The 141290-nt window shown below is 47.5% G+C and overlaps 9 protein-coding genes across 12 annotated transcripts in view; 2 read left to right on the forward strand and 7 right to left on the reverse strand.

Annotated features, from left to right (window-relative positions):
* Window positions 1-3568: 3568 nt before the first annotated feature.
* On the reverse strand, window positions 3569-27189 carry rai14 (retinoic acid induced 14). Of its 2 annotated transcripts, none has more exons than XM_023808478.2 (18): window positions 27029-27189; window positions 26351-26422; window positions 13097-13227; window positions 12921-13009; window positions 12679-12743; window positions 12374-12431; window positions 12222-12292; window positions 10702-10808; window positions 9753-9931; window positions 9272-9297; window positions 8492-8581; window positions 8295-8384; window positions 8085-8204; window positions 7902-7994; window positions 6502-7764; window positions 6242-6391; window positions 5432-5497; window positions 3569-5309 (listed from the first exon to the last, which is right to left on the reverse strand). In XM_023808478.2, exons 2-18 carry the CDS (start codon window positions 26384-26386, stop codon window positions 5232-5234), a joined length of 2712 nt encoding a protein of 903 aa, XP_023664246.2. In that variant the 5' UTR covers window positions 26387-26422; window positions 27029-27189; the 3' UTR covers window positions 3569-5231. The 2 variants fall into 2 exon arrangements, with proteins under 2 accessions (XP_023664246.2, XP_023664245.2); XM_023808477.2 differs by having other exon boundaries at window positions 6502-7782.
* Window positions 27190-37888: 10699 nt separating this feature from the next.
* LOC111842209 (granzyme K-like) lies at window positions 37889-41743 on the reverse strand. Its single transcript, XM_023808598.2, has 6 exons — window positions 41727-41743; window positions 40439-40652; window positions 40206-40353; window positions 39865-40024; window positions 39325-39600; window positions 37889-38561 (listed from the first exon to the last, which is right to left on the reverse strand). Exons 2-6 carry the CDS (start codon window positions 40500-40502, stop codon window positions 38367-38369), a joined length of 843 nt encoding a protein of 280 aa, XP_023664366.2. The 5' UTR covers window positions 40503-40652; window positions 41727-41743; the 3' UTR covers window positions 37889-38366.
* Window positions 41744-53710: 11967 nt separating this feature from the next.
* Window positions 53711-55711, forward strand: rxfp3 (relaxin family peptide receptor 3). Its single transcript, XM_023808553.2, has one exon. The coding sequence runs from the start codon at window positions 54181-54183 to the stop codon at window positions 55423-55425; it is 1245 nt and encodes a 414-aa protein (XP_023664321.1). The 5' UTR covers window positions 53711-54180; the 3' UTR covers window positions 55426-55711.
* A 3708-nt stretch (window positions 55712-59419) lies between these two features.
* slc45a2 (solute carrier family 45 member 2) lies at window positions 59420-75436 on the reverse strand. The gene is made up of 7 exons (XM_023808567.2): window positions 74675-75436; window positions 73268-73444; window positions 69848-70200; window positions 64108-64251; window positions 63249-63372; window positions 61110-61321; window positions 59420-59676 (listed from the first exon to the last, which is right to left on the reverse strand). The coding sequence occupies exons 1-7, from the start codon at window positions 75063-75065 to the stop codon at window positions 59464-59466; spliced, it is 1614 nt and encodes a 537-aa protein (XP_023664335.2). The 5' UTR covers window positions 75066-75436; the 3' UTR covers window positions 59420-59463.
* Window positions 75437-77471: 2035 nt separating this feature from the next.
* amacr (alpha-methylacyl-CoA racemase) lies at window positions 77472-82241 on the reverse strand. Its single transcript, XM_023808280.2, has 6 exons — window positions 82152-82241; window positions 81421-81669; window positions 79750-79893; window positions 79446-79606; window positions 78839-79025; window positions 77472-78333 (listed from the first exon to the last, which is right to left on the reverse strand). Exons 2-6 carry the CDS (start codon window positions 81665-81667, stop codon window positions 77924-77926), a joined length of 1149 nt encoding a protein of 382 aa, XP_023664048.2. The 5' UTR covers window positions 81668-81669; window positions 82152-82241; the 3' UTR covers window positions 77472-77923.
* A 20789-nt stretch (window positions 82242-103030) lies between these two features.
* On the reverse strand, window positions 103031-110460 carry btc (betacellulin, epidermal growth factor family member). Of its 3 annotated transcripts, XM_023808219.2 has the most exons (6): window positions 110323-110460; window positions 109536-109792; window positions 108166-108276; window positions 105595-105712; window positions 104923-105069; window positions 103031-104604 (listed from the first exon to the last, which is right to left on the reverse strand). In XM_023808219.2, the coding sequence occupies exons 2-6, from the start codon at window positions 109579-109581 to the stop codon at window positions 104463-104465; spliced, it is 564 nt and encodes a 187-aa protein (XP_023663987.1). In that variant the 5' UTR covers window positions 109582-109792; window positions 110323-110460; the 3' UTR covers window positions 103031-104462. The 3 variants fall into 3 exon arrangements, with proteins under 3 accessions (XP_023663987.1, XP_023663988.1, XP_023663989.1); XM_023808220.2 differs by lacking the exon at window positions 110323-110460 and having other exon boundaries at window positions 109536-109806; XM_023808221.2 differs by lacking the exons at window positions 109536-109792; window positions 110323-110460 and adding an exon at window positions 108588-108889.
* A 6653-nt stretch (window positions 110461-117113) lies between these two features.
* LOC111842232 (myosin light chain 5) lies at window positions 117114-119662 on the forward strand. The gene is made up of 7 exons (XM_023808647.2): window positions 117114-117162; window positions 117339-117446; window positions 117581-117656; window positions 117749-117853; window positions 118898-118976; window positions 119338-119386; window positions 119468-119662. The coding sequence occupies exons 1-7, from the start codon at window positions 117160-117162 to the stop codon at window positions 119564-119566; spliced, it is 519 nt and encodes a 172-aa protein (XP_023664415.1). The 5' UTR covers window positions 117114-117159; the 3' UTR covers window positions 119567-119662.
* A 192-nt stretch (window positions 119663-119854) lies between these two features.
* On the reverse strand, window positions 119855-131770 carry hpse (heparanase). The gene is made up of 12 exons (XM_023808646.2): window positions 131358-131770; window positions 130958-131103; window positions 126033-126164; window positions 124180-124353; window positions 123883-124054; window positions 123688-123735; window positions 121967-122060; window positions 121673-121779; window positions 121409-121523; window positions 121099-121220; window positions 120837-120989; window positions 119855-120720 (listed from the first exon to the last, which is right to left on the reverse strand). Exons 1-12 carry the CDS (start codon window positions 131567-131569, stop codon window positions 120561-120563), a joined length of 1635 nt encoding a protein of 544 aa, XP_023664414.2. The 5' UTR covers window positions 131570-131770; the 3' UTR covers window positions 119855-120560.
* A 3553-nt stretch (window positions 131771-135323) lies between these two features.
* helq (helicase, POLQ like) overlaps window positions 135324-141290 on the reverse strand; it is a 10863-nt gene continuing 4896 nt past the window's right edge. Inside the window, exons 9-18 of the mRNA XM_072714279.1 lie at window positions 141010-141249; window positions 140730-140871; window positions 140549-140653; window positions 140065-140275; window positions 138363-138520; window positions 138097-138195; window positions 137828-138001; window positions 137371-137484; window positions 136834-136968; window positions 135324-135468 (exon numbers count right to left, since the gene is read on the reverse strand). Coding sequence (XP_072570380.1) covers window positions 135385-135468; window positions 136834-136968; window positions 137371-137484; window positions 137828-138001; window positions 138097-138195; window positions 138363-138520; window positions 140065-140275; window positions 140549-140653; window positions 140730-140871; window positions 141010-141249 — 1462 coding nt within the window. The 3' untranslated portion in view covers window positions 135324-135384. The remainder of the gene's footprint in view (window positions 135469-136833; window positions 136969-137370; window positions 137485-137827; window positions 138002-138096; window positions 138196-138362; window positions 138521-140064; window positions 140276-140548; window positions 140654-140729; window positions 140872-141009; window positions 141250-141290) is intronic.

A 141290-nucleotide genomic window follows, 5' to 3' on the forward strand; every position in this document is an offset into this window, starting at 1 on the left:
GCTGAAAGGTAGTGGCACAGGGAAGGTGCTGATATCCTCAGGAGAGGAGAACATTTCTACACTGGCCACCTTCAGCATGGTTTTTTTCTAGGGAAGGACAAAAGGTCAACGGGTCAGAGGTGAAATCAGGAGGCAACCAACTGCTCAGACTTGGTGGACGAATGTGACGCCATGTCGGTTCTGATCCGTCTCCATAGCCCAAGGAGGCTGGCAAAGGACCTGAGGAGGACCCTGCGTGTGCCCTTCACACAGCCACCACTCAACTGGTTCTTTGTTGTGGCAACCCATGACGGATGGCAGCCCGGTCAACCTGTCCGAAAAACATGATGACATCAATGGGCAATCAGCAACTCAGCAAAAACGGACCGGGCAGAGTTGACCGACCCTAACCTCTGACCTTTACCCTCCCCATGTCAACGCTAGACCACAACTAACCAAGAGTTCACAGGAAGTCAAGAGGCTTCAACAGAAGCCATTAATGTGTAAATTGAAAACAAAAAAAAGAGTTGCTATGTGATCCCGTGAAGAAGCGGAACATTTTCCAGAAAGTTCTTAAGCAAGAGAAGAGCAAACAGTGCGAGTTGCAGGAGATGAACAGATCCCACTATTCTGACAGGGCTCTGAGAGTCTAGGAAAACGACCATCAGGAACGAGCGACCGTGACCTCGGCCAGGCCAGCTGGAGTCCTTACAAAGCGTAAAAAAAATGTATGCAATAAGCCGAAGGCTTTGGCTGCATTGCGGCTCTCTGTCACCCGCAATGTGTTCTGGAGTCAAAACGTTTTTCGCATGGTGTGTAACTCACTGTCTGTGCAGGTACCTCATGCCCCAGCGCACTGATCTCTCTGGGAGGTCAGCGTTTCTTACACAGTCTTCTCACATTTCACAGAAACACTGAAAGCTATTACTCTAGGACTTTCATTCACCCAGACGCAAAATCGATGAAGTAAATTATTTAGACTGTGTTTTGTTTCACCTCACACCGTAATGATGTCAGAACTAAAACAAAAATGGCTTTTGGCTGTTCAGGGTCATGCAAGAGACACACGCGCCCATGAAGACTGGCTTTGCTGTCCCCAATAGCTTGGGAACGTGGTATCTTTGGGTGATGATTGGCTGATTGGGATCAAAACTCAATGATTGGCTTATAAAACAGTCCGTGTTTAGTATAACTGCATGCACAGCAATGTAACACTGGCGCAACATGATATCGCTGAAAATGGAAGGAAGTTGCCCCACAGAGGTTGCTGAGGATACGGTCCACACTTAGAGAGCAAAAGTCCAGGTTAAGCTCAATTCAGGGCAGGTCCAGCACCTTGTTGTTGATCACAGGAGGGGAGACAGACGTCCTGCCCACCCCCATGGGCTCAAACGAGACGGCCAGACCCGCCACACGGTCCTTCCCCGCTGGCTTCCGCTGACACGCGCTGCTAAGAGTTTTCCGCTAACACGCTCATTCTTTTGAAGTCCCTTTTAACAGCACAATTACACACCCCCCCCAGACAGTAGACTCACTTCTCACCTTTTTAATAAGCCACTCAGAGAGCAGCACTTGCTTCCCTGCCCCCTAAAGGGCCACAGCTCTCCCATAAATCCTGTCTCTGTGCCGTAGGGACAGGAGACCCAGCCCGTCCTCACTGCCACTGCCCACGCGCCAGCTCTGGCCTTTCATGCTCAGTGATTCAGGTGTGACTAGATGCTTATGTGGCCGCTCGGGGCGAGACGTCGTCTCTCTTGGTGGGGAGTGAATACAGACCGTCATATACAGAAGGGGGCTTCAATCACCCCAGCCCAGCTTCCTGGAGCCCCTCCCCTACTGCCTCTCCCTTTATCCTACCCTTCTTAAAGAACCATGTCATTAATATTATGGTTCCATCTGCTCAAAAATCCACTTGAGGCATCTGTTTTAGTTTAGGCTCTTGGGGGCCTGGCGTGGGCCTCGTTGGGAGGCCTGATCTCCAGAGCGATACCCGTTGTCTCAGGAGCGCAACCATGGTGCGTGTGCGGCGGGAGGGAGCGGATGTCCTGGGTCTCAGCCCCCCCCCCCCCCGGCGTGAGACACAGACGAGAAGAAGAGCAAATGTGGCTTTGCCCGCCGATGTGGTGATTAAGAATCTGCATTCGGGAGCAGACCCCAGGCAGGAGCTGCTGGGGAATGAATTTTTAATTAGTAATTACATGCCACTACGAACACAACTATACAGAAAATTAAAGGGGAAAAAAATGACAGCTATACGGTCATGTCTGGAGCCGGGTAATTTACTGAGTAAACCATGTGTAGGAAATTTGCTTACGTGGGGAGTAGCAAGCGTCTGTGTCCTGGGGCTGCCTGGGTACCAAACAAAAACACCCACACGTCTTGGATCGGGCTGTTTATACCTGATCATTTAGGGCCTGGGTGGCGGTACGCCTGCAAATTGGCCACGCGTGATCTGGGGAAGCAATGCCCCACGCAGAGGGCCAGTCTGAGACCAGCTCTGAAGTCCCAGCACGGGAGAGCAGAGCATCTACTTGGAATGAGGAGGGTCCCCTCTCAGCACACGCTCGGCCCCGGACTTTGCCAGACTTGGCCGTTCGAGTTCGAGGACAGAGACAGGGCTTTGACAGAAGCACAGCCTGAACTCCTATTCAAGCAGATTCTGCTTGAGTCCGCACTGCCACCTAGTGGCAGATAGGTGTACTTTGCCATGTCACACAAAATACAGGATTCTAACGGAGTTTAAATAATGCAAATGACTTGATAATTTTAGGTGTTTCGGGTTCATTCTGATGTGCATTTGCTGATGGTGTGGGTCCATCAGACTGAGAAAATATACACGGATAAAACAATTATTTGCTGTGGGCAAACTGTCCACCACACAGACGCAAAAGCAGGGCTAAGGTAGCAGGAGCCGTCACAGGGTCACAAGTCTTCCATGACCTTGGAAAAAGACTTTAATGAGTGACAGGAAGTGGGCTTTAAATATACAGTGGGTGAGGAGAACATGCAGAAAGGAGGGTCAGGGTGCAGGTACACCCCACCCTGGGGGGCCGCAGAATCTCCAAAACCAAAAGGGACGACATCAAAACAGAACCGAGACCCCAATATCTTTGCTATGGGAGACATTTACAGGAAATCAGTGGGACGTCGCTGAGCTGACAGGTATAGGCCAGGAACAGGAGAAGCGGAGGAGTTCCCCACATCGCACTGCCTCTAGAGGAGCAGCAGAGGGCGGCCTGGAGCCCAGAGTTATAAATATCCTCCTGTTTTTAAGGATTTTAATGATTTCCACCTGCCACACAAGTAAGGGGAAAAACATGGAATGGAGCCTGTTCTGAATGCACACGTGATTTCCAGTCACCTGGTACTGCTAATAGGCTAACAAGGCACTGAGGGGTCAGCAGCAGCACTGTGACAAACCAGGGGGCCCAGTAGCCCAAAGAAAGTCAGCAGGACATGTGCTGGACTTCAACCGAGCAAAGCGCAAGGCCAAGGCGGGGGGGGGGGGGCGCAAATCAGAACATGCAGCACTCCAGGGCGACATACAGAGAGTCGCTCCGGGACTCGACAGGAACACGCCACACGCCAATTGGGTTGGAGACTTTTATTGTTGAAAAGGGCGATTAGAAAAGCAGAGTAACAAATTCCTCCTCTATTACAAAGTCATTATAAAAAAGAACAAAGCAGAAATCATGCAGCACACAGCTTCCCTGCCCTGAGGAAACACACAGGACTCGTCCAGCACCATGGGGCCCTAAGCTCTGGCACCGCAGCGACACGGGGCTCGGCTACCAAACGGGGATGCCGATACCAGAGAGGGATGATTATTCATCTTAATACAGGAGGGGAAACCTCAGTCATTCCCATATACTCAGACACATCTCATTCACTTCCATATGTTGAGGGAACTGCTTTGATTTAACGCCCTGAGTGACACGTGCTTTCGTTTGGGGTAACAAGTGCGAAACACCTCCTGCAGATGGTGGAGGGAGCTGTGAGGGTGAGCCGCGTTCCTCGGGAAGAGAGAAGCCCCCCATCCCCGGGGAGGGGCCCGTTGTGTGTGGCCCCGAGGCTCAGGTGTCTGCACGGCGAAGGCAGCCCTTGTCATGCCTCTTAAATTCCAGCTTGGGATACAGAGAAAATGTCGAGGAGTTGGCCACCCAGTAGCCTTGCATGGGAAAAAGTGCCATCGGCCCCGGAGGACCGGGATTGACGAGGTTTAAGAATCTGGCCCACACCCAAGGAAACACGAGGTTTAAGAATCTGGCCCACACCCAAGGAAATAACCATCAAGTGAGGGTTCAGGATTAGGTTTGGATAAGCCTAATCTTAACCCTAACCCAGGGAGATGATAACCTAGTGAGGGCTAGGATTTGGATTCAGGTAGGAAGATAGCGGGAGTTTGATCTAGACAGAGCTGCTCCTTCTGACATCATTTCCTGTTCCCTGTCCCCGATATTTAAGAAATACAAATACACAAAATCCCAGATGCTGAGAGGGAGATGGAGGTATCACCAGGCCACATCATGGGGACAACCATCAAAACGTCATCATTCAGGAACTACTGATCAGAGAACGTAAATAAAGATGGAAACTGGCACCCCCTGCTGGTAGCAGGCAGGCACACTGTCACTTCACCTACAAATACAAATGCTGCAAAGTCTAAAAGGATTTAAAAAAAATACAGCTATGCCGTTTGCTTTTTATAAAGGTTTGTGCAGCTTTAACACATGCATACTGGAAAAATATACCATAAATGTAAACTCTAATAGAACAGTAAGTGAAATAAGAAAACATGCAGTTATATCACCAACATTAGCTGCACTGTTAAACCATCAAAAAATAAATTATTTGTGAAAATTCAAGGATTCCAAAATGATGTCACAAGTACCCAATTAACACTGATAACTGCAATACAGCAACACTTCCCAACCCTGCTCAGTCACTGGAAATGTGCGAGCTGATGACTGGTTTACTGACACACTGATCATAAGCATGAAGTGTCCTGCCTGGATTCGGTGTAGACCCATTCCCACCTGTATATAGGGACTCCGGGCTGGGCCAATCACATGTCTGCACTGGATTCTGCCCTAAGGTCTGTTTAGACCTCGGGTTCTGTAGCCTGTATGTGGCTGAGCTGTGGTTCTGGTGGGATACTCTTTGAGCGCAGAAATCGGGGGACAGGTGGTACAGTCCTTCTGCTGGACCCTCAGTCTGAAGGATCCACTGTGCCAGCTCCGCCCTCCAGGGATTCATTTGGTCTCTGTGGGGATCTTGCACATCATCAGGATTTGCTTCAGGGCCTTCTGGACATCTTCATCCATCTGGCCCTGCAGGGGATTAGAAGAACCAGGTCATGGTTTGTCTTGCCCTCATGGAGCAAAGTGGCCTGGGGGAGTCACACTGTAACATGGGCCCCGATAAACCACACGATATTGAGATGAGGCCCCACCTGTACGGCGTACAAAAGATGCATCCTGTAGACAGAGATGACCTCATGGTGCTGCTTCTTACACTCCTGCAGAGAAATGGACAGGCTCACTGGGCACGCTCAGACGGACAGACCCACTGGGCACGCTCAGACGGACAGGCTCACTGGGCACGCTCAGACGGACAGACCCCACTGGGCACGCTCAGACGGACAGACCCACTGGGCACGCTCAGACGGACAGACCCCACTGGGCACGCTCAGACGGACAGACCCACTGGGCACGCTCAGACGGACAGGCTCACTGGGCACGCTCAGACGGACAGACCCACTGGGCACGCTCAGACGGACAGACCCCACTGGGCACGCTCAGACGGACAGACCCACTGGGCACGCTCAGACGGACAGGCTCACTGGGCACGCTCAGACGGACAGACCCACTGGGCACGCTCAGACGGACAGACCCCACTGGGCACGCTCAGACGGACAGACCCACTGGGCACGCTCAGACGGACAGACGGACAGACCCACTGGGCACGCTCAGACGGACAGACCCACTGGGCACGCTCAGACGGACAGGCTCACTGGGCACGCTCAGACGGACAGGCTCACTGGGCACGCTCAGACGGACAGGCTCACTGGGCACGCTCAGACGCTCAGACGGACAGACCCACTGGGCACGCTCAGACGGACAGACGGACAGACCCACTGGGCACGCTCAGACGGACAGGCTCACTGGGCATGCTCAGACGGACAGGCTCACTGGGCACGCTCAGACGGACAGGCTCACTGGGCACGCTCAGATGGACAATAGCCGATGGGCCCCTGACTCACCGCAAGCTGCAGCTGTAGCTGCCGGATCTGCTGCTGCAGCGAATCCACCTGCTGATTCTGCCTCTTGGGGGCACCGCTGGCGTAGGACAGCTGCGACAGGCTGTTGAGCGCCTCCTTCAGCTTGCTCACCTCCCGGGTCAGCTCCTCAATCTGGGTGGGAGGGACACCAGCCCCCATTAACGTTAAGAGCTGCCACACCTCCCCCCATCCCCAACCCCAACCCCAGACCTAGATGAAGTGTCTGTGGGCAGTCAGGGCACCTTTCTGTTCTTCTCGCGCTCAGAGCTCAGTAATGCCTCCACGCGCTTCTTCTGCTCAGCGAGGGCTTCCTGGACCTCCGCATACTGGCTGCAGAGCTCAACCTTCTGCTGCTCCTCGCTGTTAGCCAGGCTCTGCCTCGCCTGCTGCTCCTCCTTGAGGTGCTGCCAGGCCTCCGCCACCTCCAGTGCCATCTCGTCCTGCTTGCGCAGGGCCTCATGCAGCAGCTGCGTCAGCCGTGCCACCTCCGCCTCCAGCGCCTGCCTCCCGGCCGAGTCTCCTGCTGTCGCCTGCTTCTCTGCAGCCAGCTGCTCTTGCAGGACTCCAACCTGCTCAGTCTTCCGAGTAAGCTGCTCCCGCAGGCCCGCCACCTGCTCCTCCAGCCCCTTGATGGCGCTCCCCAGGGAGGACACCACCTGCGTGTGGTCAGCCATGGGCACTGAGCTGCGTGCCAGGACCTCCGCCTCACGTTTCAGCAGGCCCAGCTGCTCCAGCGCCTTCTGGTAACGGACTTCCACCTGGGCTCCGGAGGCCCTCACCTCCTCCAGCTGGCTCTCTAGCTGCTGTAGCTGCGACTCCTCGGCCCGCTGGGCCTCCAGCTTCCCGTGGGCCTCACTGTAGGAGTGCGAGAGCTCCACCAGGCGGTGCTGCAGCCCGTCAATCACCTGGCTCAGCTCTGCCTTCATCTCCTCAAAGTCTCTGGCGGCTGCCTCCACAGAGACAGTGCCCTTCAGCGCCTCCTGCAGGATGTTGATCTCCTCCTGGGCCTCCCTGTTACGCTCCATTAGTAAGGCCTTCTCCTGGCTGTTGGCCTCCATCAGCTGGTTGCAGGAACGCTTCAGCTTCTCCTGCTCCAGGGCTCCATCCCTTTCCTGCTCTGTCCGCACGCGTGCCAGCTCCACCTGCAGCTCATGCACCTCCTGCTCCAGCAACTTCCTGGACTCCAATGGGTCCCCCTGCGACCCCGCCCCCACTCCAGTGTCCTCCGAGGAAGGAGGGAGGCAGGATTTCAGCACACAGTTCTCTTGCACGGACTCCCTCAGCTCAGCCTGGAGTCTCTGCACCTCCTCCTTCAGACATTGCACCTCCTCCTCAGTTGTGTCCTTAACGGCCCTGTCTCTCTTGGGGCTGGCCTCCAGCAGGGAGCCCTCTCTCACATCCTCGGCCTCTACGGCTGCTGTCTGCTCGAGGTCCGCACGGGTAGAGTGGTAGGAGGCGTTGGAGTCTATGCTGTTGGGGCGAGAGTCCTCCAGAGTCTTTTCAGCCTGGGGAGATGAATGTTTCTGAAGATAAGGGACAGACAACATGAACAGAGGATAGGCCCTTCAGATGGTCACTTAATCAGGGTCTAAATGGGACTAAAGGTCAGTGTGCAGCATCTGAGCTGGGGGTTGATGCTAACCTTTAGCGTGTGTGCCAGCTGCTGGTTCTCCAGAGATAGGGCTGCCACCTTAGCCTGAAGAGCCGACAGCTGGGCCTGCTCCTCTGACCCGGCCTGGCCAAACAACACAAAAGTACCATGGGTCACCATCAGCACCGGAAATGCTGCGGCTGAGTCAAACCGGGGCGTCTAAGTGGCGCTCACCCTGACATGGCTCTTCACCGTCATCTGCCTCAGGTCTTCGATCGTCTCCAGCAACACAAGCTTCTCCTCCCTGAGTCTCTCCACCTCCTCCTTCAGATCAGCGTTAATAAGCTCGGCTGCCTGGTGGGGGTCAGACAGACATGATGAGAAGGTCATGCCCAGACACGGACCGCCTTGGGCCACTCCTGCCCCACAGGCCATGCTGCCCACCTTGTAGCTGAATCTTTGGGAGGTGTCGCTCTTGCCAGATGGTGGCGTTTGGGAGGGGGTCAAGTAGGGTGGAGAAGCTACATCAGTGGACTGAAAAATCGCAGTAGAAAAGCATGTCAGATGGCAGGCCTCTGCTGCCGGCAGGCCTGCATTCGGCAGAGGAGCCCGGGATCATCGACACGCATCACCAGGGTTACCTGAACAGGGCTCAAAAGCGGAGGAGGCGGTGCCTTCCGTTTCTTGGGGGTGGAGCTTCTGTCCTCACCTATCCGAGTCACCTGATCATGCTGGACGGAGGATGGAAACGACAATGAAACGAAGGACAGAACCGTGTCTTTAGTCAGGTCCAATAAAACCAAGAACAGCAAACAATACTAAAGGCCAGTAATAATAACCACAGATGTCTGGGGGTAGCTAGACTGCCTTGTGGCCGCAGACAGCATGGAGCTGTGTCTCTGGGCAGGAGGCATGCAGTCCACTTATTCATATCTTTGTGGGGATTCTCCATTTCCTAAGGATAAGCCTTATCTCAAAAGCAAGGACCCAAAATGAAAAAAACCCTACCCAGCCTCAACCTTAACTATAAGTAGCCAAACAAAATACAAGCCTTTTGGCATTTTTAGTTTTTTGATTTTTTTTTAATTGAGGTTACTCATGTGGGGACCGAAAACTGTCCTTACAAGGTAAAAAGTTGCAGTTTTTCAGCATATTGTGGAGAAATCTGGAAATCTGTGTTCATTTAAAAAACTCACTCTCTCTCTCTCACACACACACACACAATTCCAGTTTAGCTGTGACTCAGGCCACACTAATCACAGACACTGTAATGAGCAGCGCAGACTGAGGCCAGTCCCCCGAAACAGGCTGTCATTTCAGTGACACACCCGCCTGGAGATGAGTCACCACAGGCTGTCTCTCGGGGACAGTAAACACTGGCTCTCTCAGCAGAAAGGCAGTCAGGTGAACGGCCATCTTACCTGGACAGCTCTGCCAGGCTGGGAATCTGTTTCAGAAGAACAGAAAGACGGTCAGACCAGACACTCACAGACCCCACAATAAAGACAGACATTAAAACAGACATTAATAACGGCAGCTGAGCCAACATCCTGGAATGCTAGTGTGAATAAACAGCCATTATCTCTTTATTATTATCCTAGATGCCAAATTATGTACAATAAAAAATTCTGTCACATACTTGCTGAAAGAATCAGCTGTAGGGGGCAGTATTTGACAAGGTAACCATTCTATCCACAAGGGGGCACTCATCACACAGAAACATTAATAAGTTGATGCTAAGTTCATCGATAAGTCAAAACTTTTGCTCTGAGTAGAACTAAGACTTAGGAGCAGCCAGTCAGCTGACAGGAAGCTGACAAAATGCGAACAGGTTATGCAACTGGGCACCATAAGACACCAGTGAAGGTGGGGCTGTCTGAAGACCTCCGAAGACTTTCGCACCCGTGTCCGACTTGTCCGCTTGGAGGGCACTGGTGAGGAGGGTCTGGAGCTCTAGACTGCTGGCGTAATGAAGGACATTGTGACCTAGGGCGTCCGCCACCATCAGGTCTGCACCATGCTGTACCAGGACCTCCACAGTGGCCAAGCTGCTGCTCTCACTGGCCAACATGACTGCCGTGCTGCAAAGCAGTCGTCATCGTCATCATCATCATCATCAGTCCACCATCCCTCCTCGCTTTCACAATATAGATAAACTAAGAGAACTTTCACCAATCACCTCTCACCTACAGCACGGCTGCCGGAAGAGGTGTTTACACAGTGTATGTGTGTGTTAGCTTAGTCTGCGGGGGTGTCTCAGTCAGATACTGCATACGGCAAGGACTGTGCGTGTGTGTGTGTGTGTGTGTGTGTGTGTGTGTGCGCGCATTTTACATTGTGGAGACATTTGCAAAACTTTTGACGCTGTGGAGAGCATTTTTTTCGGTCCCCAAAAGGGCAAACTCAATTTTATAAAACTTTGCAACTGCGATCAAGAAACTAAAAATGCCGAGAGTTTTATATTTTGCATGGTTATTTATGGTTAAGGTTATGGCTGGTCGCCATGTTGGGATTAGGGTTTTGCCCATAGACATGACTGGAGAGTCCCCACAAAGATATGAATATGTGTACTGTGCGTAATGCGTGTAGGTGTGCGTGCTTGTGGCAGCACAGTGCATGTTCTGTAAATAACTGCCCGTGGGTGTCGGCGTGTGGGATCGCAGGGAAACATGCATGTGTTTGTGTCTGGACTCAGCTTTGGGCAAGTTCTTCAGAGAGGATTCTGGGAACATGTTACATCAAACATCAAAGGGTAGCAGCTTTCACAGCGTCACCCCTATGTCACCTGTCACATGTTCTCACATGTCGGGGGGGGGCATACGGCCCCCAGACTGGCGTGTGCCTCCCTTACCAGCCGCTCCTGTCGCGCAAGTTGACGTCAGCCCCCGCCTCTAGGAGACTGCAACAGGCCTCAGTGTGGGCATGGCAGGCAGACAGGTGCAGCGCCGTGCGACCCTCCTGGCAGAGGAGGGCAGGGCAGAGTCACACTCTCTATTCTCGCACGCTTACTCACACTGGCTGCCAGATTCCCCGTCGTGCAAGACAGCGGGAAAAATGTACAAAACGCTGATTTTTTTTTTTTAAATTAGCAAGTGATGTTTGGATAAAGGGGGTGAGTCAGATCAAAAGCAGGGTGGCGCTTTTCTACCAGCAGAGGAGGTGTGGCCATGGGGCTCGGGACCAGACCCCCCCCATCCCCCATTGGTCCCAGTCCAAGCTCCAGGTCACACTGGTCCCAGTCCAGCGCGGCTAATGATGATAATGAACATCAGCAAAAAGGCCAAACACTTCCTTGTGGATTTTGGCAACCATCGTCCCCCCGCACCCCCCGCCAGCGTGACCGGGACTGACGGACGCCTTGGAAGGGCCGCGGTCCGACTCGGCCAAGACCCTGAGGAGCAATTTAACCCTCAGTCTGTCAGAAAATAAACATTCAAAGTCACTCTGGGCTTTAAAAGCACTAGCAGGCACACAGAGTCTGTGTGTGTGTGTGTGTCTCAGTGAGTGACACAGAGCGTTCTCTGAGGCTGGGTTAGGGCAACTAAAAGTCAGGGAACTGCAATGTTTCCAGGGTAACGGAAAGACCCAGGAAGGGGTCAGGGCCAGACAGTGAACAGGGCACCAGGCTGCGTCAGCTGGAGAGCGCCATCATCACAGCTATGCCCCACACAGCCCACAGGGGGCGCTGCACAGCTCTCACACATGTGCCCCCTGGATACCGACCAGCCCATAACTGGGAGATCGGCAGAAACCCGAGCCGTGGAGGCCCAGACGGGCCAGACCGTGTACTGACCAGGCTCGGCTGATCTCGCTGCCTTAAACAGGCAGAAAAAGCAGCAGGACAAAAATAGAAAAGCAACTCCCTGCCTGTCGGGGGTGGGGGGGGGCAACACATTCATGAGATATCTATGCTATTTCAGGTTAAGTGACAGAGGTGAAGAGCCCCCAGGCATTCCTGACAACCCACAGGGTGCCCCCCCTTATCCAAACAGTGTCAGAGCGCGACCTCCTCTTACAACCCCACCCCCCCGCCCCTCGAGCTGCACTTGGCACAGAGCAGATCGAGCGCTGGCCGGTTCGGCCCCCTCATTCAAACACACAAAAATCGGCTCCACATGTAGCCTTGGGGCTGCTTCACCCCCCCCCCCCGACCTGCACACAGGAGGTTGTTATGCCTACCTGTTTCCATGGTAACTGGGATTATCTGTCCCATCTTAACCAAACCTTTTCCATTTACCGTAATCTTCTGACCACACAGCCAGCCCCCCCCCCCCAACACACACACTTTAAAGCACCAAAGCCCATTAGGGTGATAACCATGCAGCCCCGTAGACATCGGCACATTACGTCACCGGGGACGTGTCGGCTTACCGCGTCCGGGAGATTGACGGGACACCGGCACTCGCACAGCAGCTGAATGATGGGGGCGCTCCCACTGATGGCTGTGAACAGGGCAGGGACGTCGTGAGCACAGGGCTTCTGACCTACATGGCAGCACCCCCCACCCCAGGAACCCACCCTACCTGCGTGATGGAGGGCCGTCCTTCCGGAGCCATCCACCACATCCACTGCGCACTTACTCTGTAAGTAGGAGAGAGACGGGATTGGACACTGCGCTCATCATTTCCACAGCCGTACACACACTGAGGATCTCTGGTCACGTGTCCCAACAATACACACTAATCGGCAGGCCACTGTAATCAGCTTGGATGTAGAGCCCGTCTCACAGTCTTACGAAACTCCCAGCATGCTCTGCTTCAGCGGTGCTGCGTTTTCTCTGGGAAAGCACAGCGAGGGGGCGAAATGAGGCCCGGACCAGAACTCTCACCTGGAGCAGCTTTTTGATGCACTCCGGATGGCTGTGTTTGGCAGCAAGCTGTAAAGCACTAAAACCTGAAATCAACAAATAGAAGAGGAACTAGCCAATGAAGGGCGGGCAGAGAATTCCCAGAAAGGGGGGCAGGGCCAGACAGACAATACTGGCATATCCATATAAGGCCAAGACAACATCTGATTTCACAATGAATGTATGAATGAATGAATGAATGAATGAATGGGGTCAGAGCCTACCTGAAGCATCAGTCACTGAGGTGTCAACGCCATGGGCCAAGATGGCTGCCAGGCACTCAGCCTGCCCCCTGGCGGCAGCCACATGCAGACTGGTGAGAGAGCGGGGAACCATGAGCAGAAAGGCATTGGGGGATGGTCCGAAGTGCCACCTTGCGGCTGCCCCGTGCCATACTCACGCCGACTTGCCATCTCCACCCAGCTTGATGGCGCTGGCCCCCTTCTTGGCCAGCAGCGAGGTCACCTTCTCGGCCTCCCCCTGCTCCACAGCCACTAGGAGCCGGTCGTCATTTTTGCTCCATTCGTGAGTCTGCAGAGAGGACCCCGGAGAGGGGATGTTACTGCGCCTCACAGACAGCCAGACGGCACAACTGCAATAAGCTTATTGAGAAGCCGCCCAGTGCGTGGTGGAAAACTGTCTGTCTCTGAGCTTCAGAACCCTCGTCTCCCCTGGAGTCTGCAAAAAAGCACCAACCCCTTATAGCTTCTCAAACCACCACGGGAGGGCCATCCAAAAGCAGAACAGTGTGAGCATAACAGCCCCACCTGCTGGGTCCCCCCAGGGGGTACCTTTAAGGAAACGCCCCCCCCCAGGGATGCTAACTAACAGCTCCCGGAAAGCACAGTGGCCCTCGGCCATTGGGTTTCACTTAGAAACAGGGTTGCCGTATGTCTCATGAGTGGAGCAGAGTTGGACCACGTACTCCTCGGGCCAAAATGGTCAACGCATCAGAAGGTGGTGAAAATTAGTCCTGAGCACATGCAGCACAGTGGCCCTCGTCCAGCTGTGAGAGATCCAGGTAAACCCGAGAAAGCGATTTGGCATCACAGACAAAACAAAGTAAAAACAAACAGCGTCAGAGGAAAACAAACTGAAACAGATGAGATGGGCTATAATTACACTTAATTAGGCCTGACAGCAACCCAGTTATGAAATTATGACAACAGGAGGGTGATAAAGGTAATTACGCCTTTGTTATACAATACTGCCTTGCATAAGCAAAACTGGCTGCCTTGAGGTTTCCTCACATTTAACAAGGTTTGTGAAGACAAAGAAATGCACACAGTGCATTTACATGGGGGTCATCTGTGCCCCGTGCGAGATTACATTACATGCCAGGAGAGCCAACTTCTCCAGTTGAGTCCCCATGGAGTCCCAGTCACTCATATTATCAACACATATGACTATGAGAAGCAGGGAAAATGAAGGCAGCCTACTCCAATCTGAACCCAATCCCACCCTCCTTTTAGGGAGAGTCTGACCCCAACATCTTGTTCCCTTCAAGTAGAGTCCAATCCCAACTCCTTGTTCCCTTTAGGGGGAGTCCGATCCCAACCCCTTGTTCCCTTTAGGGGGAGTCTGACCCCAACCCCTTGTTCCCTTCAGGTAGAGTCCGACCCCAACACCTTGTTCCCTTCAGGTAGAGTCCGACCCCAACACCTTGTTCCCTTTAGGGGGAGTCTGACCCCAACCCCTTGTTCCCTTTAGGGGGAGTCTGACCCCAACCCCTTATTCCCTTTAGGGGGAGTCTGACCCCAACCCCTTGTTCCCTTCAGGTAGAGTCTGACCCCAACCCCTTATTCCCTTTAGGGAGAGTCTGACCCCAACACCTTGTTCCCTTCAGGTAGAGTCCGACCCCAACACCTTGTTCCCTTCAAGTAGAGTCTGACCACAACACCTTGTTCCCTTTAGGGAGAGTCTGACCACAACACCTTGTTCCCTTTAGGGAGAGTCTGACCACAACACCTTGTTCCCTTTAGGGAGAGTCTGACCACAACACCTTGTTCCCTTTAGGGAGAGTCTGACCACAACACCTTGTTCCCTTTAGGGAGAGTCTGACCACAACACCTTGTTCCCTTTAGGGAGAGTCTGACCCCAACACCTTGTTCCCTTTAGGGAGAGTTCGACGCCGACCCCTTGTTCCCTTTAGGGCGAGTCCAACCCTTTTCTCACAGTCGCAGCTTTGCTGAGCCAACAGAAACCGTAGCACCTGAGCTGGTCCTGGAAGCATTTCAGTGGCGGAAAAACCCCATGTTTGTGGTTCGGTGTCCCACTTGTCCTGCAAAACCCGACTCAAGGTATTTCAGGGTCCGTGGCTCCATCATCAGCTGATGAGGAACCCAGGACATCAGGCTCCTTCCACAGGGCCCCAGTGCCGGCTGGCCCGTACGTCCTCCTCAAAACCAGTCATCTTCGGGCTACAGTCAGTCAAAGATGGAGGGAGGATGCCATAAACCCAAAGAAACAGCACAATGGCACAGATTAAATCCCAAAGACTCCAGATCTATGGAACACATTACAACGAAAAATACCATCAGCAAGTAGGCCTGTTACCTTGGGTAGCAGCTGGTGACCAGTCCCTGTTATCACTCTGCTCTCTGATACCGAGAATCTGCATCCTGCCTACTGTACAGCTCCACAGCTCCCCCCCCCCCCCCCCCAAGGTCAGTCAGGGTTATAGAAAAACACCACCCCTAAATACATGTGGAACGCATGGCTGAAATAACCACCCCAACCCCACCCCCCGCCACATTCCTCTCAGCTAACGACGATCACAGATGTGCATATAAAAATCTGGGTTATACTTCGGGCACATCATTAAAATGAACTGTTTCCACCTTTCCGGCACAAAAATACAACAATACATTTTGCGGGCTCCTCCTCCTACCCCACAGGGCTAGCCCAAGGCTCTCTGCGGGGCCAGTGTTACCTCACCAGCAACACCAGTGACTCTGCCCTCCCCCATAAATCCCCTTTCCTTATGTGCCGGCATCACCCGGACAGCACCAAGACCGATGCCTGGACCGGGACGGAGCTACAGTTGAGGTTCGAGGCCTTGCTCAAGGGCCCAGATATGACGATTATTCTGCTGACACAGGCAGAGATACCAAACCAGGTGGTGCCAGAACATTCCAGAAAATAGTAGACAGACCCACAGCAGGCCAACCCCCCCTCCCAAGCCATTTCAGGCATAAGGGGCCAATGGACATGGATTCACGACACATTTCCCAGATTCGCTGGGGCGCAACTGTGAGGAGAAGTTATCTGAGGAGAAGCAGGCCAGTAGGGTCACAGCCTGAGAAACTTCACACCGATTCACTGGAGCTCCTCTTCTTACAAGGCCACACACACATAGACAGCATGCACTGTGAGTCTGAGTCTGCCTCATCGCTTTTATTTACATAAGCAAAACACGTGGCAGAGACCGGTGGATGTGCACCTCACTGCCACAGCAGGGATGGGCTTAGAATGTATGACTTGAAAGGTGTGGTTCCGTCTTGCAGGTTAACCATGTTGACCTTCTGGCCTGGGACTAGGCCAACTGCGCTGCCTGCCCTCTAAGGGAGTCTACGTTCCATTTCCTGTCTGAACACGGAAAACAGGGGCAGCTGACCTTCCTCTCCCCTTCCTGTCGGCCATCTGACGCCACACCAACGCACACCTCCTGCGTCACCAACGTGCACACACTTCTGCTGGAGCGCAAGGGTCCCGCTGAGTCACATCTAGCCTTGGCACGGGGCCTCGAGGGTCACTTGACCATGACTCGGCGCCCTCTGTGGGTGAAGGCCTCGCCCAGCAATGAGAAGTTGTGTTATCTCTGGCAATAAGCAGGACAGGGGTGGTGGGGGGGGGGAGGGGTCACCGGAAAGGCCCATTTCAGTCAGTCAGACAGACAGACAGACAGACAGAGACAGAGACAGACATTGCTTTACCATTAACGTTGCAAAGGCTGTAACTGGTGGGTGAGAGAGGTCGTTCCAGCTGTAGCTGATGACAAAGATGATGATGTTGTTGATGGTAAAACGACATCGCAGCCACCGCACGCAGGGCTCCATCTGGGGCTGAAGCAGCTTTCTGGGCATTTTCATTACTTCTCTGTCCGGCACGTGGCGAGTAGTGGGTGTTAACACCACCAACGCCAACACGAGCACAGGCCAGCGTGTTAGTCAGAGGGGCCACCGCCAGTGACGGACTGCGGCTCGCCCGCTAGCACCGAGCAGGTGGGTCGCAGGGGGGGGTATCGACTCAGATGGGCTCCCTGGGGGGCGGGGGGGGAGTGATTCTTCTGCCCTTTTCCCCAAGAAAGAGTTTGCTCCTCCCTAATCTCATTAAAAGATTCTGAGCAGCTTGGAGAGACAGAAAGCAGCTTGGGGGGGGTGGAGGTGGGCTTCAGGGACCGTACTCCTGAAACTCTGAGCCTTCGTGTTGAAAAACACCCTTCAGAGCCCCCCAGGCAGTAGCTTTGACTCACCCCAGGGTGTGACGCCCTCCCCGGGGCCCGACGTGTCCCGTCAGCCTGGGTGCTGTATCATAAACACAAGGACCCAGGACCTCCAGCATTGAAACGGCCTTCAAACGGCGACACCGGCCCCCCCTCAACGTTCCTGTCCGCCCATTAGGGTGAGAGCCAGACCCCTTTCACCCGGGAATCCACAGAGCGCAGAGCGACATCACGGTTACCACCCAAGGCAATGTTTACGGTGCACCATACCCCCCGTTACGAGAGTGCCGCACGGGTGAGACGACATCGGGCTGACAGGAAATTAGAGGGTGTGCCCACAATCACAAACACTGGCATCACCACGTAACCACACATAAGGGAGATGAGCCCCCCCAAATACCATCGCACGCAGCCCCCACTGCGGGACACAAACATTCTTCACCACTTTCCGCTGCTCTGCGCCTGGACTGATCCAATGAGGCCCACATGCTTCTGTGTCCGGGAGTAAAAATAGCTCATACAGCAAACTTCCTGCAACGGGAATAACTCTCCGCGTCTATAAATAAGGGCCACTCGACTTTTAACACGCTCAGGGTTTCCAAAACACTGCATACCCCTCCCCTGGTGTGCGGAGTGGGGATAAAATAGCCGATCAGCACCATGCGCCAAAGCTGACACCACGCCAGTATCCGCTGAGCCCAGCCCGTCTGCTTCTGGTTCCGAACCCGGCTCCGTCGGGACGACACGGCCACTGCTCCAGAAGTCCGCACAGAGGAGACTGCTGGTACCAAACAACAACTACTGCATGCTGGGATATGGACCACGCCGTACATGCAGAGCGTGCCAAGTCCATCTGGTTATGGATCCTACCTGCTGGGACAGGAGCTGTACTGGGAGGTCTGGGAGCAGTACAGATAGGAGCTGAGGGCTTTTCAACATCAGCCCCCCCCCCACAGAGCACAGCTGGGCCCCCTCAGCCATCGGACAAGCAGCAGCACCGCTGACGTCTCTCCGGAAACACAGATGAAACCCAAAACCCAAAAGTGCAGCCGCCAAATGAGGCCCACATGGCTGCTAGAGACAAAGAGATACCGGGGGCCCCGTCCCACATGCTCACTACTGAGGGGGTAAGTAAGGGGGGAGCTCTGGGCTCGCAACTGCCCCGGGTCACCCCCCCACTGCCATCTTGATTTAGTACAGCCTTTATGGAGTCACGCACGGTCCTACTGTATAACCACAGTCATGAGAGACCTCTACTTCAGCAAAAAGTTTCTTGCTCCTGCCCCCAGGACAGTTGGAGCCCCCTGGGGGTGAAGGTCACTGGGGGAAGGAGCCATGACACAGAAGTGTGAAGAGGGGAGGCCAGCGGCTTAGCGGTTAAGATGCTGCGACCAGGCGGTCGTCGGCTCTAATCCTGAGGGTGTTCTGTGTTGCGGCTCTGCGCTCAGCAATTAACCCGGATTTCGGAGAGAAGCGTGTGGCCGGCCTGGTCCAGCACGTGACAGCCAGGCACTCCGGGCTCCTCCAGGAAAGCTCTGCCTAATCCCACGGGCCGACTCCCGCCCCAAGCCCCTGCTTCGCTGCCGTTCATCCGCTTTGTGTGTCCAGCTGTATGCACCCCCCCACACACACACCATCTCCTCTGTGATTGGCTCTCCTGATTATGCATGCTTGCCTGCCAGCCTCTGATTGGATACTGCAGAAAGCTGGGCCCAGTTGGAGCCTTGGGATTGGTCTGGGCGTTCGCCATTCAGAAGTTCTCGCCCAATAGGTTTGTTTGACCTGAAAGGCTTTGGGTGATCCTGCTTGCCAGTGGATGCCAAGTCGCCTTTTATATGGGAGATTCATGTTTAAAAACAGAGTGGAGGCGATTCTGATGCACACAAACACTCTCTCTCTCACACAGATGCTAATTCCGGGGAGTGAAGTCCCTCAGCCGTGCCGATAAAGGCTCTTTGTTAGGCCTGACAGTCCGGCCCATTGTGCTCCAGGAGAACCCACATCGGGCTTAAAAATGATGTCCTTGGGGGCAGTAAATCTCCGGCCGGATCAATAGCAGAGCCTCACTTCGGGACGCAGTTGGGGGAACGTCTCGCTTCCAGGGACCTGTGGCCCCCACTGAAGAACAGCTCTGTCTGGGGGGCGACCCCCACTAATGCAACGTTTCCGTGGAAACGCCATCCCCCTGCCCCTAAAGCCCGACTGCTTGGGCTCTTGTGTAAGCGAACACCCGCCCCACCACAAGCACCACCACCACCGCCTCCAGCTCTGCTGGGAAACCAAGGAACAAACCAAGGAACTGCTGTGGGGTTAGAACACAAGACTAGAGATAGACACAAATCAAGACTAGTCTTTCACCCACAGTGCCAAGGGATGGCCTGTGCATTGACACAGTTGGCCCTGCAGGGATACGGATGGCCCCCGAGGATGGCCCCTGCAGTGATACGGATGGCCCCTGCAGTGATACAGATGGCCCCTGCAGTGATACGGATGGCCCGTGCAGTGACACAGTTGGCCCTGCGGGGACACGGATGGCCCCTGCAGGAGCGACTGTCCAAGGAACACGTGAGGAAAATGTCAGGACAGGAGAGCGGATGGAGGCAATTACAGCAGGGACAGACAGAGCAGGAGACGCACCTGGTCTAGGGTGGGGGAGGGGGGGTGGGGCTGGATAAGCTTTGCTAGAGCCAGCACAGCCACCTCAGCCAGAATGTAAAACTGGTTAGACAAACTCAGACCATGGGGTTCATCCGTCAGTTCCTGGGCCTGGGCTGGAAGTGTCATCCTTACACCCAAAGCTGACGCTCAGAGATTCAGTCAGTCCCCTGACCGATAATCGAATGGAAATTGAAGATTAGCATTTTTACACACAAATAATTTATCCGGTTGTTAAAGCTGACCTTAACCTAACAGTACTTTCTAGTCCTCTAGTAAATCAAAGGCCCCATACGGATACAACCAAAAGATTCATCCAGAATGTTCTACCAGTAGCATCTGGAATAAACGTTTGGAAAAAGATTCATCTGCTCATGGGGACTCCCCTCTCCATCTGAAACACACACACACACACAAACACACACACACACACACACTGACAGACACACATGCACAAAAAGCATGGCCATTGCAGTAACAAACATCTTAATCCATTTTAAGATCCAGTTTTCCCGGCAGAGACTGAATGCCAGAATGTGACTCTCACACCAATGCTGATGTTTATTTTCCACTAGCCAAGTCATTAAGAGAAGCACGCGAGACACGTTTATGAGGAGATGCCATGACGGGGTAAAGTACACCAGTGAGTCCTGGTACGAGGGGCGAACCACAGCCGCTCCACCGTACACAACCTGCTTTACCTAGGAAGGTTAGCCACCCGCAGCACCCCCCACTGTGCCTGCTACCCCCACGCTCCAGCTAGTTTAATCAGTGTCAGAAGTTTCCTGGCCACAAAAACCACAATTGTAAGGCAAAGACAATGGCAGAGCAGAAGAGGCACCACGGAGCTGCCGGGATGTCAGTGTCGCAATCACAGGCCCGACTATGCTAGAACCTCAGGCCGGGCAGACCCCACGCACGAGGGCCAGCGCCGGGCAGACCCCACGCACGAGGGCCAGCGCCGGGCAGACCCCACGCACGAGGGCCAGCGCCGGGCAGACCCCACGCACGAGGGCCAGCGCCGGGCAGACCCCACGCACGAGGGGGGACCGTCAGCCATTCGCATCTCTCTCTGCCGTCGGCGTGTGAGGACACTAAATAAATCTGCTTTTAAACACGTTTATTTACAGGAACAACTGTGAGCTTCCCAAGATAGCAGGTGTGTAATTTTCAAATCATATGCTATTCACAGGTGACATGAATATAATTACTGCATTATAATTATAATGACGGTTTACAATATTCTTTACAATCTTCCACTTCATGCCAAGTAGAACTAGCTGGTTACTGAGCTGGTGACATAAACTACCAATCATTTCAGTTGAGTGCTACCATTATGGTAAAAGTCTGTCAGAGCAGACAGTGAAGTGCATTTGACTAAAATGTTAATTAAATATCTTTTACAATAATCTGGACCTGAACAGTAAGGTGCCACGGGCATTTTTATGGATATGATACGTGCTCATCTTTACACTGCTTTTCCACGATAACTCTTTGCACTGACCATGTATTTAAAATACCATAAAGTAATTATTCATGGACCCAGAAAGTCTGAACATATTAACTCCCAAAACAGCACTCGACTTGCAGCTCAGTTAGGGGAGACTGAGCACGATCAAAAAAATAAGTTTAAAATAACGAAGCGAGGTCAATTTCAGCACTCCAGAGCCAAAACGTCACCAGCCACTCAGTGCTAATTCACACCTAATAAACCGCCCCCAAAACAGACATGCATGCCACAGAGGGCAGGCTGCATTCTTGGACGAGTCCGGAGTGCGGCAAACAAGAGGGCAGATCATGTTCTGTTGGATCAAAACAGATTCTGAAAACAATTACAAGCGCCGACCCAGATGGAAAATAGACTCCGACTGGGCCTTGTTTTGAAAATGAAGAGAAAGACCAGGTTGTTGAAGTGGGATTTGAAAGCCCCGTCCCCGCTGGGCAATGTGCTCAAAATCAGGGACCCAGGCTGTTCTGGACCACCAGGACCTGGAGGAACTCCCAGCTCCGACTGGCCCAGCTCCAAACCCCTGCATCATTCAGACGGGCTATCCTGCAGCCAACGGTCTGAAGAACACAATGAATACCCCTCCGTTCACCACGCAAATGCCACTTTGCAACACGGCTAATTACCCCCACACCGCTGCCAAGTGGGCAAAACAGTCCTTCAATCGAGCGGCGGCTTTGGATCCGTGGCACCAGCAAACTACCGAGTGATTCCTGGCAGCAGACAGACTCCAGAGTCGGAGACGTGGAGGAATAGCCGTGAGAGGGCATTGGAGTCATGATGCCGACTGCGTTACAGAGCACCGGGCATCGGCAGAACACACGGCAGAGAGAGGCACGGCTTGCAATAAGTAAACAGAGCAGATAATACTGTATTTACACAAACACTGGAAACCTAAAGTGCCTTGTGTGTCAAAGCTGCCTGCATGCTACAACAGAGAGACAGAGACAGAGAGACAGAGACAGAGTGACAGAGACAGAGAGCTACATGGGGGGAGAAACAGGGCTGCGACCCAGCAGGGGCAAGGAGACGTCCCAAGGACCAGGGTACCAAATCACAGATACTGTGATGTAACTTAAGAGGGAGAAACAGCCCAACACAAAGGCAGACAGATGGACTCCGTTTTCCCCAAACCAGGAGGTGTGAATCCTACATCTCCACTGGGGAGATACAGATCCCTGATTTCACGCAACAGGAACCAGCGCCGAGCAGCACTGATCCCACTGCTGGGAATGCAGCAGACAGACCTCAATTCCCCCGAAAGTTTCCAAACCCATCTGTCTATGTCTACCAAACCTCATCCGGCGTTTCCGGATTCAGATTTAAAATGCCACGTCACTGTAAAATGGCCCCTTTGATTACTGCGCCTGGATGTAGACCACGCCAGGATGCAGACCGGGCCGGGATGGACCACAGAACCGCTGTGGTTTGAAAGGAACGCACAGTGAGTGCATCCAGGCAACGTGCATCTGAGGGTGATACCCCATCACTACGACGCCATTGGTGGCTTTATGCCTGGTTTGGTTATTACTCGTTTGTTTGGGATCCTCAGGGTTGTTTGGGTCCACGGTTACCTGACCAATTCCCATCAAATTTCAAGTAGATGGCAGTACAGCACATAAACAATCTCAACCAGAAGCTACTCAAGACAAAGCAGCAGAGTCCCCCAGCACGGCTGCTGTGTCCATCACATGCCTAGAAACCGAGGAAAAGGGAAGAGAGATTCGAGCAAATCTGAGGAGGGGACAGAAGCCAACAGACAGCTGGCCTGTGTAAATCTGATTACACTTCCCCATGCAATAGGAACAAAGGACGAAGACGCAGTCAAGAAAAGCCACTTTCTCAAAAGACCTAACATTTAAACTCAGGCTGTCTCACTGCCATGGCATTTAATGAGCATTTATAAAACTCCTTTGGGAAGGGGGAGTGTGTGGAGGAGGGTCAGGCTGAAGGTCACTTCCTGTCTGTGTCAGAGTACTGCTGGCGTCTGGAAACACACCCCCCCCCCCTCCCCAAACACAGACACAGAATGCTAATCCATCATTTTACACCCAAAAGTACAACTGCAGAAAGTAGTTTAAAATATGTAACTTGCATTTGCTTAAAATCATTGCAAAAATGCAAAGATACAGTTTACTGTACTGGTGAAAATCTGAAGCCAACTCGATCCAGCTTGTGCAGTGTGTGGGGGGACTGAATGGCGGGGAGCCAGAACCAGGACTAAGCGTCAGAGAAAAAAAACAGGAACGTGAGCCCAGCACAGCCAGAACCGGGACCAAGACAAAGAACAGGAACATGAGCCCAGCACAACCAGAACCAGGACCGAGCATCAGAAAAGAACAGGAACGTGAGCCCAGCACAATCAGAAAAGGGACCGAGCGTTGGAAAAAGAACAGGAACATGAACTTGTAACAGGCAGAACCAGGACCTGAATGTGAATGTTAGCCTGGCGCAAGCAGAACTGGGACTGAAAAGAACAGGAATGTAATCCTAGAGCAGCCAGAACCGGGACCAAGCATTGGAAAAAGAACAGGAACATGAGTTTGGCACAGGCAGAACCAGGAATTAGCCTTGGAAAAGAATGGTGAACGTAAGCCCAGCACAGCCAGAACCGGGACTGCAGCAGCTGACGGGTGCAAAGAGCAAGAACGACAAGCAGGAAAAGACAGATAAAATTCAGACATGATGAGGAGCTGAAGTATTATTCAGCAAGGGGCTGCTGCACAAATGTCAAGCGACAAACAGGAATAACTAATAATAATGTGTTTGGAGCCCCCACACCCACACGCCCCCCCGCCAGCATGGATTTGTTATGCAGAGCCAGTGTGCTTGCAGAGGCGGTCTTGGTCTATAACATCTTTACATAATTCATCTGCACGGCCAGGATTTCCTAAAATTACCCGCAGTACAGCATGTGTGCACGGTTTGCCAGCCGTGACGGGCCGCCATCCCACCAGAACGCACTGCAGCGCCGCCCCCGGCGCCCACGTAGCGCTGCGGTTTGGGTCGGGCCGTGCACCGCTTCCTGATGGAGCAGCAGGCTATGGTGGGGGCGGCCCGGGGAATTGGGGATGACTGACCCCCCTTCTGTGCCCCTATTACAGCAGACGATGGCCTGCCTCAAGTTTATTCCCCAAAAAGGTCTGCAAGAGGCTCTCTTCCAGAGGGAGAAGCTTAAAGGAAGGAGATTTCGGGAAACAGGGAACACAAAGCACTGCGGCACGATTCCTGCACACTTAGTCACTGTGCTACACCTACACATCTGTGCTCCAGCCAGATGCATCATCAGTCCAACCCGTGAGGCTCACCCGAGGCAGGGTGACAAAGGCGGACCATGGATGGAGCAGATGGAGCGAGTGGGGGCAGCTCTAAAGGCAGAGAGAGATGCGAATGGCTGACGGTCCCCCCATGCAGATGACAGCGGACAGCTGCCCGATGATGACAGCATACAGCCGGCAGAGCGCAGTGAACATGACGAGCAACAGGACCTGAATCAGAGCCCATGCATTTTACGTACTGCCCCCCTCCCCCCCTCAGTCCAATATCACTCAGTCCCCTTGCCATAGTCTCAATAGCCTGACAGTAACAAAATAAGCCCCCAACCCCCATCGGTGTGGGCTGTTCCAATGGTGGGCGGATAACCCCACCCAGCCTCCTCCCAGTGTCAATATAAACATCTGACATTCGAGTGGCACCGTCACGCTTTACTGGTTCGGAGCCGCTCGACACGGACCCGGGGCGGCCCAGCCCCTCCGCTCAGGCCCGGCGGACGGCTGCCGATGGCCCCGCAGACAGTGAGATGAGTCACTTCCCCTGAAGTTTCCTGGCAAGTCCCAGCTTGGGAGCGACCAGTGTGTTATTCCTCCTGGGAGGTTCTGACCACCGGGGGGGTGGGGGGGCACAGGGCCAAACTGGGGGAAACATACAGAACCAAGTCGCACACTGTGACAGGGAAGAAGGTGCCCCAGCATCTCAGCCTGAGGGAAGCTTCACCAGGAGGGCGACTGTGATCACCCTCCCCCCCCCCCCACCCCCCCCCACCCCCCCACCCATGTCCTCCACACGAACGGTCGTCACCATAACGCCGCGCAAACCAAACCACCTCTGCCGTGTTCCCGCCGGTCATGTGACCCCGACGGTCCGGCTGATAATTACAGTGCACTTCCTGATTAGGTTTACACGATCCAGATTCCGAGCGCTGCTCCAAAGACGGGGGCCGCGAGGCTTTCTTTAAGTGTCTGCTCTGTTTTTCGTACTTCGCTCTGTGAAGTGTGATCGGCAGAGAGGCGCCAGGCTTAGCAGACCCCGATCTCACATGGCATTCTTAGCGCGTCAACCCCGCTGGACCGGCGCCCTCCCTCTACCGGGGTGGGCTGGCGATTAAGGGCCATGATTACGGAGCTGCTGGCAAGGGATGGCGTGCCTGCCCCCCCGCTCCTCCAGTATGAAGAGCTGATCCATGCTCTGTTCGACTCCCCAACCAAGTCACACTGGGCTAAACCGCTAGCCCTGTCACCCATCGGATACTGGTGCGAGAGTGCTTGTGGTATGTTTGTGGCTAGCTTTACAGCACAGAATTAGTTGCGGATCGAGGTGCTCATTACCTGGCAAGTTATATGATTTTGGGAAAGCTAAACACACAGGACAGGGAGAAACAGGGACTCTGACTTCAAAACCTCAACCTGTCAAACAGGCTATGTGACATGTAACCTGTGAGACACCTGGTCACTATGGATGGTAATGACGTCCCGGAAAGGGACAGTGGCAGCAGACTCTCCGCAGCCATAATCACAATGGCAAGGTCCTCAGGCAGGCATTCTTAGCCATTCCCTCCACAAATCCCCTGTCTTTTGAGTGAGGAATCTGAGAACCCTCTTACCCCTGAAGAGCTTCACTTCGGAGTAGCTGGAATACTTGCACGGATCACTTGAAGTAAAGGCAATAACACAGGGGCATCCAATTAATCCCCCAACTCCGACCCAAGCGCACACCACCCACCCACCCACCCACCTACCCTCCCCCCCGATCATGGACAATACAGTACTCACGTCGCTCTTCCTGAACTTTGCTTTAAGGCTCTTCATGTCGGTCCATACAGCTCACACAGCGTCTGGAACAATCTGCGTGCCATAAAAAAAAAAAAAAAAAAAGTTTTTTTTCCTTGCGAGGGGCCATGACGTGTCCAGGCGGGACAAGCACCAGCTCTGTGCGTGATTAATGTAACCCCATTCGGACTGGAGATATGCGCTTCTGGAAACAGCACCGGGCAGGAAGCGCCCTGTCCGGGCACCGTGCGATCGTCTCTGTCCGTGTGCATGCAACCACGCTACTTTTAATGACTTAAAACAACTTTTACCCACTTTATCCATCTCCAAGAGACACGCCTATCCCCCAGCCAACATAGAGATACGGACACCTCACCCAGATCAGCCCAGTGTGCATGACTCCGGACACCCTAAAAACCCTAAAATAAGTCGGCTGAGTCGGAACCGACGGCCAGGCGGTGAGGTGGACCGTGCCGAGCCGTGACAGCGCGCACATATACCGTCTACAGCAGCTAACTCGTGTACCGGGCGATCACACGGTGCACGGCGCGCCATTACCGCACAGGAGCGGTAACTCGGACTAAAACACCCAGAAGACCTTTGTCTAATGGTGCCCGGAGCTGAGCTGGGACAAAAAAGCCCTACTGATCCCCCGATTCGTGACACGGGCTGCACACTTACCGGCTTCACGGAAAGTTACGCGGCCGGAGGATCGGCGCGGCGGGACCTGTTGAGTGTCTTCTCCTCTCCGCTCCTGTACTTCTCTCCGTGGACACTGAGTGCCCAGGAGCGCTGAGCCGGCCTGCCGTGCCGCGATGGCTTCGCCGCCCGCGAGGGTGACGTCAGTCGCATATCGCCCCGCCCCCAGCACCGCCCCCGCACCGCCCCCAATGAGGTGAACCTGAGTCAGTACATGCATCGCACCATCGGCGGACCAGCAAGCACAGGTACTGTTACTTGCTTCGCTCTCTCCAACTTTATCCACTGAAAAACGACTCAACGATTTCTCAATTTCCACACTGCAAAAATATTCCACTGTCGTGTCAAAAGAAACATACGTAGCATTTGTAAATCCAGTAAAATAATTACCTAATAATTAACACAGAGTTTATTATTATTTATAGGAAAATATCATTATTAGGATGATGATAATAATAATAATAATAATAATAATAATAATAAAAGTTACATTAGTTTGGTATATAAAAGACAGTGAAGCTCTCAGTAAATTACAAGCACATCTGTATTCTGTATAAACACAATTAACAGAAAATAAAAAGCAGTCTCCTCTTGATTGGACCAACAACTAGTTAAATTATTTTTCTTAAAAAACACACCTTAATTAAGAATTTCCCTGCACCTAGAACGGAAAGCAGTTCTAGATCTTCTGAGAAGTCAGGACAATTAAGGATTCTGTGTTCTGTAAAGGAATCTTCCTCAGGAGGGGGTACTCTACTCTAAAGGCAAGAGGAACCACGGAGCACACCTGATATGGGAATGTTGTTGTCTCTGGCATCTGGACACGCTGCATTTTGACAGTTTCAAACACACCCCCTGGTGAGTTATGTCGGAGGAATCCTATTCAGTCTGGAGTTCCTGGAGTGTAGGTGGGGGTAAACCATTTTGGCTTGGGGGTACCCCCAGGTACGATCTGAACCATAAGACGGTTCTGTCTGGGAACAGCTTCAGGGTTCAGGGGGGTGAAAGGTTACCCACATACCTCATGCACACGTGGCAGTATAAGCCCCACCCCTTTTCACAGGGGGGCAGGGGGGGGTGTCAGTGAAGTGAAGTTTCACTCAGTCTGGTCTTTAACTTCAGGTGTGCAAGGGCAGACCTGGCATCATAAAGCTCTGCCAATGAGCTTCCTCAGCCCCCCCTCTGACAGAGGCGTTACAACATGTCTGTGCCGTGCTCTGTAATTATTTTGTTAAAATAACCACCATCACAGGCACACACCCAGTGACAGGCCTGCATGGTTTTGGGCTGGTGATGCTGCTGGGGATGATACATTAGGCCGACGGCAGGAGGTGCTGTGCACGGTGCTGTTTTGAGGCTACATGGTTGCTTTGTTTTTGTTTTTGTCAAATAACTGCATCACTGTCTCGGCCCTGTTTACAGCCTCCCACTATTAGTCACTCTGCATAAGATTATCTGTAACACAAGTCTTATTGATGTAATATCCCACCCAGACGCCTACCATCTGGGATGCATGGAAAAGGTGCTTCTGACAAGAAGCTAAGACATCTAATGATCTACTGAGCCGACAGGCATTTTTAGGCAGTTTGAATGGAGAGTTTCAGAGCATGTTAATTAGGAGTGATGAGTCTCTGAGCATGCTCATGTTGAGTGATGAGTCTCTGAGCATGCTCATGTTGAGTGATGAGTCTCTGAGCATGCTCATGTTGAGTGATGAGTCTCTGAGCATGCTCATGTTGAGTGATGAGTCTCTGAGCATGCTCATGTTGAGTGATGAGTCTCTGAGCATGCTCATGTTGAGTGATCAGTCTCTGAGCATGCTCATGTTGAGTGATCAGTCTCTGAGCATGCTCATGTTGAGTGATGAGTCTCTGAGCATGCTCATGTTGAGTGATGAGTCTCTGAGCATGCTCATGTTTAGTGATCAGTCTCTGAGCATGCTCATGTTGAGTGATCAGTCTCTGAGCATGCTCATGTTGAGTGATCAGTCTCTGAGCATGCTCATTTTGAGTGATCAGTCTCTGAGCATGCTCATGTTGAGTGATCAGTCTCTGAGCATGCTCATGTTGAGTGATCAGTCTCTGAACATGTTTTATTTGAGTGCTGATTCTTTTACTATCATTAGTGTATTTTTTGTCTCTGGGTGAAGAAAGCTTAATATTGAATCTGTGCAGAATTCGATGTGGAAAGTAAACGTGACTCTTGGGACACAATAACATGAGCAGCTTTTCTTGGAGCAGGTCCCCCTTCGAGAGCATACGTGGGGAGTGGGTTTAGCACAACGAACAAAAACACGAGAAAGTGCCCCCCCCCACACACACAAAGGATTCAGTACTAGGTCCCTCGGCACTGTGAGAACAAAGTAGCATACGCTCATACAAACAGACAGCCACGATAAGGGGCAGGAAGCGCAAATGAAGGAGAACCAGGAAGGTCACCTGACTCACCCCGCAGTGACAAACAGTGCCCGCCCTTTTTAGAGCACACCCAGTACAAACTCCTCTGAGATTCTTCAGAAATCAAATAAACAAAGGAATGATGTTTATGTTTCTCTGGCCCTCACTTCCTTACAGAGCCAACATGGCGCTGCTGACTGCTGCTGAATGGTTCCGATGCATTTTTGAGGTCTGTGATATTTCTCACCTGGCTACTTAGGTCTCAGTAGGAAAAAGCTCATCTCCTCTGCAGTGCACTTCAGGCTAACCCCCAGGCAAAGAGCAGGCCATGGGGGTAGCTTGCTCCCCCCTCCAAGTTGATTTGGTCTAAAGAAATCACAACAGGAAGGAACACTTTTTGTGGTTAAGATGGGAATTTTATTTTTTTTTACGTAAAATATTTTCTAGTAGATCTGCGGCCTGTATCTCAAAGCAAGATTTGCTGGTTACCTAGATAACTTGTTGTATTTAAGGTGCCCCAGTCTAAATGGACTTTATCGTAATTTATTTACATTTAGCTAGACTACCTTAAATCAGATAAGTTATCTTGCTAACTTGAAAATCCAGCTTCATGATACAGGCCCCTGGGCAGTCACCCTAAGTAGACAACATTTTTACATTGCTTACATGAAAATATTTTTATTAGCGTTTAAACGGCTAGATTTCTGTGATGGTTTTACTGCAGTGTGACCGTTTTCTCGAACCGACAATAACTGGAATATAAAAAAGCGAATGATAAAAAGCGACACTCTACAGGGACCATGAGCAGAACATGGTTTTATAAAGAAAAGGTTACAGTACAGAAAAGCTCAAAATAAATGTGAGCTAAAGTTCCCAATAAACACATTAAATTAAAATGAATCTCTTAGTCATCACACACTGAACAGGATCCAAAGAGCATTTACACTCGCTATTGAGTTCACTAAATGTTTCAAAGTATGACCCCTGGTGGTGAAGAGTACAAATTAATCCTGGATGTTTTATTTTTAGATTTAGGATCGTACAGAAAAGCGGGTGGCCTTTTTCTGACTTAGCTGCTCTAACCATTTAATGCTTCTCTTTTATACCAAATTAATTAAGTCAAGTTAGGGACTGAAAGCCCTGCTCTTCCATATTACAGCCATTGCTCCTTGATTACCAACAAAATATGACAAGTCACGTACAGGGAGGGGTGCTCCGACAGGGCATTTTATAATATAAAAATTAAATACAGACGCTCCTCTACTTATGAATGAGATACGTTCCGAACGGCCGTTCGTAACTTGAAATGTTCGTAAGTCGTTATTCAAAATCATTTTAAGGATATACGCAAGTACTAAGAACTAGGATGCTGGGAGTACGCCCGCTACGCTGCTGCGCGGTGGGAGTAGCAGCCCCAAGTCGTACTAGGCGGAATTGGCGCGCAGAAAGAAAAATTGGTGTTGCGGACAGGAAACGGGAGCCCAATGAATACAATTTGGACTTACAGTCCTCTTCGTTCGTATGTTTGAAAGTTCGTAAAGTTGAAAGTTTGTAAGTAGAGTAGCGTCTGTATAACAATTGTAAACTGCATTATTAATATGTTATTTTACCCGGTAAACTAGATGTGGCACCTCCTTTTGGTATGGTGATATTCAGACGCAGCGATCGCACTCAGCCCAGGGCATTCTCTGAGCCCTGTACAATATCATTGCTGGGGCATGTTTCCCAAAAGCATAGTCGCTAACATCATTAGCAACTTACATAATTGGAACCATGCGACTCAACAGTTCCGACAACGTAAGTAATTACAGGAGCTTTTGAAAGACGTACCCCTGAATAGAATAATGCAGAGTGACAGTAAAACCAACCAATCAATATACGTTATGAGGTGGGCGGGAACATTACAGGGTATTCCAGATATTTCGTGCCCCCTGCATGACAGCCCTTCAGCCATCTGAGCAAATGTTCTATCCCGTATGATCTGATCCTGCTCAGGAATGCCGTCATGCACAGGTTCTGCTGAGCGATGTGCTTTGAAGCTCAGTGTGTGTACATTGGGGACTGAGGAGGACGGGCCGAGGGGGGGCGATACGAGCTCAGCACTCCCTTGCTCCACTTAGCACTATCAGATTCGTTGAATAAGAGGTGAGTGACTCACAGGGGACGGGAAAAGCCAGCTGGGGCGGATGGGGAGTGAACGGTGAGTGGAGTGGGGGGGGAGGGGTGATGCAACCAGCCAGAAACACAGGCAGGTGAGAGTGGCAGCACGGCGGGCCAATGGGATGCCTGAATTCCAGGCAGGGGTGGGAGATAAGGCTGCACAGCGCTAGACGGTCCAGCAGAGTCAGCACCTGAGGTCACTCGAGGTCATGCAACAGGTTCATGAAAAACTACAGGGTTCTGTCATGGTGACAGTCAATGGGGTTTGTTTTTCTTGATGAGAACCGAAATAAATATGTACCTTGGCACCCTGCATCCAGGATAGTGCTACACACCAGCTAACACATCTGCTTATACACACACAAGACTTAAATTATTTCATATTTAACACCTCTAATATTATCTGGCTAAATTCAATAGGTTAGTACTGACAGGAGACATGTTTTGGAGTTCATCCCCAGCCTTTCATCTGAGCCGGTGGCTTATTTGGGTCAACATTTCATTTTGTTTTCTTTCTATTTTTTCCCCTCCATAAATCGTGACTCGTTCCAGTTTATTTCCCCGTTACTCATCTCTGCGGAAATACCAGGGCAAAGACTCACAGAGTCAGATCTGCCTCACCCCACTTAATACTGTGATATTTACCAGCAAGGCATCATGGGAAATATCGCTACCTTGTTTCCAAACCTTAGGACTGTAACAAGCCCAGACTTGCTCAGTCAGTCTAATCACCGCTCCTGAACCAACGACTGTGGGTCAAAAGCCTATCACCTAACACTCACCACAATCCTTGCAAGTCCTTTACAAAGCCTTCGAACCCTGTGCAGACCACATTATGGAGTGGGCATCAATGCCTTTTGGAACAGCACCAACATGCTCATAACGAATATTACAGAAAACCGCATCTGATGTATTCATCAACCGTGAAGGACTTTCTCCCTGAATGTGACTTTTTTGATCCTTTATCGGAAACCCATTGTACTTTTGAAAGTAATTATGGACCCTCTCCAGTCCGACAGAGCCAAAGGCCGCGAGAGGGCCGACACGGTTAATAGTCAAGGCGGCCCATTAATCAGCAAGGCGCTGCCCATCCTGGCCTGAGGCAGCCTCCCGGAACATGATGGAAGGCCGCTCCTTTGATTTCACAAGTGGGTTTCAGCACTCTGCGATCCTGAAGCTCCCTTTCCTGTTCTCCAAGCATGAGGTCATCCTTGCATGTAGAGATCAGGCTATTTCATGCCACCTCAGAATTTGTGCAGCCGTACTAATACAGGAATGGCTTCCATGGCCTTGTATGACAGCTTGGGGCTACAGCCTCAGATCCCTGCATCCTGAAGCTTGTATACTCTGCCAATGAGGAGTCTCATGGCTGCTGTGTTTATTAAGTGTACGTTTTAGACTTGGATCTTTACCTTGGGTATCTACCTGGATTATGGGCTCATTTCGACACCTGCTTTATGTCCCGAGCTCCAGGCCAATATATCCCACAATGAGCACTTTGTGTCTGTGTGCTTTCTAAGTTGGAGTCAGCACTGTGACTCGGTGTGTCAGTGTTACAGTGCGAGAAGCCTTTTTTGGGGGGCTTTTGGGAAAATGAGGAAGGCGATCTGCGTAAAACCTCACTAAGTCATCCGTCAGTTCTGATCCGTCAGCAGTCTTTCCTGACGCTCACAGTATATCCTGAACAGGGGTGTGATGTAAAGTTTTTTCCCCAGTGTTTCAAACTGGCAGAAGATCCTTAGCTGTTCTGCTGCCTGGTTCTGCGGGAGGCAGTGAGGGGTAACAAGGTGCACAGTTTGCACTAGAACCCGCTATCACACCCTCATCAGTATATCTGTATCATCACAACACATTTTATCAACGGGCATGAAAGATTATCATCTATTAAACATATTTCATATAGCATATAGTCATATTACTGTTTATTTCTGATGGAGGGACGTGTCAGACATAAATATCTCCAAAGTGACTTTTTCCTTCTCCTCCAGGAATTAAAAGTGTTAATAGTAACCATTTGGATGGTAGATTGCAGTACAGTTTGTACTTCGACAGTACGGCTACCCTCTGATCTGTCATCATATGGCCTTTTCTCTGTGCATCCGACTGTCTATTCGCTGTTCAGCCTGATCCTGTAAGATAAGAACAAACGCATTAATTTATGGTTATTTCACAACTACACTACTCAACAATTTTTTCACTTTCTTTTTGCCACACAAATAAAATACATAATATACAAATATCAAACGTGCTTTTTGGTTAATTGTGTCTTTCAAGCTACTAGAAGTCCTACGCAAATGCTGGCATCACAAGAATAACTGAATAAATTATTCAAAGCGAAGCATTTTAGGAACTACGTGCGGGTTACGTATGTGAAGAAAGCGTGTTTGGTGATTTACTCCTAAACAGCGTCCTTCAGTGGAGGGGGCGCTGCCTGATTGGCTAAGAAAAGTCAGAATTTCCACTTACTAGAATCCTGAGATAAAATGTGTGTTTTTTTCTACTCCTGATGGCATAAACGGGCTTCCATAAATATAGTCTAAAACTATGAGTGGCAGCGAAATTCTGAGTACATTTCTGAAATCAGCATAAAAGGTACATAAACGAACCCCCTTAATTGTTCTATGGCGAAATCTTTCTTGACCAGTGTTTTTAAATCACTAGTTTATCGCGTAAATATGAATCACTGTAAGTTTGTATATGTAGCAAATTAAATATTAACTTAAGAGTTTCATCTATTAATTATTTTTGTCCAAGGACCTCCCAACTACAACCTGCCGGTACCATGCAATGTGATTCAGTCAATATGTGAGATAACCGTAACAATTTCATAATTCCTATTAAGTTACTTATGTTCGCAAATGTACAAAAGCCTCCATCTATATGCTCCTGAGAGAGCCTGTCCGTTTACAGCAAAGCACTTCCGAGACGAGCTGCTCCACGCTGGTGTCACGCTTGTCCAGTAGGTGGCAGTAATTCCCCGCTGTTGAGCACACTCCCTCTCTGCCTTGGTTCTTGAGGGATGTATCTGCGGGTGCGGAGCTCTAGTCCAGTGTAATGGTTTGTGGCTGAGGACCGCGCACTGATTCTTAACCTTCAGAGACTCACGACCGCATCCTCCATCAGGCTTCAGACGGTCACCTGGAGCGTCGGGCCACTTTGCCGAGAGAAACTGTTCCGAGCACAATAAACTGGGGCAGTACTTTGAATTTCTTCTCTCATCTTGTTCTAAGCTAATTATTGGGGCAGGTCTTTGATGGGGAGGGGGCATGGTGTTTCTTCCTCTGTAACACTGAAACTCATTTTTTTCAGCAGGGGGTGCCGGGCTTAGTCACACAGGGGACAGATAAACAGCACTGGCTCAGGGACAGGTGTGCAACGGATTGGGGGGTGGGCTGAGTTTGGGGGCTCTAGGCGAAAACTGGAATGGGGCCCTACTCTAGTCCATATAGTTACTCATTGCATCATAGTGTAAAGTATCAAAGTTGGAGTAGTTGGTTACAGCCTGGGAAACTGTGTCTGTACTAATCTCAGAGCCCGGCTGACCTGCGAAGCTCGAAGGGGCGGGGACCGCAGCGTATGGCTCACCAACACAATGAACACGACCAGCTCCTTACCCAGCACTGTCTAAACCACCTGGTGCAAGAAAAAGCCTTCCAGTATCATGAAGGACTCTACACCCACCCCCCCACCCCCTGCACACACACACACACCCCCCCACCCCCTGCACACACACACACACACACACAAACACCCTGAATATGGTCTATTTGCTCCTCTTCCCTTTGGAGAACGATTGCACAGCATCTGGGCTGGGACTACAAGGCTTATGAACAGTTTTTATCCTTCTGCTGTCAGGCAGTTGGACTCTTCCTGAGTAACACTGTGCCATGTGACATATGACCTCACTGTTACTAAGTACTTGTGTACATTATATTACAATTTTACACACACAACAATAACTGCCTACTGAACTATTTGTCTACTTGCAGCTCCCATATTCTTGGCTGGCAATTTTGTGCACCTCTTACTGTTCATTTTGTATGTTTTATTGCTTCCTTTTATTTATTGTTTTATTACTTATTGTCCCATATCCATGTATCTATAACAGGCTTCCAGAGAAACTGCAATACCATTCTACTTACCTTCTGTTTTGCAGATTGAAAATACAGACGCTCCTCTACTTATGAATGAGATACGTTCCGAACGGCTGTCCATAACTTGAAATGTTCGTAAGTCATTATTCAACATCATTTTAAGGGTATACGTAAGTACTAAGAACTATGATGCTGGGAGTTCGCACGCTACGCTGCTGCGCGGCGGGAGTAGCGGCCAGAAGTTGTACTAGGCGGAATTAGCGTGCAGAAAAAAAAATTGATGCTGCGGACAGGAAACGGGAGCCCAACAAACACAATTTGGACTTACACTCCTCCTCGTTCGTATTTCTGAAAGTTCGTAAGTTGAAAGTTCGTAAGTAGAGGAGCATCTGTAAATCTTATCTGTATATCTATGCTGCAGAGCTGGCTCCCCCTAGTGGCCAGGCAGAGTCAGTGAGTGCTGTTATTAACTGATTAAATGAGCAGAGAAACCAACTGAGTGCTCCACCCTGATCACTTATAACTCAAGCAGACATGTAGGCCTTAACTCTCAGGTCTCAGGCCTCACTGGGGGCTGGAGGAGGACCGTACACCCCCTTGCAGAGAATACTGCATGTTGTAAGACTCAGAGCACACATATACTGGCTTCAAATGGGCCTGGGCCACAAATGCCCTCCTGGGACACCTCGCTGGGCTCCTGCGAAGCGGGCCGCAATTACACGCCAGTCACTGGCACGGCACCCTGATGGCAGCGGCCGTGCTCTGCGGCATGAAGAGGCCGGCGTGAGTCAGCCTGCTGTCGATAGCTCACAAGCCGCGCATGTCTGACGTGCGTTTGCACTGATGCAGGCTCGCCGTCGCAGAGGCGATAAATAAAACACTTTTTAAACACCTGTCTGGGTCTGCACACCCACAATGGCTGCGGCCGCTTACTGCCTGCCCCAGGGAGGTGAAACGGCCCACGGGTCTGTCAGCAGGTTTGGTGCCTCCCAGAAGACGTCCATGAATCAGGCCCGCAGATCCTCCCCATTAACAGAGGGAATGTGGAAGAGCAGGCATCTCAAATGCAGGTGAGGAGATTCTGTGACGTTCTGTTCAAATGGGCTTCTTAAGAGAGTAGGTACAACATACTCAAGGAAAATGGTTCATCTAAATTCTAAAAACTCCCAGAAGCTCATTCAGATGCTACACTGAGAGAAGAAAGGATGGTAAATTGAAAAGGTAAGGAAAGGGAAATATTCAGCCGGTAATCCTTACATCCTCCCATCTTTTCACAGGAGTCATGAAGATACCTACTGTATATGTGTGACTTTATTTCCAGTTTAAAGTGTATCAGAATTACTGGACAATTTTTTAATTGAATTTCCACAATGGTTAATTACTGAGAAATTCCCAAACAACTAATCTGTTGTTATTGACTCATATCACACAACAGACAATTGATTTTGAAATACAGACAAGGGCACAATAGGGGCAGGGATACCCTGGCAGATTCAGGGGCCCCAGCACTTTACAGGGGCCACAGTAGGGGCATGGATACCCTGGCAGATTCAGGGGCCCCAGCACTTTACAGGGGCCACAGTAGGGGCAGGGATACCCTGGCAGATTCAGGGGCCCCAGCACTCTACAGGGGCCACAGTAGGGGCATGAATACCCTGGCAGATTCAGGGGCCCCAGCACTTTACAGGGGCCCTTGGATACATACAATTATATATAAAATTGCCCGTAAATTTTGTCGGGGGGCCCAGAATAGCTTTGCTCCAGCTTACAGATAATAAAAACTAAAAGGAGCATTTGGTTTTTCAGTGCACTCAGCATTGAGATTCAGAACGTTGCTGCTACCTACCTAACACTTCTAAGGCAGGGTTTCCTGAATCCGAATCCAACCCAGTTTGCAGATTTCCCTGCTCAGACACACCTAATGAACCTGGCAATTAGCCAATTAAGATGTGTTTATGCAAGGAAATCTGCAAACTGGGTTGGATTCTAGTCCCCTATGACCTGAACTGGGGAATGCTGTTTTAAGGGTTCTGATCTGCAATGTAAGGCATATCCGTGGCCACACACACATACCACACACACACTACACACACATACACAGCCCCTGCATTCTACCTCCTCCACTGCGATTCTGCCTCATGTCAGTATTATTTAGGTCTTTCAGCACAAAGCACAAAAACATATAAGAGGACTGTAAGAAATCCGGTGTTTTATTGAAGCAAAGCCAAGCGAAACCCCAGCAGACTCTGGGTGAAATGAGGGGGATTTGGGCAGCTGCTCCACTTCTGTCTGTCTCTGATTGAGCTTCTTTAATGTTAGAGCAGAGGCAGTAGATCTGAACCCACCTTATGACACGGCGGGGGGGGGGCAGTGCCCTGCTCATAGATTGCGCGGTTTGTTCAGTTTTCCAGTAGGAAATGGCCCCATTTGAATAGGGCTCATGATGAATGAACACAAAGACAGGAATGAGAAGCGGGTTTTTCCTTACAGACGGTGTGTCGGCCCAGCCTCTCGATCCTTGCGCACGACCCTTTCATTAGCAGCCAGAGTCTTCTCTGAACGGCTCTTTTATCGCGTTCACAGGGCGACAGTTCGCTTTAGAGAGATTCGACAGTGTACCGTCAGTTCCGGAAAGGTGAATCCGACACACAGGAGTGCGCAGAGAGTGACCTAAACACAGGAGTGTGCAGAGAGTGACCTAAACACCTCCTTAGGAAGACTGATGATGGAGCTGATCCAGGACAGGTAGGTCTTTGAAAGTCGGGTATACACGCCGGGCTTCTTGGGGTTTCCGCAGGGGGGCCCTCCACCTGCAACCACACCCACGAGGTCTCCCCTGCACAGGAGGGGCCCCCCGGAATCTCCCTGCAACACATCACCACTCGTAAATGAAATGTACAGGCACATTGGAATGCTTCTTTTCATATGTCTCAACTTGCACTCATTTGAGACTTACAGTCACACACAGACACAGACCTGTACTCATATCTTTGTGGGGACCATTCATTTCTATGGGCATAACCCTAATCCCAACAATGATAACATTAACCCCTACCCAGCCCTAACCTTAATTATAAGTAACCAAACAAAATACAAGACTTGTTGCATTTTTAGTTTTTCGATTGCATTCGCAGATTTTTATAAAACTGAGTTTCCCCTTGTGGGGACCGAAAAAATGGTCCCCACAATGTCAAAATAACAGGTTTTTATCACATTGTGGGGACAAAATGTTCCCACAATGTCATATAAACATGCCCACACAGACAGTCGAGCGTGAAGCTTGGGGTCCGAGTTCAGAGTCAATCATTTGTCCAGCGTCCCTGGAGCATTTCAAGGGGGTTAAAGGCCTTGCTCAAGGGGTTGATGGATATGTGACTATTCTGCTGAGTATGGGATTCAAACAAGTGACCTTCTGATCACTAGCATAGAGGCACATCCACATGCTGAGGCACATGCTGCCAGTGTACGTTGTATTCATAAGCCCTGCTTACCTCCTCACACACTGTAAGACTACCCAGTCACCCAAACCCTACTCACTGCTAAGTTACTCCTAGGTACTCTGCAGCTGCCCACTCGCCTCACACTTGGACGGAAGCGTGACGTGGCACAGCGGGCGACCAGGACTAACCGTGCAAGAGTCTGCCCCGGTGGAGCTGTTCCTGGCACACAGCATGTCCTCAGTGATGACGACGTCTTTGGACCCGCTGTAGCGATCGGCGCACAGCAGTCTTGGCATGATACTGACCTCCGCTTCCTGCAGAGTGTCAGACCGGGTCTTGCCATTCGGAGTGGTCACCCCCCAGCCCGTCACTGAGCAGCGCGTCCTGGGGGCGACGTCCTCACCCGATGCAGGGAGGGCCTTGGCCTTGACCGTCTTGCTTTTGGGGTTCACCTCCCGTTGAAGCTACGGACAGTCATGCAATCAGGGCCCCGCGAGAGAATTTCACAAGAGGCACATCAAAGGACTTCAAGATATGGAGGAAAAACTTGTTTTCACAAAAACAGATTCACTTTGCTCTTTTCTTGAGTTTCTTGTCAGCCTTGCCGAACAAACATGCATGTTTGTATATGTGAGCGTCTGTGTGTCTATGGTTTTTCATCACTGCTCTGCCCAGATGCGTTACTCAAGTCTAAGGCAAGTTGTCTTCCACAGAGGCTGTGGACCTACCTTCATAAGCATGATGTCACCAGCTTTGGTCTTCAGGTCGTAGGAGGGGAAGATGACGCATTTGTCGATTCTCACACGCAGGATGTCCTTGTCCTTATCCTTGGTTAGGGAGTGAGCTCCAAGCAGGGCTGTTACCAACTTCAGGGACTGTTTGAAGTTTCTACCCAGAAATTTGGTTTAGAGATGGACAAAGAGCTCCTGTCTGAAGTCAAGTGTAGATTCATGACTCACAGCCATCTTAGGTCACTAGGCGCTATGAACCATCCATGCCCCCCTCCCGCCTCAGCTCGAGTTAGCGAGTCTCACAGCCCCCCCCCCCCCCAAAGAGGAACCCAACCGACCTCCTGCAGTGAGCTGCTGTCAGCACCCAGCTGTCCTTGATGAGAACACCCCCACAGGTATGGTGACCGTTCACCTGGATCGACACCATCCAGGGCCTGGAATGAGGTTTCACCTCCTTCCCGTTTATGATGGTTTCACTGAAGCATGCTGGGAAATCACAAAAACAAATTCTAGTCTCTGTGACCTGAGAGAGAGAGAGAGAGAGAGAAGAGAAGAGAGAAGCTGAACTTACCTGCCAATGCCCACATGGACAGAAGGCAGACAGCAGCCAGTGTAGCAGAGCCCTGAAGCCGCATCTTGCTACAGCCCGATTACTTCAGCAATTGCAGGCTGAGTGGCGTGAATTTATAGGGTCTCAGCAGGAGGTGTGGCCCCTCATCGCCTCAGGGCGGAAGCGTGTCGCGCGTGTATGAAGCTGAGACCTGCAGAGTGCAGCCAGCCACTGCCTGATAGGAGAGAGACAAAGGTCACCACCAAAAACCCCATTCCAGGCAAAACAGAGACAGCAGAAAGTAATTTTGCACGCTGCAATTAAGCAGGTCATTGAACAGAAATCCTAACTGCGATATCCGGCACTGTTATAGAAACCAATCAGAACATATTCCATGTTCATAAAGGACAACATGAGCATTATCACATTCCACTGGCGGTGAATGGATTTGCGTTTGCACCCTGCTGTTCTGGCTGTGAACCTCTACACCCTAAATGGCTCACAGGTCAGTGGAGTCTGCAATTTCTGCAAACATGAGTGTTTAAGTGCCACAGGTGGTTGGTAGTAGAATGCCATGATTATATTACATATTTTAGAATTAAAACCCCATGAACAGTGAGATGCATCAGCACACCACTCAGCTAGATGCTTGACAGACACCTTCAGCCCGCAATTTCAGCTGTTTACTGTTGTGAGAAGGTGGCAAACCTCAGGTGCATCAAGCCTACGCAGACCAGCATGCTCCCGTAGGGCAGCGGTTCTCAACCCAAGTTTCAAAAAGGTCGAAAGGCAGAGTTAGAGATGTAGGCATTTTAAAACCAGCCATGCTTAATTTAAAATTCACTGGCACATCCGATCAGATGTGTGCAATAGGCATTGATTGGCATAAATTGCAGAGTGTGCTGCATGCTTGATCATAGTGTAAATTCAGACCTATACTTGATATAGGGTCGCGACTGCAAAAATAGGGTCGCGGTGCAAAAAGGTCGAGAACCACTGATGTAGAGGACAGGTCATATGCTGCCTTGGGCTTCAGCCGTCCGTCCACAATGCTGTGGCAGCTGAATAAAATGCATTTAAAGACGATTGTTTCAGTCGTGAGTTTTCATCAGGCAAAAGTTTTTAAAACAAACCTGGTGCAAAAAGTGTCACCCCCCCCCCCCCAAAATTGCAAGTCCGTTTGACAGATAGGTAGAAACAAGGCTGAAAGGAAGTCCCTGGTCATCACACCCCCAGGCTCCTTCTGACATCTACCGTGGAGGGATCTAGCAGGGGTCCTTTAGTGCTTCAGGCCAAGGCGATCCTCCACCTGGTGATCATGCCGTAGCCTCCTGGAAGTCTGGCAAGATGCCAGGGGGCTGGTCGGTGCCCACAGTGCCATCTGCTGGTCAGAGTGTGATCGCGGTACCCGCTGAGCGCCCAAGGGGGTCCCGCATCCTGCCAGCTTGCACTGGAGCTCAGCCCGGTAATTAGGCTCCGTCCTCTGGAACAAATAAAATTGGATTAATTACTGACACGCTGATCATTCTGGGCACCCAACCATCCATTTTCTAATGCTGATCTAATGGTGAGTCCCTCCCAACACCCATTTTTAATGACAGGATGCCCCCCCATGGCCATTAGACCCGTGTCATCATCACGACATCAACGCTGATTAAGCTCATCAGTGCGTCTAGGCAGCATGATGCTCTGAGCTGATGTGCAAAGGCGCTTAGGCATCCAGGCCGTGCTGCCCGTCAGCGGGAGCTGATGAGAAAGCAGACGAGCCTCAGGCCAGGTGGGTCAGCACCAGCACGGTGCCCCTGAGCAGCGGTCTGATTAACTGGGACGACTTTCAGCCACGCTTTCCTGCAGTGACACACTACCCATCACTCTAACAATGCGATAAGCGAGTGACACGTACAGGATAAAACAGAGATAAACCTCCAGGGCTCCAGGGTGCAGCTTAATGCAGCATCTGAAATCGTTCCGATCTGTTCGCCCTGCACAGATCCTTGTGATGAATTTCAATGCACAGCAGCGTTTCCGGCATGAAAAGCTGCTCCCGATCTGGGAAGCTCCAGAAGGGGTGGGCTCTAGTTGGGGTGGGTACCAGAGGGGGCGGGTTCCAGAGAGGGTGGGCTCCAGTGGGGGTGAGTACCAGAGGGGGAAGGTTCCAGAGGGGGCGGGTACCAGAGGGAGTGAGTTCAAAAGGGGGCGGGTACCGGAGGGGGCGGGCTCCAGAGAGAGTGGGTTCCAGAGGGGGCCGGTACCAGGAGACGGTCATGTGACCGGGGTGTTTCCCTGCACCGGTGCCGCACCTGCTTTTTCCCGAACTACATGCTTCTACAACCAGCACCCTTCTCCACTTCAGTACAACCTAAATCCCCACAGAAGTCAGTGCTCTTGTATTGTGTAATTCCTCTTTATCTGCCTTTCACTCTGCGCTTTTGTTTTAAAATAATCCTCATGCTGATTTCCGTGCTGATGTCTACAGCAGAATATATGTGTCTATTTTCAAGGCCATCAGCCCATTTATTTCACAATAATAAAGATAATTAATGTGGAACTAATTAAAAACAGATTGAAATCGCCAGCTGCAGTCTTCGCTGTGACACAAACACGGGAAGCGTGGTCTCTGCACATCACATGGTAGCAGGTTATTGTTGTTCTTCGTGACGAGATTAATGCTTGTCAGCGTGCATCTCGTGTTATTCACTGAATAACTGGGGGCCAAATTTGGCAGTTTCCTCACTTGTTGTTTAATGTTACTGGATGTAATGAACCATCACACACTTTTTGTGAAGAAGCCCCCCCCCCTCTGTTTTCTATCGGGGTGACAGGGGAGTCGTGGCTCACGGGTCACAGCCAGGAGAATAATCTATGTTTGATGAGTGCTGTAGAGGACCGTGAGTGTTGGCCAACGTGAAACGCTGTGCCAATCTGTCAGAACCACACGCGGCCCGGTTCACATCCACCCCATTCCATCAGAGCCGTCTGATCTGCACCTGGCCGTCCGGACAGAGACCACCAGGCACCAAAATCACGGCCACACACGGCTTTACGCATCATTCCCATCCTGTCACGGATGATTTCTGCGACACTCCTCTCCTCCATGCTATGTGGGGAGAAGAAAAGATGGGCGTCAAACACACGTCTGTTAAAACTACACCGGCATCTGGGAATATCTGCACTACTAAGGGTGACTTTTTGCTGAGGGAGTAGCGAAGACGGGACTGACACTGAGGGTCCCACAGGAACAGCGCTGAGAGGAAGGCCGCTTCAGCACAAACAGTGAAGTCGTTCCCGAAACACAAGGCAGCAAACACACTCTACAAAGTCAGTCTGTTTTTTTTTTCTGTTATTGCACCTCTTTCTGCAGATGCTGCTACATCCGTATTAGTTTTCGTGTTTTCTTGTGCAGTGAAGTTCCAATCCATTAAACTTCAGAAGCCTAGGGGACCACATTTCAACAAGCACAAATGCAAAGTGCAACAACTTGTAATCACATTTTGCATTTTTATTCAATGTATTGCATTTAGCCTGCTCCAATTGTTTCGTTAGAATATATTAATATATTATAACCTTGAACACAAGTTACATGATTTGTATAATATTTTAGATTATGCAGAAAACGTTTATAAAAAATGTGAAGTCAATTGTATCGGTTGCTTGGTAGCTGAAAAGAATGTTAAGATGTTCAGAACGTATTTATGAAACTTGTACAAAACATTTATAAAACTGTGCTAATGCTAGGTGCCAGTCAATTAGCATAATATGAGATGCAAATAGGCCAAACACCCATATCTATGTTTTCATAACAGTCATGCATATTGATGTACATTGTTTGTATTTTCAGTTTTACAAGGATATTGATTTTTCAGTAAAAATCAAGAAAAGTCACACTGCTTTTTTATTGGAGATTGATTAGATACTCACTAGCTGTCTAGGTTGCATCAATCGGGGCGCCTTGTGAGATCACGGTGACGCACAAAATGAAAGACACATGACCGATTCTGACGCAACTTAACAACGATTATTAGTCTATAGACCAGGGATCCCCGATTAATTGTCCTCAGGGGCCAGATTCAACCAACCATATAAGGGCAGGGGTCGAAAAAATTAATTGACATTCTCACAGTGCTGGCTTAGGTGAGGAAAGTACAGCCTTTTCCCTTTTAAGTCAATTTTAAATGGAAAGCTTCAACGGATACATACATCTCTGTCACAGTGTGCTTCCTGCCTAGCAGTTGTAAATTAAGCTGATTTAGAAGAGACAAAATGTTCAAAAAAAATTTCTCATAAGCCATTTCCTTGCTGTCATTCAGAAAATTCAAAAAAGTGTGGGCGCTTTGGCTCTGCATGTCATTTAAAAATTAACAAAGTTCATCTTGTTCTTCACACAGTTCCTCCAGCACTCTACTCTTACTTAGCATATCGTTATTTATTAGTATGCCATAATATTCTGCTGACATTTCCTCCAGCAGGGCTCTGAAGAGGTGATCCTGTAGACTAGAACTCTCACAAATGATGTTTACAAATTTCATTACTGTATCCATGACGTCTTTCATTTTCCAGTGAACACTGACTTATGGATGATGCAAAGGAAGGCCATTAGGGCGGCATTAAAAGCAGATAGCCTGCTAACTGTACCCTCGCGTCGTCCACATCGATGGCGCTCAGTCAGTGACGACAGAAGTGATGCTCATCATGTCAAAGCCACTTTTTTAAAAAAGAACTGGGTCAGTTCATTTCAAATTACTTCACCAGTTGCGTGTCGCTGTATTGTTAATAAATAAAGCACCTCTTCATGAAAAGCCTTCCCACCGGAATATCTTACGAACATAGACGGCTGCTCTACGTCAGTCGGTCACAAGACGAGTCAAAGGCAAGTGATAGGAAATTTGCTTCCTGTAAATCGCTCACAGTGACAGGCAGTCCTGTGGCAAATCTTCCACTCTTCTCACTGCAATGTTCAACAACCCACACTTAGCCCGGTTGCTTTTACCGTGTCCGAGCACAACTGCCCCCCCCCCCCACTCCCCCGCTGGTCTGCGCTCACATTGCGCTGAAAGTTCCACATTACGCTTTCATCATCACCATGCAACTTTTTGGGTTGAAGAAAACACTGGAAGAAAGCGTTATCGCCCAGCATGATGGAGTTCATGATACATGTCCTCATTTAGTGGTTTATTTGGAGTCATTTTGGGCGCAATGACACACAACTCTCTTATAGATTATATCGAGTGTGGAATGCAGCAATTTTTATTTAATCGTGCTGCACATATGAAGTTACTCACATATTTCACCAAATATCTCGGAGTGTTTATGTCTTACATCCCGTTGTTCCTGGATACTCTTGTCAGGCCAGATTTCCAGAAAACGCAGCACCTTGGCCATAAACCAAAGTGATCGCTTTGCCACAATGTTTGTTAAATGTTTGTTGCCATGTGATCTGTACAGCCTACCTTCTGGTTCTGGGTCATGTATAGTGTACATATGTATTTTCCATTTGCATCACTGACAGTTAATCACACTAAATGTGTGCTGGGCCTGAATCAATCCTTCAGCGATCACACCAGTCAAACGAACTAGACTCTGTGGGTCAAACTTTCTCAGTCGTGGTACAGATCGTCTAGTGCAGCGATTCTCAACCCATCGGTCTCGATCCCAAATTTGGGTCGCGGCAAGTTCTGAAAAGGCAGAGTTGGAAATGTAAGTATTTAAAACCCAGCAAGTTCATGTGCTGATCCACGATCAGATTTCCCAGCGCCAATCCTAGAATTAACCTATATAAACGGGTCTTGGGCCTGCAAATGCTTAGCACAAAACTAGTGAATACTCGACCAATCCAAGAAGCCAATCCACAGATGGTTAATTTAAAATTCACTGGCCTCCAATCAGATTTCTGCGACAGGCATTGATTGGTGTAAATTGCAGAGCACACTGTGTGCATGATCATATCGTTAATTTAAACCTATACTTGATATAGTATCACGTCTGAGCTGTCATGGTAAAAATCGGGTCACGGTGCAAAGAACCACTGGCCTAGTGTGAGTATACCGTTAGTCTTAGACTTCTTTTCCTTGGTCACCTTTCACCAATGAATGGCACGCTGCCTGCGGAAGATATCAGTGCACATTCTTAAGTAAGACGTTTTTCCATTAACGGTATTACATTCTGAAAGGCACCGTTCAGAAGGTGCTCTTGACAATGTTCTTTACAAAAAAAGCATAATCTGTAAACACACACTTGACTATATGTGGTCTGAGGGCCAGAAGTTCAGCTCTGCCTATTGGAGACACCTACCATAGACTGAGGATAATATACTCAGAAGATAATATACTCAGAGGATAATATACTCAGAGGATAATATACTCAGAACCAGGCATGTCACGGGCTACAAAATAAAGCCTGTTGAGTAGCTAGGATTTAAGACGTCAGGCTTCACAAAAGGCCTTCTCATGGTGACCCACAAGCCCTCTCTCACTCCATTCATCAGGGTGCAGTGTCTCCAGCTCAGTGGATGTCCAGAATTCCTACAGACAAAACTCATGTGTCTTTGAGTCAGATTGCAAGGAGATTTTCCACTCCTAAGTTGTTTTGTGTGCTGAATTTGTACTAACACCCGACACAAAAACTGACATGGCTTGTGTGTTTTAACAGCCCAGTTTGAGTCAGACTAATATTCACCTTCCTTTCCTAGAAAAATAGTATTCGACGTAATTAAACCCCTCCCTCTCACTCTGTATGACACATTTATTAATGTTTCTTTTATGCTGCAACCCAGACTAGGATAAACAGCTAGAAGATGGATGGGGGGTCTGCTGGTATGGGTACACTGGGGGGGGGGGGGGTGTTTATTAGTACAGGTAAACTTGGGAGGTGTCTGCTGGTGGGGGTACACTGGGTGGGTTTCCGATGGTGCGGGTACACTGGGTGGGTGTCTGCTGGTGGGGGTACACTGGGTGGGTTTCCGATGGTGCGGGTACACTGGGTGGGTTTCCGATGGTGCGGGTACACTGGGTGGGTGTCTGCTGGTGCGGGTACACTGGGTGGGTTTCCGATGGTGCGGGTACACTGGGTGGGTGTGGGAATGGTGAGCGATGACCAGCATGGTCATGTAAAGTCACCTCACCTCACTTGCTGCGCTTTCCAGGATGGACAGATTTCCCAAAACTGGAAACAGGTACAGATATTCATCTGGTGAAGGATCCAGAAATGCTGCAGAGAATCCAGACCCAGAGGTGCAGGTCAAATAAACTGAACAAACTGCCCTCAGAGCTCTCAGTCGGCCAGAGAGATAGCCACCTAAATCTATTACAAGACGACTTTTCAGCAGTATCTTCACTGGCTGACTGGCAAAGAGCTCCTTCCGCAGCCTGGCCCAGCTCTCCCAGTGTACCAACGACGCTGCATCCCAAAGCTAAGCCACTGTTCAAAGAGAAGAAATGAGCCTGACTGTTTGGCAGAAACGTCCCCTTGGATCCAGATCAAATAAGTGCTGGATTGATTCTTTATTGCCTGGCTGATTATGCTGTACACTGCATGATGTAGGGAGCCCCGGAGGGTGTAGAAATGCTCAGACAGTCACGCTAATCTTGTGCGGCTAACAGTCTCATTCACAGGTCCCAGCACAGCGAGAAAAAGCAAAACGCAATCAATCAGCAAGGCGTCCTGCTTCGGGGGCGAGCTGGCAAGGTTATGCAGCCCCCCACAGAGGTCACAGACATTGTGGGGGTGGGGAATTTCGAGACACCTCCGGTTGATCATTAAGTAGCCTTCAGGGTCAGTCTAGATCAGGGTTGCCCAATTCTAGTCCTGGGGGGCCAACACCTGACTTTGCAGATTTTCCTGCTCAAATACAGCTAAATCGGTTTAGTATGTATGTTTGAGCAGGAAAGTCTGCAAATTGTGTTGGATTCTAGGTCTACATCCCTAAGTTCATAGATGAATAAAACCAAAAATGAGATATGACACCCCTTCCAAAATGTTTGAGACAAAGTCAAAAGTTTTATTTGCTTCTGTACTCCAGTTTCAGACGTGTAATCAAACAACTCACATGAGGTTAAAATGCTCTATTCTTAAATTTTATTAAAGGGTAACTTTTTTAATATCGGTTTCCCTCTAGAGAATTTGCATCATTTTTTATAGATACACCCCCCTTCATTTAAGGGAACAATATTGTTTGAGACACAGCCATGGTATGTAAATTTAATTAGTCATGTTTAACACTTTGTTGCATATCCCTCGCATGCAATGACTGCTTGAAGTCTGTGATTTATAGACATCAGCAGGTGCTGAGGATCTTCTCTGGAGATGCTCTGCCAAGCCTCCAATGTAGCTCCTACTTGTCAGGCACTTGCGGATTTAGGTATGGCCAACGGAGGGTGGGACACACAATTCTTGTTGGGGGGGGGGAGGGAGGGTTTGCCCAGGGCACCACACAAGTTAGAACCACCACTGTTAGAACCATACAACCTAGAACCACCACTGTTAGAACCATACAAGTTAGAACCACCACTGTTGGAACTATACAACATAGAACCACCATGGATGTTGGGTCTTTGACTTTTTTCCTTTGACTTTTTTCTTCAGCATCTGAACGGTGTGCTTGTTTGGATTGAGACAGAGTAACTGACATGACCAGTGAAGTATTTTCCAGTGTTTAGCTTTGAAAACCTCCTTTGTTACTGTAGCATTGTGCTTGGGATCATTATCTTGATTTAGGACGAAGCTCTGCCCAGCTAGTCTGGAGGCCTTTGCTTGAACTTGAGCAGGTAAGATACTTCCTATCGCTGATTTACACCAAGGGACAGACACAGTTTAAACATGTACAGCCTAGTGTTACATTCATGTGCAGACTGCAAGGATCCCGCACACGGCCTGCCCATCCAGCTGTGCCCCCCCACCGGCGAAACCTCGGTACACCTCCATACTCTTATCTTTGTGACTGGCAGATTTTTAAGAAGATCTTCATTAATCTGCCTGCCAGCAGACCCACCTGCCAGCAGACCCACCTGCCAGCAGACCCACCTGCCAGCAGACCCGCCTGCCAGGCCCCAGGGAGCCAGTTGTTTGCCTCCTGAGGTTCGCCTGATTAAAGCAGCGGCCGCCAGAGGCAGCAGATCAGCAGAGATTCACCCAGCGGCCTGCATTTGGAGGTGGGCAGGCCGGCATTTACTGCACAGGCTGCAGGAGAAGCCCGCAGGGCCGGCTGCTCATTCGCTAGACATCAAAGCTGATCAAATATATTGGTTTTGACTCCAGCCTCCTTCCACGTTATTCAATCTTAAGCCAGCCAATTTGCGGAACTGTACCTAGCTACAATACTGTAGAAAAAGTAGATTAACGGCATCTTAAACCACAAGTTTCAGAGAGTTTTCAGCGAAGTGGGGGTGGGGGGCAGCCCTTCACGGCCTGACATCTCCACTGTGCCCCCCATCTGTGACAAACGCACCTTAAGGTGTCAGCCAACAGGAAGCTTCCGGTGTCAAACTGACAGGAAGGAAGTGATGCATGAAGCTGCTGAAGGCATCCGGGTTCACAAAAACACATCTCTGCCTTTTTAATGAAAAGTTCAATAAATGTGCATTAAAATCACTTTCACTCTTTATTCCTTCAAGAAAATTGGCCATAAATGTGACCAAACATGATCTGTAATATCCCACAATGCAATGCTAATTAAAAACACGCCACATTCATTAGGGTGTCAGATAATGCCCCATAATGCCGTGCATGGCCGTGTATTTAATTAACTTCCCCCGGAACACTGTCAGAATGACGCACTGAGTAGAATTCGACTTCCTCTCCGTTCCTCCCGCATCCACCTTTTCAGTCCAGCACCACCTCTAATTAACTCCTCAATAAGTTTAATTTAGGACAAAACGCCGAGCCGCTACGCGGGAATCCCCAGCCGTGGGGCGACACAAAGGACTGGCGTTTGTCACGTTAAGGCCGCCGACACTTGCTGGTCAAGGCCCAAGCCGGGAGCCGCACCAATACATGCACCAATTAAGTCTTCATTTAGAAGACAGCAAGTCCATTACTGACGTTTAATAAGGAGCAGATTCTTGCATTCAGACGCGGCTACATGAGGCCGGTCGGCCTTTATATTTATCGACTCTCAGGTCACACTTTTTTATTATCAAAAAGGGGGTTTGCTGCTGAATGACAGCTGGACCACCTCTATGCTACCCAGGTAGGGGCAGACTGACCCCCACCCCCGGCTGGGCCTGGCGACGGGTAGCATGAGTGGATTAATAACCTGTGTCCACCGCAGTGCAAGCAGCCCCCCCTTGACCTCGGCCAGTCAGTTTCATTTCATCCATCTAGCCGCTGATCCTGGTCATGAAAGCCTGGAGCCTCTTTCAAGCAGATAGGGCTGCGATGGTATATCAAACTGCACATTAATAAAAGATTCTATAGCCTTTGCAAAAGGAGAGGTCTGAACATTTGGCCTTTTTTAAACTCCAGAACAGACCCGCGATTACGAGGATAAACAGAGACTGCTGGTTACACTGGGGGGGGGGGGGGGGGGGATCTGTCAGCACCATCGAGTGTCGAGAACTTCGTATTAAAATCATCCCTGTTCCTCTCCTCCGCAGTTTAATTTCACACACTGAGCAGCTTTTAACAGGAAATGATTGAGTCTGCTCCATGAATTTACGGAAGTGAATCCGTGTCATGCTGCTGATGCCGCCTTAGGTCTCTTTCTGCGTTTTCAGCCAGAGACTCGCAGCCTAAGTGTCGTAATTGAAAAGTAAAATGCAGAACAGAGTGTAACAGCTTTAATGAGAGTGTCAGGCACGGCTGGCTTGGCAGCACCTATTAGACGTAGGGGTGTAACGATGCATCGTGATGAATCGGTTATTAAGGTGGCGATTCAACTGCATTGATCTGTTACGACACAATCTGTTATAATCGATACTTGGTGGCAAAATCCTCCTCCCAGTTTGCTCTCTCGCACACGTGCTGCAGGTAGACAAACACTTAATTTCCGAAACGTAGGAAAGAATAGGAAAGGTGATTAATATTCATGAAGGTAGCGCTACCTAACGCTATTTGCGTTACGACACTTTTGGGGACTCACTCCTGTTTTGTAGCGCAGAACACTAACTCTGATGGTTAAGATAATTTTTTTGCTATGATGCATTTGGGAAATTACCCCTCTTTCATAGTGCAAAAAAGGTAATTGTTAAGTTAGCAATGGTTAAGACTCTAAGGTAGCTAACTAGATAGCTAAGTAAAAATGAATGTTAGCCTTAGAGATGAACAGTATATCCAGTTACCATATCAATATGGGCAGATATTTGTTAAAAATCATGATATTAGCATCAGTCCCATGCATCAGCATTGACCAATATTTAGACTACATCAAAATTCATAGTAGCAGCAGACCTAAAGACACAACTACTAAAATAACGGGCGTGACTGCAGAAAGACATGGACTGTCTGGGGCTCCTTGAGGACAGAAAACACCGATGTAATGAGTGTTCAGTAACACAACTTGCATGATCAGCAGTGATTACTCTCATTAACATGTCATCCATCCATCCATCACCAGTAATGCAAAATATTAATGTTAGGACTTGTTTCAGATGAAAGCATTAGCTTATTAAATAGAACTTTTTCTCTCCATGGTAACTTCAGAGTCAGGACCGTAATGCATTTACATTCTGCTCTGGATTCAGGTCAAATCTGAAAATCAAACTTTGGATTTAACACTTCTAATGAATTCCCTCCAGAACTTAATTTACATTCTGCAGTAAAATAAAAGGAATCTACTGTTTGTATTAGCATTTTCTGAAGTTCTAATAAGTTATTTGCATTTTTGGCCATGTTTACATCACGGTGGAGCTCCTTTCATAGGATTCCAGGAGCTTAGCCCTCTGTCATCACCCGCAGTGATGATGTTTGAACATCTGCTAGATGACCGCGGAAGGTGGCACAGATTGGGCTGGGGGCCGGGTCTGGTCGAGGCTTTTCCGGGAACTGTGATCCCTCCCTCTTGCTTGTTTTTGGAAGTCCGATACAGGCATTGAGATGTTGTTCCAGAAACTTTCGTTTTAACACAGTCCAAGAAGTCCCAAGCGATACACAGACACAGCTGACATATCCTCTATTTGCATATTAATTTATTTGGCAAATTGGGAACTGCTCGTGTCCAAAATGGAACAAATCAAACCTCAGTGCTGGAAAATAATCTTTCTGCTCACCTTCAGCTAGACATCTTCTTTATCCTGAAGGGGGACACAACGGCGCCCCCTTCAGTCCATCTGGAGGTCAATTAGAACAGTGTACCCTCCTGGCCACTGGGACGATGCGATTTGAAGACTGGCGGTGAGGCGGGTGGGAACAGTAAAGCTGAGAGACACCAAAGGTTGCCATAAAGTTATGTTTTAGTAATTAATCTGGGGACCTGTGCTTCTTATTCACTGCAACAGCCGGCAGTGTTTGTTTGAGCAAAGGCAGGTCATCATAATACGCACTTTCTCAGAGTTAAAGCTGTATTATAAAATACTTTGGGTAAGAGCACATACAAACCAAATACATCTTTTTACTTGCTACTATGTTTACTTGTTCTTTGGTTTGTTGTTTTTTTCATATTTTCATGGTTTTAATATCCACTTAGGACATTTCAAACGGATGGCATTTGAATGGCAGCTCCAAGTCAACAAGTATTGCCACCTACTGGTACCATCGTGTAGGTGCAGTCTTAATACTTTGTGTAATCGCGGTCCTTAAGAAACTGGTGTTTTACCCGGGCTGAAAATTTTGTACGCTTACATTATATCCCTCCATATTCCACAAATAGACTTCTAATAGGGAAAAGCCCTATATAAAACAGCAAACAGTCATCTTGTTCAATATTTACTGCTCAACAACAAGATCCAACATTACCTTGATAATAATCTATTCATTATGAACATTAACTAATCTATAAACATGTCCCCAGTGGAGGTAACGACGTGCACGTGGACAACGGAACAGCAAATTAACTTAAATAGATAGCTAATTTAATAAGTGAAACGTGTTCACCCTTATTGCTCAGGCTTTCCGTCCTAATGAGCACCAACTCAGACAAGAAAACAAATTATAGTGTCTACTGTAGAATACAATCTTACATGGCCATACTTATGCCTGGCCTTGGAAACCCGTAGGGAGCAAAATAATGAAGTTTGGGGCTGCCTGTTTTGTTTGTTTCCGCCGTATCCTTGGTACTAAGTGCGCCATAATGACCTTCTACAGCAGAAATGTATTCACGCGCAAATACGAACCGCGTTGTATTTATACGCAATACTGTACCTTAGATGGGAGAGAATGAAAGACACTGCGTGGGGGCGCAGAATCACAAAATAAAGTGTTAGCCCAACTCGAAAAGATGCACAGCCCCCCCCCAGCCATCGCTTTCTCCGCAGCCAATTCCGTGACGATGCCCAGATGGCGATGAACGCCCCCCCGCAGGGCGGCCAGCGTCCAATCCCGCTCAGCTCCGTCGGATAAAAAGGCGCACCGGCGCTTCACTCCAAACTGAGGAGTGAAGCCACGAAGAATCGTGCAAAATTCAGACTGGGAGGAAGAAAACTTTAAATTGACATTAACACTAAAAAACATGTAAATGCATAGAAATGGCAAGAAGAAGTTTGTCAGTAATTTTTCCATGCGCAAATGTGACTGAAATCGAAATCAGTGGGATCTGAGGCTTAATTTACCAGGATTATACCGAAGACATCTCTGGCTGTAATAATTCCTGCGTCGAAGCCATTCTGACCGACCATGGGATGGATGTCTTGAACGGCAGCGATGCAGCGGCGAGGCTAGACGGGGACGCGGTTGATCTATTCCCCTTCGCTGCGTACAACTCCACCTTTATGTTCAACAAGACCAATAAGTCTTGGTCGGACCTGTTCAGTTTGCTGGATTTGGACAGAGCCGATTTCATTGCGGACGGTTCTGCGGTTGTAAGAATAATCATTTCCATCATATACTCAGTGGTGTGTGCCTTAGGACTGATCGGGAATATTCTGGTCTTGTACCTGATGAAGTCTAAACAGGTATGGAACAAGTCCTCCATCAACCTGTTCGTGACGAGCCTGGCGGTGACTGACTTCCAGTTCGTGTTGACCCTGCCCTTCTGGGCGGTGGAGAATGCCCTGGACTTCACTTGGCTGTTCGGTAAAGCCATGTGCAAGATCGTTTCCTATGTGACGGCCATGAATATGTACGCTAGCGTCTTCTTCCTCACTGCCATGAGTGTGGCCCGATACTGGTCTGTCGCCTCGGCCCTGAAGAGCAAGAGACGCCGGTCGTGCTACTCTGCGAAGTGGATGAGTCTGCTGGTGTGGATCTCCGCCGTGGTGGCCGCCCTGCCCAACGCCGTGTTCTCTACCACGGCCGTGGTGTCTAGCGAGGAGCTCTGTCTGGTGAAGTTTCCGGACAACAGTGGCGACGCGCAGTTCTGGCTAGGGATCTACCATGCGCAAAAAGTTCTGTTGGGTTTCCTCATCCCGCTGGGGGTTATCTCCGTGTGTTACTTGCTTCTCCTGCGCTTCATAACCAACAAGCACGTAAACACCTCCAGCGCAAAAAGGCGCTCCAAAGTGACCCGATCTGTCACCATAGTCGTCCTCTCGTTTTTCCTCTGCTGGCTGCCGAACCAAGCGCTCACGGCTTGGGGAATCCTGATCAAGCTCAACGTGGTGCATTTCAGCTACGAGTACTACACCACCCAGGCGTACATCTTCCCTGTGACCGTGTGCTTAGCGCACTCCAATAGCTGCCTGAACCCCGTGCTCTACTGCTTGATGCGAAGGGAGTTCAGGAAAGCTCTAAAGAAGCTTTTTTGGAAGATCACCTCACCCTCAGTTACCAATATGCGACCTTTTACGGCCACAACGAAGCCAGAACAGGATGATCACGGAAACGCTGTGGTCCCACTAAACCCACCGGAGTCTGATGTGATATTTTACCCGCCTGGTGTAGTGATGTACAACGGGAGGAACGATCTTTTGCCAAACAGCACATGACAGACCGCTGACACGCGTTTAACCAAGGTTCCGTTTCATGTTGGATCTGCTCAGTTTTTTACCTTCTTACTTTTGGTTTTGTGTTCGCGGATTATGATTCTGCTCGTCCTGAAGAAGAAGAACGTTCCGTATCCACGAATTCAGCGAAAAACTCAAATCGTTATGACATGTACATATGTAGATTTCATTTCAGCCCATGTGATGTATGTATATAAAATCGGTCACCCACTGGTGTCACTGCTGTGATATAATGTGCTGAATTCTGTTAAATTAAAGATGAATTAAACTCTTCTTCTCACAATTAAATTTGTACGAAGCATGTTTAAGTTTTAACCGTGGGTGTGTGTATAACACCAATCCGTAGTATACCCTTGCATTTACTTGCATGCATGACGCTGCCTGGGCTTTGATCGGGTCAGTGTCACATCACGAAACTGTCCACAGTTATAAGACACTAAGGAATCAGACAACGTTTGTATAGGAAGTCCTTCATATAGGCTAAATAAACTTTAGGCTGTATTATTTTATATAAGCCTAGGGGTCATTGACATTTTTATTATGATAGACTCACAGCCTCAGTTAACACATTTTGCCATGTAGGCTACGTTCAGGTTGACGGGTTGAAATGTGCTTGAATTACAAAAATACGCCAATTGTTTACATACAATAATATACAGATCATTTAACAATTAATAATATACCTATCATAAACTATATACACCTAATTATGAATTCACCCAACATAAATGAGTATTTCATTATTTTTGTTAGTTGGGACGCTGACTTACGTAGCCTACGTAGCTTTGTATTTGTAAATACGTTTCCGGTTGATATTGGACTAACAACAATTCCATGTCCAGTAATTGTTTGTAATTAAGATCATTGACTATTTTCCGCTGCACATCGGTGTTGAGCAAGGACAGCAGCAGCACATGAAAACACTTTTATTACTGATGATTTAATAGTTACCAATAATTGTTTAGCGTGTTAATGAAACTGGAACTGTAATTTGTTGACTAGTTTGGATCGTTAGACGATAAGAAAATCCAGCAACCGGGAGCATCCTAATAACGCGTTCGCCCTATCTTCAGATAGAATAGCTCTTTAAGAGAATTGGGATACGGAAAAGACGGTAATGTTACATGTCTGTTACATATGTACATTACGCATTTAATGTGTCGCAGAGTTTAAACAGGTAAATTCAACGATTTCAGAAACAGATTTTTATTGGCCATGTATCTTTTGTCACTGATTCATTAGTACCATCTGTGTATCCTCTTGTAAAGTCAGGGCACACGTATTGTCAGCTAATATTTTTATCCGAAGTGCGTGATACCTTTCATACAATAAGACGTTTAATGAAATAAACTCAGGATGACGTTCCTGCTCCGTGGGACTGCATGGGTACAGGGTCCCATCTTTTTGTTTAACCAGTATACTCTCCGCTGCCCCATTTAATGTAAAAAGAAATCTGTATGTAGGCCTACGTTTTAAGGTCGAGCATGTTCATTCATAAAATACTGCTGACGGATAAAATCAGCAAGTAGAAAAACAGGGAACAGTGAACAATGTGAGACAGGGTAATTGCGAGCTAACTTCCCCCTATCAGCACAAGCCTGTTGAGACTCCAGGACCTTGGAGAGCTGATTCTGCGGAGGACGGGCGTGGAGAAGGAACTGTCTGCTTGCCCTCCAAACGTCGCTGAGCCCTCCATGGTCAGACTCACACAGGCCTCAAATGCCATCAGACTTATTACTTCTGTGGTTTTTAGAGAATTGCCTTTGTGCAAATCTGTCACCTTGTTGGCCTTAAAATCAATGCAGCCTCCGTTCACTGCATAGCTGCAGAGCTCAACACAAAACTGTAGAAGGGGTCAGTTCACGGTGCCGGGGGGTTCACGGTTACCGACTAAGTGGCCGCACTCGTTTAAATGAGGCACCCCCGGCTTGGGGAATTCTGATTAAGCTCATCGTCCATTTCAGCTTCCCCCCCCCCCCCCCCACCCCAGATGGAGTTGAGAATAATGTCTACATCAAATCAAAGGTCTCACTGCCAGTACTAATCCATTAGGGGGGCTGACATTGGCAGAACCGCTCAGCCCTGTTTGACGGACACAGACGTGATTGATGAGCAAGGCTAGGTTGGGCCCTGATGTTTTCTCTGGTCTGAGGTAAACGCACAAGTAAGAGCAGCACAGGGCAGCAGGTGGCGCTGTGGTTAAAGACTTTATGCTTGTACCTTGGAATGCTCAACGTGAATGCTCCAGATACGGTGCAGGTGTGTAAGAGTAATCACGTGTCTGAATGACAGAAACAGATAAGCAATTTCATGTGAAAAACTTTCCTAGTAGTTAACCCATGGCTAGCAAAGTATTCACAGCACAGCCATGGGGACGCTGGCTCAGCCTGCTCTCCGAATCCTAGCTTTCCGTAATCGTACGTCACTTTGGACAACAGTATCTGCTGAGTAAATGAGGCCTCTTATCTTGCACAGCATCTTTTTTCCTGACTGCCTGAGATAAAAATTCATCGAATAGATTATTGTAGCTTTATTTGACATTCTGGAAGTTAAGCGCCATGGTTTTGAATAATGTTTATTGTCACAGTAAATTGCTAATTCATTTCACATGCTCTTAAAGCTCCTGTTAGTGGCTGAATAAGCAGCTCTTTGAAAGAAACTCTCATCCAGATGGACTATGCGTCCTTGGCTTTGTGTTTGTTAAAGTAACCCTCCGTTTGAGGTCTTCTGAAGTGACTACAGAGGTGTGAGATTCCTCAAGGGTTGTGGCAAACATGAAAGCTGCGCCGTGCTCCTGAGCCGGCCAGTGGCTAAGTGTCGCACCTCTGACATCAGCCCTAACTCGGGGACAGAGATACAGGATGGGGTGCAACAGTGACGGCACAGCAGTCAAGACTTACTGAACAAAGGAAGCGAGGGGTCTGGCCTTATGCTTGTAGTGGATAATGCATGACTGATTGCAAATGTTCTGAGGATCCCCTTAAAATTGTGGCACAAAAACACATCTGTTATGGCAGATCACAGAAACAGGAACACAGGGAAATACATGCATGCACTCGAGCTGTTTAAACCGCTCCGGTCTCTCTCCAAAGGCTGCAAGATGTTCTTGTCTCAGACTCCGCTCAGTTTTTGTATAACAGCATGACCTTTTGCAGAGGGAAAAAAAGTGCACAAAAACAGTGTAGAAAAAAGGGAGCATTGTTTTTTTTTTTAGCGGCGGCTGAGGAGGCACCGTGGTTCAGTGACATTCACATCGGGTTGCGAACCCTGAAAAGGAACCTGTGAGCTTCAGAAACGCCCGGCTTACCTGCAAAGGGCAGGACGCTCGCACCAGGGCTGCAGCCGGAAGCTCATAGGAGTTCTACATACACGAAAAAATGTTCTGAGGGCAGAAAGAAAAATGATTGGTTCAAATAGATATCCAATCAGATTGTAGAAGAGGTGGATCCAAGACATCTGATTGGTTGACCCCGCCTATTCTAATTGCTTGGACCCACCAACTCTATAATCCTACTGGTTATCTCTCTGAAACAATAATTTTTCTTTCTTTCCTCAGAACATTGTTATGTAAATAAAACGCCAATGAACGCACTGGAACAAATCTTATCAAAGAAGCCCAGATGTGTCCAAGACAACTGTCAGGGGGGTTCAGCTTGGATTCTGGGGGATGCTAGTCCTTCCTCCTACACTGGCGCATGGATCGCCGCCACTGTATCTCTGTATCTCTGTGCCCACGGCCAGGAAAGTATGCAGGTATCACAGCATACATTATAAGAAACATGCAGAGATGACAGACTCATTACCCATCACGTCTTCCAGACAGACAAGGCAGAAACTGTATTTCTTAACAGAAATTTATAAACACAATATGAATCTGGATGTTGTTCAAAGCTGCCTGGTACTTCTCCAGTAAAATGCTGAAAGACAGCCTCCCAGTAACCTACTCAAGACTGAGGATAGGGAACCAAAATCGTCTTTTCTTTTTATTGGAAAAACAGGGAGTGTTTGAATGGCAGGGGGTCAGCCCACATGGCGTATGAAGACGGCGATGAAGAGGCAGCCAATCAGTGAGACCGTGGATGCGGAGAGTACCACAACGACGACGCTGCCCACGGCATTGACGAGCGCGCCCAGCCCTGCCCCCACTAGGATCTGGCCCAGCTGCACCATGCAGGTGAGGGCAGCGCAGTCTGCACCCATGCCACGAGCTGCCTGGCTCGAGCTTCCATCATTCTGGGGGGGATAGAGAAGGGAGACATGTCAGTCAGTATTTTTCATCAAGGCGACAGGTATGGGGTAGTATAGGGTGGTGCGGGGGGGGGGGTGTAGTGTTTAGCATAGGGTGGAGTGTAGGGCGGGGTGCGTGTGTGGCAGGTAGCCTGGAGACATAGATCCTGCCTGTGGGCACCCACCCATCTGAGGGGCACATCTGGGGGGCAGCCATTGAACGTTGGCGTGAGGGTTTCTCACTGGAGAATGTCTCCTCTCCACCTGCCCCATGACTCCAGACCTCCAGACCGAAACTGGGATCTCACGATGGCTTCTCAAGTTCCACAAATGAGCAGGATTAATGTGATAAACATAGGAAGACCTTAACCCCTCCCTATTTCTGAGTCAGCAGGGGGGGCCTTGATTCTGTCCAGCTCTCCACCTGACACAGCCACTCTGCCTCACATTGGACCAGAAAATCACAGTTCGATAATTAAACCACAACCAATACCCAAGCTGTCTCCAAAGAGAGACACAACCAGACTGCTTCTCCCCAATGGGCAGTGAAGGTGAGAAGCTGTTCTCCTCCAAGCAGGTCAGGGTTACACGCCACCAGTTTACCTGCAGAATCTCATTCTGAGGCTCTGAGCAACATTTGCAAAGAGCTCGATTTGTGCACTCAGGAGGAATGTCCTGTCTTCTCCTGGGAGAATCCTGTTTGTTCCTCATATTCAAAGTGTCCCTTAAATGTAGCTCCCCCTACTGTCTTAACGCCGTCGCCCACTTAACATTTCCTGCAGCGGACTGGGGGCCACCCCTGCACACTCTGAGAAACCCCAAATCACCCTGGCTTCCAAGCAAAGAGGCCATGTGCCTCATTCAAACCTGGGTCCCAGCTCTTGACCTGCCCTCCCCGGGGCGGTTCAGTCGGACCCGGGACTCTCAGTGGTCCTCTGTGAGCATGCAGGTAGCTGCCTGAAGGGCATTTCAGAAGATCACTGAACGTTACTGAACAGGGAGGTACAGAAATGAAGATCAGCAAAGCCAACATTACCGGCATACAGATACATTACCGGCATACACAGCTGAGGTCCTAATTAAGGCCGTCAGATGCAGATTACAGAGAAAACACACATTTAAAGCACCAAGACACCTCCTTGTCTGTTAATTGCACTTGTGGAGAAAATACAAACTCTAAGGAAACAGCAGAAAACACATGCTGGCATCCAAATGAACACAAACAGACAAACAGGTCTGTATAATCACATCTGTCATTACTCTACTCCGTCTGCTTTTCCAAAAGCATCAAAGGATTCTCAAGCATTCGCAGATCTGCAGATTGGAATTATATAAAATTGCGGAAGGTCATTCGTTCATGAAATGCACACGCTTCACGGTTTTCATGAGAAACACGCAGATGGGGAGGTGCAGGGGGAAGCCAGCCGGGGCCATCTGACCTTTTCCTTCTCCTCGCGGTGGTACTCGGAGATCAGGTGGAATGGCACCGTGTACAGCGTGCTGGACATGATCCCGAAGACGGTGCAGAGAGCCAGTGTGGCACCCAGGCTGGGGAACAGGCCAATGAGCCCCGTGCCCAGACCGAACATGAAGTAGCCCATGAAGTAGAGCCCCTTCAGGCCGATATAGGGCAAGAGGAGGCGCTGCACATCTGGGGAGAAAATAGTGTGAGTCAAAGTGGCGCGGGGCCGCATGCCACGCCCACTTCTGGCCCCTTGGCCACCCCCCCCCCAAAAAAGTTGGCACAAGCTGGTACAAAGAAGAAGCTTTCAGCATAGCAGAGGACGTATGTCAGGTATAGAGCTGTCCAATTCACCGCTCAACTAAAGGGAGCTTTTCCACCGCACCAGGTACCGTACTTTAGGTACTTCAAGAAGGTACCAAAAGTACGGTACTTAAAGGTGTTGGCACCGAATGACATCACAACATGAGGCGGGGTATTTTGTACTGAATTCAAAAAATTGCTGTAGTATATTATAGGGCTGGATGATTTGCAATATTAATACCAACATCACATGTTGTGCACATCCAATTCTGACATCACTAGTCAGTTAGATTAAGATCAGGGTTTTTCTTACCTTGAATTTGGTACAATTATTACAGTGCAGTCTCACTAAAACATTTTTACTCTGTCATAGGAAAAAAAAACCTAGCAAATTTTGCAATATTAATGATTATTTATTTTCAAGATTATCTAGTATATGTTTTAAAAACAGTTTAAAGTTTACCTCCACTGCATGCGTTCTCCGAGACAATCATAATCATTTTCATTCTTGCTGCTTAAATCACTTCTTGACGGGTTTGTGAGAAATTTATGTTGAATTCTTTTGTTTCTAAAATACCCCAATATTTATTCAAACGAAATCACATTGCAATATTTGAAAAATTTCCAATACTGTGCTGTCACAGTATGTTATACAAAATACTTTATTTCTTGTTATGCTATCCTGATCTTGTTGTATCTGTTCATCTGTCCAGATCGCAATTAAAGCTCGAGTCACTTCATTTGTCCACACATCCATTATTGTTAATTTTATTATTTTTTATAGGTCATCCGGAATACTAACAAGCTGAAAGGAGCCAAATCGCCACCTATTGTAGTATAAATCGATTCTCCTCCCATGCATGTACAAGGACAGTAGTCCGATTAAATGGTGTAGTCGAGCTATAATTGTAGCCCGATTTAGGTCTGCATGTAAACGTACTGACTGATGGTGTGGGGGTGCATTAGTGCCCATGGCTTGGGTAGCTTGCACATCTGGGGAGGCACCATTAATGCTGAAGGATATATACAGGTTTTGGAGCAACATATGCTGCCATCCAGACGACGTCTTTCCATAGGAGGCCTTGCACGTTTCAGTAAGACAATGCCAACCTGCATTCTGTGCATATAACAGCAGTATGGCTCCGTAGTAGAAGAGTCTGGGTGTTAGACTGGCCTGCCTGCTGTCCAGACCTGTCACCCACTAAAAACACGGTGCATCGTGCAACAAAAAATATGACAAAGGAGACCCTGAACTGTTGAGTCGCTGAAATCCTATATCAGGCAAGAATGGGACAAAAATTCACTTTCAAAACACCAGCAAGTGGTCTCCTCAGTTCCCAAACGTTTACACGGTGTTGTTAAAAGAACAGATGATGCAACACAGTGGTAAACATGCCCCAGGTTTTTTTTAATTATGATGCTGGCATCAAATCACTGAGAAAATAAAATAATGTGTAGATCACCAAGGGGACAAACAAGTAGATCACTGAAGACACAGACAGGAGTAGATCACCATGGACACTGACACAAGTTATGTCACCAAGAACACAGACATAAGTAGATCACAGCGGATGCAGACAGGAGTTGGTCACAGAGGACACAGACAGGAGTCGATCACCAAGGATGCAGACGGGGGTAGGTCACAGAGGACACAGACAGGAGTCGATCACCAAGGATGCAGACGGGGGTAGGTCACAGAGGACACAGACAGGAGTCGATCACCAAGGATGCAGACGGGGGTAGGTCACAGAGGACACAGACAGGAGTCGATCACAGCGGATGCAGACAGGGGTAGGTCACAGAGGACACCTACATGAGTAGAGCGCAGAGGAGGCGGCGTTGATGCAGAGACCCCAGCAGCCCACCTCCACACCACGCTCGTAGGTCAGGTAGGCCGTGGAGTTGTGCTCAGCGTAGGGGTTCCCCCTGTAAACGATCTGTGCGAAAGTGGGGGTTCCGCACCGTCAGAGAGTCTTCACATTGGGTTCAGGCGATGGGGTTTTGTCTCTGTCCCCACAAAGCTCCGACCGGCTGCAGACGGACAGATTTGGCAGTTCTGCGGTGTGCTAAGCGCAGGCCCACATGGTTACAGTTTAGATGTCTGCCCCCGATTCACCACAACCTGCTTTGGCTTTCAGGTACAGTACCTCTCAGCCTGACCTCATTTTCAGCACTTAATCATGGCGACACATTTCCCACTCCGTCAGTGTGAAAGAAATCTGAGGTCTTAATTAAAGATCAGACCGGGAAAATGACACTGACAGCCCAGTCTGTCACTCATCTCAAGCGTCACAGTCATCATGCCCCCTAAGCCATTCGCCACATCAGCCTGGGTCTGCAAGTCAAGGCGCGGACAGGATCTCAAACAAAATTACATTTAAATGCTAAAGCCATTCAATGATGTGAGCAGTTGGTGAATCTCTTGTTTTTTTTCAGCAGAAGGTTGGATGACTTTAATGAGATGACAACCCTCCCTTATCTCACTGTCATTCACAGTGTTTCCCAGTTTGACCTCTGTGTTCTCCAGATCCCTTCCAAAGCACAGAGAGAAAACCTTCAGCTGAACCAGTGATGGTTCAGCACGCGTCTAACCCTACCGTGCCTGTCCCAGCCGTGTCGTGCGTCAGCCCCATGCCACCCCGTCCCACATGCACACGCACGCACGCAGTCACCTGTCCCATGAAGTCCGTGAAGAAGAGCATGTTGCAGAGGAACGCGGTCCAGCCCAGCAGGTGACAGACACACAGGCAGCGGTAATGACTGGGCATGGTGACCATCGCCAGCAGCACCGACTTCAAGGACATTCGCTTCTGGGCCTGCAATGGACAGACACATGCAGACACAGAAAGGACACAGAGACACAGCTCAGACAGGCAGCGCAGCTGGAGCAGACCCCTAAGCCGTGTCTGCTTTAAGCAGCATGCTCACGACTAGCAAACCTCAGCTGCACCAATCAGGATGATTTAAAGGGGTCAGCTGTCAGTCTAACTTAACAATAGTAACAATAGAATAGTCCACCATATCCCTGTTCTGCCAGCAAGGGTGTAGACTTGAGTATGGACAAGTCCCTACCAGTATTGTGGGAGTACTGTGTGTTTGGGGTGGGGGTGGGGGGGGGGGGGGGTTAGGGGTTGATTTGGTCCATATTAATGTTAAAACCAGACCTACTTGATATACTGACAGTCTGGTTCTAAATGCCATCATCTATATCATAACCCATGGTTACTAACTCCGCCAGGCTGGGGCTATCTGTGGTGCCACCCAAATAGGGACCTCAGTCCCCAGCAGCCACCAAGGAGATAATTAGTAAGTGGAAGAAAAACTGAAAACAGAATGTTAGCTAACGTAGCTAGATTCAGAGACTCTATATGATATAATTCTATTGTTATAAGCTAAGGGTATCTGAGCCATAAACATTATTTTTTTACTTGCACACACCCTAAGGAGAGCTGAAATGTCTTAAGCTGCAAAGACGTAATCCTAATGACGCACAGAAATCAAACCCACCTTTGTTTTACTAAAAGTCTTGACCTTGACCTGATAAGAATAACTAATTAGCTGCAAAGCTAAACACAGTCGCAAAAGCTTAAGATCGAATGTCCTACTTAGCTTAGATAAAATGTATCTGAAGGTTGTGCTGTCTGGTACCTCTCAAAAGCCCTATCAGCGCTCACTGCCGTAACACTTGTTGATGTGTGTCTGTGCCCTGTACGGGGAGACTGCATGCAGAGCTGAATTTCTGTAGTTTCTTATTCTAAAGATATCAGAAGCAAGTATCGGCTGAAATTTCTGCAACAATTGTGATCACAGTAACTGCTAGGGTCCGACTGTTAGAAAGATAACTCTTCAGTAAAAGAGTCAGTGGTCTGCAGAAACAACCGGAAGACAAAACAAGGATTCTAATTTATTGCAATCCTTTGCAATTTTATTGCGAAATGTATTTTTAAAGGTGAAAATGATGTCTCATTTAGGCAGCTCTCTATCACATTCCCGGGACCTCCATACCGTTCCACACGGTACACAGACAGTATCACTCATATCGAAGTGTCTCATTCCCTCCCTTTGTTTGGATCTGGTCTGTTCAAATAAGCATCACCCCCCCCCTCCTTCGCCGGCTAGTAACTGCCCTGCACTCCCACTATCTCTATAATTTGTCACGACGCAGCGCAGACATACAGTACAGAGCAGAAATCAGATAATAGCCTGGCTATCTGTACAACATCAGCCTGAATCAGAGCAGAACAAGTAAAATTCACACACAGCTCCACCTGGGCTGCAAATCCACTAGCTTAATAAACCCAGGAAAATGTCAAATGATCCCAGTGCACATCACCTGGATGCTAGCCTGGACTGGAAAGTTACCTGTGAATGTTAGAAACACAGGCAGAAGAGAATTCAGAAATATGAAAAGTGACACCTGGGTCCTGGTCCTGAGAAGGTGGCCCGCGTGACCCATGCCAGCCTGCTGTGCTCGACGCCGCTTCTGGGCTCATCCCAATTTTCCTGGCTGATTTTTTCAGAAACAGACGTGCCGTACAGTACAGACATTTCAAAATAAAACAGCCCTCTGGAGATTATAAACAGCTTCTCGTCAAAGTGCTGCTGTCCCAAACCCTGACTGGAGCATGACCCATAAGGGCGTCCCACTGTCAGCGCCGCCCCAAACGCCAAGAGAGCCCGGCGGGGGGCAGACACGGTCCGACAGTGATGAAGGGGGGGGGCAAAAGCAGAGAAAGCTGCCCGTCCTGTGACAGAAAATGGCCATTAAATGGTCAGCAAATGAAGGACAGAAGTCAGAAGGATGAGAAAGTCGTCGTCTGATGGGTGTGTGTGCAGTCAACTCAAATACTGCAGTAACCTCTCTGACTATAACGGAACCATTTCCCCTCCTCTGCATGTACAGAACTGTAGCAGCCAAAGAAAAAGGTGTTTAAATGATCTTCATGTAGGTGTAAAACTATGATATTATGCCTGTCAAAGTGTGTCAGCTTAGCCATTTCAAACCTCTGCTAAAGTCACCACAAGATATGCAGGAATCATCCAACACACCCATGTGTTTTTTGACTTGACAACTAGCCCACCTTGTATGGCTAATCAATACCTCATTGAGTTATTTGACTAATCAAGTTGATTAATTAAGAGAGGTTGTGGTGAATTTAAAGAGTACATGGAACGGCTAGAGTGCACCTGAGGCGGTGGTGGATTGAGTATTGTATTTGAAAACCATGCTTGAGTAAAAGTAGAGATACCTTACTAGGAAAATTATTTGGATAATAGTTAAGTCACCCATTAAAATAACACTTGAGTAAAGTCCTAAAGTATCTGATGTTAACAGTACTTAAGTATTAAATGTAAGCTTAAGTAAAGTTGTGGTTTCCTTCTGCCTCAGTTTCCAAATTAAAAACTAGATGCTATCGGAATACTTTTGTTATCTTGCAGTACATAATTATTAATTGCACTGTGTCCATTACAAGTACACAAGATAAAATAAAAGGACTAATAACTAATATGTACAAAAATACATAATTTGAATGTTACACGGTGTGCATTGTCCCCCCCTAGTAAAATGCTTAAATCACACTTTACTGGACGTGTCTGTGTCATTTAGTTTTAAAGTCATAACACTTTACAATAGGTATCTCAGTTACTACTCAAGTACAACATGAGCAAATAGAGTAGCTACTTAAAAGAAGTGTCCAAATTCATTAGTGATCATCAAACATGAGACCTGTATTTCACTTTTTGTTATTCGTTATTTTTTCCTTCAATAGTTCACAAAGGCTTAGGGAATTAACAGGTATAGTAACAATTATAGTAATTTCTTGAAATAAATGATACGTTACAAATAATGATGAATGTACATGAGATCAATGTATCAGTTAATTAAGTTTCCGTGTCTCTTTTACGTGAACAAACTTACTTACTGGTTCATTAGAATCGTAATTACCGATTCCTAATATGCAGACACTGATTATGTACATTATAAAGTGATTTGTTTGTGGTTAATACATTAAGTAACTGTTGGTTCATGATTAATAGGTGTCACCTATAAAGTTATTAGTTTATTGATAGTGACCTTTGTACTGTGAGCAGACACAGTGCAGTTCTTAATAGTATTGGAGAAGGACTTGATTTTTTCCCTTCCATTAATTTCTTCCTCCCCCCTTGTCCCATAGGGCCCCCGTCAGAGGCGGACGGACAGGATAGGCAAGGCAGGCAGTTGCCTGTGGCCGTCCAGCTGGGCCAATTACATTGTGTATTGCAACCTGCTTTATTTATATATTCTGTTTTTCACAGTAAAGTTCAAACAAAGGAATTGGGTTTACTAAATTTCCTTTGTTGATATTATTAATTTAGACTTCAAGCTTTAACAATTGTCATAAATTTTACCATGTAGGCGGAGGGTTGGTTGGGGGTCCCCATGGAGTTTCTTGCCAAGGGCCCCCAGTGTTTCTAGAATCGCCTCTGGGCTCCGTATATAAGTGTCTGCAGCAGATCGGTCTCAAAACCCCATGTATTCCCCATCGGGGCAATGCAGTCACCTGCGTTTTTATTATGGCACTGCAGACAAAATTAGGTTGGCAATGCAAAATGTAACGACCATTGTCAATAGAAATATATTACAGCAAAAAGTACAGAAAGTCTTTAGAACTGTAGCTAAGTAGTAAGTGAAAGCTGCTAATATCGATAATACTCAGTCCAAGTACAAAGTTGCCAAAATAACACTTAAGTACAGTAATGAAGTACAGTTACTCAAGTACACCACTGCCCTGAGGACAGACTTGGGTACTGAAGCAGTGTTCTTCTAGCCATCCAACAAGACAGCAGTAACCTTTTGGAGAACAGAAGTAATTCTTGATAGGTTTTATTGTATTACACTTAAAATTATGTATGTTCTAATGTTTAACAGTGTTTTCTTTCTGAGCAAATACACACTTATTGCCAAGATAAACAGCATTAATCATTCTTGGACCACCTATTAATTTATAAGAGTATGTAAATAAATAAGAATCGGTGAGCAAAAGGCTGCCATTAGTGTGTGAAAATAAACTGAGCTCTGCAAAGGGTTTTGGAAAAGCACAGGCGTAACCTGGACACCGGCGGCGTGACTCTCGTCAGAAGCAACAAAACGGAGGAAGACGACAGACTGATATTTCAGATAAACAGATATCATCCGGAAGCTGTTACTGAGCAGAGACAAGGCACAGTTACACGCCATCTTCACTATTCTAACCATTCACTTGCCAGCCGGTGCCCAAGACAATAGGAAGTATCCACAATTAAAGCCAGGAGATTAATGAGAATCTCAGGAAATATGGACGGTAAGCAGCCCTGCTGTTGTTGAGCTGAAAGGTGTCGCTCCCCTGGACGTTGTGGAGTGACAGATAAACAGCCAAAGTCTGGCTGCTGCCTTTCCATCTTCTTGAAAACAAAGCAACTGAGAGCCCACACTCATTTGAATGTCTCAATAGAGCAGTTTATATATTTATGGTATATTTACATAATAGGGAATTAATGCTGCCCCGTGGCACTCTGGGTAATCTCTAGTAATGCAGCTGAATGGAAGAGCACGATTCCATCACCTTTTATAGGATACACTGCCCGGCCAAATAAAAGTCGTCATTCGGATTTTTCATTGGACCGCCTTTAGCTTTGATTATGCCGCACATTTGTCATGGCATTGTTTCCACAGGCTTATGCAACATCTCACCCTTTATTTTGCCTGGATCTCAGCTGATGAGAGAAACTCCTTTTTAGACGACGACCAGAAGCAACTGCTAATTGATTAATAGTAAATAATAAAGAAATTTCGCGTGTTGTCTGGGTTTTGACAGACCTGTTATCTCTACGGGGTTACGGCTTTTGCCATTTAACAATAAATCTTCAAAGAAAGATAAGCACATGGACCCAAAACGCATAATCTCTCTCTCTCTCTCTCTCCCCCTCCCTCTCTCTCTCTCTCCCTCCCTCTCTCTCTCTCTCTCTCTCTCACACACACACACACACACACACACACACACAGTTCTTAAATGGGCCCTTCTGCAGTTTCTGTCGAAGGGACTTCAGTTAATGCTTTTATAAATATCATCATTGTTAATCTGGTGCCTTGCAGCCTAGTCTGTCAGACAGATGAACAATAATTCCAGCAGCATGTTATGGATTATTTAACAGGTCTTGTTATGAGCCCACAGATGAAATATTCATTTTTCAAGCATATGAGATAAGAATCACTGCGCCTTGAAGCCCAAGCTGCTGGACATGACTCTTAATGGGCTCTTACTGCATTGACAGACCCTGACCTGAGCACACCCACCTGGCGTGAGGGATACATGTGTGGCAGCAGCCACATTTGTCTGCGCCCCTTATCTCCCACTGACCTTGAATGCTGGGGAAGTGGCCGGCATCACTAACCTCCTTGCTGGGCTGCTTCACGGTGGGGGTGATGCCGTTGGACTCTCTCAAGGCCGTGTAGGACCGTGACCGGACCTCGTGGGACCGGGAAGTCTCCGTCGGCATGGTTCCATAGCCTGGTGCGTCAGTATGGCAATCGGGCAGGAGTGTGCCGGCTTCGGCATCAGGGTCCAAGCCTCCGTCACGGCCCAGCGGTGTCTCCGGGATGCTGAAGAGGTGCACGGCCAGAAGGATGCTCATGGACAGCACCGCAAAGAAGTAGATGACCTGGTACTCGGAGCCCAGCAGCACGCCCAGCGCCGAGTGCCCCCAGTCCATGGCACCGATCAGGTAGCCGCTGGCTCCGCCCAGACCTGAGGAAGCACCGAGGAAGACAAACCTGGGTCAGAAAGTGCAGGCCAGGCTGAGTCAGTGTGAGCCGGCAGGATCTAGTCTGAGCCGGCATGATCCAGCACAAACCGGTGTGAGCCAGTATGAATCGGTGTGGGCTTGGAAGGCCAAGGCCTCGCCTGCCGAGACCGTGTCCCCTCCATTAGACACTCTGTGCAACAGTTTTCTAGGTGTCTCAACTGACGAAAGAGCGTAATTAGAAACAGCAGGACTTGCTTTGCATTTCAGACAGACACATTAAAGACGGATATTACAGCAGTAATCTCACGCAAACAAGATCAGCACATCTTTGTCAGCGTGGCCACAACCACAGGCACCTGGGCACTCTGCAAATATTTCATGTGGAATTAAAGTATAGTTTAAAGAATTTACAGAGTCACTGTGATGGGAATGTTCCGGATTGGCCTGCTGATAACGGTTTATTAATCGCATGTGGACTCCTGGGCCATCGTACCAGCCTTCACAGTGAGCAAAGGGAGTGGGGGGGGCTATCCGTCTCAGTGTAGAGACGCTCTGGTCTGACCTGACCAGCTGCATCTTCCAGGGACAGGATCTATCAGATCTATTATCGTCCAGGCTGTTCCTGATGTATCCTTCAGTTTCTTGTAATGTAATTTATAAACACACTCACACACACACTATATTGCCAAAAGTATTGGGACACCTGCTTTACACACACATGGACTTTAACAACATCCCATTCTTTATGCATAGGGTATAATATGGAGTTGATCCACCCTTTGCAGCTATAACAGCTTCAACTCTTCTGGGAAGGCTGTCCACAAGGTTTAGGAGTGTGTTTATGGGAATTTTTGACTATTCTTCTAGAAGAACATTTGTGAGGTCAGGCACTGATGTTGGACGAGAAGGCCTGTCTCTAATTCATCCCAAAGTTGTTCTATTGGGTTAAGGTCAGGGCTCTGTGCAGGCCAGTCAAGTTCCTCCACACCAGACTCACTCATGCAAGTCCTTATGGACCTTGCTTTGTGCACTGGTGCACAGTCATGTTGGAAGAGGAAGGGACCATCCGCAAACTGTTCCCACAAAGTTGGGAGCATGAAATTGGCCAAAATGGCTATCAATGCTGCAGCATTAAGAGTTCCTTTCACTGGAACTAAGGGGCCAAGCCCAACCCCTGAAAAACAACCCCACACCGTAATCCCCCCTCCACCAAACTTTACAGTTAGCACAATGCAGTCAGGGAAGTACCGTTCTCCTGGCAACTGCCAAACCCAGACTCGTCCATTGGATTGCCAGACAGGGAAGCATGATTTGTCACTGCAGAGAACACATCTCCACTGCTCTAGACTCCAGTGGCAGCGTGCTTAACACCACTGCATCTGAAGCTTTGCATTGCACTTGGTGATGTAAGGCTTGGATGCAGCTGCTCGGCCATGGAAACCAATTCCATGCACTGTTCTTGAGCTAATCTGAAGGCCACATGAAGTTTGGAGGTCTGTAGCTATTGACTCTGCAGACAGTTGGCGACTTCTGCACTGTGCACCTCAGCATGCCTTGTCCCCGCTCTGTGATTTTACGTGGCCTACCACTTTGCTGTTGCTGTTGTTCCAAATTGCTTCCACTTTGTTATAATAGCTCAAATTTTATTTTATTATTATTATTTTTTTTATTTACCATCTATCCAGCTTTTTATGCAGTACAAGGCTGTGGGGATGGGGGGGTTAGAGCCCAACCCAGGCGGCGTTGGGCACATGCCTGGGGTCGCCCTGGATGGGATTCCCCAAGGGTGCTTCTCAACATGTGTGTTTGACCGTACTTGTGTTCTCGTGCACCTGTTTCATGTCTTCTTCCATCGTCCATCGCCAAAGATCAGTTCCAAAGCTAAGAGCAGAAGTGCAGAGGAGGATAAAAATCCCCGGATGTCGTTCTTGCCCCAAATATCAAGGATAAATTGGATGCATCCTCGCTGAAAGAGACTAATCCCCTGATTTATTGCGCCCCAAGTTCATTCTTGGAAGACAAGTTAATAAGACTGGACTTGCCAAGACCACAAGTATGATCTTTGCATTCTTGGTATTGAGGATCACCCCAGGATTGAGAGGCAAGTTGGGTCCTCGCAGTGGGCTGCCCTATGTACTGCCTGAGGCCTGTTATAAAATCTCACAGCTTTATGTGAAACTGTTTGGTCCTGGATTACATTCTGTCAGAAACATCAGCTTTGCTTTGTAGCAGTTACTAATGTTAGTTGGAGTAAAAGAAAAACAATTGAGTGTCCTTCAGCGAAGAGACAGAATGTAAGCATAAGAGCCAGAATCCAGCAACTGCCAGTGAGCTTATCAATCAGACAGTTTGAGAATCGATTCATTCCCCGACCAACTTTGACACTGCTATTTACACTGCTAGGAAGCCGTCTCGGACAGAGGACTGCTCTTTGGTCTCACTTAACAGAAAAAGCAGTTTTATTAAAAGGATGATGAGTTAACCTCCAGCAGAGAGTAAGATATCAGAGAGGAGTTGAGCTCCAGTCACATTCTACTGGCTCACGGGAGTTTTACTTACACAAAAAATGTTCTTAGGGAAGAACAAAAATGGTTGGAGAGATAACCAATCAGATTGTAGAGGAGGTGGGTCCAAGCAACTAGAGGAGCCGGGACCAACCAATCAGAGATCTTGGTCCTGCCTCCTCTAGTTGCTTGGACCTAAATCCTCTACAATCTGATTGGTTATCTCTCTGAACCAATCATTTTTCCTTCTGCCCTCATAACATTTTTGTGTAAGTAAAACTCTCACTGCCTCCACAGGGCAGGGGAGCCAGGGAAGACAGTTCTTTTCGCTGAGAAACCCGACAGGCCTTCTGATTTATCTGCTATATGGAGAAGGTGCTAGTTTGGCCCATGTTTGAGAAGCACCTCCCTGTGCCCTCAAAGGTTCTCAGCAGCTCCCTGTTCCCTGTGCACTCAGCTATAGATAATAAGCACCAGCAATCAAACCAACCACGACCTGTGTGAGCCTCTCCAGCAGAGATGGGGGCAGTGAAAGCGTAGCTCTGGGGGATGTTGAAGGTGTTACCTGTCAGGAGGGCATGGTAGTGAAGGCCCCTCTCCTTGTCCTGGTAGGAGCACACGTCAAACAGGTATGCCTTCACAGGCCCGTCGATGAAGTCCGCCGAGAAGTCGAAGACCACCACGCCCACCATCACCACCAAGATGGCCCAGGTTCTCTTCAGGTTCCTGTCCGTTACCATGGCTGCAGGAAGGACACAAAGACCATGAGGTTTATCAAAACCATGATCGCACAGGCTGAAAGATGCTACCCACTGCTCTGCTTGATCACAAAGAACTCAACAATAACAACAGTGATGACATTCACTTCACAGTGAGGTCACGCAAATCCACGGAACGGGGAAAGGGGGGTAACTGGGTTCGAACTTGGGGATTGTGAAACTGGGCTTTGGGGGTGGTTGAATGGAGCCCATCATGAAAATCAATGTATTTCACAGGCAGTACAATTTCCTTTAATCTTGCATTATTATCTTTCTCCAAACACACATCCCCCAAAAGTAACCTTGTCTGTGTCCGCAGAGTGTCTACACTGAACCGCGAATCCCAACCCCCCCAGGGGGTAAACCCTGTATAATAATTACTCCTGACTCCTCCGATAGAGCCAACGGGGGCAAGACGAGCCCAGAACATGCGCCGCATTTTGTTTTCACTCTCAAGTAGCTAATGCAGCTGCCCAGTGTGGCAAACTGCTAAAAACGGCGGGAAACCAGCTGTGTCTCTGGCCTGCCTCCCCTCCCCCTGTTCTCAGAACATGACCCACAGCCCCTTAGGAGAGGCTTGCCTGTGAAGGTCTCTGCTGCTGGAAGCAGCTCATTCAGGAGCCAGCAGGAAGCCTGCGATCACAAGTGCGGCCCACATGCCGCCCAGTGTGATTCACCGCCGCCTGGCGGCACGGAGGCATGTGGCACCTTCTCAGCGGGGTGACTGGGAAATTAATGTGTGGGTCATCAAGCAACATACTGCATAGGATGCAGGAACACAGCATGTAGGACACGCAACACACCGCTAATCCAGGGACACTGCATGTAGGACACGCAACACACCGCTAATCCAGGGACACTGCATGTAGGACATGCAACACGTAAGTAATCCAGGAAGACAGCATGTAGAACACATGACACACCACTAATCCAGAGACATGGCATGTAGGATTCACTGCTAATCCAATGCCCCACAAACACAGCACGCCGCCGCTAATCTGGGGACACGGCATGCAGGACACACAAAATGCTGAACCACCCCATACACCAACATAAATGACACCTGACCTCTTTCCATGAACATAATAGAAATCCTGACCCCCCCCCCTCCACACACACACACACACACACACACACACACACACACACACACACACACACACATTTTAATGCATCACATGACTACTGACAAAACCCAGCGCCCCTGTGCTTACCGGACACGATGGCGTCCCCGTTGAGGAAGAGCGTGAGCCCCACAAGCATCATAATGCCCAGGCCCAGGATGTAGGGCCGCCGGCGGCCCCACGGTGAGCGGCAGCGGTCGCTGAAGGAGCCGGCCAGCGGCTGCAGCACGAAGCCCAGCACAGGGCTGATGAGCCACACCAGACTGTAGAGGCCCCGTGGGAGCCCCACGCTCAGCAGCACCGGCGTGACGAAGGCCGCCTCTACCGCGTAGCACAGCTCGCGGCCAAACATCACCGCCGCGTGCATCAGCAGGCGCCAGCGGGGGCGCCGGACCGGCTCAGCCTCGGCGAACGGGGGTGGCTCCGGTCCATCCGCCGGCTCTGGGGGGGGGTCCAGCTGGCTCTGTGGCAGCAGGGTCATGGCAGGAGGCGTGGAACAGGCAGACGCTCGGTGGGACCGTGGACGGCAGACTGGGGGACGGAGTGCAGCGTCCCGTCCTGGGGGCGGGGCTGTAGGCCGGCCAAAGCCGTGCTCTTATCCTGGCTCGCTCCAGGGGTAATGAAACCACACCCAGCCGAACCCTAAAGCCCAAAACAAAGACCTCCTTCTGTCCCTCTGCTAAACCCCGAAGACCAAAGAACACTCCGGTGCAGGAGGAGCCTTCTCAAGCCATAAGAACTCTGAGGAAGGGCGTTACGAACAGGCGGATCAGGCAGCCCGCATAGCCACCCCTCTCTGCTACTGCCTCAGGTCATGTGAGCAGCCTCCTTAGAAGCAGAATGGAGCACCAGGTCACCTAGGTGGGTAAACTAGGGTGCCCAGACAATCCATGTCAGGGAGGAAACTTTGAGCTACTTTGGGTTTTACAAACTACTTTCAAATTGAAAGGCTCCTGTGCTTGGCTAAATAGTTCAGCTCTTCTTGTGCTTTGACTGGTTTGTTTCCTTGACTGAAAGACTCATCCAGCTGTTTCATATTAGCATTAGTGACACATGCATGATTATAGGAGACTGACCAATCAGCACACAGCAAGAACTCAGTGCTCAAGTGAAATCCAGGTCCTTTTAATTGAAATGGTAATTTACAATTCCTGTCCTAGCTCAGAGTGTCCTCCCTGACATGGATTATCTGGTCACCCTAGGGTAAACACATGATTCCACACTGGACTGGGCTGTAATCTGGAGGTGTGTGTGTGTGTGTGCGTGTGTGTGGGCACCACACTGCTCCAAAAATTAGCATCCAAGCATTCACGTTTATCACCAAAACAAGAGTTAAAAAATAAGCTATAAAGACGCATCTTCCAGTTTGCATTCACTGTTGCCTTCCGGGACCATGTGACGTCATGTGATGCCTCCATGCGCGGTCATGTGACACCTCATACGGGCGAGTCTGCAAGTGAAGGGGCCCACCGGATTAAAAGGGCACATTCCTATTGTCTGGAAGCCAGCCAGGGGTCTGTACAGCGTGACACCACAGCACGGGGATAACGGCAGTAAGCTAAAGGGGGCGCTCATGGGAAAATATGCTTAGAATAATTTTCTACAATGAACCTGACGTTCTGCAGGCCCGGAGTCTGCTGTCTTCTCCTGTGGCTCTTAGACTGCTTCTGCATGATAACATAACACACAGAGAGCGTCGCGTTGGGCTCTGAACCAAGCGCCAAGATGCAATGATAACATCTTTTTTGTTGTTTATTGAATTAATTACTATTAAAAATCGATTGTTCGCTTAACATTTTTTCTGTGCAATAGCAAGAACATTAGTAGTGGTAGATTTGGCCTCTCTCTGGTGCTAAACATCAGTGTAACTAACCTTATGCTGACCTCGCAGTGCAGTCATTAAAGCCTTTTGCAGATTGGGTCTCCCTGCCTGACTGCTGACATTTTGCCAAAAAGACGCTTTTTTTAGCCCACGACCCCCAAAGTCGCTGACCCCCACTAGGTAGCATTAGCATGCTAATGCCAGCACAAGTTATTTTTATTATTTTAATCTTTTTTTAACACTTACAGTAAAAAATATTTTACGTTCTAATATTTTATTCGCACGTTCTAGATATCATCCCACCATGCCCACTTTGGGAATTCCTGTCCTAGACCGTGATCAGGAAGCTCCCCAGGGGCTGTGAGCTGGGTTTTTTTGCTGGGTTATTGTGTTGCTTTGGCTGCTCAGAGGAGTTTTACTTACACAAAAAAGTTCTGAGGGCAGAAGGAAGAATGATTGATTCAGAGAGATAACCAATCAGGTTGTAGAGGATGAGGGTACAAACAGCTAGAGGAAGCATGACGAAGACATCGGATTGGTTGGTCCCACCTCCTCTTCAAACTGATTGGTTAAATCTCTGAACCAATCATTTTCCCTTCGACCTTTAGAACATTTTTGTGTAAATAAAACTCCCATGAGCGCTTTGGCTCAAGTCACACACAGCAGACGGGTCAAGGATGAGTTTGGTTGAACTTTGAGTGCAGCGTCAGAACGGAAAATCTGAGTGGAACGTGTTGCTCACGGCGGCGTGACGCGAGGCTGCGAGTCGCCACTCAGCTCCCCAGAGACAGTAACGATGCCCACTGCTCACCCCTAACCGCCTGAAAGCTGCCGTAGTGTGTAAGAGTCCCTCCCTACAAATGAGACCCTCCTTGTTTCCCCCTCCCTTTCAGAAGCCACATGACACAGGGAGTCACATACAGAGATAATAGAGATAATGTCACCAGGGTTACCAAGGGAGGGGGTCAGCTGACAAAGGACAGAATTTATGGAATCTGCCCTCCCACCGTCCACGGGGCGTGTAAATCGCTCAGTAAAGAGACTGAAAGAAAGTGAACCAAAGTGTTTCAGTCTAAAGTGACTTTATTCTGTTAAAAAGACACATCTCTGTGCCCCCGTGCTGAGACTCCGCTCTCCTCCACATCACCCCTGAGGTCACACGTGTCACACATCATAGGATCAAGTGGGTGTGTCCCCTCCCTGCCGCACCGTGCAGTCTGTCTGTGAGCTGATCACTCGCTCAGTCTTTCTGGGAGCGACGGAAACAGGCAGCCTGGGGCCGCAGGACAGAGGGATGGGCTGGTCCATGGAAAAGAGGAACATAATGGCATGGAATAGTCCTCAGTTCGGGACGAGCATCCTCGACTCCCCCTAGAACCCTCAACAGGGTCACCCACACTTATGCATGGGGGTCCTGTTTGGTTGAAAGTTTAAGTGAAACATCTGAGAATGCCCAACGCCACAGGCTCCGCCCACCGCCACAGGCTCCGCCCAACGCCACAGGCCCCACCCCCAGTCTACAGTCGAGCCCTGGCTTTGCCACACTCCACCACCCCCGCGGCCAGTAGCCCCTCCACCTCCTCTGGCCCATAGCCAAACTCCTGCAGGACGTCGCGGGTGTGTTCGCCGACGAAGGGGTCGCGGCCCGGGGAGGGTGTGGCAGGCGTGCGGCTCAGGACCGGGGCAGGCCGCGGGCTTTCCACACCCTGGCTGTCCTGCAGGAAGGAGCCTCTCTCCCGGTTGTGGGGGTGCCGGTCCACCTCGTCCAGCGAGAGCACGGGGGTCACGCAGGCGTCCGTCCCCTCAAACACTCGCACCCACTCCTCCCGTGTCTTGGTAGCGAACCTCTCCGTGAAGACCTGCCTCAACTCCGGCCAATCAGAGACACTCATCTGGGGTGGTAGCGTGCTGGGGTCCAATCCCAGCCCTGGAGGGGGAGAAAGAGGGAGGGGGTCAGGGGGTGATCTGTTGACATCACACAAAACAACATCCTGCGTAATAAGCATGAGGAAAGCAAAACTCAAGAACAGCAGTGTGTCTACGACAATGACAGGACAGCGTAGACCCGAGGGCAGTGTGTGTGTGTGTGTGTGTGTGTGTGTGTGTGTGTGAGAGAGAGAGACTCAATACGAGCCGACTGGCGTCTGAGTGGGGGGGGGGTGCGGGCAGGATGTGATGTGATGGTGATCTCCAGAAAATCAAGTGGTGCCTTTGTGTGCATGCATGCGAGACCGAAGAGTGGAGAGAGGGAGAAAGGGGGGAGGGGATAGGAAGAGATGGAGGAAGGGAATAAGGGAGATGAAGAATAACAGACCGACAGACAGGCAGATACATTCAAGTGGCAAGCTGGGCCTGAGCAAGCCCGTCTGGGCCCGGTTCAGCCAGCAGCTGATCCCGACCCGCCGCCCAGTACGCGGGTCGCGCTCCAGCACCTTGCAGCAGCTGGCTGTAGAACTGAGGCTCCAGCGCCCCCACCGCCACATGCTCGCCGTCGGCCGTGCGGTACGTGTCGTAGAACGGCGCCCCGCTGTCCAGCAGGTTCTGCCCACGAGGCCGGTTCCACAGGCCCAGGCTCCGCGACTTCCACATGAAGGAGCCCAGGTAGGCGGCGCCCTCCACCTGTGTGGACAACAGCCTACGGTCACATGATCAGCCCCTTGTGGGCGGGGCAGGACGAGCAGATCCTCCTGTCAGCTTTTCCAGATATGCTGCGATAACGCTATAACACGATCAAATATCACAACAGCGCTGTTCAGGCTATACGCCGACTCAAGGGTACAACAGGCGGGCCCGCCGGCGATTCAGCCAGAGGCATGCTGACAGGGGGGCCCATGTAACACGATGACGATGAGCCATAAACGCAGGGTGGGCCCTGAGAAGACATATCAACCCCTCCTCACCACCCAGAGAGCCAGAGTGATGCATCTCCAGGCAGAGTGCTGAGGTGCCAAGCAGTGGGGCTATATCTGGGCCAAAGCCACTTTGCAGGCAGGGGGCGCCGTGAGCGCGGAGGCGGGGCCAAAGAAAGCCGAAGCTCACCATGCTGGCGTCGACGACCTGACCCTTCCCCGAGCGGCTCCGTTCCAGCAGCGCCATCACGATGCCCAGGGCGCACATCAGGCCGCCCCCAGCGAAGTCCGCCACCAGGTTCAGCGGCGCGTAGGGCTTGTCAGAGCTGCGGCCCAGCATGGAGAGCAGGCCTGGCGGGGGGGGGGGGGGGCACAGCATTAAATCATCAGCCGCCCCCCACCCTGCACTGTCTGGCAGGTTACTCTACCTATCACACCCATTAGGTGTGACACCACTGGGCTGGATCAGGAGACTAAGGCCGGCTGAGAGTTACCCGACATGGCCAGGAAGTTGATGTCATGGCCAGCGGATGCGGCACAGGGCCCGCTCTGCCCGAAGCCCGTCAGGCGGGCGTAGATCAGGTGGGGATTCTCCAGCAGCAGCTCCCGAGGACCCAGACCCAGCTTCTCCATCACCCCTGGGGGAGACACATACCGAACATGCCTCAGATTCACTCACCGCACCTCACCCCCTCCCAAGCAGCCTCTGAACGGAGGCCCGTCTGAATAGATAATCAAAGGGTGTCGCTCTTAATTGGCTTAACAGCTTTCCAGTCAAAATAAACACCCTGAAAGGTGGGACTAATTCATGGAGAAGCCCTTCACCCACCCAAGGATAAGCAAAAAAATCTGCCGTCAGGGGTCTTGAGGGGGTTCGTAATCTGAATATTATCCTCACTCCTGCACCACTGGGCACCAGTCACACATCCCAGTCTGATCCAGGGTATATGGAACGAACAGCTCCACTAAAAACCCAAAAAAGGGCCATCAAGCTGGACTAAGGTGAAGAGGCGTGAGAAAGCCAAAGACAGCCCCCACCTGATCTCCACCTGATGGAAGGGAGGTGTGATCTGAAGTGGCAAGAGCTTCTTATTAGAGCTCTTAATCCTCAGAACACACACTGGGCATTTCTGAAAGGAGACAATCTTTCTGATTTTTAGAAAGTGTGTGTCTATCAGTCGTGTTGTGGGTTTTAAAATAGCACCATGAAGACTCAAAGGAAGCATGTGACTGCCTCATTACATCTAGTCTAACACTGGCCCTTTCAATCTCATAAGGCATCACTGAAGTCTTTTGGAGCGTAAATCATCAGTATTCTTTAAGCGTGATGTCTTCATATGTCTGGGGAAAGGTGCCATTTATTCTGGAAAAAATATAGCACCTCTTGGACGCAGTCAAGCCCCCCGCCAGGCCATTTTCGAGACACTGATGGCCGACCACACAAACATACAGAGAGCAGGCTCTCTCTTCCTCCTGTCCGACACAGATTCCCACTTCACCGTTCTAGTAAACTGTGAGCTACCAGGCTCAAGGGTCATTCCATGTCAAATCATCACAAGTTCGGACCTCATCGTCACGGATTTTAATGAAACTTGGTATGCTGATTTGGTCACATGAGTAACTCGTGAAACTGAGATTGGGCATGTCTTGGGTCAAAATTGAGTAAGATTTAAGCGAAGAAAGTTTAAATATTTTTTTTTAGTTCAAAGTTACGTATTGGTTTAACTTTATAACTTGATGTGGTATCCACCCTGTTGTTGTCTATCAGCGTGAAATCTGTCTAATTAAATCTACAGATCTGAATATTGTTATCAAATTAAAATGTATCTCTCTGTGAGCCAGCAGACATGCCACAAAAAGCTGAGATCAGCTGAGGTGGATGGCTGAGATCGTAAAGGAAAAATCCAGACCAAGATTTTGTTTCAACCAACCATTTGAATAATCTGTGACTGTGACTCTTAATATTCAACTGGTTGGTTGAAACTAAATCTTGGTCTGGATTTCTACTTCCTGGACTGGAAATGTCCAACTCTGCTGCTCAATTTAATACAATTGACTGGCTGACTCATTAATAAGCCCACAGACAGACACAGACACATGAAAGCAAAGCCAGTGTACGCCGGGGGAGATGGAGGGTAAGTCCGCACTCAGAGCAGCATACTCACCTTGCCGAAATGGCTCGATGACCACGTCAGACTGGATACAGAGACGCCTGAGCACGGCCACCCCCTGCGGCTTTTTCAAATTGATCGCCACCGACTGCTTGCCACGGGCCTGTGAGTCCATCGCCATGGCGACCTTGGTCCGGTCCACACGGATCACCCTGGCCCCAAAGTCGGACAGCACCATGCCACAGAAGGGTGCTGGGGCCAACCCAGCCAGCTCAATGACACGAATCCCCACCAGCGCCATGCCTGAAAGTAAAGTTAGCGTGGGGTTAGGAACAGGTGAACAGCATACAACCAAGGGATTGTCAAGAATTTTAAATAGAGACCTCTATATATTGAGAGACACCCCTCTGCTGAACAGACTATCTGACTCGTGTAGTTACAAGACGGTGTCACGGTGCCACGGACGGCCTCTTACTATTGTCGTGCTAGATGGTGGTCATTATTTAGTAAGAGATTAGCATAACGCTATGGAAATCAGGGCTGCTGTATAACGTGTCACTGACACTGACGAAGACAATGACATTGAAGGACATCGAAAAGTCCCGGCGATTAGACCTCTACAGGTGAGACCACCACGAAGTTTCAGGTCTGGTCAAAGTTCAAACTTTGCAGAACTGCCTCAAATTAACTACTGCCTGAAGCATCGCGACTCTGGTATTTATCTATAATTATGCACGCTTCGCCTACGCAACACTTCAGTGAATGTAAAACACGTAAACCCATACCTTTCTACTGTTTATGTCCAGCGTTTGTCCCCGCTGTCACGTTACATTGACTCACGCCGCCGGAGCGTTTCTTTCTACGCATGCTGATGACATTACCGACATAGTGCATTGTGGGTATTGTGGTTTCACGGGGCTGAAGTAGTTCATATAGTAATACACTGTGGAATTGTTAGCCGACTGTACAGTATTGACTCTTCTAAACGTATTACAGAGAAAAAAAAATTGCAGTTATAATCTAACAGTGGTGGTGGGACACATTTCCTTCACGATCGTGGAGATTAAAAAGTGTAACAGTTTTGTATGAAACTTGTGCATATAAAAGAAGCAGAATTATTAATTTGCAATAGTGGTACTTATGTATTATAACAGACTGTTAATATTCTGTTGATGAGGTAATAACTTAGCAGAGATGGCGGTCTGTTTGACATCTGAAAGGTGCTCAGGAAGAGCTCATTGCTGTGCTGGGAGCAGTTTAGGCTCCAGAGGGTGACGTCACCATGTACTCCAGAGGGTGACGTCACCATGTACTCCAGAGGGTGACGTCACCAACCATTGGCCAGAACGAATTCACACAGTCAAGAATTATACCCAAGAAAGCGGAGCTACAGTGAAGCACTGTGAGGGTGTTTGAGTTTAGGAAGATTAAAGCAGAAAGACTGGAAGTTAATCATGCCCTTTGTGATCTAGTCAGTCTGTCTATTCAAAAATGAGAAAACACACAATCAACAAAGGAGAACTGGGAGTGGCCTTTCTGGCTATAAGAAAAGATTGTGATTTCCATCTCGTCCATTTTTGACAATTTCTATATGTGCCAGTCAGACGGAAATTGAGAAATTTTTCTGCTAGCTGGCTTCTCTGGAAAGCTATTCCACATTGCGTTGTATTCGTCAAACCCACACAGAGAAGTGACCACAGCAAAACCCTAAATGTTAGGAGAGAAGGTGACAGCTTTGTGGAGCACAGTCCACGTAGCCATCTGACACTCAACAGCTGAGTGTTTGCAGATACAGGCGTCTTAAAAACACATTCTCTATGCGTAGGACTTCTCATGTAAAACATCTTGACTTCAATGATTTAAAGGCTTACAGCTATTAGGTATACTCGGGCCTACTGTGCATTGTGGGGGTGTCAGAAACTGCAGTCTGCACTGTGCCTAATGAAGAGATCGGCATATGGTGACGTAGCAAATGCTCACCTATGCAACAGCTGCGCAGACAGACAGTGTGAAATGGATTGCAGCCCAGTGGGCATTGCTGCGTGCTGCGACTGTAGCATTTAGCATCATGATATAAGGCACTGCATCGCTGTGGTGCTCATTAGCAGGACTGCTTCCCTGTCCTCCATACGAATTCACACAGTGGGTAACATATTTCTTGCATCAGATTAATTTTGTGCTATAGTTTGCTAATATATGATGAAGCTGAAAGACTCTGAGGAAAGGAAGCTGCTTTAGTTCTGTGTCTATCAAAAATAAACCATTTTTGTGAAGTTAGCAGCTTAGCTATAACACGCACAAGGTCTATCATTACCTCCCGTTCATTCATTCATTCATTCATTCATTCAGTTCCAATACCCTCTTGTCCTATGCTGGGTTGCGGGGGGGGGGGGGGGTCCCAGAGCCGATCCCAGAAGCTATGGGCAGGGGTGTAAGCACTGGGGTGGACGTCTTCCCCCCAAAACTTAATTTGGCTTCATTGATCCCTCCAATTAACAGACCTTTGTATTTTAATTAGTAACTTGTACCCCCCCCCCCCCAATATCAAACCTCTCTATTGGCTGTGCCCAGAGGAAAGGAAAATTCAGAATAAGATCTCTTCTTTGTCCAGCCTATTTTTCCTGAAAATAGAGCTCAGTTTAACATCAATATGAGATTTTGACCAATTTTTCATACTTCTTAATATCAGCCGCTGAGATATAGCCTTCCTCTCGTTTCAGCCTGATCCCAATTTAAGGTCTTAAAATGCTTTTTTTCTCTCACTGCACTGATCTTTATTTGTCTGAAATAATCAGCTCTTGAAATAACAGTAATAAAAGAAAACTTCACTGGCTTATGAATTACACAATATCAGAAATTCGTCTCAGTGATAAAATTCAAGTCACAGCTCTGTCTATTTTGTCTTTTCTCAGAGCGGTCTCACGCCTAAGACCTACATATAAACTTCAGTTTCTCTTTAAGCACAGCAAAAGAACTCCTGCTTTTCTGGTGTCTCTCCTGTTATTCTCAAACAAGATAAGATAATTTGTCCTTGGTTGATTTACTCTTTTGTTCTTTACTTCTCATAAGGGGGGAGGGTTAGGAGAAAGAGGTGAAAAGTCAGTAATCTCCAAATAACAAGATGATATATCTCTGATGAGACTGTTCTGAATGACATAATTTTCCTTTGGGTGAGCGCAAGGCATAGAATAACCCAAGACATGGGCACCCACCCATCAGAAGGCGCACGTGCGCGCGCGCACACACACACATACTGTACACACACACACACCTATGGGCAATTTGGCAGCTGCAGTTCGCCTTAACATGTTTTTGGGCTGTGTAGGGGGGTCTGGAGACCTTGGTGGAAACCAAACGACGACACGGGGCAGTACCTCTCAGTTTTAAGGTTTTAATGGACGTGATCAGAATGAAGAACATCTTCTTAGCGCTGCTCTGTATTACTTGGATCAGTGACTAAGTGTCTTAAATCTACCTCTCAAAATGTGTAATATTACAGTGAGAGTGCTAAACACAGTATGTGGTAAGAATTAATCCCTGCCGCAGACAGAGGTGGAAAGTTTAGGTTTTAAGGTCAAACAACTCAAAACTACATAAAATGTTTTTAAGTCCTTCGACTTTATTGCATGTAACACATAAGAAACCAGGGTTACAGGAAAAAAGGGGGGGATCATTAAGATGATTTCAAGGGCCCCTGAGTGACAGGGGCCCTAAAAATATTCTGTCATGGGGCCCAAAATCTCTAGCAGCACCCCTGCAAGAAAGAGTCAACCTGTACAATAAGATATTTGTGTGCTACTCAATTTTTTGTCAGTTGTGTAATTTTTTCCTCATCTCCATAAATCTTACCCTGGATTTTATTAACTACTTTTAATCTAAAAGTAAATGGTAATATAATAAAACTGATTAGCTACCCGAGAGGCAAAACTGACAGTTTAGACAATGAAGTTGTATAATTTGAGTCTTTATTCAAAGTAATAAAAAAAAAAATAATGTGTTGATTGTTACGGTAATGAGTTTGTGAGAGTGAGCCAGGTGTGGGACCAGGCTTTACCATTGTGTTAGACCTGGCGTTCCATACCCTCCTCTGGCCAGTGCCGACCACTTCGGCCACCTGAAGCCAGAATTACAGTCCTGGATGGATTTCCATGCCGACCCACTTTCTCCCACATTCCCATAGGGTTTTTCCCACTGCAGACGGAGGATCAGGGTAATGCATAATTTTTTGTGTTATTGTATACCTGCCACGCAAACTGAGAGGCTTCATTCGGGTTCTGGGGGTGCGGTCCTGTTCACTGTGGGGGTCGAAGGCATTCGAAGCTTCCACACTTTCTTTTAAATTGTAATTTAAGGCAGGTGACAATATAAGTTTCTGAGTCACTGAAATTTAAAGTGGCTTGAAAGGTAATTTCAGTGGTGCGACTCTCTGAAACACCGGAAAACACCTGTCTCCTGGGAACCTGGCACAGCTTCAAGACCGTTAAAACATGCAGACAGATGAAGAGTTTCAATTTAAACCAGATTTAATCGAGTCTAATCGAATTTGCAGTGTTAATGTATAAAATATCATGCGGACCCACAGTCTCAATAACTGGGATGCCCCTGGATGCTGAGCCCAGCTAACGAAAAGAGCTTTCCGGCTTGACAGTTTCGCCGTCTGTGTCACTGGGAATGTTTTACTTGGATCCATCAGCACTTCAGGATAAACCCGGAGCAGCTAGTTAGGTCGTCTCTCACAGCTCAGACTTCAGTCACTCACATCTGAGACGTGGACTGAAAGTATCCTCTGAAATGGCAGGCGTGTGACACAGTGTAACCGTGTAAACGGTGTGGCAGTGATCAGAGAAGCTGTCCCCAGGGAGGAGTGAGTTACCCCTTCATGCAGGCGTTTGCCGAACAGGTCGCAATCTTCACTGCATGTGTAATATCAGCAGCGTATGCTGAAATATTCTCCAAAACTCTCCTTTAAAGTGACAGGGGCGGACAAAACTTTCTGGACTTCTGGAAGTCTTACAGAGCTCTAAGCTGTCCTTTCCCTCAGTCTCTTCTATCAGATATGGCCAGAATGTTCCATTATTTCTTGCTTTTTCAGAGGGAGATCGAAGGACGTTTCACACATGGTTTGTTAGCCCCCAGCGTTTATCCATTTCTTCCTTTCGGAATCCTCTTCCATTCAGGCCTCTTTGTGACACACATCACCGATCGTTTGAAGACCCATTTCGCTTTTCACGGAAGGACATCCTCTAGATGACAGGTCACAATGGTCACTGAGACCTTGCTCGGGGTCTCCAGATGGCTTGGTAATTTGTGGGAAAAGTACAGCAAACTGGAAACAGACTTTCGTACGCAGAGTGCGCAGATTCTTTATGATCTCACTTCAGGCTTTAATGAAGGTATTTGAAACATTGATTTTCAGCCTCGTCTGTAGATACCTCAGTGCCAAGTGGGTCAGCCAGGCCTCAGACTGCCGCTTCATGAGAAATCTAAATACCGGTAGGTGGCCCAAGGGTTCCAGCACCTTCATCTGGCCCGAAGGAGCTCCGTAAGTCCATAAGATGAATTATAAATAATACGGAATAGCTGATGTTACTTCCACCAGAGAACCACAGGAAAACCACAATTTGAATAAGGAGATGGAAGCTGATGGGGTTTCATTAACAGGACCAGGCTAAGGATAGCTTCATGTTCAAAGTTACGTATTGGTTTAACTTTATAACTTGATGTGGTATTCACCCTGTTGTTGTCTATCAGTGTGAAACCTGTCTAATTAAATCTACAGATCTGAATATTGTTATCACATTAAAATGTATCTCTCTGTGAGTCAGCAGACATGCCACAAAAAGCTGAGATCAGCTGAGGTGGATGGCTGAGATCGTAAAGGAAAAATCCAGACCAAGATTTTGTTTCAACCAACCAGCTGAGTCCTCTGCGACTGTGACTCTTTATACACAACTGGCTGGTTGAAACAAAATCTTGGTCTGTATCTTTACTTTCTGGACCTGAACTCTCTACCTCTGCAGATGTTAAGCCGTCATACTCAGCCCCATTATTGATACCAGAGGGGTGGCTGACCGGGCTGATTTTGTCACAGCTGGGCCCTCACTGACCATCTCTGCCTTATCTTCTCTGGAAGTCACCGTGGTCTATACTGCCTTGTTGCTGTCGTTGTGATTGGTCTCAATTTGCCATTTTTTTCCTGAGGTCTCTCAAGTTTTAATAATATTTTTCACGGCCCTGTTGCTTTCATACTTGTGTTCTTTGAGGTTTGCTAGTTTTTCTCGTAGCCTGTCATGATTTTTCATGGCCTGTTGTGCTCCCAGTACAATAATGCAGGGTGACACCACACTTCAACATTGGTTTTAAGCCCCATGCTGAAGATAGAGCTCCAGATTCACATCATTTCAAAACACCAGGCTACAGAGTATCTCACTAAGAGGAGCACATTGAGAATCTTGAGTACAGCACAGCCCCCAGCTTACAGGCTACTGAATGCCCCTCTTCCAAAAGCACTGGGTACCTGATCTATGTTAATTATGAAGAAGGAGACAAACGCCACAGTCGGGACGTTCAGGTTCCTAATGGTGTGTGACGGTAAGTGGGTGGGATCTGGGTCATGGACCGTTGGTAGCACTGGGGCAGCTACACACAACCAGCATGAAATTCACTTCTCTTCCAGTGGCTGCCACATGCTTGGTCCTGGGGGATTTCTCTACTCCCATCTCAGATCCGTCAGAATATTCAAAGCCCCATCAAGGCAGTGTCAGCCCGCCCGCTCAGGGGAGCTGCAGACTCCCATCACTTAATGATGGGGGCCCAAATTATTCTGACACAAGTACAAAATCCTGGGATAAGTCTGTATTCTTTTAAAAGTTTCATCAGGAAACATGGTAGAGCAGGACCTTAGCCCTAAGGTAGCACAGTGAACCATCTACCCATCTCATGAGGACCATCTTCTACACAGGACTCACACGATCTGTTACCACTTTTAACAAACCCAGCTTGGAGGGCGGAGTGTGGCTCAGAGGGCAACCTTCTCCAGCATCTCCATCTGAGCATTCACTGGTGCTTGGCTGGTCCTCAGACATCTCCTCTTGCTGGCAAGGAATGTTTATGCAGTGGTTCTGGACCTAAAGAATCCCACAGCAGCAAAATGATGGTCCTTATAAAAGGTCCGGATAGAACCAGAACCAGGAGGATGACCCCAAATTGGACCGTGGCACTCTGCTGGCCGTTTGGCAGACCTGCCAGGCTCTGAAACCCAGAGGATCTGGGCCTTTAGAAGCCAGGCACCAATTCTCATGGAGGAGACACTCTATGTTCTTAATGGCAGCTACAACCAATATCACAGAGCACCAGCCATTTGTCAAACACATACAGGTCACATGACACGCCCGTCCAATAGCAACGGCCCATTTCTAAGAACTTCTCTAGCACACAGGATGGGGAATCATGAGGGACATATCACAATAAAACTCTGTGTCCTCTTGGATGAATCTAAAGGCCAGATGGGGGTACCTGCGCTCACAGTGACATTTAAATGATTACAGTTCTGTTTACATGATGTTCACAGTAAGGTGACATTTGTCATGTTATAATGACCTCAAGGACGAAGGATGTGGGAATAGACGAGGTTATAAAGCAAAAAGGGTTTTATTAAACTCAAAAGTACAACAGCTGGTAACAAGGGCAGGAATGAGAGGTAAGACAAAGAAGGAACAGTGGCTCATTACGGCCGCACTAGGGAGGGTCAGATGGGCAGGGCATGACACAGACTGTTAAGACTGTGCTGACCAGGACAATCATTTCTGCTCACAGCAAACATCAGGGCCAATACTCTGATTGAACCTGAAGGTTCTCCTCTGCCTATATATACTCCAGATCGACAGCTGGCCCAAAAAAATCACATTAGGGGACCGTAGGATGTTACAAGAACACAATTAAGAGGCAGGCTATTGATTTTCTGCAGTATGAGACACACTGTCTCTTCTGCTCTGACTACATTTAATTGCTGTTTTCCTGAATCTTTTTTTTGGTTCACCGAACCGAGACTGGACACTAATCAAATTCTTACGGCATAAGCCTGATTTGTTAAGGATTCAATCCACAACGTGTTACACACAGGAAGGCCTTAGTGTTCAGCCCCGGGGAGAAGGATATCACTGCAGCCAGGAGCTGAGTGTCAAGTGGGAGGGACAATGTAGGAGGGGTTTATAACTGTTATCATCTGATACCCTAACAACAACCCCAACCATAAACCCCTCCTACATCTCACGATAAACCCATCCTACTCAACATTGCCCCTCCCACTTGACACTTAGCTAAGTAAACAAAAACAAATAAATGAGTAAGTCAGTAAACAAACAGGCCAGATTTATTTAGATTTTTTTGGTGGAATGCCATCCTGCACTGACATCTTGACAAGTTAGCTTGTCATTCAGAGTTCTGCCAGCCTGCCGGCCTGCACAGAGAGAAGCTGCACACACCCCTTGTCGGTTGCCAGGATGCGGGGACAGATGGGTTGAAATTGTATGTAGTGTGTGCATCCCTGAGGCATCAACCACAGCCTCCTGACGGTCAGTGTGTCCTAATCCAGCTGTGTCCAATTTAAGATGCATAATTATGTAAATCATCCCTTTCAGATTTCTAATAGCAGCCGCATCTCCGACAGACGGGCGCCCTTTAATTACACCCCGTTAAACCTGAGTTTTCCTCCTGCCCTGAAGCCGACAATCAGCAAAAATATCATTTTAAAAGAGCTTTTCCCTCTCAGTCAATGATAAATTCTTTATCCTTTGAACAAGTATGCGTACATGGGAATTCCTCTCTTTTACTGTCCCATCTTGCTCTCCGTGGCTTGGGGGTTACAGAGCAGGGTCAGCAAACATGCAGAGCCCCTGAAGCTGGGGGTCAAGGGCCTTTCTCAGACACTCTGCTAAGCCGCCCGATGGCCACACTGCCAGTTCAGGGGGCCAATGTCACGGCTGTGCGTGAGTTTCCACTGTGTACAGAGTGAGCGAGCTCTGCTCTGGAGGTGTCCTGGGACTTATGTTTTTGAAATGGATGAAAGATATTCCGTTAGGATTAACCAGCACCGTGTGATCACATTACCCCAAAACAGTTCAATTATTCTACAGGCATGGCTGCTAGCTGAGCAGCTCTACTCCACCTTACCTGCTATAACCAAGACTGCATCACGGGCTCCCTGCCTGTTTACAAGCATATACCAAAAGCCAGGGGGAGCAGAGATGACAGCCCTAACACGATTTCCCGCTGCCATGTAGTGTCTGAGTGAGTAGGTCTGACACAAAAGTTCACTTCTCTGCCTTTTATTTCCTAAACCCCACATCTTGTGGCATCAGTGCTCAACCATCCCGCCCCCACCAGCTGGACCCAGAAAGGTCTTTCATTCACAAACTCACCAATTATGAGCTCATTACTGGCTCCGGGCTCCTCTGAAAATGACACAACATATTTAATCGCACATTCATATATGCAAATCAAAATCAAACTGTGAAAAACAGAGATATTACATTAACAAATGCAGAATAAAGGAGAGAGGCGAGTGTCTGTCCCTGCTGTGTGGACCCTGGTCTGCCCCAGCCACTTCCAGCTTCCTGTTGCTTGAAGGGTCTCCTCACTGGACAACTGGACTTTCTGATTATCAGGCTGGTTGATGACCATTAGCCAGTGCCAGCTAAGTGGTGAACATGTGATAATCTGCTGCATTCTCCTGGCATCTCTTCCTTGGTGCCATTTAACCGCGAGAATGATTTTATTACACGTCAGACTTGGACAGTGGAATGACGGCGAGGACTCGTCCGGCCGCATGCCAGCCTTCAGGAAAAGGTCTCTCTGAGATGTGGCATTTGGAGTGAAGTGCATTTGCGCAGCACAGCACACAGCACAGCACAGCACAGCACAGCACACAGCAGAGCACACAGCACACAGCAGAGCACACAGCACACAGCAAAGCACATTCAGCTGCCATTTCAAGGTCTCTACATCATGGTCTGGACCACCTTGTTCCTGGAGGTCTGTTTCCTGCACCTCAGTGGAGCTGGTCGGAAGAAAGATACTGATTCAGGAGTGGAAGAGACATTGTGACCCCCCTAGAACAGCACATGTGTCCCCAAAAGACAGATTTTAGATGCGGACACTTGCTGCATACCAATAACCATGTTTCCTTAGAAATGTCCAGCTTGCAGCTACATGTGTTCAGGCTTCATGCAGAATCAATGAGAGATAAGAGATCCTCAGATCCCCCACCCTGAACAAAGGGATGTGGTCTCCTTCCCACCTGGGCTGTGGAACAGACACATCAAACCAGCGCCTTTAGGGTCATAATCACTCAGCCTGCTGGACGTCTCCCCACATCAATGGCACCATTAGAACCCAAACATGACAATTAGGAACCCAGGCTGTCAAGCAGGTAGGGCGCCTGAGTCCCACCAGCCCACCTGTGGGAATTTACCGGGGTGGATCCTCCGACCCTGACAGGGAAACATCACAGCACACAGCTCTGAGCAAGAGCTTCTAATCCACAGGTCAGTCGTAGGGTTCACTGACCTCCCTGTCCGTTTCCATAGGTCGAATTCAAGACCACCTTTGCTGAAGATGCGTTACAGGTGGGAGTGGTCTCCGGCAGCGTTGGGGTGGAGGGATACCGGGCTACACCCCGGTCACATGGTACGGCACAGTGGCGGCAGGTCGTTCGCGCGGGGCGAAAAGCCTCCGTGTTCCGCATTGGCTTATGTTGGTGGCGGTCGAACAAGGGTTTATGTGGGTACTTCGTCAGGACCTCACAGGCGGAAGATTGGCTGGCCTTTAACAGGCAAGCAGCGTCCCCATTTGAGAGGGGTACCGGAATAGAAGCTACCATGGGTTAAGAGCCGTTGTCTGGGACGGGGGAAGTTCTCGTTAAGGTTACAAGCCGCCACGCTGGGTCTGTTTGGCTGGGTAATGAGGCTGAGCAGGCTTACATAACCACTGTTTTTCCCTATTCGTATTTCATTGCATTTTGGTCACTCAGACCGGGAGGCCTGTTAAGCCTGTGAGCGGTTTGGGACCTTCTCAGTGAATTGCCTAGTGAAATTGTTCGCCTTGCATGTAATATGGATAGGTGAGGGATATCAAGCTGTAAAATCACCTCCTTGAATATTGTCTGCTGTGACTTAGTGTGGTGTTTTATTTATATTTTCTTTAGTTTGTTTCTTTTTTCTTTGGGTGGGGATTCCTACGTCAGGGTTAACCCCAGAGGGGAGTGTACTGGGCCTGTTCTGCTTAAGTGTGCTGTGGTGTGGGGGTGCAGTGTTCAAGCCCTTGGATTGTTTGTAATGCAGTGGATTTTTGTGTGGATGGATGAATGCTGAAGGTACTGTCGTGAATTACTGTCCACGTTCACTACTCTACAGGAATAAGGGGGGCACTGGTGGGCACCAAGGGTGTAAGCCGTGTCTCATCAGGGTCCTGATATTGTAACTCAATTTATTATTGTATAACACAAAACTTATTTTATAACTTAAGTAATACGAAGGAACTGATTTTACACGGTTTGGGTGAGCTTCTGGGAAGCTAAAACGCCGAATATGTCATCACGAGCAAAAACTGATTCATCCCAAACAAATGTTGCAGAAGAAACTGGCAACACTAACAGTGCATTCAGGGCTGAATTATTGCAGTTCATGATGGATTTGCTTAGAAATTACGTCATTGGTAAGACAGACCCTCTACCTTGTGATCTTTGCTCTAACATCACCGAAAGAAAAAATGAAAAACTCAACTGAAAATTTGCTGCACAAAATTAAATCACAGGGTGAAATGCTATTGGAACTGGAGCGATGTGCTGCGGACCAGGGCAGCCGAATTGGTGACACATTAAAATTACAAGTAAAGCTTGAGAGCAGATTGTAGGCAACAGGGTTCGTACGGGTGCTGGAAATCCTGGAAAATGCTTGATTTTTAATATAGTGTTTTCAAGGTTAGAAAAGTGCTTGGATTTTGGACAATGTGCTTGAACCTGCTTGAATTTGAAATTGCATTGCTTTCATAATAATTCGTTATCTTACGGAGTAGTTTTCCTTTTAGCTAAAAATGCATTTTGCACGTAACGAAAATAACTCCGCTCGAGTCCGTGCTTGTGGCTGTAGTGGTGTAATCGTGCATTCCATTTGCCTCGGGATCCGATTTTCGGATTCCGATATTACGTCACATCCGCTAAAAACTCGGGAAAACCGAGTCGGATATAGTAGCAATACCATGGATCCATATGGAAAAAGCAAGATTTTTTGCTTAGCCGGACAACTTGTCGGATTTAAGGTACCTCAGTTTAAATGGCCTAAATGGCCTTTATCTTCGTTCACTTACAATTAGCCCGAACTACCTTAAATCCGACAAATAATCCGACTAATCATGAAATCCAATTCTAGAACGGTTAACTGGTAGCCATTGTTACCAATATCACTTGATAACACATTACGCGCGGTGCTTCACGTATAAAACTCCGTAGCAACACGTCCACAGATAAATTGGACGATATAGTGTGTGCGACCGATTTAATGAGCCACAAATGAGAAGTAGTGCTTAAACAGGATAAAGCTACAACTTTCCCTTCTGTTGATAAAGGGCGCAGCCATCTTCGATTCTGAACTCGGGATCCTCTGCGTTATCCGAGATATTTCTCGGATCTCCGAGAAATGGGAGCGCGCATGTCATCACTTCCGGCTTCGAAACTCGGAATCCGACTCGGAATCCGAGTTCCTAGGGCAAATGGAATGCACGATAACAGTCTAAAGGGCACTTCCTTGCCAATTTGTTATTGATCGTGTAATTCACGCGAAAGTATTCAACAATTTAAGTTGAAATGTCATATTGTGTTTTTTTTTAATAGCACAATGGATTTAAATGTGAAAAAGTACATACAGCATATATAAACGTAATTTACCGCGGTTGTTAGGTGCTGGAAAAGCATAAAAATGCACCTTGAAAGTGCTTGAAAAGTGCTGGAATTTGAAGTTGGAAAAGGTGTAAGAACCCTGAGGCAAACAATGCCTGACTGGTGGCCGAGCAGGAGGCGACTGAGGGTCCACTCCCGACTGAGTTTGCGGCCCAGCTGATCCAGGATGTGAAGAAGCCCGTTGCCAGGTAAATCCATCCTTCATAAACCATTGTGGTGACATGCTTTGTTTTATTATACAACCATAGGAATTGACTCTGTATACAAGGATGTGACCTCCCAGCGAGACGGCATTTCACAGCCAGAGCCTTCACAGGATGGCGCTGATAGGAGACGCCAATCGCAGCCTAGGTTACTACCAGCTGGATTATCAGCTCTGTTTCATATGGAGCATTAATGGCCACATATCCTGCAGAAATGCATTGTTTACACTTCTGATTGTCAGAACACAGAGCTTCACATAGGAGGGCCTATTTCACGATTGCTAAAGGGTTTTTAAAGTGCATAGAGGTTCATCCTTAATAAACTCAAATAAACAGGTTAAGTTCTCACAGCTCCATTTTGCTGGCCCTATTATCCAATACATTTGATATTAGCTCTCCTCTGATAAAACATCCGCATTATAACTTATTGCACCCCCCCCATCTTGATAAAGTCCCAGAAGGAAGTGACGTGCCCCTAGTGGAGGAGCTGATTAATCCAGAACCATTAATGAGTACCTCAGCACGTGACCAAGGATCCATCACACATGCGATCCCGATTCAGCATGTGACCAAGGATCCATCACACATGCAATCCCGATTCAGCATGTGACCAAGGATGCATCACACATGCGATCCCGATTCAGCACGTGACCAAGGATCCATGACACATGCGATCCCGATTCAGCATGTGACCAAGAATGCATCGCACATGCGATCCCGATTCAGCACGTGACCAAGGATCCATGACACATGCGATCCCGAGTCAGCATGTGACCAAGAATGCATCGCACATGCGATCCCGATTCAGCACGTGACCAAGGATCCATGACACATGCGATCCCGATTCAGCATGTGACCAAGAATGCATCGCACATGCGATCCCGATTCAGCATGTGACCAAGGATCCATCACACATGCGATCCCGATTCAGCATGTGACCAAGAATGCATCGCACATGCGATCCCAGCTCAGCACGTGACCAAGGATGCATCGCACATGCGATCCCGATTCAGCATGTGACCAAGGATGCATCACACATGTGATCCCAGCTCAGGAAGTTTGTTCACTTCTACTGTTCACTCCTTATTTTGTAAATGCTTTGTTGAAGGACAGAACGATTCACATCATGAACTGCAGTTACTTCATAACGTTTCCAAGCTCCTCCTGAAATCGTCATGGTAACCAGTCATTGCTCAGGTGTGAGCTGACCTACAAAAATCCGAGGGGGGGAGGTGCTCTCTGCACCCATTTCAATGGTTCCCACCTACAGCCCCACCTCCCAGGGACTCGCAGAATCTCCTGCCTCCCACCCGCCTGACGATCGTCTGCAGGTCTGTGCATCAGACAGAGGATGCGACATGAAAGTAAGACTCATCATCCATTTGCCCAGCTGGACATCTTCTCAAGAACTTCTGCCAGCCTTTATTCACTCTGCGCCAACTGCCTAGCCATGTGAAGATCTCATCGGCTGCTTCTCCCCAACTGGGGGTGACGTCACAACCTTCTGGATGTGTCTGATTCCCCACACTGATTTCGGTTTTTCCTCAGACGGGGCCCCTTGAATAGACCCCCTGACCCCATCAGCTGAATCATTTGTATGTAAGCAGTAGATTCATCATAACAAAAGTCATTCAGATGAGCTGAAGGAATCTTCCCTGTTCCCTTGGCAACCCCACGCGGCTAGTCGGCAACATACAGATCCCCAGGTATGTTTCCTAAACAGATGTTTGCTTACATAAAACTTGACGAGTGTCAAAGCTTGGTTTAAACTAGCTTTCAAAAGCTTCCAGTTAAATTGTTAAGTAATGAATTGGGCTTTTGATACGGGACTGTGACTTTGTCAAACGAAAGCCCGCATCTGACAAAGCTACTTATATGTGGGATGGATTTTACATCTGATATTTAAGGTTAATGCCCATCACTTAGCTCCTGACAGGAACTCTGGGAGTGATGCTCACCCAGGGCAGCACATCGTCTAGGACCGGCCCTGCAGGCTGCACTTATCAATCTTTCATCTATCTTTCTAGTCTGTGGGGGGGGGGGGGGGGGAGGGGGTCCTGTTGGCCTGAATCACATGTTCTGCTATTCTCCTGAAGAGTCCTGTGAGCTTTCTGATCTTTCATCAAGGACGAAAGGACCCAGCAGCTGCAATTATCGTTCCTGAGCTGAAAGCCTGTCCCTCCCTGACCTGCTGGTGTCTGACCAGGCAGCTCTGCAGAATTAATTAGGGGAGCCGTGACCATGCGGGACGGTGAGCAGGACGGTGAGCGGGACGGGCCGCGGCCACCTCAGCCTTCAGGGAGGCTGACAGGTAGGAAGTCGGAGCTTCTGGGAGTGAGTCACAGAATGAAACTATCAGCAGAGGTCTCTCTGTGGTTGGCAGGTGGATGGATTTTGGGTACGTGGGCAAAGGTAAACAGCGCCCACTGTCTGCAGCCTGGAGAGCTGCATGACCTCACCGCTGGGTAATTAACACTGTGTGCAAAACAGACGTCAGTGGGAAAGGGTCTGCAGCCCTGAGAGGCATGCAGGATTCCTGAATTAGGGCTTGGGTTCAGTCCTCAAACATGCGTTTAGAAGGGAGTGAAGCGAACAGGCGGGCAGTCACATGAATGATTAGCCTGTTAGCGCCGCTTGTCTCGAACAGGTGACACACCTGAAAACCTTTAACGGGGCTTTCAGAGGAAACCCTCTATCTTCACGCGGCTAGCCAAATGCTAGGCTTCAGCAGGAATTAGATTATTCACTGTGTGGGTCAGGTTATTATCCCTAGGCCGGAGAAACTGGGTCAGGGTTAGGGTTAGATAACCAGCCAATCTAACAGCACCTGCAAAGAGATATGGTTAGCAGGAGGGGGGGGGGGGTAATTAACAGAACAGCTAAGATTCAGTTTCACAGAAGTCTTGAAGCTTTGGGGTAGATCAGCAATGTGTTATAGGTTTCTGGGTAGGGAAAGTCCTGAAAATTGATACCGGGAGAGCAGTGCATTCTGGGACAGCAACAATTAAGGGATCTTAATGAAATGTCAAGCTGCGGTGATGCAGTGCCTTAAATGGGTCGACCACTAACTTCATTCATTATCATGTGCGCTAACTCACTGTAGCCACACTGCTAGCATATTATCCCAATAAATAATGAGAATATTGTCACATTGCTTTTTATCCATTTAAATAATAAACCTGTGATCATTTTTACAAGAAATCTGTCTATAGAGCTCCACTGATATGCAGAAAAACACATTCCCCTGTGGAATGCCGGAGACTCTGAGGTAACAGAGCAAGGTGTCTGTCGTTTAGTTCATCAGACCTCCCGGGATTTACCCAAAAGCACATTTCATCCATGTGATGCCTGATGTGGGGGAAGCATCCCCTCCCCCACTTGCCATTCTTCAGGTTGTTACATGAGATTTAATCAACACCTGGGCCATGCTGAAAGCAGCCGGTTTGAACCGCTAAGGGGACTGCGGACTTTGGGAAGTGATTGTGGATCCAACTACCACCGAGCAGAAACTCATTCTAGGTACACAGACAGAACTGAAAGTGCTACAAGAACCACCAGTCAGACAGAGCCTCGCAGATAGGGCCAAACGTCCATGTGACCAGAAGGTATCGGGGTTTGATTCAAAAGGCCGGAGTCATCATGGGCTCAGATCCCAGTCAGAGTCAATCATTATATGTAGCTCCTCGGGTTGAGCACGACTCAAATCCAAAATGCTCATCTAAATTACAAATAAAATGGACCTCCGTGTGCATCCCATTACCTGGCTGAGCTTAGGCATCCCATAAATCTTTATAATGTGACTTATTCAGTGGGAGTACGGAGAAACAAAGACATGGCAATATGACAAGGCAGTCACTAGGGTGGTCAGCCAAATGGCCCCCACTCGTTTGTAAATTTCTTATGTTCTTATGTTCACCTGGATTCCGTCCAGCCCTCTGTCCAGACTGCTGTTGGGTGTCCTCCTTTTAGCCCCCTTATCCTCCTTTTAGCCTGTCCTCACCCTCCTTTTTCCCTCCCCCCTACCCACCTCCCTGTCAACAACTAGCGCCACTCTCTTCCACCCCCAGTCACACAAAACACGTGAAACACCCGCATACACTTACTACAAAAGCCAAGAATGGCTATGCTTTCAAGTATTTTTTTCATGCTGTTCTGTTGAGATAACAAGATAATTATCTCTATAGATATACTGTCCATGACTTTCACAGTATGTGTATGATATAAACCCCCCACAATCAGCAGCTTTTCATGAGTCAAAAGCTTCCAAAAGCTTTTTCAACCTTACTCCTCCATTTTAGACAGAGGGGTCCTCCTGTTTCAGACTTAGCCCTCCGTCTTGGACACCCAGGCAGTAATGCATCCAAGGATGGCAGGGCTGGTGAATACAGGGACCTGCATTCACCTCAGTCAGGTTAAATTAGCACAAAACAGGTGAGGAGATCAGAGCATCACAAGCTGTGTTTCTACTTTCAATAATATCAAAGCCTTCTCTTTGCCTGACCCCCCGAGATGAGCAGGTTTGAAGGGGGGGGGGGGTCCAACTCACGCGATGTGCCTCTCAGAATCAGCTCGATGTCACGCTACCTAGGGGCAGATTTCTTCACAGTGCCACTACTGGGGGCTTATGAGAGTCACAAGAGAACAGCAAGGGGCCTTATTAAATTACACCAAGCAAAATGCTCAATTTATCCCTGCTTTTCAGATTCCAATGTATTCCAGCAGCAAAAGTGGCAATAATTACATTAGTGCCTGTTTGCCCGCAGACCTAATTAAACAGAAAGTGTCACTTAACAGGTTTCCTTGCATACTCACTGATGACAGACCTAAATTCATTACAGACAACAGAATAGATTCCCTAATCTGTTTTGCAGCCTATCTGATTTTACAGATAGCGCTGTATGTTTGAGAAAGATTTAGCTCGAAAATCTGCCAGCGATTAAATGTACCCAGGAGCAAGGTAATGCGTGATTTCATGGAGGCCTGACCTGATTTCCAGAGAGGTTTACGTGTCTGTCAGTGGACGAGCCTGTGCCAGTCACCACCATAGGGGATTCACCTCAGCCCATTATCAGGTTTTATACAACCCAGCAAATGTGGACTGTGGACTGTCAGGCAGGGAGCTCGGAGGGAGCAAAAACGTGGACCGGCTGTGGGTCCCCGAGGACCGGATTGAGAAACACTCTTAGAGAAGATCTGGAAATAAGGGTCTGTGCCAGAAGATTCTGGTGCAACAGTGTAGATGGCGGATATACTGTTAAACAAATAATGTTCAGGAGCAGCTGCGTAAATACATTAGCATTTAAATATTCTCCAAATTTCACTTCAACATCCATGTGTCATTGATTGAGAAGAGGCTTGTACTCCTGTGATAAAGTCTTTGGGGCGTCTAAGAATGAAAATATCAAGCGATAGGAAGCCCAGGGGTACATCAAGACAGATATCAGATGAAAGAGGAGTGCAAGGTATGATCCGGCAGTAAAGACAGGTCTTTAAGACTAGGCGTGTCAGGTGTGCACATGTGCTTTTAGCTAACCGCTCCCTTCCAGTGAGAATATGTGGGAAGTTTCTGCTTATATTCTGATGTCAGGGCCCCACATTGTGCAGTTCAACCAAAACTAAAACTCGCCGACTCCCAGCTGAACACCAGCCTTCCCAGAGTCGATCGCCTATTTTATTTCACCATATGGGATCTTGCAGGCCCCCAGCAAATGTCTAATGACTTGTACTCTAGCTCTTCCTGTATCTCCTGTAATTCTGCATGACCTCTCAACCACATTTGTGTTAATCCACATTTCTGTCAATATGCAGGTCTAAATATGATGAAAACTGGAAGGACATTTTCATTTTGAGAGTTCAGAATATTTTAATAATTCCATTAATCCTGCAGCACCATAGGACCTGAACACATTACATCTAAGCTGCCAGACCGAAGCAGAAATGCACCCTTGCTGATTTTACCCCCTGTGTATCCAGCAGAAGACCTGCCTGACTGACTTCAGTGCAGTCATTTTATGGATTCCCTTATTATCATCAATTGGGAAAATTACTCAAGCTACATTTCATCTGACACTGTCCCTTTTAAGGCTGGTGTAATTGTATAACTCTCCAGAAACATCGCAGACTCATTAAACTCATTTATTCTGATTTCATTTCGTCTTATTTCACGTCAGCATATCACCGAGTGAATCATCGCCGCCATCTACAGGCCAACTATCAGAACTACAGGAATTTTAAAGCTTGTTAAAAAGATAATGTAACTCCACCTGTAACATGTCTTTTTTTACTTCTTGCCCATCAGAGATGCCTGTCGTGCTGAATCCCTGATTTAATAAAGATGGACGAAGAAAGATATCCACATGAATCTTATAGGCAGAAAAGCTGCACTCCAGGTTTTAATAATCTTTGAATTTCTGTTTGGGCGGCACAGTGATTAAGTGCTTAGTCTTGTAGGCTCTAGGCTCATCCTGGCCCTGCACAAGATAAGTGGAAGGTACATGAAATGTTCTAGTTGCCTTTCCAATTTCAGGTGAAATCACTGAAATGAAAACGAAATTGTCTCGTTTTGTGTTCATTTTTATAAGGTTTGTTTAGCTGTAGGGTCTGCTGGTGGTTAGTACTGTAATTAATTTGAACTTTAATTAAGTATAACGCTCAGGAGCGGTTCTCACAGCCATTTACAAATGATAAAACTGGTTGTCATTTCTCTGTCACGGACTAAAGCTGGCGTTTGTGGTTTTGGAGCTTAAATTAATGCAAATGCTGCCACCATGTGGTACTTTAGTATAACTACAGAGTCTTTTACTTGTATTTCATAAAAAGTCAATTACATTGACCAGATGTCTGGATTTTCATTACCCTTCATTAACCGCGACAGTAATTTTTATATTCGGAGCTGAAACGTTTTGTTCCTCTTCTGGGAAAACAGACACATTTGGGGCGCTAATATATGGAAGTCCGTGAATTCATACTTATTGTCTGTCTGCCAGCTGGCTAACAAACACAACTGAATGACAAGCATTTTGGATGGACTTCAGGAAGAGTAAACAGTGGCTTTTCTTGCCTGAAAAGCATGGCATGGGGGTAATACGGTCTATTTGTTAACCGATGTGAGTCAGACCGTAGTTTAGGTCAATATTAATACACTTTGGACTGCAGACTTCAGCGAGTGAGAATAAGGTTATAATATTTTATCTTACAAGTGTCAAATAAATAATGTCACAGCTATCCACGGTCTACTCCTGAGTTTAGCTAACCATACGCGGACATATCGGCGATACACCACAAACACACCACTAGATGGCGGCATGTCAGACGTTTATCCTTAAGTACTAACATTAGCACCAATAATTTGCACATAAACCATGATTACTTATGTGCACGTCTTTTAAAACTGCAAATTTAACAAAAAAGTAAGTGACATTCCTTCGTCTTAAAGGATCCACAGAACACTCATATTCTACACAATACTGCCTTCTCTGTAATCCACCTGGACTACACTGTAGTGGCCACTTCTGCTCCAGTTTCTTGACAAATTGGGTGTTCCTGGATGCCTGTTATGTCAACGGAGTCCGTACCATGTGCAACACAAATACCGAGCTTAATTATTAGTCATTCTACGCATAAGGTGTAAAATTTTTGCTGCAAACATACCATGATTAAAAATGTGAAAGACTGAGTACTAATACGGACTGAACAGATAGCGATATGTTGCAAATTGGTTACATGATTCGAGTGGGACACAGCGAGCCTGTCTCGTAGCAACGGCGGGACACACAGTGGTCACGTGAGCGCTGCCGGGGAGACGCTACATTCCTACAGCTCCCTCATGCCTGACGCCCAGGTCACAAAAAGCTATTTACGGCCGGCAGGAAACGCCTGATCCAGTATCAGCGGCGGGTTTCTGTTGGCACAAGGGCAGCCGCTGCCTTTTGATGTGCAATAAAAACCTCGGGATCGCCGAGGTTCAAAGCCCTTCCTGGCCGGCGGATGGTGCCCTGAAACGGGATCCTACCAGGTGAAGGTTTAACTGAGCACTGCAAATTCCGTCATCGCTGCTGAGTGCGTGGCATACGCACACGCAACCTTCACCCACTTCCAGCAGCAGGACTTGAAAAAACCCAGTTAATAACCCTGTGGCAGAAATAAAACCGTAAAAATACACGCTTCCCAGGGTGAGCAGAGTACTCCTGTTCACGTGTGCTACCCAAGACACAGTGGAGTGGCTCTCTGTGAAAGTGAGAACAGCATCTCGCTCACACAGAGATGATCGGGGCCAGCAGTCACTCAGGCGGGAGGTCCACAATAAGTGCTCAGAGTAAAAGGCAAATAACACCATGGACTAGGAGAAGAAAGGCAACATGACAGCTCCCCCTGTAGGCCAACTGACGCACAGCAGGCAGTAGTGCCATTATACACGCAAAACCACCTCCTCCAGCTCATGCGGTCCAAATGAAAATCAGCATTCCAGAGAGGATCTGGGCAAAGTCTTAATGGGGAACCACAGCAGCCAGACATTTACCTAACATTTATTTAGCGAGGAGCCATTTCCAACATTTCAGTACTAAACCATTTACAAGTTCCACGTTTAGCATCTTTCTATCACAATGCAAATAGAAAAACATTGTCACACCAAAGTGCAGTGAAACAGAACTCAGAAACTAACCACACACTGGCAACGCAACTGTCTGATAATCGACCTTAAGCCATTTCAACAGACACTGTGGATGCACATTGCTCAGTGAAAAGGACCCCACAGAAAGCAAGATCCTCCCTCAGGTTCTCTCTCTGATGAGATGAGAGAAATCAGTGGGTGGGATTTTGCGTGCTGTCCATAATTAACTGATCTAGCTCCTCATTGGCCAGGCGGTGATTAGTAGCACGCGATATTCATACTGTGTTTTTCCTGTCTCCATCCACATCAATGTTGTTTTCATACAGGACAAACCTACAGTGTGCACAAACTGACCATGCTTCTGCAGACTAACATGATCCAATGAGCGCTGTCCACTACAATAAAGACATCTAAACTTCAGAGGTGGCAAGACAGTCAATGTGAGGCTTTGCCTGGGTCAACCCATGTGATTACCAGTGCCATTCATCACGTGGTTGCTGGGACCAGATTTCTCCACAGGGTGGCAACTAACTAACCAACCAACCAACCAACCAACCATCAAGCCCATTCATAAGTGCGTGGATGTGTTTTGCTATACCCTCCTGAAGTCACACCTGTAATTGTCATGACAATTTTGGATTTTTATTTTGTTTTATCCAACCCTTGTGAAAGGTTAGGGGTAGAGATGACGAACTTGATCGAGACCTCAGAGTGTCACAGAATCCTCTGCCAGAGGCAATATAAGACTGCTGCAGATATCAGGACCATCAGAACCTTGAGAGCACCTTGAGAGCACCTCAAATACAAGCTTAAGCCATTAGCTCAAAAGTACAAGGGCCTGGATGTACAGGTTCAAGGATCTGGAACCTCAAGCAGAGCTGCTCTGGCCTGGTCCACGTCCCTCCAGAAGAAGCCATAAGAGTGGGGGTCATGGCAACCCCCTGCCCTCCTGGCCACAGATTTAGCCCATTTCCACGAGTCACTGCCCTGCAGAGTTCAGTCCTTCACTTGGCCAATCCACAAATCAAAAGGGGGTAGTGAAAAGGGGGGGGGTCGGGAACTCCAGCCCGCAGGTGCAAAGTCTCCATGCAGAACACAGCTAGATGTGTATAAAGAGCTCAGTTCCTTTACCCCTCACCCCCCCCCCCCCCAACAAACTATAATCAGCTCTGGAAAGGCCATTAACTGGCCCTGGTACACTGTTCATCGTCCACCTCGGAGCTGCTTCACGGACGCCCATATAAGGTCTGGAAACGCAGTTATGATCTTTGCTGTGCATGTGACAGCTTCCAAAAGCCTTGGGTTGAGTACAGTGAGCGGCATGCCCCTGTCAGACTGCGTTGCTGTCCACCCTTTCGACATGGTTGGCTGCGGCCCCCCCGGAGCCAGCTGAGGTCTCCATGTTGAGCTTCTCAGCTGCTTCTGTTCCCTCTTCCTGTTTCCTGACCTTCCTGCGACAGAGTTTTGGTCGACTGTGAGAGACACAAAGGGTGACAGCTGTTAGACCTGTATATGCACAGCTGGGGGCCCCATAAACACAGAGCTGTGGCACTCCTTAGCTGGGGGGCCCTTATACGCAGAGAGGTGCTGTTTTTAACTGGGGGCCCCGTATATGCAGACAGGTGGTGCTTTTTAACTGGGGGCCCCGTATATGCAGAGAGGGGCCCCAGCTGCCAAGACCGTGACTCTTATGCCGCGGTGATGTCAGAGTTGGCAGGTGATGGCCTCCTTGCCTTACTCTGGTTTCATCAGGCAATTCAGATGACAGGGGCCCCGCCCCGGTCACTCACTGCGCACAGATGCAGACAATGGCGATGAGGAGGATGAGGAGGATGAAGGCTGCGATGACACCGGCAAAAATAATCTGGTTCTTCTCGTCAATCTGCGGGTAGTAGTTGATGTACTCACAGCGAGAGCCGAAGAACCCATTCTCACACCTGGGTGGGGGCGGGGGGGGGGGGGGGGGGGAGTAATGGTGAAGTTGCAGAGAGGTACCTCAGTCTAAAGGTGGCAGTATACTTCAAACGAAATCAACGGGATTGACGTTGTTTTAGCGATTCTATGAGCCATATTAACCAATAGTGGCAGTTAATAAACAGAGCAACTTCCATTTTGAAAGAGCTGTCATCTCCTTTATTAAAATCACTCACACACTGGGCACAATACATTAATTTACCCTCTGGATGTGGGTCTGCTACATGGAAAACACTGCGCTCTCAAGGGTTGTAGCATTTCAGTATGTGGACAGACTGTTCTTGCTGACGTGTCTGATTTCGTTTTGTCCAGAAGTCGTTTGAAGAATGCGGCCACCTTAACACCTCTAGCTACCCCCTATTTCCATGAGACAATTACGCAGATTAAACCATGTAGTTCAGCTTGTGAGATTCTCAAAGCCTCAGAAGGGGTGCAGCACCCCATTTCACACCCACATGCAGCCCCCAGCACCTCCAGACGGGACTCACACGCACAACGGCGACTTCTCCTCCACCACGAAGCGGCACTGGCCATGAATGCAGAAGTGATCATACTCCTTAGGGCATTTAGTGAAATGACCCCCCCACCCGGGCGAACCAGCCTGGTCTGTGGGGGGGTGGAGAAAGAGAGGAGACAGTAAGACATGGAAACATACACAAATCCCAAACAGAAAAAAACCAGAGTATCTCTAAACCAGGGGTCTCCAACTCCGGTCCTGGAGAGCTACTATCCGGTTGGTTTTCAATCCTACCTGGCTTCCAATGAGCCACACCTGTTCTCAGGTAAATACCAGGGCCTGGTGTGGCTCATTAGAAGCCAAGTAGGATAGAAAACAGACCGGATAGTAGCTCTCCAGGACTGGAGTTGGAGACCCCTGCTCTAAACATATCTAGTCTTGGGAGCGTGGGCAGGACTATCATGCATTGTCAGTCTATATTTCCTCCAATTGTCTTGGAAACATGCATTGATTGACAGCATACTGTCATCCCACCCACTGTGGCTCTGAAGCCTCACATCCACTCCATCACATGACATCATCATTTGCATATGCAAAATTGCCAAGCTGTCAAACCAACTCCTGCAAATGCGACATGTATGAATGTTCCGGGTTTGGTTCACCTCCAATTCACAATGCAGCTTAAAACACCAGCAGATGGAGGAAAATGCCCATGTCATTACCGTAACAAGGCAGCACAATTCAGGACATTAGATATCGCAATGAAAAGATTTTATTTAAACCAGCTTCAGAGTCATTGGTCTGTGGAAACAGGTGTCTGCTCAATAGCCAGCATTTTCAGTGAGGTCCAAGCAAATAAACAGATGCAATCAACATTAGCAAGAGAATTTGCACCAGACCCCCTCAGGAGGCCCTTTCCCACCGCAGGAACTTTTTCAGGAAGCAGGAACTTCTGTCACATTCCACCAGAGGAATTCCCTATTCCAGGGTAGGTACTCTTTGTTCAACTAGGAACTTCTAGCTGATTGGTTGACCTCAAGCCCCAGAGCTAACTTGGAATTAACACCAGAAGGGCAGGGAAAAGAGACAGAAGTGCAGCAAAATGAAGAAGATGGAATTATTTTTATATTTCAATTACGTTAAATTCATTCACATGTACCTGTAATTGCGTGTGTCTGTATATTTCTGCCTCGGAAAATTTGATCTCTCACGGCAGCGTATGGTCCAGCAGCCTAAGCCCCTGTGCCTCTGATTAGAAGGTCGCCGGTTTGAACCTGACCTTAGCAAATCAGCCACGTCTGTGGACCCTTGAGCAAGGCCCCTTAACCCTCAGCTCCTAGGGCGCCACTGCAGGCGGCTGCCCTTCACTGCCAAGCTTGCCGTCACCTACATGTGTGTCATGGAGAGCAAGATGAGGTAGGCGAAAAGAGAATCTCCCCGCAGGGATCACTGAAGTGTCATTTCACTGCAAGTCATACTGGGTATGATTGGTATGTGACAAATAAAATTAGAATTTGTTGTACTATTTTTATTCTGTGGAAAACAAGAGATGGATCTGCTGGCCAGACTTAGTAATGAATCATAAACGTGCTGCAGGTTCTATAAAACCGCATCGTGGACCAACACTTTGAGACCTCTAAGAGTTGCCATCCGTCCTGTATTTTACCGGATCATCCCATATTCCATCCATTTTCTGAAACCGCTTGTCCTATTCAGGATCACAGAGGTCCGGAGTCTATGGGCACAAGGCAGAGAACAACCCAGGATGAGGCGCCAACCCATCACAGGGCACACTCACACACCTATGGGCAATTTGGTAACTCCCATTAGCCTCAGTACGTGTTTGGACAGAGCACCCGGAGGAAACCCCACGACGACACGGGGAGAACATGTGCGAGTCTACATGGAACCCTGGCGGAAACTTGAACCCAGGTACCAGAGGTGTGAGGCAACAGTGCTAACCACTGCACCACCACTGGATCATCCCATATTATAAAAAAAAATGTTGTGTTCTAATTTGAACCAATACAGGACACAGTTGATCCCATATTTTTGGACCATGCAATAGAACACCCGCCTCCCCCTAATAACTAACACAACAACTTCCTCTATCGTTTTGGCATGGTAGCGTAGTTTAGTTTGAAATCATGTGTGAAAGTTGAACCTACGAGATTATTTGTTTCCAGTGTTTATTTAGCATAAAGGTTCCATAAAGCTTCCTGTTGCGGGCTGGGGAAAGCGACACGCTAAAGTGGCCGGGAGCTACAAAAGTTCCTGGTTCCTTTAGTGGAAATGGCCTGGGATCAGCCCAGTTTATGTGCTCCCAGCCCTCAGACATGCAAAACCTCCACCCACCTCTCTGCCCACATGGGCCGCCATGCCGGACTGAGAACTGCCAGCTAAAAACACACGGCGAGCGGATGAATGAGGGCACACAGCGAGTGACGTGCTGCTGATGCTCCTTGCGCATTTTTGGCTATAAGATGCCAGAGCTGTTCATTTGTTAACCATTGTTAAGAGCCCAATTACTTTGCTCCTCTTCCCTTAAAACCATGATGACGGAATCCCCCTCCGGCTTGCCGCTGTATCTCTGCAGCCATACCTGTGCACTGGCTGTCGTTGCCATAGGTACTGCAAAGCACGCTGTCATTGGCTCGGGCATCCGTGGCGTTCCATTTGGCCTGCGAGTGTTTGCGCAGGGCACCGGCTAGAACTGAAAAACAAACAGGACCACGGTGAGATACGGTGTGCAGACGGGCCGATGGTCTGCAGGGTGGCTGGAAATCAAAACACACCGCAGGGGCAGAAATCAGAGCACTGGTCAGAAGGTCCCTATTAGGAGTCCAGCGCTTCTGATTCAGTTTATCTGTTAGTAATCTGGGGGGGTTACAGTCTGGAAACATAAACGTCTAGTTATACTGAGAAGCCAGCAAACTTTTTGGATATGCAGTTTGAGATGGTCTGTGGCAGACATGATCTCAAAAGTGCCCCATGTATCACGTGGTTCTGTACACATACACACACCTTTCCGTAAGCTTGCATCTCCTTGAGTCCACATGTGCCCTCAACAACCCCGCAAACGGGAAAAATGTTTCTTAACCTCAGGATCCGCAAATTCTCCGATGTGAGCTCATTGCCCACGGCCTCGGGCGGGGCTGCGAACCGCTATCCCAGACTCCCGATCCACACCAGCACACAGTTCAGCTTGTCATGCTAACTTAGCGCAATACTTCTCTCAGTATCTAGGGTGTGAGAAGTTTCAAGGAAGCTGAAATACTTTCAGTAACACTATGTTAATTGCTCACGGGAACAGTGTCCCATATGTGACACAAAAGGCCTTTTATGAGACGTAGTTATTTGATATTCATACAAATTACACACAGGTGTAAGCTGAATACTTTCGTCCTAATATTTCTCAGGTGGCATCTCAGGTGGCCATGGAGGCTTTCCGGATCTAACACAATTGGTGCGGGAATTCGCGACGCCCGTCCGGTCTGTCGTGGGTTTCCACACCGCCCTGGTCCGGCTCTCATATACAATATATTAGTATTAAAATACATTTAAAAACATACGTCTCGTACTGAACAGTTCACATTCCCCCGGTCTGTTTTTCTGTGCTCTACATTTGCACTGTAATCATACCCGTTAGTATTAGTAACCTTAATAAGCACACGTTAACAGTAACATATTAACCACGCCACAAACTCGCAATCTTCAGCCGGACCTCTATAAAAAACTTTTTAAAAAAGATCTGATGGCGGACAGGGAACACGGATCCTTCACCGTTTCTGTACGGACATGAAGCATAAGTTTCCATAAATTTGACCGGCTGAAATACTTACAGATTATTAACGCATAAGCAAGCGATTCCTCATACCATTACGCACATAAACATGCACCTAACTAGAGGTGCATTTTTACGTATCTTACGTGTTTTTCGTTTACATTCTTGCAGACGTAGTCCTACCTTACCTGTTCCTATAATAAGCAGCAGTCCCAAGGCAGCCGTCCTCTGCATGGCTTTCAGCTCCAGTTTCCTTCACTTGATCCGGCGATAAAAGTGAACGGGCAACCGAACATGTTTACGTGGCCCCATCAAAGCCTGTCCGGCTGTAGAATCTCCCGAACAGACGGCGGACTGACTGCCTTCGGGGAGGGGGCTGGACCTGACGCGCCTCTGCACTGCGCGGGCGGACCGGGCGGCCCTACCCACCACGGCACTCACAGCCCTGTAGTTTAAATTTCGGCAAGGGCATTTGTGCGACTACTTTTGTCGTGCTTAACAGTTTTTGTTTTTCTGTTTACATTAAAAGATAAATTGCGACTTGACAACAGCAACATATGGCACAAATCATTAAGATGTCACAAGTAAACGTACCAAGAAAGAGCGGATGTAAAATTTAAACTTCTGCTTATTGTGTAGCCATCACATACTGCATTTGTTTACATGCAGGGCCAGTATTAGCCCATGTTGCGCCGAGCATCACCGTTGATATTTGGAAATTAATTTCTATACTAAATATAAGAACTAAAAACATGATTGTGTATGCGATTAATCGAATTTTTTAAAATAATAATCGGTATCAATATTATATGCTCATCTTGAAATGTTAGTCTTGTTGTAGCCACTTAGTCACATCCGTGGTTTTAAAGGGGTGGCCGGATCTCAAACAGTGCGTGGACAAATCAAAAAGACCTAAAAAGGCCTATATCACTTGAAGTAACAATTGCTTTCCCAAGCTCTCGAAATGACTTGTACCTGAGAATCCTGTGACTGCGGTAAAGTTAAATGTATATTCAACATTCAGTCTTCCGGCTGTAATGTCTTTCAACAGAACTCAGTATTCAACAGCATTACAACTGCATTGTGTTATGCCCAGCTCGTCCGATCCTCCCGTGTGCCACGCCCCCTCATCTACCGAGTGTGGATTCCCCGTATTTACCGGCTGTTTCTCGTCGTTGTGATTAGTCCTGTGTATTTCAGTCCGCGTTCCAGTATGTTTCCCCAGTCCTGTCCTTAACGTTGCGTGTGTTTTGGAGTGTGTTACTCGGCAGTAAACCCCGTTTGTTCGCATCCACGGCTCCCTTTTCCCGCTTCCCCGTTCCAATCGTGACACATTGTAAAGAACTGTGGTTTTGATACACATTTCAGATAAGTAATGATATCTCAGCAACAACTCAAAAACCAAAGACCAAATTATCTGGAGATGCTCATGACATTATGAGCTAGCTTTAGTAAAAAAATAATCGATTTTTAAGTATAGGTTTTTTTGTTATTAAATTTTTAATATTTTAATCAGTCATTACATAGTAATTATTCAATGGGGATGGCATATCATTTGTTCAATCTGTAGAGCTGGACAATAGCTTTAAAACAATATGAGGACCCTTTTTGTGCAGCTTACATTAAGGTAAATTTAGCCAGTCAAAACCATAGCCCCCCCAAATAAAAAGTTAAAAATTAGTTTGCTTAAATCACCCTCAATATTGATCCAGGACATGCCCGATTTCATCATCTGAAAATTAAGTGTTGTGTATTGTACCCTATAGTCGAGTGTTTACACCAGACTTTACTGGACATGTCTGTCTTATTAAATTTTGTAGTTATTAGTCGATATACCAAAGTCCATGTACAATATAAAAAAGACTGATCACATAATATTAAGATGGGAAGACAAGTTTTCCAAAGTAAATAAGTAGGCCTATGTGATTTATTGTACTCCTTGAAAAAGTAAATAAATGCTGAACTGAGACTTAAGCCTGTCTGACCGGTCAGTCAAGTTTGATTTCTTAGTTTGCTTGGGATTAAAACAGGCCATATAGATTTTGGTTTCTTTTTTTAGCAACCACTGACATATTATATTAGAGTGTTCTTATTGGTGCAAACTAAAACCTTTAAAGCTTTTAAATAAAATCAGTGGTGGTATGGGGCTCAGCAGACTAAGCCTCTGTGCCTGTGGTCAGAAGGTTGCCAGTTTGAGCCCAGCCTGTAGGTCCTTGAGCATGACCCTTGACCCCCACCTCCCTGGGTGCTGCTATGGGGGGGCTGCCCTTTACAGCCAGCTTACTGTCACCTATAGAAAGCAAGTTGGGGGGAGTCATTAAGAGGATTTCCCCATGGGGATTAATAAAAAAGATATCTGTTGTTAAAATTGCTGCTATCTTGGTGTCCCATGGCAGGGTTTGTTGACACCTTGCAATTTGTTCTGCATGTCTTTAGCCACCTTAAATCGGGTCAGAACCTACTTTTTAGTTGTTATCCAAAACATCCAGGCTAATCGTCTTCTTATACCAGTATACAGTATCTATAATGTTTGGTGTATTATGCAATTCAGCAATTCAGATTAGTCATTTTGAGAATATAGAACCCAAGATTTGCAGCACAATTCCATTTTTCAACTCAATTTATTGTTATATAGCGCCTTTCACAAAAGTCACCCCAGGGTGCTTTACATGTCTGTGTTGTGATACATTTCTGCATCATTTTATTCTGTATAAATTCTGTATAATAGTTTGGTCGTTTGCTTAGAGCATTTGACTACAGCTTTAAATTTTATAAAATAACTCATAATAGGATCCTGTTTATTTGTCATTGTTAACGCTAGCCTACTAGCCTAAATGTTACACAAAATAGGAGACTGACCATCGACAATTATGTGCCTACATTTAGCTTGTTCTTTTATGTTTTAGCTTGTCATTAGTAGAATGTTAATGCATCTAAAAAAAATTCCACACACTGTGCATGAACATTAACACATTTTGGCAAACCAGTGACATATCTTTGTTACCCGTGGGCCACCCCAGTTAAAAATTCCTAGAAGCACCTCTGGTCACATGTTGCTAACCTGACTGCATCCTTGACTCCTCTCCCATCTCCTCGTCAGAAAAAAAGTGTAATAGTCTGGCTATAAGATTGACTGTTCAGACACATTTATAGTATAACTGATAGATACTTTATTACTTTAGTAATCTCAGGTTAACTGTAGCACTACAACATACATTGACAGTAGAAAGACATTTAGACAGTAACAACAAGTAAGAGTGTAGACATGTAGACAATATCACAAATCATTGCACTACATTCCATAGAAATAGCTGAGAAATAAGTAGCACTACACAGTCCTTAAGTATACTGTAATTTTTTATGCATTATATTCTTGGGTATATACCTGCATATGTAGCAAATATTTCCCTGTCTTCCTCAGGTCCATTCTGCACAGAAACTCACATCTATGGGCAAGCAACAATGCCCCAATTAATGAAGGGCCATGTCAAACAGGAGAATCACCAACGAGGCCACATTTCAGCAGCCGTCTTGTAAACATTCTTCAGGGAATAAGGGCAGAAAGACGAGGGCATCTATCGTCGATTCATGTGAAAGGAGATAAGAATCAGAGAAGATAAAGGCTGGAGGTGGATTACTGACATGTGTGTTTAAAGTCTTGCTGTGGAGCAACACGCTTGCATGCATTGACCTGTAAAGGTACCCACAATTCACTTTAATTTTACTTAAGTGAGGTTATATCCTTCTTGTTTGGATAGCTAATACTTGGTCTAAGTGTCCTTATTTTAATCACCCTTCATACAGTGTGCAGCAAGGGGTAGCATGTGGCTCAGTGGATTAAGCTTTGTGTCTATAATCAGAAGGTTGCCAGTTCAAACCCCATCTCAGCTCATCTGTGGCTCCTTGAGCAAGGCCCTTAACCCTTAGCTCCCTGGCTGCCTCATCAGGTGGCTGCCCCTTGTAGACAACTTATTCTACAAAAAGCAAGTTGAGGGAGGTGTAGGGACAGTTTCCCCACAGGGATCAATACAGTATTAATTATTACAGGGATCAGTCGGGATGTGTGATGTGTTTCGAAGATTCAGGCGGCTGAAAACGATTTAATGCCATTCAGCAGAGTAACTTGTGGAAGCTTGGAAATCTTTACCACTGCAGCCCTGCTAATTGGGTTATCTGTATAGTGACACCTTTATCTGAAGCTTTCACAGGACTCGATAAGTAAAGTAACACCAGGAGGAATTTACACAGTATTGTGCAGGGTGACGATTTTGCTGGTAAACCCAAATGAAGGAATTGTAGTCCTGGCCTAGGAGTGGGATTTTGTTCCTAGAGCAGTAAAGGAAGTGTTTAAGTTTATTGGCTAGTGTAAAATTAAATGTTTTAATCATCTTGGTTATCAGGCACAGGCGAAAGGAGAGGTACCCTCGCAGGAATGAGGGTGATGATCCACTTGTGGCTCGATGACAAGAGGGGTTTATTAACACAATAGAAAACAGTAGGGAAGGCACAAAAAAGGACTGCAATGGGTCAAAACAAAATGGGAGAAATAAGAATGTAACAAGAAATCATAAAGCAGATACTCTGGGCAAAGGACTGAGCACTAGAACAATATAAATATTATAAATATAACAATAAATCAAAATAAACCCACAACTGGAGGGTTAACAATCTCTGAGCCACATGCTCAGCCCACTGAATTACACAGCAGTCCTGGGAGCAGGGAAGACACACTGGGGACTTAGGACTAAGACAGAGGAGGAAACAGGATGGCCAGCACCACCTGCTGGCCAAACGGGGACTGAACACATAGGACAGAGACAGACTATATGACAGAGAGGGGGAAAAGGCAGAATGACCAGCAATGACTGCTGGCCAAACGGGGGACAGGTCAGAGGGCGGGGTCAGGCGGACCCTGACCCTGACAAGAGGCTCATGAGGCCGGGATGGAGGTACGAGTAAATGGGTTTTAATGAGATCAGCAAAGGACAATGGCAAGGTAACAAAGAAGCAGGCAAACTATGGCTCAAGACCAAGAAGACGACAAAGACGTATGACGGGAACAAAGACAGGGGAGCAGATCTGACAGCCGGACAACAGTGCAGATGAGTAGGGAGATGAGGACAGCAACCTTCATATATAAAGAGAAAACAGGTGCAACACACAAAGGGAGCCGGGGCAGGGCAATTGTCAGTTTGGACACAATAGGTAAGCTTGAGAGCACTGGTCTTGCGCATGTTTTCGGTTTGTCAACCCATTCTCAAGAACCATGTATGCAATTATTATCCTGTGACTTGGAGCCCTTAGGATCATTGGACTTAAGGCAGGCCAACCCCCAAATGATCACTAGTCTGTCTTGTGACACACACAACTAAGATCAGAATCAGAATCAATTATCTCCAAGTACATATGTGCGTAAGAGGAATATGGCACGGAATATCAGTGCAGTCACAAGAATGAAAAAAAAAATGAAAATACTGTTATTAAACAAGCATATTGAAATGACAATAGATACAGCAGACGATGGTATCATCAAGAATACTGAGTGATAAACATAGGAGGATGTGCAAAAGAGCAATAAAAATAAGACAGTAGAGAATGAAAAATAATGACCTTGTTATACACAGGTTGAATAAACAAATAAATACATACCACACTTAAGACTGGATCAGAGTTACCACATATGAACCATGTGTGTGACCAGAAGAGCACCACCCAAACACAGGTATGCATGCAACCTACACACCCACACATACACACACACATACCCACCCACACATACACACACACACACACATTGTTGGGGCTGTATGTAATCAGCGTGTCTCCATTTTTATCTGGTCTCACCAGCTTTTACATTCACCTGTAGGACAAGCGGGTACAGAAAATGAATGGACAGATAAGAAAGGTGATTTTCCCAGGATTCCTGGCCTCACCCTGGAGCACAGGGTTGGTAGATGTAGTGATGTAGATGTAATGCAGTGATTAGATATGGGAGATTTATTAATAAGATGGCAGGTCAGAGCTCAGCGAATGACACCCTGACACCTGCATTGGGTAAGAATCAAACTGAAGAGGGCAGCATTCACTTTAGCACAAGTATGCAGGTCATGTGACACCAACACTACAGACAGTACCAGTCAAGTTTGAGTATATCTGCCTGAAACCACAATTATGTGTGTTTTAAACTATGCACTCATCTACTCATGGCCAGTCAAGCAGGTGTGAGCGCTATTTGGTGGTGTGATACTTTTATGAAAAAGTATGAAAAAAAGCTTTCATTATTAGAGGTATTAATATTTCAGAGGTAAATACCACTTGTGACAGATTAGCTGTGAAATGTTGACACATCTTTCTGGGTGTGCCAGAATGCCAGAAGGAAAGTGTCACCGAGACTGACACACAAGGTTTCTGTCACTGTCACTCGCACAGCTGGGGCTGCCTGGCTTTGTACAGAGTGACGAGAGGGAAGGGTTCAGGTCACACAATTCCTGCATCTGTCTGTGTGGAGCAGGTCAAGCTTGTTGGTTTTCAGACGGTCACCTGCTCACACAGTGATTTTTATTCCACTCTACATCTAAGTGCGAATCCACCTCGAGAATTTTGTGACATCATGCTGGGCTCCTCCTCTTGAGTCCCGGGGCACAGCAGGATGATACTTTGCTTATATTCAGAGGTTGTGGGGGGGGGGCTGTACAATCCCACAAGGGCCCCAAAAGAAACAGGAAAGACGGGGGAGATTTATAAGGTGACTGTCATGGGCTTTCGAAGATCTTGCTAAGACTCCTCTCAGCTTGTGGTGACTTTATCATATTATTCTTTGGTTCGTCAAAGATATGGGCCCAGATTTCTCTGCACCCACCTTGGTCCTGCTGAACCACACCACTCCATGGGCTTGGAGCTGCATAGAATGCTGACAAGTGCTGTGTCCAAGCTAGTGGTAGAGGACGTGGGAAGGTTCTCCTACTGATGGGGCCGCTGGTGGTGGGGAAAGCCACTGGAGACGGGAGCTCCCTGGGGCCTGGATCACACCGGCCTGGGGGGGGGGGGGGATCAATTTAGTCTGTATTTATCACTGAACAGGGCTGCGGCACAGACAGAAAGCTGATCAAACATGTCAGTGAACAGCTTTTCAAATAAAACCATAAAAAACATTTAATGTGACCCCACAACAAGCACACAGCGCTTATGGTCCTGAGCACTTACATACGAATGTCACCGGAATGAGAAGGCAACTACTGACCATCAGGCAATTTAACAAGAAACTGAACAGGTGTCACTGACAGAAGCTAATGTCCACTGCTTCCAGAGAGCTGAAACCAGGAACACTGCTGTATAAAATACGCAAAGATCACTCCAATAGCAGAAAATAACTGACTCCAGATCAAGCTGTGATACACACCAATGCCACAGTTTTCTGTGTGTGATGGTGTGATTCTTCAGATGGGCTGGTAGTTTTGACACTAACAGAACATGGCCAAGTGATTCCCCCCAGTAAATGGCAATGGAAGAAGGCATCACCATTCTGTAATTATAGCCCATCTTCCTACAATTGTATGGCAACTCAAAACACTTTAAAAGGGTTACATTATAAAAAGCAGTTATTAGGCCTCTGGAGGGCCTGGGCCTCGCCTAAAGTCATGCCCATGTATGGAGTGTTTTGCCTGGACTGGGGGTCCCAGTCGGATCAGCATTACCTCCAGAGGGTCCTACGCAGTGGAAGACATCTCTGCGTTTCAGACAGCTGGTGTATTTAAGCACACTCAGCCAACTGTCCAGCTTAGCCTTAAGGAAGAGCATCAGTCTCCATCACACATGGTGAGTAGCTGTATGTGTCATCTAAAGCCTACCGTAATGAAATGAACCATTGTTATAAATGTTACTGTAAGAGGTAAGCGTGCTTCATGTCTTCATGTTCACGATGGTCTCCTGATTGTGTGACACTCGAGCGGTGGGAGCGGATCCTCATGACGCCTGGTTCCTCTCTCTTACAGGCCAGCCGGAAGACCAAGAAGAAGGAGGGTGGGGCAAAGCGTGCCCAGCGAGCCTCCTCCAACGTCTTCTCCATGTTTGAGCAGACGCAGATCCAGGAGTTCAAAGAGGTGGGACATCGTCCTACTACACAATCAGTAACCATGTGACCTAGTGACAGAGATGGTGGGTTCTCATGGAAATGAAGGAAACTACCTGTGTTTTGAGACCCTCATATGGACTGCACGGTCTTGACTTTCCACAGGCTTTCACGCTGATCGACCAGAACCGGGACGGCTTCGTCGATAAGGAGGACCTGAAGGACACCTATGCCTCGCTGGGTCAGTGTGCTTGCCCGGACCACGGGCTGTGCGTGGGCCGCTGGGAAGGGGTGCGGTCTGACTGCTTATCAGCGACCCCTCTTTGCAAACAGGAAAGCTGAACGTCAAAGACAACGAACTGGAGGACATGCTGAAGGAGGCCAGCGGGCCCATCAACTTCACCATGTTCCTCAACCTGTTCGGGGAGAAGTTACACGGTGAGGTCGTTGTCCTTCAGGGCGGCTGTGCGGGTCTTTATTACATTCAGGACAATCTCCAAGCTAGTTCAGCCCAGTAAATGGCAACTAATAAATACAGAGAGGTTTGAATCCTGTCTCACCTGTTTACTTGGAGGTGGACAGTGGTGGAAGAACTGCACACAAGGCCCCGGGGCAAAACACCAAATTAAAAGGCCCACGGCATATAATCGGGCTATATCCAACAAAAAGCAGTTTTTAAGAACATAGCCTACATGGCGAAACTGAATTACTTTCTGGACCAACAAATGCAACCAGGCATGCACCTTCCTAATCTTGATGTGTCGTCAGATGGATGAGGATGTTAGGCAGCCTTTAGATTCTACCCATCATGCACTGCAGTTTTTTTGCAAATTCCTCAAACGGAAAACCATTACATACAAAAGGAACAGCTTAGTTTGACTTCAAAACATTACTATGTATTATATTTTAAGTTTGTTGTAGGGATTTTACTGATTTTTTTTTTTTTTTAATTAAAAATTACACCATACACCCACCATAATAAGAATGTATACCAAAAATGACAGATATATAAAATTGCAAGCCCTGAGAGTTTGGGAGAGATTATGTCAGTGCAACTTTCTATGTATTTAGCATATGAGAGGGCCCTCTTGTGGCTGGGGTGGTGGCCCTGCCTTGCCCCACCCTTAACTCTGCCCCTAGGACAGAGTTAGGTGGAGACTCTGCCCCAAGGACAGAGTTAAGGGTAACCTTCTGTCCCTGGAATCAGAATGTCATCAGTTTGAGTCCCAGCACAATAGTCACATGTCTGTGGGCCCTTGAGCAAGGGCGCTGCATACTGTCTGACCTATACCTGTACTATAACGGCTAAGCTTGCCTCTCACCTGTGTGGGTGTCTGAATTTCTCATGGAGAGCATGACAGGGTAGGCCAAAAGAGAATTTCCCTACAGAGATTAATAAAGCATCACCATCCCATTCTACTACTCGGCTGATGATGAGCTGTCGCACAGCCTGGAAAGATGGTGTTGTGTGTTTCTCCGCAGGGACCGACCCAGAGGAAACCATCCTCAATGCGTTCAGAATGTTTGATCCTGAGGCCAAGGGACACATACACAAAGATGTGTAAGTGGGCTACGTACAGAAAGACACACGCTAAGCTAAGCAGGCTCTGCTAGTCGTGAAGCTTACTGACAGGACAGATTTCCTACTTCTCAGCAAAGGCACACAGCCTAGCTTTGCTGAGACGGGTCAGCATTGCATCCTGAGTATACACTGCCATGCACTGCACTTGGGGTGAGACGTATATTTGTATCCCTCCAGTGAGTTTCTGAGGTTTCCAGTGTTTGCAGTGAACCCACCCAAGCTACTCCACACCTATTTCCCTCAGAAATCCTTCCACAATTTTCAATTAGATCTCATAAAACTTCAATAAGTGCACTGATATCATCCCTGTCCAGTGCCTCTAACTACTGCTGTTCCACAGATTGCAGCACCTCCTGATGACACAGGCTGATAAGTTCACGGCTGAGGAAGTACGTACCAAACATTCCTTCTCACTTTGATGGCAGCTCTGCACACTTTTACTCTGACTCTCCCCCTGTCACCATGTACAGGTCAACCAGATGTTCCAGTCCTCCAACATAGACACATCAGGAAACTTAGACTACAAATCCCTTTGTTACATCATCACGCATGGAGAGGAGCAAGAGTGAAGGGGCCGCAGGTGTCAAGTGTTCCGGCCGTCTATTCTCTGCACGCAATGTCACTGACCCCTGACCTCTCCTGTCATCGAGGGCTGCAAGTCAATAAAGAGCTGTTTTTTTTTTTTATATATAAATCTGGCTGGTGGTAAACAGTGAGTTTAAGTGCAGCTGCCTGGATTTTTTTATGATTACTTTGCTACATGGAAATCTGTACTCACTGTTACTCACATGTTAATATTCAAACAAAAATCCTTTTCAGTCAAGTATATCTTACCACCATTATGAAATACTGCGTGCTTAAAATGCATTAAATGCTTTATCGCTTTACTAATGTTTTACATAACTTTTACATACATAAATCATTGTCATTGTTTAGGCTGTGCTTGTAAAAATACATAAAGATTGCTCAGTTATCACAAAAATCTAAGTGGTAAAAATGTAAACATTGCCAGGGAACAATTCATGATGATACAACTTTTAACACACCTGATTCAAAACTGCACTTTGCACTAGAAGACAATAATAACGGAAATAAAAGTTTGGTAAGACCTTGGTTTTGTATTAAAGCAGATGCAGCCCTCACCGTGTGCGATTTCCCCCCTGGCTGTGACCATATGAAATGCAGAGGTTTATTCTAACACGGAGACATTGTGTTTGCATAGTGCCCTGAGCTGGGACCGTCTCTTAAGACAAAACCCGTATAATATGGCCCCTTTTATGGTTACAAAAATATCACATTCTACTTGGTGAGAGCTTCAAGCACGATTGCTGGCAAAGGGAAATAAATCTGACTTATCAATAAATGACAAAATGGCTGCGTGGCTGTTTGTTGATCTTAAACAGAAGGCGTTTGCTGATTGGTGCTTAACAACCATGTGACTCTGCAAGCCAGGAGGGAGACACAAAGGATTGTTGTCCGTATCTCTGTTTAATGGCCTTTGGCTGTGCGAAGCGTTGGGGGTCCAGCTGAAGCCGCTTCCCTGCCCTGGTGCAGGCATCTGCCTCAGGAGCAGGCTGGGGCTCCCGCGTCCTGCAGCACCCAAAAGGCGAAGGAGAAGCCAGGAAGCCTGAGGGGCTGGCCGGGGGGCAGGGTGGTGCCCCGCAGGGGGGGGAGGGTGGTGTCATTCACCATCTTCAGCACCTCTCCGTTCAGCCGTACCCACCTGGAGGACAGCAGGACGTATTTGGAGCAGTTTCTCCAACAAGGCTACTTCGAGTGTGTAAATCGAGAGAAAAAGCCAGGGCTCCATGCTGGGGAGTCCCTGATTCTTGGAAGTACCTTGACTGCAGGTCCCCTGGATCAGAGACACCCGCCTCTAACACAAAGGCCTGAGCGCTGCTGTTAGCCACGTGATGAGGCAAGGCGAGCTGGACCATGGCCTCATCCAGGTTCAGGGCGAATAGGGTGACGGAGCCACTCCTGAAGTCCGGCCTGCAGGCGAGAAGCTCGTTCAGGCGATCTGACTGACATGTCAGTCCAGCACACACACGATTCAGCAGATGAACATCATAGCTGTCAGATCCAGGTTCATAAGCCTCACCTGTCCCTCCTGGTGCAGTGCAGGTAGACCCGCAGTCGACCGTCCCGGTCCCCTGAGCTGAAGGCTGCGTCTAATACCTCCGAGCCAACCAGCCTTTTGTACAGAACTGACAGCCAGTAATCCTGTCAAAGTACAGCACAGGCTGTCTGCAACCATCATGGTCTACATGCAGAAACACATGCCATCCGTGAATGGACCAATGTGTAGCGTGCCAGGCAAACACAGCTACCAATGCCTGCTTCTCCACAGGAGATGGACGGCTGCCTCATCCAATGGCATTTAGTCAGAGGTGGAGCTGTCAGACACTTACAGGAACGGGGTCCAGATTGTTGTCCACCAGATGGTACGTCCCAGCGCCAATGAGAGCCTGCCTGATGACCACATCTAAGCCCTGCTTTGCAGCCAGGCCCAGCTTGTCCAGCCACCTGTTGAAATAAAATAATTCAACAGAGACTCACTCCAACACTGCACTCAAGTTCTCAGGCTTGTTGGTCATTCTGGGAAGTGACTACTGCTGCGCAAATTTCACCATGAGCACGGAGAGGGAGCTAACCCAGTGCGGTCCATCACTCACATGAATCCAGCAAGGAACGTATCTGACAAGCCAACAGCCCCGCCTCCATAGGCTGAACTCGTTTCCCCAAGCCACACCCTCTTTCCTGGGGACACGCGGTCAACGATCTGTGGACCCGTGGGACAAAAATCACCAGCACGGAACAGGTCTGAAGGAATGGTCACCCAAAAACAAGACAGCAAAACATCTCCGCATTAACTGTTCCTCATGGACGAAGCCTACTGTGCTAATGAAGACCCCAGCTAACTAAGAAGCCGTGGAAGATGGAGCAAAGATGACACTGTTGCCTATTACCTGAAGGACTTCATTGGTTTTTGCCATCAGACTGTCCAGCACAACTGGATCAAGGAAATCTTTCCGTGACGTCTCTCTGCCATTTACATAGTAGCTAAGAAGCCAGAGAGACATTACAGGTGTCAGGTAGCATTAACCATGAAGACACAATTCACACAGGTTCAAATTAGACACTCAAACAGTTATATCACAGCTGGTGTGGTGGCGATACTATTTTAACGTAGAAATTCAGCAATCAGTAATTGAGCAATCATGTAGAGCTTTGACTCCAGTACTGGTCGTGTGCCAAGTCTGTAACCCTGACCCAGGAAAGGTTCTGACTCCGTTCCTGGATGGCTTAGTTTGAGCACCTGTGACCTGTGTTAATACACAGAGCAAGCCAGCACGCAGAGACAAACAGTTATCAGGACAGCCATTGTATGTCTATGCAAATCTGGAAGAAATTCCTACAAGAAATTTTCCAGAAGGTGCCTTTTCCTTTAAGAAGTCCATAGCCCAGTCTAATGCTGGAGTCACATGTCGTTCGAAAGGGGAAGTGACCTAAGGACTTCTTTATCTGCACAGCTGCCATGAGCACAGAAAGCATGGTGCGTAACACATGCATGCAACAACGGACTCTTGTTACACTACCCAAGACTCAGGATGGTGTCTGTCATCATACTGTACAATTTGGAGGACTTTAAGGTAACCCTCACAGTTTTTATAATACAATGAAACTGATACAACCAAACAGTTTTTCGGTGTTTGTACAATCATGTGATGAAAATAAATAATTATGAGGTTCTGTAAACAGCGCTTAGGATTAAAGACTGATTTCCTGCTCCCCAATTTCTTAAGAGTGAAATATCACAAGATTAGCTAAAGCATCAAGCCACATGTGTGCATGCATGTGTGCATGTGTGCGTGCGTGTGTGCATGTGTGCGCGTGTGTGCATGTGTGCGCATGTGCATGTGTGTGTTTGTGCATGTGTGCGTGCGTGTGTGTGTGTGCATGTGTGTGTGCGTGTGTGCATGTGTGCGTGTGCATGTGTGCGCATGTGTATGTGTGTGTGTGCATGTGTGCATGGGTGCGTGTGTGTGCATGTGTGTGTGCATGTGTGCGTGTGTGTGCATGTGTGCGTGTGTGTGCATGTGTGCGTGTGTGTGCATGGGTGCGTGTGTGTGCATGGGTGCGTGTGTGTGCATGTGTGTGTGTGTGCGTGTGTGTGTGTGTGTGTGCATGTGTGCGTGTGTGTGCATGTGTGCGTGTGTGTGTGTGTGTGCATGGGTGCGTGTGTGTGCATGTGTGTGTGTGTGTGCATGTGTGTGCATGTGTGTGTGTGTGTGCATGTGTGCGTGTGTGTGCATGTGTGTGTGTGTGCGTGTGTGTGTGTGTGCATGTGTGCGTGTGTGTGCATGTGTGCGTGTGTGTGCATGTGTGCGTGTGTGTGTGTGTGTGTGCATGGGTGCGTGTGTGTGCATGGGTGCGTGTGTGTGCATGTGTGTGTGTGTGTGCATGTGTGTGCATGTGTGTGTGTGTGTGCATGTGTGCGTGTGTGTGTGTGTGTGTGTGCATGGGTGCGTGTGTGTGCATGGGTGCGTGTGTGTGCATGTGTGTGTGTGTGTGCATGTGTGTGCATGTGTGTGTGTGTGTGCATGTGTGTGTGTGTGTGCATGTGTGCGTGTGTGTGTGTGTGTGTGTGTGCGCGGGCCTCTGTGATGGGTGACTGATGTCGACTTACTGGTGCCAGGTACATACATTGATGGCCTCTGCTCCACTCTTCAAAAACCTGAGGCAACAATTTCAGAAGTACAAACTTATTGAAAATGGCACTCATAAGACAGGATATGATGAAATGATTGATGAGAATTATGGAGTGTTTATTGTGTATCTGCTGAGACATGAATCCGGGGGGGGGTGACATGAGGCTTCATACTTCTCCAGGAGGGTCAGCCGATAGCCACGGGGCTGGCTGATGTCGGGCCCATACAGGCTGGCATCACGGTACAGCCTAGATGCCTGCAGGATCCTGCGGAGGTGCATGAAGTCCTGACCCAGCTGGTGTCCATCCAGGCGAATACCAAATTTCTTCTCATAACTGTTGGGCTCTGGGAGAGGTGAGAGAGAAAGGAGGGTTAGGGAGGGTCCTGTGACTCCTCCGTTAGATTCCTGCATTTCCTCCAAAACAAAAGAATCTGATCATTTCCTGTGGTGTCTACCCTGGAGGTCCTACCATTGCCCAGCTCCCAGGACATGTTGTACCCCTTCTGCTCACAGTAGGCTAGCAGGGTCTCTGCGTTGCGGCTGTCCCACGAGTTGGTCTTGGTCCGGAGCGCAGCATTGAGCCCGAAGATGAGGTCGAAACCCGAGCAGTTTGCGAAACTGTACAGCATGTCCATCGCATCTCCTGGCAATGAGGAGTCTTTTTACATTCATTCATCTTTTCAAAAGTTAGACTTGATTAGTTATGGGTTAGCCTGCATCATTAAACAGGAAGTTAATCTAACAGGTAGCTTTAGCCTAATTGGAATGCCGATCGAGAATGGAGGTGGCAGACCCCGGAATGCGGAGGCAAAATGGTTTATTAAATAAACCGGGTGCAGACAAATCCAAAGGGGTAATCCAGAAACGTGGTCGGGTCACAGGCGATGGTCGAATACCGGGGTGGTCAGTCCTACGTAAAGAGACGAGACGGGGGTTCTGATGGGACAGGAGGAACAGGACCGGTGAGGGAGCAGGGCAGGTCAGGGCAGGCAGGCAGGGCAGGATGGAGTAGGCGGGTCGGGGGAACACACGGGGCAGGCAAGGGAAGTAAGGCAGGCAGGTAGGACGAACCGGGAGGACAAAAGACAGAAATACTGTTTAGTAAGGCTCATTCGGAATGGCAACAATACTTCGCAAAGCATGACGGTTCCACTGGTCTTAAGTAGCGGAGCAATCAGCTGTTGATCGCCTGCTGGTGCGTGGTCCCGCCCCGTGTGGGCGTGACACTAATGGCGATGAACAAAGAAACTTTAAACCTAGTTCATACTTTACTTTTAAACGTGTGCTTTCGGGCTGAGGACGGTTGTGGGTGCAGCAGCTTGTGTTCATACTACATTTGGCTGCTGGCTTGGATGATTGTGGTACAGCAGTGATATTCCCCCAGAGCAGGAGAGGGCAGGTGTATCACAACAAGCACAAACAGCAGCAGTGCAGTCTAACAGGCACATTTTCATGAAAAGTTTCAAAGTTATTAGTAAGGGCTTGGGGAGTATTACAGTAATAAGGTGTACCCCAATATTTTGAAATCTCCACGATAAAATTAGCCAGAACCTTAACCCAAGCCTCCACCCCCCCCCCACCCCGCCATTCCAAAATGCCAGAAAAGTGCTGCTCTTTAAAATACCATACACCTCGTATAACGTCTGGACAGTTTGAAAAATTAGATAAGCAGGTACCTCCGACCCTCCACCCAGCTGCTCACCATAACTACTACACAGCGACAACAACTATTCTTCCTCTACTCTTGTCGTTGACTGCTGAAGCCTATACTGCCATCTACTAGAAGTACCTAATCATTTATCTTGCACATGCGCGGTCGATACACAAGGATGCGTAAGGTTTCCCCTAGACATAAAAATCTGTGGTGAATCTCAATACCAAGAACACAAAGACCATACTTGAGGTCTTGGCAAGACCAGTCTTGCTAACTTGCCTTCTAAGAATGAACTTGGGGCTCAATGTATCATGGGATTGGTCTCGTTTGGCAAGGATGCGACCGATGCATCCTTGACATTTGGGGTGGAGCAAGACCAACATCCAGGGACTTTTACCGTCCTCTGTACTTGTGTTCTTAGTATTGGAACTGGTCTTTGGCGATGGAAGATGATGTAAAATGAGTACACGAGAACAAGTATGCATATTGAGATTCACCCCTGGCTACACACAAACTGACAGCCAAGTTGTCCGCAGCTAACTCCTGATGATGAAGTTTACATCACGTTCAGAAAAGTGAAGTTTAAATTGGTTTTCATTCACCATTAAAAGGGCAGATCCTACTAACCATGTCACAGGTCTATTGAGGCACATTCTTGCACACACTACCTGAGAACTTGATTTTTCCATAGCTGCTCACAGTTTCCTCTTCCTGAAGAAGCAACTGCTGTTGAGGCCAATCTTGCTTCAGCCTCTCCTCCAGGTCTGCAGGCAGGACCATCCCATCGCACAGGCGTGCAGCTGGCAGACAACCAAAGACACTCTTTAGCACATGCCCCGCGCCCATCCTGTTGAAAGCAATCCAATGATTATGGATAGCAGGTATCAGACAGAACGGCCCTACTGGGGAAGGTTCTGGACACTACTGGGGTAATGGTGGGAGAATCACCCTGCTCTTTCCAGGGCTCTAAAGCCACCAGCGTTAAATCACAGCCCATCAATTCAAATTTTCAAAATCATTTTCAAAATCATCAAAAGGCATAATCTCTGGTAATAAGACCCATAAGGAGTCATCACTCTACAAAAATCACCTCTTAAACGGGTTCTTGAAATGGGAGCCAAGTGGAAAGAAGTGGATTTTACAAAATCTTTTGTGATTTTTTTTTTTTTTGTCATTTTTGGGATTAGACTAATTTCATGTAAATATTACGTTCCTCATATTAGAATATGGTAAAATATATAATTGCAATCTAAATATTTAGATCTGAATTTTCGCTCCGTATAATTGGGAACATCTGGGCATTTTTCCACTGCATAAGGTACCGTACTTCTGATACTAAAAGTACAATACTTCAAAGTATCGGTTTTCCACTGGCGTTAAAAGTGGTACCGGGGCCGAATGACATTACAAGGTGAGGCGGGTTTTTTTGTACTGAAATTGAAAAATTGCTGTATAATATTATACGGCTTGGCGATGTGCAGTATTAACACCAACATCGCATGTTATGCACATACAATTCTTACATCGCTAGCTATACTAAAATAAGTTTTTTTTTCTTACTTTCAATTCTGTACGAACATTATAGCACTGGGGGTAAAAGTTTTGCTAAAATATTTTTACTCTGTTACTCTGTCGTAGGAAATTTTCTTCCTTTTATAGATTTTTATATGTTTAAAAATCAATTTAAAGTTAACCTCCGCTGCTTTTGGATGAGCGCTGCATGCGTTCTCCGAGACATAATCATTTTAATCTTTGCCGTTTAAAGACGGGTTTGTGAGAAATCTATTAAGTCCTTTTTTGTTTTATAAATATCTCAATATTTATTACAACAAAATCACATCACTATATTTATAACAAAATGTCACTGCTAGGACAGCACGCTGTATTGGTATATTCAACAAAATACTTTTTAATTTCTTATCGGTGGGTTCCACATTCGCCAGACATTCACAGGTGTTCTCTGTATTTAGGTCTATTCAATTAAAACATCACAAAAACAAGGAAAGTCACTTCACAAATTCGTGTGTGTGATATTGCATGCATACCTTGGTTTTCCAATTAGGCCTACTTCATCCAATCAATTGTGAAAATGCAAAATAATGCAGCTTCTGCTGTGAATTAACGCATTCGCTTGACTTTTGACAGTCCGCGAAGTTTCAAAATAAAAGTCCCAAAAGGAAAAACAAGGAATTTCTTAAACGGTTATTATAGAAGCCATACAACCCATTGAAAGTCCAATCCAATGTGTACATACGTGCACTAAATCGCAAGCACATACAGGACCCACTAACACTCGTAAAACTAAATAATAGTATAGGCTAACATGTCCATTATTTTTGTATGCAGATGGAACCCCGGGCATCCTAAGTTTCAGCTTGTGGTTAAAAAAAAAACCTTCACATATCCGGTACTTTGGCGAATCTCTAGGTAATTCATGAAATTTAGGCTACTTTTATGTGCCACAAACCAGCACAACAAAGTAAATGGGAACCAAAGTTGAAGACAAACAGAAGGGGTTTTATTAAACAACGGATGGCAAAACAGAAAAGAAACGGAGACTGCAGGGAATCCAAAGCAGGGAAGAAAGGGCACGGACAAACACTAAGGGAGCAACACTAATAACCGATCTGGGGAGCACTGGACTAGGAAACATTTAAATGCTAGGCTACGCTTTCTCATGTCCTTTGACCACAAGCTGAAAATAATGAAAAGGTTTCTTTGTCTTTTGAGCATTAGGATGCTATATGTTCCACCTGCATATAAAATATCCACAGACATTCACAGATCTTCTTTGTATTTGCTCTATTATAACTTTAAAAAATAAAGGACACGCCCCATTCACAAATTCGTGTTTGCAAAATAACATGCACACCTTGGTTTTTCAATTACTTCATCCAATAAATTGTGAACATGCAAAATAATGCAGCTCCTGTTGTGGATTAACTCATTCGCTTGACTTTGGACTGTCCGCGAAGTTTCAAAATAAAAAAATTATCTCAGTTTCACCAGCAAGTCTTGCTATATTGGAAGATTTTATACAACCATAATTTCACACCACACAATACACCACTTTGGAATAATAGGTACATTACAGTTAAAAACAAATCATTGTATGATAAGGATTGGATGGAGAAAGGCATTTGGTCAGTGTTCCATTTAATGGAAAAGAGTGGTGTTATATCATATGAGAGTTTCTGTATTAAATATTTTAATTGTAATCGGGCTAAATTTGAATCAGTTGTTAAAGCTATCCCTAATTCCATAATAAATCTGATTAAAGAGACTCTCCTTTATTATAATACCATGACCTTAAGTTTACCTTCACTGGTAATTGAAGGCTGTAAATTCAAAGAAGGTAAATTATCAAACAAAAATATTAGAAATATATTTAACAATATCTCCTATCCTAACTTAGTTTATAGAAATTCAATTTATTGTTATTTCCAAAAGGATACCATTCATAGTCTCATAACTAAATATTTAAAATTTCCCTTATCTCCCAAAATTAAAGAAATTCATTTTAAAATTTTACATGGAATATATCCATCCAATGAGTGCTTAAGACTTAGATTTGGATTTGATACTAACAATTGTATATTTTGTGATGATATTGAAACTACACATCATTTGTATGTAGAGGCATTATGGTTGGACATCCATGACTGGCTTTATTCAAAGGTACGGAACCTTGATAACTTCACCCATGGGCGTCGCTAGGCCATTTTTAGGGGGGCTTTAGCCCCCCTAACATTTGTACTCAGCCCCCCTAAAAATTCTCCATAAACTTTACACAAATTGGTGATCGGCCACGTCCCCTTTACATTTCATATGAAAACGGCGGCAGACTTCGGCTCCGCAACGTCTTTCAGCGCGGTCTTCAACTGAAGCATCATAGACTGCGGCATCACAGAGCGAGGATTAAGCCAAGGTGTGTGTTTTTCGATAAATTGTTATATCTGCATCAGTGCAGTCCTTTTTCATAAATACAGTTTACAAAAAATGACAAAATTTTCGCTGTGTTACGTCATCACACCAGCTGTTTCCTCTAGCGAAGAGGAAGCCCTTAATACTTACCCTATTAACCTATAGTCTACTTTATAAAACAATGATGCTGTTTTAATTGGAAAACCTGTCTATATAAAATATTACACAGTGCAAGGCATTAACTGCCATAGAGTTATGCACATAAATGATTAAAAACAGTGACAGACAGCATTCAATGCACTCGTTTTAACTGCATAGCAGTGTGATTTACAGAGATAGAAAAATCCTGTTTTTTTTTTTTAATAAATATTGTATTAAATAATGTCCCAGATCGTGAAAAACATTTATTAGCCTTAGAGTAGCGTTTTTTGTCACTTTGATTTAGAAAAAGTTACTTTTTTAATGAATAGAAACAAAAAAAGAATGACATAAAAAAGATGTTTTGTTTAATTACATTAAAACAATGTTTGTCTATATTAATGAATTAGAATAAATAGCCTAGTAGATATAAAGTTTTAAGGGGTTGAATGTAGAACCTACTCTCTTATTTATGAGGAATCAGGAAGACTCATTTGAGTACTGATTCTGAACAAGCCAAATATGTGTTAAACATCTATGGGGGCTGAGCCCCCCTTAAATGAAAATCCTAGAAACGCCCCTGACTTCACCTTAAAGGACATTAGCTATGGACTTGTAACGAATAATAGTAAAGATGATCTTTTGGTAAATAACATCCTTATGTTGGGTAAATTTTATATACATAAGTCAAAATACTTGAAAGTAAAACCATCCTTTTGTGCATTTCATAATGAGTTTATTCTATATACAAAAGCCCTAAAGGTGATGACAGGTAAAAAATGCTGTAAATTTGTTTTCAATTATTATAGAATATGATTTACAAGAGAAATTCTAGCCCCCCTGTATGGAGGTCTTCTCTTTTTTTTTCTTTTCTTTCTTTTCTGTATCCGTTTTATTTATTTACTTAAATTTCTATGCACCTGTTTTATAGTAATATAAAGGTGTTTGATTTTGCCGAGTTGTTTGTATATGAATGATTGTTCAATTTTTTAAAAAAAGTTTCAAAATAAAAGTCCCAAATGAGAAAACAAGGGATTTAACAAAAGATTATTACTCAAGACATACAACCCTTTGAAACTCTATTCCAATGTGTTACATACGTACACGAAATCACAAGCACATACAGGGCCCACTAACACTCGTAAAACTGTAAATAATGGTATAAGCTAACATGTCCATTATTTTTGTATCCAGGCGGAACATCCTAAGTTTCAGTTTGTGGTCAAAAAACATGAGTAAACCTACACATATCCTGTAATTTGGCACTTGTGAAACCTCTCGGTGATTTGTGAAATTAAATCATATGTCTCATATCCATTATTTTCTATTCAGGTGGAACATTGAGCATCCTAACGGTCCAACGCTAAAGAACCCAGGAACTATAACTGCTTGCAGTTATACCGAAGGACCTACGGAGCCGTGAAATCAACGGTTCCCGCATTCTTCGACAGGGACAGCCGGACTGACTGCTGAAGGTGAACCTATATTGGACTGCACGGTTTCACATTTGTCAGATAAAATACCCGACTACCTCCTGCAGAAGGTCCGCCTCTTTGGAAGTCCGGCGTGTCTAGCGGGGCTTCATCGGGGCTGAAGACCATGATGTCCTGCTTGGTACCACCGAACCGCAGAAAGGCAGGAGACAGAGCCTGTGTCAGGGTCCGGAGCTTCTGCGAGCTGCATGATATTAAAAAAGACGGCATTTCAATACACAGTGCTCACTAGTTAAACATACTACACAATAAACATTGAGTAATACTGAAACCTCGCTAGTTTTCTGCTTTAACATTCGGCTTTTATGGGACTATTTATTTTAGGGAATAGAACATGTTCTACTTCAGCAATCACTACCAAGTATTTAAGGAAAGCAACACTGAAGACCGTAAAACAACTCACCCTAAAGTGAAACCAAATACCGTAAAACAACTGACCGTAAAAGTTGCATGAACTTCATGTCTTCCGTAGCCAAATTTGAATCGATGGCGACGGAGAGAAACCGCTGGTTGACTCTTGCCCGCACCTGGGAAAAGTCGGCACTGATATGCGCAACCTGGGATTCCTGTCCTCCCAGCGCAGCTTCCCGGAGCACAGCCAGGAAAATCAGAGCCACCAGCATCGTGACACCTGCTCGGAGCAGCAGCATCCCGAGTACTAATGGGGGGGGATCAGTTGGCAACGTTCGAAAGCGAAAGTAAAACGAGCAGGTCGGAGAACAGAGCAGTGGCTATTAGGCACTCATCTCACGTCTCCAACCAGATGCTGCTGCTGCTGAAGATAAAACCCCAACGAAGTGTCAATCAAAGCGATCAGCTTCCCGGGCAGTGACCAACCTGTGAGCGCTCCACGGGAGGGGGAGGGGGAGGAGCACTCAGAGCGCACGGTTTGCGGCTAGCCCGTTCATCGTTTGGGCTTCATTTGTATCTAGGCAAGTTCTGAAAGGGTCATGAAGCAAAGTTGGAAATGTAAGCATTTTAACACCTTCCTATGCTGATCCATAATCAGATTTCCCTACCCCAATCGTAGAATTAACCTAGGCCTATATAAACGGGTCTTGGGTCTGCAAATGCTTAGCGCAAAACTAGCGAACAAACAGCCAATCCACGAAGTCAAAACACATAAGGTTAATTTAAAATTCACTGACACATCCAATCAGGTTTGTGCGATAGGCATTGATTGGTGTAAATTGCAGAGTGCGCTGAGTGCTTGATCATACTGTTAATTTAAACCCGGCAAAAAAAATGGGTCGTGGTGGAAAAAGGTTGAGAACCACTGCCTTAGATTACAGGGACGTAACCAGGGTTTGAAAAATAGTGTGGTCCGGGGCCCGGGGGTGGAGGAGAGGGTCTCGTCAATCACACATTACAAAGAGGAGGCCTACTTCTGTTTGCAAGAAACACATTTGTATTGGTGCTCAAAATCTGAAAAACACAAATTCTGAAAAATACACCATGTATGTGCCAAGAGTAAGAGTATTTTTTTTATTTTAAACTTGAACAGTTCATTCAAGGTGACCTTGCCACAGCAGAGAGCAAAAACATACTCCACTAACCCTCCCTACAGTGTGACTTACTGAATGAATTTAGGTCTATGTCATAAAGAAAATTATACAGTAGTTAAATATCATGGGTATTTTATGTATCGACGAGCCCTGATCCGAATTGGGCATGTAATTTAAGGTTATTTGTAACCAAAGATAAACATAAAAATGAAAGAAAAATGCTTGACATTAACACACCGTTACAAGCTAACATCAAATACACTTGTTGTGATGTTCAGCTTTGACTTTGAAACGTTTCCATGGATACTGTTATTGACACCGTCCCTTTCATAAGCCGTTTATTATTTTTTTTACCTTATGTGAAACGTTAATTAGCCTAATCTAGCTCATTAGGCGTAATATGAAAGAAACCCAGTCTTTAACATGGCAAGAGTATATAGCCTAGCCTACGCTTATATTTAACTTGGTTCATACAATTATCTTTGCTCCAAACACTATGCCAGGTCGCTGTTCTGCATGATCACAGCCACACGTAAATCCCTACCGCTTTCAGTGAAGTGCGCGCGTGCGGTTCAGGAGTCACACATCCTCTATCATGCTGATACCGATCTAGCCGTCTGTCTCACACAGCGGACACAATTAATAACACATTCGAACTGAATTAAGAATCCACTTGGAGACATTTTCAACTACTAATTTTTTTTTGTTTTGTTTTAATTCAGGTGATTATTTAGCATCAAATTTTATTGTAATGACTCTTAAAAACATTAACGAGGTCCGAACCTCAGTGACCTCACAGCTGGCTACGGCCCTGTGGCAACGTATAGCCACGACATAAAACATACATTTTTTGGGTCTGAGAAATGGACATACAGTGGTACCTCGGTATACGTCCTTAATCCGTAGACTTATACCAAACAGGACGTGTACCAAACGAATTTTCCCCATGCATAAGAAATAAAGGGAAAATGATTAATCCGTTCCCATGTAAAAATCCTATTGTTATTGACATATTATACATTGATGGGGTTGTATAAAATAAACACTGCTTAATAGTAAAATACATAAATACAAAAGTAAAAATGAAAAGAGAGTTATAGCGCGGGTTGTTCACTGAATGGTAACAACAGGCGTACTGACTCTCGTGGGCAGTCGTGGCTTTGTCTCGAGAGGTAAACAAGGGTAGCGCGCGGTGTCGTGACTCATTTTGACCCATACAAGTTTTAGCACGCGAGTCGTATTCCAAACAAAGGTTGTACACAGGGGCGGTGCTAAAGGCGGGGCCACCGCCCCTGGGCCCGGGTCCTTCCTGGATCGTAGAGAGCCCTCCCCCCAGCCAAATGAGGACCCTCCCCCCAGCCAAAAGAGGACCCTCCCACATAATAAATACACACAAAACTAAATTAATATAATCTCTGCAAAGTTTTTGACAGCTAGAATACACTAATTACAATTTAACTCGGACTTCCGATTCTATATATATGTTATTTTCCATATACATATATACATATATATATATACATATACATATATATACCAAGCATTGTGTATATGTTTCTTTTTTTCTTTATATTTTTACTTATATATTTATACAGTTTTAGAAATTTAGAAATGTTTTCTATTGTTTTTATTGTCTATATTGATATTTTTTGCTGATCCATGGATCCTGTTATACTTTCTTTTTTTTACTGTCTTTTTTATTATTGCTGCTGTTTCTAAAGAATTTCCCCATTGTGGGATTAATAAAGTCAATCTAATCTAATCTAATCTAATATGCCGCAGGCCTTCTGTTTGTTTGCAATTTTGCCATGTAGGCTACGTTCAAAATTGTGTCGTCACGGAGGCTGTTCCAGTTTGTTCAGCTGGCTGAGAGGTGCTGTACGATCTGTCTTAAGTCGTCTTGCTCTTGCAAGGTTTTTGTACCATGTGACATGGTGATGCGTGACGACGTTTTGCAGCGCCGGACAAAAAAATCTAACCATATCATGCACAACGAGGTTTAAAATTTTCTACATGAAGTGCAGGGAGACTATCAATTAATGGGTATGATTTAGTATTGTTTTGTGCTATAGTATAGGCTGAAACCTGCGGTTATCATTAAATACAAAATGCGGTAATCGTAAGACAAACTTTAATTTGTGTACGCCGATGAATATTAACAGGAATGTTAAATCTGCATTTGCATAATTTCAAACTTATGCTGGACTTTTATTTTTAATCGATTGCTCTTTTTCTCCCACAGTGGTGAAATTGCACCATTTGTATTTTGTAATTGCATTTGTTTCGCTCAATTAGAAAAGGGAGTTGTATTTCAAATAAAGTTTGAATCTGAACCTGTGTAGTTTGAATGGAGGGGCTCAATAATGTTCCTATCTAGAAAAGGGGGGCCCTGCAGAGAAAGTTTGGGAACAACTGACCTAAGCAATGCTCCTAGGATGTTTGAAAAACATCCATGAAATACTTTTAGAGTTAGTGCCCGAGTTGGCACCATAGTAGGGGAGATCATTGATCCCTACCTGTGCCCCCGTGAAAGTCTTGGACTCGGCTGTCAGATGCTATAGAACTGACACTTGTTACTGCCTTCACAAGACCAAGTGTCTTCTGCTGCCACCCTTTCTTTCCTAGCACTGCTGCTTCAATTTTGGTATGAGTCCCCACAAAATTGGGCATATATCCCATATATATATCACATATACATATATATATTATATATATGTATATATATATATATATACACACATACATATATATATATACACACATATTATACAGTTATTACATTCACAAGGTCAAGTGTCTTCTGCAGTCACCCTTGCCTTTGCTGCCACTAAATGCTAACGAGATAAGTGTCTGCTGTGGAGAAACAGTCCTAAAACACAATTATGGAGTAAGTCAGATGATGACTCCAAAAGCTTTATTGGGTTAGTGGTGAACACATATCTGAGGCTAAAAAGACACATTTAGGAGGAGGGGAGGTCGGCAGGCAGGCTCAAAAGTTCATTGACTTCTTCCTGTAGAGACTCCGCCTTCTCCATCAGCAGCATCTGCAAAATGAGCATAGAAGACCAGGTTCCTTAGGTCAGTATAGTTTCCCAGTTGGACCCTGGTCAGATATTATGACATTACTTAATCTAAATTCAATAATCATCACTAATACAGATTGTCCTCACCTATGCCAGGTCAAACTGCATGTTTGCACACATTTCACACAAATCTCGCACTCAAATTCATTTTATGGACTTATTATTTTACTTATTGGAACTTATTTTAATTATTCAATTTCTATATAATGTATAACAATACATACTGAATTGTAAGTTTGGTACAGTAGCATGCACTGTAGCCACAAACAGTGCTCACGGAAGGTCTTGGGGCATTTGCTTAATTCTGTAAAAATGCTGTAAATTAACTGGTTTCATAACAAATGCCCACTGACAAACAACATGCGAATATCTTCACGTGTCTTCCACCTATTTTCTTTTTAAGTGACATATTTTTTTTTGACTGACTATTCAGTTCCGTTCTTCCCATTTTACTATTAATTGCAGTTGCAGCCATTGGTTCCCAAAGTGATACTAAACACAAATATTTGGTGTTTCATGTTATTGCAAAGGTGTTACTAATTAAAAATCACCAAAGAAAACGGTTTATCAATGAACTTTTTAAATCAAAACAGCTCTCTTAGAACTATAATTTGGGTTTGGATTTATTACTACATGACATGAATGTTTTCTTAAAACGACTGGTTGTTTCTAATGTGATATATATATATATTTGCAAATCAAGGAAGTAATGATTTTTTAAATAAAAATCAATAAATTTGCTATATTTTACTTAAGCAGGCATCCCAAGACTTTCTGTGAGCACTGTACCTCTAGAGCTGTGGGTGTCCTTCCGCAGAGAGAGAGGGTGTGTGTGTGTGTGAGTGAGTGACAGAGAGTATGTGCCCTGTGGCTGACTGGGATCCTGTCCAATGTGTCCCATGCCGTGGGACAGGCTTGTAAAATCAGACATTAACCCATAACCGGTAAACAGAAGCTTACAGTGCTGCTATCACATTAACAGAGCCAGAGAAATGACCCCCTGTGGGCTGGTTGAAGAATCCCGGAAGGTAGATGGTGGGGGGGGGTGATGTTGAAAAACTGCAATACCAACCAGGACCCGGGGGAGGGGCCATTTGTCGGCTGTAACCCTGAAAGGAGGCCATGTGCTCCTTAATGAGAGCTGAACTTTTTGTTCCAGTTTTTAACTGTTACCAACCTAAAATACTCAGTTGCAGCATCAAATTGGTGACTAAATTTTGCATTATATGTTGATGTGAGAAGGAGAGATTTAGCATAGACTACAAAAGGCTAGACGACTGTGTTATATAACACAACCTGATTGGTCCATCTGCTGCAGTGACCTACCTTGGCAGAGGCCACAATCTGATTGGCTTGCCTCTTGGAGAGGTTCGGCACAGTCTGGACCAGGAGTGAAGGATCTGCGTTTGCGAGGTGACACAATGTCTTGTAACCAGCACCATGCAGCTGCTTAGCTCTGGCCTAAGGAAATCATGAACACACACAGGGGTGAACAGCCTGACAGCTACCAAGGTACAGAGCATTCAGCTCCATGGATTTCTCATTAACTTCACCCAGACCTGAAGCCAGAGCAGGTGAGATGTAATGGAACTGAATTCAGCTTGGCGCTGCGCAAGCTACCATTCAGAGATCAGGCTTATGGCCTGAGTGCATCATAGAGGGACAAACAGTAAAGTTCCTCCTGGTTTCTTCCATGTTGAGAACTGGGGGGGGGGGGGGGGACTGTGTTCAATATCACACACCTGCTATAGGTTAGGGTAAGGAAGACTGTGAGGGCGGTAGGGGCCTGACTGAAGGGCAGCTTGTGTGTGAGGTCACCAGATGGCCAGGTGGGGCATCGCACAGGGAGGGGGGGGCACCCACCTCCTGCACTCCAGCCACCTCCATCAGCGGGATCAGCTCCGCCTTAACGCAGTAGGTGAGCCGCCGCATCAGCTCCGTCAGCAGGGCCTTGTAGGCCCAGAGCTCCCCCAGCTCCTGAGGGGTGAGGGAGAGGCCAGGGAGGCACCATTTTGTCAGGGACCTCTGTGTTTACGGCAGTAATATGCTTTGAAACATTACGCTGGTCTGCAGATTATTGTATCTGGCGTCATTCCGTTCAGGAAGCAGGTCATTAAGGATGTAATTAGCGGAGATGTGGGCCTTCCCGAGAACGAACCAGAAGACCCTGTGGATCACTGGCAGAGAAGCAGTCATACTAATTAAGAGGTTATATACTGCACACTTTCAATCTGCACTTTAATAAGTGTGTTGGAGAACACAGGGTGGTGCGAGTGTCACCAGCAGGTGGCGCTCTGCAGGGCGGCGCTAAGGCTCCCACCTCAGTGAAGTGCAGTACGCAGGAGCAGAAGGCCGAGGCTGAGCTCAGCAGGCTTTGGACGAAGCCACGGGTCAGCCGGAAGCGGTCGGCCACGGCCCACAGGTCGGTCTCCTTCAGCATGGACAGGAGGACCAGCGCCAGGTAGAGCCGGCCCACCACCTCGGGGTCTGCTGGCTGAGGGACCGGGGGACACCGGGCTCAGTGTCACAGCGACCTTCAGCCCCAACATCGATGCCGTTTGACACAGGGACATGCATCTCTGCACACACCTTCCTCACGCTTTGCCCTGCCGCCTTCCTGGCCACGAAGCTTTCCGGGACCCCCAAGACCGACGCCATCTTCAGTTCAGTGGCGGTCATGGACGTGAGCTGGAGGACAAAACACATGTCAGCTCGCCACACTAAAAAGGGAGACGCTCCTCTCAGCAAACACACGTCTGTGTGTGTGTGTGTGTGTGTGTGTGTGTGTGTTGCAAGGGGGTGAGGAAGGACTGACTACTTCTTACTGTAGGTTTCAAATACATGCCACACCTCACCTGTCGAAAGTAGACCATCCAGTCAGGTTTGCACTGGGAGACCAAGTCGTACGGAGTGACCAGGTAGACCAGGTGCAGGAGGCTGCTGAGCATTAGACCATCCAGGCCTTTTGAGAGGTCACGGTAGAGGACGTCACAGTAGGTCAGATCTATGGAGCCTGAGGAGTAGTAAGAGAAACAATCAGCTGCTGAAGACATTAAAGCATCATGGAGCCCATTCCCTGCAAAGTGATCTGATTCCATCCATTTAATATTTATATCTGGCAAATCCGAGGTACATTTCCTGAAAGCATATTAGCTAACTACATTAGTAACTTATATAGTTAGAACCATGCAACTGAATGGCTCCAACTATGTAAGCAGCTAACGGAAGCTTCTGGGAATTGTGCCCCTGATCTTTTAACAAACATTTAAATACAGATACACATACATAAGGCGTTGCTGCATTCTTCGTCTGGGTAAGCCATGCAATTTTCTAGTGTTTCTCCATATGATGTCTCTGCAAGTGCCTAATTAGATTTGTTGTGTTACATGAAGTTCTGTTACCTCGTCTCAAAAGAATGGACTTACAAGCATTACAGGTACCTGGTGAGCTGCTCTGAGCTTCCAAATGAAAGAATTTCCACACAGCTGACATCATGATAGTTCACAGTTTCAAGCCAAGTGTCTCAGGGTTACTGCATCGTGACGGATCCTTACGATTTGAACTGATGTAAATTAGACGCATGCAGGAAATGAAACAGATCAGCCTGTGGATCGGGCTGTGGTAGCTGATACCGATGAATTTAAAAAAGCCTGGATTGGCCTCGATTCCGATATTTGAAATTATCTTGAGACATCACTGTCTCTTGTTTAAATGATATATTTAATAATGAATATTTGGAATCTTCCAAAAAAGGATACACAAGTGGCAAATGCTTTAAATGCTCCACTTACACTTTGTTACTATAGCAGCCCCTCCTAAATCACAAGTTGTAGTGAGTGTGCAAAACAGCCCAAGCTAGCAACTCGCAAATCTTCCATTGCTTTTATCATATTACTCGCGTTGTCTCGCACAATCGCGTACACTTTGCTTAGTGGGATTTTCCACTGAAGGCTACTATCACCTCTCAAAAAAAAATTGTTTTTACAAAGATTGCAAATCGCTGTTCTACTAGCTGTTGTTCAAAGCGTAAAACACACCCAGATCGTCACCCTCTTATCTGATGTTCTAATGCTCCTCGTACTGCAAAGGGTGTCATGATATCATAGCAGGCCGAAGTCACTGCAATCACACCCACTGAGTGTCAAAAAAAAACCGAGGCAGCGTTTGCGTTCAGCCTGAATGCCGCAAAAAACACATCTGTCATGCGATTGATAGTACAAATAGATTTAACATGAAATAGGAGTTATCTTTTTAGAGACTGCCGAAAACGAAACAAGTAAGTATCGGACGTGGATCTGTCACATACGGCCGATACCTGATCCGTCAAATAGGTCTGGATCTGCGCCAATACCAATCTGAATATCGGATCGGTGCATTTGTAAAACAAAGCTAATCGATTCAACAGAAGTAAGAATTACAATAAGAGTAATAACCAACTTTTATTTGAACTTCTAGCTTATGTTCCGTCTAATCCACCAGTCACTGCATTCCAGTCATCTAATCCACCAGGGCTGAAAGCCCTTCCACCATGAGCGAGTCAGTGCAGGACCCCCTCACCTTTATAGGTGGCTCTGCCCAGGTTGGTCACCAGGAGCACTGTGTTGTTCTCGCAGTCCGTGGAGACGCTGATGAGTCCTTTGTGTCTGAGGAACTCCACGGAGTCCTGGACGATCTCCCACAGGCTCTTCTCCTGGCAGCTGTGACTCTGCTGCACACCCAACAGGGTGCCTGACACAAAGTCCCTGATCTGCTCCAGTGTCCTCGTAATCTGAGGGACAAACAGGCCTCAGGTATCAGTCTGGCGCTGTTAACCAAGCAGCTATTGACTATCAGACCAGATATCTTATTAGGTTACACTTATGCAGCTGTGTGTGTCTACTGCTGGTAATTATGGAGGTATAGGTTAGATGTAGCACTGCGGGTTACAACCTACGTGCAGTGGAGTAACAGGCAGACTTGCACGGATGAGGCCTGACAGCTCCTGAGTGACAAGCTAAGCTTCGCGGGTGATGGTCGTTAGCTGATAGCCGTGGGCGCTCACCTTTAACCCGACGAGCGACAGGATGAGGCTGTGGATGCCTTGGCCATTGGCATCCATCAGGTGGCTGTAGCAGCTCTCCAAAGGGGAGGACAGCAGCTGCTTGGCCTGGGAACGGAGAGCAGGGGAGGTTGAGGAACAGGATACAAAGGACACCCAGTGGACACAGGACAGCGGGGCTTACAGAGAGCCTGTCTTTCTCCTGCAGGATGAGGATGCTCTCCCCCAGGCTGTCGATTCCTGCCCGTCCTGCCCGGCCCACCATCTGCTTGTACTGGCTCCTCTTGAGGAAGTCCGTCGCCACATAGGGTGAGCGAAGGATCACCCTGTGAGAGGGGGCAGCAGATGAACAGCATCAGGCTTAAGAGCACAAAGAGCAGGCAGTCGGCGAGAGGAGCTTTCCAGGAAGGACACTGGCTAGCAACGCGCTAACGGTGCAGTGGCCCTGGGCCCTGGCAACTGACCTGCGGGCTGGCAGGTTGATCCCGGCGGCCAGTGTGGAGGTGCAGGTGAGCAGGCAGAGCGTGCCGGCTGAATAGGCCTCCTCCAGCAGCCGGCGCTCCTCGCCGGTCAGTCCGCCGTGGTGGTAGGCCAGGCCGAAGGGCACCGTACGGCACAGCACCGGGCACAGAGCCCCCGCCCCGCTCTCTCTCAGCTCCTGCAGGAGCCGCGCCTTCTCCTCCTCCCTGTGCTTCAGGAAGCCCCTGGAGGGAGCCGGATGGACACGGAACTTTTCATCACATTA

The sequence above is a fragment of the Paramormyrops kingsleyae genome, chromosome 7 (genome assembly GCF_048594095.1).
Source record: "Paramormyrops kingsleyae isolate MSU_618 chromosome 7, PKINGS_0.4, whole genome shotgun sequence".
NCBI lineage: Eukaryota > Metazoa > Chordata > Actinopteri > Osteoglossiformes > Mormyridae > Paramormyrops > Paramormyrops kingsleyae.

What these genes read in the sequence shown, in the direction of transcription:
- hpse (XM_023808646.2), bottom strand. Translation starts at nt 131,569, where the DNA reads ATGCTGCTGCTCCGAGCAGGTGTCACGATGCTGGTGGCTCTGATTTTC. An exon ending in AATGTATGTACCTGGCACCA is followed by an intron (nt 122,061 to 123,687) that starts GTAAGTCGACAT and finishes CTGGCTTCTTAG; the next exon opens with CTACTATGTAAATGGCAGAG. An exon ending in ACGTTCCTTGCTGGATTCAT is followed by an intron (nt 121,524 to 121,672) that starts GTGAGTGATGGA and finishes TTATTTCAACAG; the next exon opens with GTGGCTGGACAAGCTGGGCC.
- LOC111842232 (XM_023808647.2), top strand. An exon ending in AGATCCAGGAGTTCAAAGAG is followed by an intron (nt 117,447 to 117,580) that starts GTGGGACATCGT and finishes GACTTTCCACAG; the next exon opens with GCTTTCACGCTGATCGACCA. An exon ending in GGACACATACACAAAGATGT is followed by an intron (nt 118,977 to 119,337) that starts GTAAGTGGGCTA and finishes GCTGTTCCACAG; the next exon opens with ATTGCAGCACCTCCTGATGA.
- amacr (XM_023808280.2), bottom strand. Translation starts at nt 81,667, where the DNA reads ATGGCGCTGGTGGGGATTCGTGTCATTGAGCTGGCTGGGTTGGCCCCA. An exon ending in AGGTCGTCGACGCCAGCATG is followed by an intron (nt 79,026 to 79,445) that starts GTGAGCTTCGGC and finishes TTGTCCACACAG; the next exon opens with GTGGAGGGCGCCGCCTACCT. An exon ending in CTACAGCCAGCTGCTGCAAG is followed by an intron (nt 78,334 to 78,838) that starts GTGCTGGAGCGC and finishes CTCCCCCTCCAG; the next exon opens with GGCTGGGATTGGACCCCAGC.
- LOC111842209 (XM_023808598.2), bottom strand. Translation starts at nt 40,502, where the DNA reads ATGCGGCTTCAGGGCTCTGCTACACTGGCTGCTGTCTGCCTTCTGTCC. An exon ending in GTCCATGTGGGCATTGGCAG is followed by an intron (nt 40,354 to 40,438) that starts GTAAGTTCAGCT and finishes GTGATTTCCCAG; the next exon opens with CATGCTTCAGTGAAACCATC. An exon ending in ACAGCAGCTCACTGCAGGAG is followed by an intron (nt 40,025 to 40,205) that starts GTCGGTTGGGTT and finishes ATTTCTGGGTAG; the next exon opens with AAACTTCAAACAGTCCCTGA.
- rai14 (XM_023808477.2), bottom strand. Translation starts at nt 26,386, where the DNA reads ATGAAGAGCCTTAAAGCAAAGTTCAGGAAGAGCGAC. An exon ending in AGCGGACAAGTCGGACACGG is followed by an intron (nt 9,298 to 9,752) that starts GTGCGAAAGTCT and finishes CTTCTGAAACAG; the next exon opens with ATTCCCAGCCTGGCAGAGCT. An exon ending in CCCAAAGATTCAGCTACAAG is followed by an intron (nt 8,205 to 8,294) that starts GTGGGCAGCATG and finishes GACCCCCACCAG; the next exon opens with GCAGCCGAGCTTATTAACGC.
- slc45a2 (XM_023808567.2), bottom strand. Translation starts at nt 75,065, where the DNA reads ATGACCCTGCTGCCACAGAGCCAGCTGGACCCCCCCCCAGAGCCGGCG. An exon ending in TCACGGACTTCATGGGACAG is followed by an intron (nt 63,373 to 64,107) that starts GTGACTGCGTGC and finishes ACTTTCGCACAG; the next exon opens with ATCGTTTACAGGGGGAACCC. An exon ending in ACCGCGAGGAGAAGGAAAAG is followed by an intron (nt 59,677 to 61,109) that starts GTCAGATGGCCC and finishes TATCCCCCCCAG; the next exon opens with AATGATGGAAGCTCGAGCCA.
- rxfp3 (XM_023808553.2), top strand. Translation starts at nt 54,181, where the DNA reads ATGGATGTCTTGAACGGCAGCGATGCAGCGGCGAGGCTAGACGGGGAC.
- btc (XM_023808219.2), bottom strand. Translation starts at nt 109,581, where the DNA reads ATGCAGAGGACGGCTGCCTTGGGACTGCTGCTTATTATAGGAACAG. An exon ending in CAACGACAGCCAGTGCACAG is followed by an intron (nt 105,713 to 108,165) that starts GTATGGCTGCAG and finishes ACCCCCCCACAG; the next exon opens with ACCAGGCTGGTTCGCCCGGG. An exon ending in ATTGTCTGCATCTGTGCGCA is followed by an intron (nt 104,605 to 104,922) that starts GTGAGTGACCGG and finishes TGTCTCTCACAG; the next exon opens with TCGACCAAAACTCTGTCGCA.